This window comes from Hibiscus syriacus, unplaced genomic scaffold (genome assembly GCF_006381635.1).
Source record: "Hibiscus syriacus cultivar Baekdansim isolate YM2019G1 unplaced genomic scaffold, ASM638163v2 tig00117000_pilon, whole genome shotgun sequence".
NCBI classification, from domain to species: Eukaryota; Viridiplantae; Streptophyta; class Magnoliopsida; order Malvales; family Malvaceae; genus Hibiscus; species Hibiscus syriacus.
This window is the reverse complement of record NW_024063516.1, coordinates 1405701-1549879: the sequence shown is the minus strand read 5'-3', so window position 1 is coordinate 1549879 and position 144179 is coordinate 1405701. Positions and strand designations below refer to the sequence as shown.

Here is a 144179-nt window from a genome sequence, read left to right as displayed (position 1 = left end):
CGTTTCAAGGGAAACGATCTCAAAGATATCTGTTGTTTCATGAAAACGGTCTCAAGGGAAACAAAATTTTGTTTTAAGGGAAATAAATTTGAAGATTTTGTGTTTCAAGAGAAATTGTCTCAAGGGAGACAAAATTTGTTTTAGGGGAAATAAATTCAAAGATTTTGTTTCAAGGGAAACTGTCTCAAGAGAGACGAAATTTGTTTCAAGAGAAACTGTCTCAAGAGAGACAAAACTTAGTTCCAAAAGAAACTGTCTTAAGGGAGATGAAATTTGTTTCAAATAAAACATATTCAAATAATTTGTTTCAAGGGAAACCGTCTCAAGAGAGACAAAATTTGTTTCAAGGGAAACTGTCTCAAGAGAGACGAAATTTATTTCAAGGGAAATGTTTTCAATGTTTATGTTTAAAGAGAAACTGTCTCAAGGGAGACAAAATTTTGTTTCAAGGGAAACTATCTCAAGCGAGATAAAATCTTCTTTTTAAAAACAGTCTTGAGTGAAATGAAATGCCTTCTTTCGAGTGAAACAATCTCAAGTGAGACAAAGTTTGTTTTAAGAAAAGCAATCTCAAGTGAGATAATCATCTGCATTAAATGAGACTGTCTCAAGCGAGACAAAATTTATATTGGAAATGTTGAATCTGAAGATGAATGTCGACCTTTCAATCTGTCGAGTTGGTTGAAGTGTGGCTTCTTGCTGCTGAGTTAAGCAACCACCATCGATTTTTACAAACTCTTTTGAATCAAGTATCTTTCGCCTTGAAGTTGAAACTTGACTCTAAAGCTGCAAAACTTATGTATGTGAAAAAATGATAAATATGATGCTCTAAAATGTATGCATAATGAATGAGTTCTTATTTTATTCCTTGGACAAAATCTCATTTTTTGCCTGTTGGTTCCTACATGTGGAGGAAAAGCCTTCGGAAGATCTGATCATTCGTATCAGGATTTTGAATCCCTGGAGATGCCCCAATATTCAATGTTGAATCTCCAAAAATGCCCTAACATTAAAAGTGCCCCTATTGTTCCTCATTTCTTGCTTCAACATTAATTCTAAGCATGAGATTACTGTCTGAGAGCCACATGTCATTTACCAAGATCAACTCTAGAGAGATTGTCTTGTTTGAAAAAATGTTTCTCTTTTATTTTTAAAGTTCTGAAAATATCAATTAAAAGAGTTTTGAAAAACGTTTAATCAGAAGTTTTGAAAATGTTGCCCCTTTCACGGTTTTACAATTGAGACAAATCATAAAACTAGAGTTCATTGGATATCAAAGAATTAATTACAATGTTAATCCTTCAATAAATTATAGTTATTTGACACGTGCCAAGATCAAAGCTATTTTTGGGAAATGGTTAAGTAAGGAAAGGATAAAAAGTCTCAGGTTATTGTGTTTGGTCAAAGGTTTGACATTTTTTGTTTATTTGATGCTCAAAGGTTTGATGGGGTACCTTGTATGCTCCTATACTGGAAGTGTTCTCCGACTCCCAACTTTCATGGTCATGTTCGGATTGTGTGATGCCTTATCAAAGAATTTGTATGATTGCCTCAGTTGCCCAATTTTCGTATTCGAGCCGCCTTTTCAGGTTTTCAACTCGAATCTTTCTTTGGTTTCAAGACGTCATTCGCAATTTACGTCTTGAACCCCCCCTTTGTTATTTTTCTCTATCATACATTAATTACACTGTTTTTTGCAAATAACGATTAGTCCTTATGGGCGGGATGAAATCTGAAGATAGTCTCTTCTGTTTAGAAATCCATGTATGATTAGAAGGGACTTTTAAGGCACGTAACGCAGGTCATGGTTCATGGTTATGAAAGAAAGGGATAAAAGTCTCAAACAAGTGTTTAAGGGTGATTGAACTAAGGATCAATTCATTCTGATGTCTTCAATCAGATCTTGCTTAATTTGAATCTGCTCGTATGTGTGTCTCTCTTGATGCTCTATGATCTTCGAGTGGGGTGATTCAGTAATTCAGCAATGATTGTGCTTGATCAATCTCATTTGATGCTCTATGATCTTCGAGTGAAGTGGTTCAGTGATTTGATCAATCTCATAGTTTGAATCTCGATGCGTCGTTTGAATCGAGAGAATCTTTGCATATGCATATTGTCTTCTTTTTTCTTCAATTTTCCTTTGTTTTTTCTCTTTTTATTTTCTCTTTGCTTTTTTTCTCTTTTTTTCTCTTTTTGTTCTGATTGAATCTTCGCACTTGGCATTTGGTTCACCTTTCGGTATATCATCTGAATCAATGTCTTCACTCATGCGAGCAGATTTTCTCCACCTTGCCCCCCAGTGTGGAGGGTGATCATTGGTTAGGGTTGAATCAGAAATAAAATACTATAGGCTCAAAAGGGGACACAAGGGATATATATTTTCTCTGTTGTGAAGGGGTAAAGAAAGAAAATCGTTCATCATTTCATACATAGAAGCTTTCACAGAAGAGGTATCCCCAAGGGGATAGATTTTCAGGATTAATTTTATTCACATGAAAATAGTGTAATTAATGCATGATAGAATTATTTCGAGTGAATTCTTCTTTCTGCTTCTTGCCCCCAACATGTCTCAATGTTCAGGCTCCCTGCGAGATGCCCCAAGTTGTGTCTTAGAAGAATGCTCATGTTCAAATGAACAACTCAATGCCTTGGGTTTTGATGGCATAAAAATATCAATTTTGAGTCTAAAAAGACAATGTTGTGACTTTATCGACTCAAAGAAATGTATGGTATGAAAAAGTTTCAAAGGGGTGGTAACGTCAAAACTTGGTCTTTTTTGTAATGATCATGAGTTATTTTGGGTAAAGAATCAAGGTATTTTATTTTGGCGTTTGAGACATGATAAGAAAGGTCTAATCTTGCCATATGTCAAAAATCTATAATTCTTGAAGAATTAAAAGAATCCATAATTCATTTAATATTCGAAAAACTAAAGATTAAGATTTGTTCAATTGCTCCACCTCAGAAAGTAGCATAAATTCAATCGTTTAAAAGATTAAGCAAACATGAAAGATCAAAGACGTGTTCAAACAAAACAATCCTCTAAGTGCAAATGATATATGCAATGCCCCTTCTTCGGCTGTACGTGCCCCTGAACCCATCAGGTTTTGGATCTAGCGCTTCAGCGCCTTATAGTTCTCAAAGAAATATTTGGAGCATCCTATGTGGCAACTGCAAACAGCTTCAACATCATAGCCCTTAGGATATGTGGACTATTTTCTCATATCATCTTGGCAGGCTTAGTCGTACAACCAGCTGATCGAGCTCATTCGTTATGATTTAAGTTTTTTCTTTTGATGTTACAATCTTGCTTCCATGTGGTGTCATGTGGTTAAAACCACTTCATCGAATTCTTTATGAAGAAATTTCATGTTTATGAAAATGCTTAAAAATGAAATGTAGATGCAAAATGCAAAATGCATGAAATGTTCGAGGCATTGATAAAAAACATGTATGTTATTGTAAATACCCTTTATTGGGACAAAAGTGTTTTATCTTTTAAGAGACAATAAACATATTTAAAGGTACATCTAGACTAAATCCTCTAGACCCGGAACAGGTTGACTAGTCATTTGCCTTCGTCTTTCACCGGTTGAATAATATATTGAACCACTCAGGCCTCTCTGGATGAACCGTGAAAATGTTGAGTTGTTTTTTGTACTGGTTCTCAAAAAGTATCGAATGACTGCATCTCTGGCTTTCATCCTTTGCTGAATCGGAAATTCCATTGAAATCCTCCATTAAAGGGATTATCCGAAGTTCATTTGCTTATTTCTTGAATTTTTCGACAGTGACTTGCCATCTTGTTCTTGTTGTCTTTGATTCCTACCCGGACATGATCTCTATCCCGTATGCTAATTCCACACAAATCCTAACCGCATATTTGTCTAGTTCGCATGCTTTGAACAAAAAGTAAAGCATGAAACAAAGCAGCCTAGGGTTTGGAATGAGGTTTTGGGGTGGGCTCTAATTCTCCATAGCCTCCCGGTTTAGGTTCTAAAAAACGGGACCTGAGTTCTCCTTGCCGGTGCCCCCTTGGGCTTACCAGACCCTTAGTCCTAAGCCCATTACAAGCTTATGTGGACTAAGTTAAACTCGAGAGGAAACATTCCCTTATGCCCGCACGGTGAATAAATTCACACGAAGACATAAGGTATATGAATCCCGAAGGCTACTTGCTAGGCCCGCACGGTGAATAAATTCACACGAAGGCGTCGTTTTCACCCGCACTTAAAAGGGTTTGGAGCTCGGGTATAGAGCTAGAGATGTAAACTTTTTCAAAAATCTGAAATCATTGAAAAAACGTCAGTACAACTATTTACTTGGAAAAAAAAATAATCAAAGATAAATAATTGGAATCGAATAAATAAATTAAAATTTAAACTTGTAATTTTTGCTAAAAAAAGACAACCGAAAATTAATTTCGGCCTGACTCACTTACTTGTCCCCAGCGGAGTCGCCAAGCCGTCGTAACCGTCTTTCGGTTGGGCCCCGGAATTGGGCTTCGACTTGAAAAATGTGGATTGGAGTCGCCACCGACCATTTTAAAACGAATTTAAGTGGGTCGGACACCATCTTAGCTGATTTGGTTTTTTACCAGAAATGTGTCGGGTTCGGGAGTCTGTTACGGTCAAGGAAGGATTAACACCCTTGAACCGCCCTTTCGATACCAATTAATTTGCCGGTTGTCTTAGTTGCGAAAATTCAAAATTTAAATTAAAATTTAACAGACCCGATTCAAATTACTTACAATTGATTGATTTGAATACCCTTAAAAGATAAAAACGTTAGATTCATAGCGGAGTATAAAACCAAATTAGGATAGCAAGTGTGCAAACGTGAGAATAATAAATAAAACAAGAAAAAATAAAAAATAACAAAACACGTAAAAAATAATAATAAAATAAACAAAATAAATAAAATGTTTAAAAAAACACAGATAAAGGGAAAAAATTAATACAGTAAAAAAAGGTAAAAGAAATTAAAAATGAATAAAAATAATGTGTACTATAAAGTAGTATTTACTAAAACAAATAAAAATAATAAATATATAATACTAAGTAAAACAAGTAAAAAATAAAGATATACATGATATTAAGAAAAAAATAGAAAAAATAAAGTAAAAATATAATATATATATATAAATAAAACAAAAATAGAATATTAAGAAAAAATATATATAAAAACGTATAAAATATAATATTAAGAAAAATATATATACATAGTAAATTGAGAAAAATTAATACATCTATATATATATATATATATATATATATATAATGATATAAGATATATATAATAAAAATAATATAATATAAATAAAAAAAGAGGAATATAGTAAATAAATAAAAAAATATAATTAAATATATATATATAGGAGACGAAATTAATTTAAAAGTAAAATTAAAGGGTAAATTTTAAGGTAAATTAAAGATTAAGATTGACTTAGGGGGAATATTAAATACTTTTAAAAAAATGAACATGCCTCGGGAGTAGATCTAGGTTTGAAACTTCGAGATCCCACCTCTTTTTGGTAATCGGTGCAACCTACGCGTTAGGTTATTCAAACCAAATCTCAAGAAAAATAATATGCACATGCGAGAAATTAACGATTCAATGTAAAAAAAATGCTACATTTTCTTTTCTTTTCGAATCGTTTACAATAGCTTTGCCTTTGTATTTTTTCGTGCTTTCCTCTGTATCTTGTATGTAAATCCGTGTGTTACAAATGGGGAGGATTACATGTATTTATAGTGAAAAAAACTAACTATTTTTATAATCCTATTAACAATAGACTCCTAATGTAACTAGACTCCTTGCTCGATTGTTGCACGTTTATTGGTGTGGTTGTTGCTTTAAAAGATATGGTAGTAAAAGAGTTATCTTAAGAGATGAACTCTTGCTAGTTCTATCTTTTAAGAAAATAGGTGCCTACACTTATCATTAGAGTAATTTAAATTGATACAGAAGACGAAAATCATACATTCACATGCTGCAAATTAACTTAATTTATACCTACTCTCAACGCTCTCGCTGTTAGCGGTTAAGCTATTTTGCCCACTAATCTTTGTGAGATAGAAATCAACCACTATTTCATATTCCACGCTCATCCTACTCATGTATGCATAGGGATGGATATGGATTGATTTGAATCGAGTTTCTGATCAATTTAATTCGATTCAAAAATATATATCATCACTCGAAATTTGGCATGATATGGGTTTAGGGTTATTTTACTCGGTCCGAATTTAATTTAATTTGGGTTTTGAATGACTTCATCCGATTTGAACTCGATTCTATATTTTGAGATAAAATCCGAGCCCAATCCTATCCGAAATAAAAATATTTATGAAAAATACTAATTTTATTCGTTAAAAATAAGTGTCTAATTGAAAAAAAATAAACAGAGATATTATTGTAACTATAACTAAATATATAATATAAAATTATATTATTTTTCTGATCGAATATTTTTATCCTAAATTTGAACTTGACCCGAACCCATTTTCAAAGAAAAATTAAATCAACAGAGTCACATCGAATTGAAAACCGTCGAGTTCGAGTCTCGGCCCATCTCTACTCATGTATCATCCATTACTAGTAGATTCATCGACATGTAAAAAGATAATGTCCTGGCTGTTAAGTAACATTTCTACTTCCAAATAGTCATTGCTTCATTGATTTCTATGCATGGGCCATGAAATATGTATATTTTCATAATTCAACGTTATCATCTTTACAAAATTGTACAAAAATATTAGCAGTTGTTAATTAAATGAATGAAAGAATCAAAGAATAATCCTTGTACATATGTACATGTGATCATGAATCTCTAAACTAAAACAGCTTGCTTGCGAATTCATCAATGGGGCTTCCTTCTATACGAGAATACCTGGATTTTTTGGCTAAATCTCTCAGCTGCGACAAGCTTCTTCCCAATTGCAACGCCACCTTCATTTCAAACAACACCCCGTTTTCTCTCTTATCCCAATCATTCTCACTGAGAGTTGATTCAATTGATTCTTGCACATGTTTGAAGAAGCCGGCGTTGTTCCTATACATCTCAAACACCATTCCAACTTGGCCACCGTGCTCCAAAGTGTTAACTGCTGAAGCTAAAGCTCCTGCAGCAGCTGCCACTATTGCTGCCCAAGGACCATTGGACGAATCCATAAAGGCAGATCCTAGAGCTGCAATTCCAGTGAGTATTGGCCCTGAGACAGCTAAAACTTTGTTCATCTTCAATCTTTGTTGCCTAGTCTTTCGTAATCTTCACTGTCTTTTCTCTTAATCACCTCAACGACTTCTCTCATTTCCATTTCCAGCTCCTCGGTCCATCCATTGCTTTCTACCTTTCCCTTAAAGTATTTTTCTTTGTTGGTTTTCTGAGACTGCATCTTAGGCCACCAAACAGTAGGTTCTAAACTTTCAGGGAATTTTTCAAGCATCGCACCTAGCAAGGGAAGAGGATAAGCTTTATCGAGTGCCAATAATTTCTCCATAGCATCTTTCGCGTCTTCTTCGGTTGGAGAGCCAGTAGCAAGTAGGGTTTCTATTTGTCTCTGAAGCTGCTTAAACAATCTCATCGCATTACGTTGCTCTTCCAGGAGTTGTGAGGGTTGGATTTTGTTCATCAACGCCAGCATTCCCGTGGCTGCAGAGAACAAGAGAGTCGACGCCAACTTCAAACCCAAATCAGAACCCCCATGGCCGCCGGTTGCCGTAAAACCAGCCATGGTTGCGGCGGTGAGAGTGATCATGTTGATGGAATTCAGGAGAAGGGTGTTCCAGTTGTCCCGTTGTTGCCCGACGTTGGTGTGCATCTCCACTCTGTCGGCAATGGACTCTAAGATAGCATACAGTTGAAAGGTAGGCATTGAAACGGATGAGCTTCCTTGAACCAATGGTGAACTAACGAGATTCTTTTCAAATGGAATTGTGTCGATGAACCCATCCCTAGTATTCAATTCCATAGACAACCCTTCGGTCTTTACTTTTGGAACTGAAAACCTAATCGAAGGAAGCTTTGGCACAGATAGAGCGGCATGAATTTTCTTTGAAGATGAAGAAGAAGAAGAGAATAGAAAAGTAGAAGCATGTAAAGAAGCCATGTGACAGTTTTTATTCTTCAAGATCTCTTCAGGCTGCGAATTTGTATGGGAAATAAGTTTTTGAAGATTTGTAGTTTGAGCAAAGAAATGGAAGGTTTGTTTGCAGTTGTTACGGAGGAAAGGAGGGGGCGCTATATTTGTAGATAGATTTGAAGAGATCAAGTCATGTTAGGAAAATGCTGACCGAGGGATTGAATTGACTAGGGCCCTTTCGCTGACCTGTTCGCTTTAGAATATTTGGTATTTGCGTCGGGTCTTAACACGGGAACCGGTAAAACAACTACTCGTTGCTTGGCGTCTTACGGATTCAAAGGAAATGAGTTAGGAAAAGGCAAGGCATGTTAATTACCAGTCTCCCCCCCCCCCCAAAGCAGCTTAAAATAAACCGTTTATAGACATCTTCTGCCAAGGCTTTCATATTGTTGCTTTTGGTCTATAAACTCCATCTTTTGAGATCATTAATTATATATATGTGCGTGCAAATGGCTGAATTTATAACTTGAAAATCGAATTCAAGTTCCACAGACGACTTCCCATAATATGCCAGTTTTTACATTGAAGACACCTCACATTGTCATTTGTGTTCAAACTTTTTTTTTAGTTTTGAATACAGATTAACAGTTATAATTCTTTTTTAAGGTGAAAATTCTAATTTAATTATAAATATTTAAATTACTTTGTGAAAATGATTTTTTAGTTCAATTTAACTTTCGGTCACTTAAATTTTCTTTTAGAAATATATTGACAAAACATTGAATTTTTAATGGTTTTTTTAGAACGACTATGTCACCTTAATAGATATTTAAAATATGAAAAATAATATAATATATACTTTTTTTACATGAAATATATATGAATTTGTAGATAGCTTGTCATGTTTACCGTGTTACAAATTTAACATTTTCATTAGTATTTTCATTAGAAAAAATAATGATTCAACATTCTTTTTAAGGGGTTAATGATCAAATTCAATCATTTAAAAAAATATGGTAAAATTTAGTTTTAAAAAATGAGGATCAAAATAACAAAACTTTAAATATTATGAGCTAAAACCATCTCGATACCTAATCATATTATATCGTTAATTATACTAACATTTTTTGTTTACTGTTTAATTTAAAAAGAATCATTTGGAAGTGCATTTTCCTCAAAAACAAAAGGCTTAATACAATTTTAGGTACTTAAACTATACTTCAAATTTACTTTTGGTGCCTAAAGATTTTTTTGCTAAAAACATGTGTCTAACATTTCCAATGTTACACTTTTAGGTGCATGGATTTTAATGGCCATTAAATTCAAACATTTCCAAGTAGCAAAGTCAAAGGAGGAAAGCAAAGCGAACCACAATTCTTTAGGAATTTAAAAATTGTAATTGAATTCAAACATTTGAGATTTTATTAATTTATTAGGAATTTAGTTTGTATAGAATTTTTATATAGGATTTTTAATATTTATTAATTAGGATTTTTAGTTTGTTAGAATTAAGAGTTTGAATATTTATTTTTCTTTGTTTTAGTTCATTTCAATAAAATTATTTTTCTTCTCCATCTACTCTCTTTCTACACGCCAAGCATGATTTCTACCATGCTTGGCCAAACTTTTTGTTAGCTTATAGCTGAGCGACAACTCAATCAAGTCTCATGAGAATCAAAAAGGTACGTAACATCTTCAGATTTCTTTCTTGATTTTTCTGCAAATAAGGAGAGGCAATTGATTTTTCTTCAACTTCTTAATATCTTCAATCCAATGAGTGTATAGAGCACATTGGTTTGTTCGACATTGTGATCTACAGTTGGGGAGAAAAATCGGTTTGTAGCAAATTCAATTTGATAAGAATAATCTTTGCGGTGGTTTGCTAAGGGAAATCAAGATCGGGTTCTATTCTCATCGAGACACTATAATCTGAGAAAAAAGAATTATTTATTTAACAATTACGCCGCTTGTCAATTATAATTTTGAAAAAACTCTCAAAATTACATTACTACGTCGGTCTGTGGCCATCACCATTGATACCATCATAATGGTCTCACCATCGCAATAAAAACCAGTCCCCACCGTGAAACTACACCGATCGTCGTGAAAAGCGCTATGAATGGTTGTCGGTTTCTAAGTTTTCCTTCGTTGTTTTTCGATGATTCTGATGGTTACAGTTGGGCGTACGTTATAAGGCCGCCACCATTGAGTTCCCTGCCCTACTCCGAACAAAACTCAGTCGGTGGTGATCCTTCATCGTCGAAAAGGTGGGGGTGGGAGAAAAAGGGATAACATGGGGGAGTGTTTGATTTGTAATACCCTGAACCTCGGGTTGACCCAAAACTTCAATTCGAGCCCAAAAAGACCCATTAGATTAGTTGGATAAAATTAAGTAATAATTGGGCTTAGTTTGGTCTAAGTGTTTGCCTTTTAGGATAAGTTTAATAAGAAGTAAAAAAAGGAATATGACCTAAAGTGTGATTTCCCTTTTTCAAATCAAGAGCTAAACCCCTTATTTTTATCTAATATCAACGAGAACCACCCCATCTTAACTCACCAAACACTCTTCCTCATCCCTCCTGTTTCTCTCTTCATTTTCCTTCCCTCCAATTGAAGATTTAAGGAATTCAAATCCTAGTTAAGTTTACCTCAGGTAAGAAAGATTCTTCCCTAATTCAAGAGCTTCATTTCAAGCCCCATATGTCAAGTTTTGAGTTTTGAACCAAAAATGGGTTTTAGTGAGGTTTATGAAATAGAGGATTCTAGCTTGTGTTGGGGTAGGATGAACTTTAAGAAATGTTTCTAGACTTCTAATAGCCTCGTAAATAAGTTAGTAACATATTTTCCTTATGCATTAGTGAAAGAAGTTGGAGAAGGGTCCAAAGTAAGGGAAGGAAAAGTTGTCACTTGAGTGATTTTGGGGAGTTTTCATAAGCTAAATCACCAAGGTAATACCCTTATAACCTTCCTATACCATTTGTAAGCTTTACCATGCATTTATGTAGCTTGCATTAGCTTCTCAAGGATTAAGAGCATGTCCATGGTAAGTCTCACATTTATGTGTCTTTATGATATATGATGACTCTTTATGACCCTGATAAATTCAAATAAGACTATAATAATGTTTGGGGGCCACCTAGGGGTCTTTAGGATGGTTTTGAAAGGTTAAAGATGCCCAAACAAGGTATTTTCGGGTGCATTCAGTATCGATATTGTTCTTATATTGGACAAAAATATAAGTTTTTAAGTGGAAGTATCGATACTCATGTATGGAGTATCGATACTCTAGGTTCGACATCGATAATTGGATGAGGGGTTTCAATACCGATTTTCCATAATGAAATTTTGGTACTGATACTTATGGGAGTATCGATACCAAGGGCTGAGTATCGATACTTTCTATAAGGGTATCGATATAACCCTTTTTTTCTCAAAGTTATTTTAAGCTATTGATATCGATACTTTTATGGAGGTATCGATACTCATGAATCAATATCGATATTGATAAGTCAGTATCAATACTACCTCAGTTCCAAGAATAAGAAATTTAGGAAATTTTAGAAATATTGTTGAGGGGCCCAAACTACTCTTTAATCATTCAATAAGACATGAAGTAAGGACATTATTAACAAAGTTAATTTCACTTAGAAACCTATACTCTAGTGAATCATAAGACTTGCCTTGTATGATGTTCGGGAAACAATTCGGACACCCGAACCCCTATATAAAATCAAGGAACGTTGTATGTTAAGTTATGGCCAACCCTGTGATTATGCATTAGGCACTTCTTTGCTAACTGGGCGTAGATTCTCCAAGGCTCGACGGAGCAAGTTAGCTGGTGACGCAATACGATGTAGAATTTCGAATTTCCACCCTAGGTAGGATAGAGGGGTGTGAGCTCCGAGATGTAGCCCCTCAATTGCACCATGATGCCTACCTATGTATGTATGTTTTAGCTTAGCATATTTGTATGCTAGCAAATATGTTTTAAGTATATACATTAGAGAATGCATGTAGTGTAGTTTGGTTATTAGTGTGACACTGAACTTGTGAGCTCAGCATTCATAATTTGTTTCCATGTGCAGGTCAAGAGTAGGAGCTTTTGGAGAAGCCTTTACCTGAATCGTTTAGCATTGGTCGTCATCTTTTGAGTACGTCTCGGTTTATGTAATAGTGGGCATGTATTGTAAATGAACCTGTGTATGCCAGGTCAAAATAAAATGTTTGATTATTTTGTAAATTATAAATTCAAGCTATTTTTTGGGGCTCGATTTGTAAACAAGTATTATAATCCATGTGATTATGTATGTCAACCTATGGATTTATGCAAATGAAAATGTTATTTTTAAAAGAAAGATTTTGGTCAATCACTCCGTTGGTCTGAGTGACGTCATAGTCCATTGATCTTCGAGTCGTACTGGATTAGGACGTTACATGATTTTTTTAAATAATATTTTTATTATTAAAAATAAAAAAATATGGTATGTATCTAAAAGTGTAACGGAGAAAATGTTAGACACCTATTTTTAACGAAAAATTCTTTAGGCATCAAAAGTCAATTTGATCCATAGTTTCAAACACCTAAAAGTGTATCTTTTTTAAATGATTTTTTTGAAAATTTATATATATGACACGTGTCATATTTATCGGCTGTTATGGTCCAAACACCTAAAAGCGTAACGTTAAAAACGTTAGACACCTTTTTTAGAAAAAAAATCTTTAGACACCAAAAATCAATTTCAGGTATAATTTAGGCACCTAAACATGTATTAAACCAAAATAAAATTCTTAATATATTTATTCATTTGAATGAGATTAATTGATCCCCGGTTTAGTTCTTTGGATATGTTTGGATAATATTTTGACTTTTTTCTATATGTTTGAAAATATCTCTTATAATTTTTTTTTTCTTTCAATAGTCAAACGGCAACGGCAACGGCTTCCAAAATCTATGCGAATCCTGGGAATTTGGGTCAATTCAAAATAAACTTTGTAAAATTAAGTTTTTCTTTTCCCACTCACTTGCGGACCTGCGGTGGGGCTTTAAGGGCCCGTTTAGGATTATTTTTTACACCCTAAAATCACTTATTTAAGTAAAATCAATCTCAAATAAATACATTTTTTAGTAAAATTAAAGTTTGAAACGAGATTTTAAACTCAAACCCAAAAGCTGTGATTTTGAAGTTTTTGAGGTTGAAAAGTTCTTTTGGGTTGGAAATACCAAATCTAACCTTTATTTGAGCTTAATTTTATTATAGTTTAAGTTTATATATTTCAAATATCATAGTATTAAATATAATTTAAATATTATATTTTTAATCTACAACATAATGTCTAAAGTGGGCATTTTATCTTTTCAAAATCATTTTTAATTGTATTAATACACGTATTTTATAGTTCACGTGATTTAAGTTAAGTAAATAAGCATTAATGTAAATTTTATGTTGATTTATTAAAAATATAAATTTAAATAAAGATATATTCAAAACGTTTAGATTTGTAAATAAAATGTAATATTATTGAAAGATAGAGAAAATCAAATGTTGGTTTGACTTTCGAGGATGGTGGTTGGTTTCTTCTAAAATTTAGGTTCTAGGAATTTAACTTAAGAAAAACTCTAGATAACAAGTAGTAAATCGAAACAAATTATTAAAGTGACATGTTAATACACACGCTACTAATTAAAATATTTTTATTAAATAAATATAAAAATATAATAACCCATCTATAATTAATCCTTTTCTATTGTTTCTTTAAATTAAAAAAGAATATAATTAAATTATATTCTTTTATTAAAAGTTATAATTATTTTAGAAAACTTTATTTATTTAGGATTGAGACACTTAATTTATAAAAGCTTGCTAAAAGTTTGCAAAATCATCCCATCAAAACCACCTGTCGAGGATCCTATCAATGGCCCAAAAATTGTGTTCTACAAAGTAAACTACAGTCAGAGAATTATATCAAGAGATCGTACAAAATTTGTGTGTGACTTAAATTTATTGGCTTAATCAAAGGATTGGATAGCCCTTATCAGACATCCTGCTTCTGTCGGCTTCTATGGATTGATCAACAACTTCAAGAACAAGGGTTTGAATTAAAGAGATCTTGTAGCTCTCTCTGGTGGCCACACTTTTGGATTGTCACTGTGTTCCATCTTCAGGAATAGAGTATACAATGCAATCAACATCGCCCCTCCCTTTGCTAAGCAAGATAGAGCCACTTGCCCATGCACCGGAGGTAACACAAATCTAATTCCTTTTGATTCAACATATGCTATGTTCGACGCTGCATATTTCAAGAACCTAGTGAAGCAAATGAGTTTACTCACCTCGGATTAAGCACTTTTTGATGATGGATCAACTGATAGGTTTGTAAAGACTTGTAGCTCAAATCCTGATGCTTTCTGAGATGGTTTTGCAAAGCATATAATTAAGATGGGGAACATTAAACATTTAATCGCAAATCAAGGATAAACTCATGTAACTGCAGGGAGGCAAATCGATCGAAGCAACGATAATTAATTGTTCTTCTTGTTGTATTAATTACATTTAAGAAACAGTCTCGTTTATGTTTTATGGAAATTGAGGCACATATAAGAAATATTAAATTATGTGCCTTATGCATTATTTATTTCGTTCAATTCATTGTAATCATTTCAAGTATCTTAAGCGAATAGACTCAGGGTTCACTACTTTGATGAATCGAAAGTTATTTTACTATCCAATCCTCTTGATATAGCTTTCCGTTGGCAATGTATTTTGTAGAGGAAACGATTGAGACCACACTGGATAAATCCAAGAAAATGGAAACTGAAACAAAAAAAATAACCAAGCATCACCAACAACCAATGATTATTTGACATGTAGGGATAGACATGAGATTCGAACTGGCGGGTTTCCATCCAATCTGATCCGCTCAGGTCGGAATCTTTTTGAAAATATTTAAGTTCGAGTCGGGTCGGGTCACATTTTTTAGAAAATATGTTTAGGTCGGATCGGATTAGGATTTAGGGGAGGAAATATCTGACACGAAAAATTGTCTTATATATTTATGGATAATTACAATAATAACCTTCTATGTATTATTTTTTCAATTAGATCCCTAATTTTATTAAATAAAAATAATTATATATATATATATATTTCGGATCGTATCGAACTGGATTCGGGTGTTATCTCAAAATCTCGGGTCAAGTTTGAGTCAAGTTCAAGTCGGGTGGAGTCACCCCTAAACTTGAGTCTACTTGTGTTTCAGGTGGAGGATTTTTATTTTCAGATCTAGTTGATCAAAATCCTAACCTGACCCGGCCCACGTTTATCCCTGTTGACATGTAACATTAATTTTTATTAATATTAATATTCTAAAAATTAAAAAAAAGCCATAGTTGTCACAAAGATGTATATAAGTTAATAATATTTGTGTATACCTAATATTACACTATGTTGCACGGGAACGGCAGAGGAAGGACGTTTCAAGTACCCGAAACGTCCCTGGTACGGGGACGGTATGGGGATGGTCGGGGTACGTACCGGGGACGTGCCACGGTGGCAGGGTACGGCCGAACGATACGGGGGACGTTTTGGTGCTCGCTGGGGACGTTTCGGGGACGGCATGTGACTAGCACTCGCTTTTTTCTTGAAGTGTCGCCATCTTCGTCATCACCGATGCCTCCATTCTCTTCTCTTTCACTCCTTTTTCTGCTCACACTCGAGATCGTGCTGTTCGGAGATGAAACCCCGGCTTCTTCTTCATCGTCGACTGTTGACGGTAACCGGTTCACGTCGCTTCCTCTAAGAAACGTTCTAGCCTCGGTGGTCGGGAAATATCCAGAGTTAGGATCTGCATGCAAGCACACCATACTTTTTTCAGATAAAAAGTAGCAGATATAGAGGCTTTTGCATGGGAAAACTGTCAGGCTAAAGCATACCTGGAGGAGGAGAGACGGCATCGTTCCATGAGAGTTTTTGAAGGGGTACACCAGAAGGAGAAGAACAAGTATTAGCAGAAGAAGGGGTTAGATTTAGGTGATGACTATAAGGGAAACTCAAACTCAGACTCAAATCCAGATCTTCTTTCCCCATCATCCTTAATATTTTCTCTCGAGCCAAACACGACTTTTAATTTTTGTGGTGTGAACAAAGACGAGAGAGAGAGAGTGTGTTTGGGGTTGGGGAGTTTATGGGAGTGGTGGATTGAGGATTATATAATAATAAATGATAATAATAAAAGTAATGATAATTAATGAAAAAAATGGAAGTTCAATGGTGAGTTGTTCTGATGGGAGAGGCCAATTATCTCAATCATGGCCGTGACTTCTTCTTTATTTTTTTTCCGAATGAGGATGTAGTTGTAACAAGTTGAACATGAAATGTGGTTTGAATTTTGAGATTTGACATTTTAATATTGTGATTTGTTTATGGATTTTATTGTTCTAAATTTAATATTGTGGTTTAAGTCTTGATATTTGACTTTATTTATAATTTTTTACATCTATTTATAATTTTAAAATTATTTTATATGCCGTACCCTTGCCGTCTCTGTACCCTGTAATTTTATAAATTGCCGTTTTCCGTCCCTGTCCCCGTATCCGTCCCCGTATCCGTATCGGTGCAACATAGATATTACAGAGGAAGAAGAAGATGATAGATCAATAAGTCTTAGCTTCATTTGTCACATAAAAAACCAGTGTGTTTCCTTTTTGGTAGAAGATGAGCGCAACAGTTACCCGCACAGAAAATAGGAGTAATACTCAATCCAAGGCACGACCTGATCATTAAAATAGATTAAAGAAAGAGGCTGTTAGAGTTTGAATTATGAACAACATCGAATCTAATTCAAAGAGGCATTTGTGGAGTAAGATGAAGGCCATATGGTTGGGTAAACATGTTTCCTGAAAGCTACCCAATCCCCATTATGGTTCCTAATGAGAGCACCAGATGTCACCAACCGAAGAACCATCATAATCAAGTTTAAAAACACCTTCCCCTCTGGATTCCAGTTGATTTGAATACAAACTGGAAGCTCCTTACGCTCATACTTGAAAGAAACAGCATAAAAACTCATTCATTATGCTTATACTTGAAAGAAAATCATTTACAGTAGCGGGTCTGCTTTTAATGTAGGTAGGTAGGATTAAAAGTGTCATCACTTACCGTTGAGCTTCCGGTATTCCAAGTCTGCCCTGGCCGTCCCTAAAAAGCATCGAACAAATAGCCGAAGGACATAATGGGGATACCGAATATGCTAAGTAAAATACTGAGTCGTTTGATTAATTCCTCGTGCTAAGCACAGATTACATAGAGTCCGTTTGAATTCTCAGCTGAGAAACAGTTGGAGGGAAAGTAAGCAGCTGCAAAGAAAATATGGGTTCGGTCGCAAAGAAGGGATTGCAGAAATACTTGTTACAGCTTCAACATCACCCTCTGAGAACCAAGGTTTCTTCTTCTTCTTTTTAGGATTTGTGGGTCAAAAAGAAATTTTGAAATTGACAAAACTGAGTGAAAATTGGTGCAGGCAATTACGGCAGCGGTTTTGTCAGGGATTAGTGACACTGTTTCTCAGAAGCTTTCTGGAATACCCAAACTTCAGCTGAGACGGATTCTTCTCAAAATGGTAAATGATCCTCTCTTTGTTTCATTTCTCCTTCTTTTGTGTCCGAGATTTAACCAATGGAGCTGATGGGTACGAGCCAAGTTGATTTTACTCTTGCCATGCTAGGAACGTTTAGTTAAAGGGAAAGGTGGTTATGTTAAGACTTGAGAGATGTTTTAGGAAATCTGGGTGCAATTGGGAATTTTATTTATGTAGCACCAAAGAGTTGGTAATGAGAAGAAGGGTTGACTTTGTGATGTTATGAATTCATCTGAAGGGAAAAATATGTATTTGCCATCGACCAACTCCGTGATAGCCATCTGCAGCTCTTTGGATTTGCTTGTCTAGGGCCATTTGGACATTACATGTTCATGTTTCTGGATAAAATTTTCAAGGGGAAGAGGGACTCCAAAACTGTTACCAAGAAGGTATGTTACACACTCAAACTATTTATCGTGTTATCCAATAAAACCGACCTTCAAATTCTATTGATTAGAATTAGGGATCACATCGATTATCGAAGTCATCCTATCAAACTTGATTCTTCTCAATAGGATCTGTAGGAAAAGCGTTTAATGCTGAATAAAACTATATCAGGTGGTGCTGGAACAATTGACAAGTTCTTGCAACAACTTGCTCTTCATGATATACTATGTGGTGGTGGTTGAGGGTAAGCGGTGTTAGTTTATGTACTTATTCTCAGCAAGCAAAGAGACCGAATCCAAATATTTCTTGAAAATAACTTAAGTTGATAGTTCAAAATTCATGTTTCTTCTTCTTCTTTTTAGGATTTGTGGGTCAAAAAATAATTTATTTATAATAGTTTTAGTATTTTTAATTGATTATTCATTTTTTTAATAATTTAATTTTTATTTTTAGTATTTTTTATATTTATTTTTTAATATTGGAATAATTTTATATTCAAAATTAAAATAACTTTTATTTTTTTAAAATATAAGTCCTTGAAATTTTAAAAAATAAATTCTCGAATAAAATCAAAAAATCAATATAGCCTATCTATAATGACACATCATCAACCACTGTAGATCACCACATCAACACTATAGACCGTCACGTCAATACTGTAACAGTCAACGACAAAAAAATTGGTTAAAGGATCATATTATGTTTGTTTTCTGAATTGAAAGATCACATTGAGAGAAAAATAATATGAGTATAATATTATTATTATTTGGCTTAATACCAAAATAAGTGCTCAAACTATAATTCTTTTCCCATATAGGTACCTAAACTATTTTTTGACTCATCTCAGTGCCTAAACTATTTTTTTAACTCATCCCGGCACCTAATTTTATAAACGTTACCCATTTAGGTGCTCGGGTGTTCAACAGTGTTACTTCATCCCTTAAGTGGCATGTGTCACAACTGGGTAATTTTAAAAATTTTATTTAAAATTAAAAGTATATATATAAATTTTTAAAAAGAAAACACAAAAGTTTAAATAAATCCAAAACTTTGAAAACCTTCATTTCAACCCCTAAACCCACTCCAACCCTGCCTTTTACCGTTGGCGAAACTCCACCCGACCTCTCCTCCCCCGACGACCAAAATCCCCATGAAATCGTGACCGATCAACGACGAACCGTGAAACCTACGATGAAAATCACGATCTCATGCGATTCCGGTGGCCAATCGACAGAAACCACAATGAAGTATGAGTAGGAGGATGGCAGAGACTACGTCGGTGGCGGTGGTTGAAAGGGCGGTGATTACGGATTAAGGTTAGGATTTGGGATTTTTGGGAGTTTTGGGACTGTTTTATAATATAAAAAAGTTAGTTTTTTTTATAAATTTCATAATATTTTTAATATTTAAAAAAAATAAATTTCAAAATACTCAATTATGACACATGTCACTTAACAGGAAATTAACGGTGTTGACAGCCTAAACACTTAAATAGATAACGTTTGTAATGTTAAGCACCTAGATGAATAAAAAATAATTTAAACCTATTTAAGAAAAACAATATAATTTGTTCACTTGTTTTAGTATTAAGTCTTTATCTTTTTAAAGTACATGGGCTTCTGATTAATTTTCATTAGCTTTGTAGTCACCGTCCTTTACATTAAAAAGGCAAACTCTCATCTCCACTAAATTGTTAATTTCTTTACTGAATAAAACCCAACGAGGGTGGAAGTTGTAATCCATCTCTATATATAAAAAAAATCTAGAGAGAAAGTGAAGGGTTCGTGATTCTTCTGCTTCTTTGCTGTTGTAGAAAGCTTATTTTCTTTTCAAAGCAAGATTTTCTGCAATAGCGACTAAGTTTTCATATGAATGTCTGAAGTTAAAAAGGGTTTAAGAGAGAAATATAGAGGGGGTTTCGTGGTTCTTTTTCTTCCACAATAAATGTGGCTTGTTGCACCTGCAAATGGTTCTTTCTCACGCCAAAGTTTAGCATATGTACGCACTGGAACTCAATTTATGAAACAAGTATATGGCTTGGCTTTGAATTACTCTTCGTTAGTATGTTAAAACAGTTATGTGCAGTTGTGAATTGTGGAAGATGAAATAGAAGATGAAAATAATTCTTTTTGAAAGATTGTATGAGTGCTGCCATAAAAATTAAAAGACTTGTAAAAGAAAGAATCACCGGTAGAACACAGAAGGGGCAGACTGCAATTGAAAATCAGATTCATTAAAAAGACTGCAAATCAATAACAGGTGGATTAAAAGAATGTTTTTCATTAGAGTAATTTAAATTGATACAGGAGACGAAAATCATACATTCACATGCTGCAAATGAACTTAATTTATACCTACTCTCAACGCTCTCGCTGTTAGTGGTTAAGCTATTTTGCCCACTAATCTTTGGGAGATAGCAATCAACCACTATTTCATAATCCTCGCTCATCCTACTCATGTATCCTCTATTACTACTTGTAGATTCATCGACATGTAAAAGGTTATGGTCCTGTCTGGTAGGTAACATTTCTACTTCCAAATTGCCATTGCTTCTCACTGTCACCCAATTTTCATCGTATTCCCAGTTGGGAAATTTTAAAGGCAAAACAAGATTGTCTTCACCCAATTGTCGGATCCTTTCCATTAAAGACTCGTTGGAAGGAATCTGAAGTGTCTCCAAGTCTTCCATGGAGTCCCACAAGTGTGGGTGCAGTACGTTGTTGGGTGTCTCCAATTTAGAACCGCCAGTTTCCTTCTCGGGAAACATCGACTCCTTCACGAAATCGTGTGAAAGAAGTTGCGTTGCCGACCATCTCTCGGCCGGATCTCTCCTCAAACACTTGCTTAAGAAATCCCTTGCCTGCTCCGATGTATTGGATGGTATTTCTGGCACATCATTTGAGAACCCGATTCTGTACAGTGCAGAAACAGGATCGGGAACATCAGGCCACGGTGCTCGTCCCGTAGCCATCTCGATGACCGTGCATCCAAGTGCCCACACGTCAGCTGAGAATCCTTGTTGCTCGCCACGCGCCACCTCTGGCGCCATATAAACAGGGGTACCCGCAACCGACCAAGCGGTAGTCGATGCCCCATCAGCTCGCCTAGCGCAACCCAGGTCGGTGATTTTCACCCCATCATCGGTGACCAGTATATTCTGGCCCTTGATGTCACAATGCACTATTCCTCGAGAGTGCAGGAATTCAAGGCCGAGTAAAATCCCATGAGTGTACGATCGGACTATACCCTCCTCAAGGCAACGACCGTGCTTGTGAACTGCATCAGTGACGGTGCCGCTGGGGGCATATTCCAGGAAAAGATTGTATAGAAGCTTACCATTCTCCGCTGAAATGTCACACCCTTTGTATGCTACAACTTGAGGGCAGCTTAACGTAGACAAAATGCTCTGTTCCTTTCTAAGAGATTCCGACTGCCAGAGCTCAGAGGACTTAATAGCAAATATATCACCGGACTGGTCAGCGGTGGCAATAGAAACGGTGGCAGTGGAGCCGCGACCAATTGTTCTGCCACGGGTCCAATCCATTAGGAATATGAAAATTGAAAGTTCAGCCGGAGAATTTGGATGGTTTGGTGAGTTGTGGGTACTAAGCATTTATAAGCAAAATTTGGAGGCTTTAGTTTGGTAAAGGTTCGCTCCAACACAAAGAATGAATGCCTTGTGAAGAATCCGAACAACACATTTTGTTTTGTGGACAATGGGCGGCCGCCTTTCTCTCCATCTAGGAACCAGGGAGTTCCACGTGGCAAAAGGAGGTTGGATTAAAAGCTTGTGCGGCGGGTTGTTTGCTTGCTTAGCTTAGCCATGAATCATACTGTTGTCGTATGCTCACATGAGCCGCATGCTTAGAGTGCGGTGCTAGCTGCCTAGTTGGCACAATGAGGTCCTTTGGTAATGGTATATTCCTAGCTTTGATTACATTTCAACAGTAAAAACGAAAGACTAAGAAGCAAAATCCTATTATTATTGTTATTAATATAATATATCAATGGTTCATGAACTAGTTCAAGTTATCCGTTGAATATTAAATTTAGGGTTTGGATTCTTCAAAACAAAGTTAAATGTCTTGCGTTCATGAACTAAATCATGATGCAATTCGTCCTTCGCTTGCAGTTCTATTTTACTCATTACCATGTGAAAGTGTGCAAAGTACATTGTTTTTTTTAATGTTTGAATTAGCTCATGCAATGGCTAACTTGTCAGAAACATAACCAACAATCTGATGATGGGGTATCTGATTCTTGCAACCTAAATAATTAGATATGGTTGGTTACGTTGCTTGAAATATTGTAGGTGCAAGGCATGGGGGAAAAGCAAAAAGGGTTGGTGCAGTTGGAATTTAATTGAGAGAGATAGAGAGAGAGAGAGAGGCAGCAACCTAATATAACCCAACCGACCAGATTTCCCCAAACCAACTTTCATCGTCTCTTCACAATCACAAACGCGAGACCATGTCATAAGATAAGTTGGTTGGTTATGCTCTTTTATTGTAATTTGGTTTGGAGATTTGTGGCATCTTCTAAATGGCCTACTTTTCACGTAAAATCCAATCGGAGCGTTGCTTTTCTCCACGTGACACCCACCATTTATATTCCTTTGGGCTAATTGGTTGATTCAGATTTCGGTCTGGGATTTGTCACTTTTTCTTTTCCTTTGCCTACGTATGTTGCATGCTTAATTGATTGTGTTGTGGCAATCATTCTTACGAATTCCCTTGTTTTTTTCTTTGGCGCATACGTGTTCCTTAAGGGTTCAAAGAAAGCGAGTTTAAAGCAAGTAAATGCTAGTTTCTAACACCGGGGCTGGCGGAACAGAGCATGGACGAGAGTATTTAAAACATAACATGATTTTATGTTGTAAAAACACAATAGTGGACGATGGACATATCAAGAACTGAGGTCCCACATGGTAGATTCCAAAATAGAAATGGCAGCTCAGTGTGGAGTTGGAGTTGAACAAGAACGCATGCATACATTAATGTAATTGTTTGGTGTTTTAATTGGGTAGTTGAAACTGGAGGTTAAAAACCAAGCACAAAATAAATGATATTTAGAGTTCCATCAGATGAAAGCATCTGCACTTTTTGCATTTCAGTAGTTAGGGCTGATATTTAATCTGGTAAGCTAGAGTATTGACGTTGTGATCAAATTGCGATTGCTGAATTTGTCATGGTTATGGTCGTGGTATCGTGGTTGCGGATACTGTGGACATTACGTAACGCAACGCGGCTATCGCATGCATGATTTATTCCTCAAAAATCACAATATTTCTAAAATATTAAATTTATACATTTTAAAGCTATCTTTTAATATTCTAATATTAATATACTTTTTGTTGGAAAAAAAATGATAATTTTAGAGCTTTGAATGAGAAATTGATTCAAACGTTGTTGAGGAAAATATGGAACCATTGTTGGTTTGTAAATGTGCATATGTGCACAATGTGTGTAATGTGAATGTCCAAACCGGTCTAACTTTTTGTGAGCTTGCGAATATTTTAACCCAATGGTGAAATAATTTTTCCTCAAATAGAACATATCTTTTCAAAATCTGTTTTGGAATTAAAGGATAAATATTAGAAAGGTTCATTTAATCAAAACAGTAATTTTGGAAATAGTTTAATTGCTTATTTCTCATTAATGCTTCGTTAGGTCAAAAATTTTCAATTGTTCACAATGTGAACTCCCTATAAATACCGTGTTAAGCTACTAGGTTAAATACATTTAAAAAACAACTCAAAATCCAATTCAAAAGAATTTTTTTTTTCTCTAGTTTTTGGAAATAGGCAAAGACAAGGAATAGTTTGTGATCTCCGCAGTTGTGCTACTGTAGGTTGATCATCTCGGTGACAGACGACCAAAGATCTCAAGCACCAAGGAGTGGTCGAAAATCTGTCTTAAGGAAATTACGTAGTTGCAACTCTCAACTAAGTCTCAATCGTTGATTTTATACTCTTTTATATTATTAAATAGAATAATTTTTCTATGTTATTAATTGTTTTGTTTTATTCTTGTTTCATGTACATGAATTTTGCGACGAGATCATATCGATGTGTTGATCGTCCTTTGCTGCAATTTATGGAGTCACCATGAAAAGAATTTACGAATATGTTTCTTGGTTGTATTTAGTTTTGTCGCTACATACCAATTATTTGGTATTGCATGCGTTAAAGGTGTCATGACACCACGGTACAAATTAATGTACTTTATTCATTTTGTTTTAATTATTATTTCGTTGTATCGTCTCAGATTGATATACTATAATACTCTTTTAATATTTTATTTAAAATAAAAATTTATTAAAAACAAATATAAACCATACAAGTGTTATCATGTTAGGTAATGGGTCATAACAATTATAATGTTAATGAACAACATATAAATAATCTCACCAAAAAATATATCAAGGTTATAATATTTTAACATAAAAATGTTCATTTTATATAATTTAGAAAGAAAAAAATATATAAATATAATATAAAAATTCTATTTCTTATAGTTCACCAGCAAAATAAATGGTATGACGGATTTAAAGTTTTTTCATCTTTATTATTGTCTTGGTTTTTGTTCCTTACTATTCCATATAAAATAAACATCACATTATGTGCATCATTGATAGGAAACATGTTGTATGGTAAATGATGATAAAAAAAATACATAACTTGAATTTTATTCAAGGTAAGATGAATAATATGCATTTGGTTTGTAAGGATGAGAACCCAAAGAAGATTCACTCATCTTTAGTACTCTTCTTACACAGTTCTGCCCCTTTGTTTCTTTTAGTGAAATATCTATGTCTAAGAATAAATTATTTTCTTTACTTTATTTATAATATTATTTTTGTAATTTATTTATTCTTTATACTATATATTAGGTAAAGTTTATAGTTTTGTAGTGAAAAGATAAAATACATGTAGTGTTATAGTAGAATACATGTACAATTACGGTATTATTAATGATTTGATTTTAATTTTAAAATGATTTAATTTCAAAATAGTGTGAATAAATAATTTAATTTTAAAATATTTAATTTTAAAACAAAATGAATAAATATTTTAATTAATTCAAATTTAAATAACTAATTTTAAACATAAATATTACATCATTATTAATCTATGCCCTTTTTCACTTGGGCTTGGGCTATCCCCCACCACTGACCAAATTTCAACTTTACGGGTAATAGCCCAAACCATTTTCCTGAATCTTTCTCATGCGTTTAGCTGTATTGCATCTGTCATTAAAACACGTATAAAAAAACTGTAATGATTTTAAGCCCCATATCAATATAAAATAATTGGAAATGATTTTAAGAGATATGAGTTGCTAAAAATCCAAATTTAGAGTCAAATGAAGGTGATTTATCCTTCTCGACAATTTCTAGTCTTGGCTGTTTGTTGGTTTTCTGTATTTCTTGCTTATATTAGTGTCACTCCTTTAATGTCCCATTTAATATGTTTTCTTTCATGTACAAACACAATCACAAGAGGACAAACTTCTGTAGCAGTAGTTAAGTTAATTTGTTGTTTGTTTGACAAATTACCAATGACGGCAACTTCTAATTTGTTTTTACCCGATATAATAATAATAACAATAATACAGGGTTAAATCGGTTCAAAAATAATAATAAAGGGCCATTGCACGCGTGACTGTCGTCGATTTGTCGGCCATCAAAGGGGTTTGAAATCAAGAGATACACGTTTGAACCACGTTCAAGGAAACCTAGAAATCAAATTAAAAAATAATCATACTTGTGTGGATTGGTTTGCATGAAAACCCCCTGTTTCAAACAATTGGAGGTAAAAGACCCAAAACTGGAGGTAAAAATTAAAATGCGTCCATCGTTTTTTTTTTATCTTAATTAAACCATAAATTTGATAAGCAAATAAGTTTAATTTTAGGGTAAAGTATAGTAATAGTCACTGAACATTTCCGAAACTTGCATTTAGGTCCCTCAACTTTTAAAACTTGCAATACAGTCCCCAAACATTTAATCCGTTTGCAATATGGTCCCCGCACCTATGAATATTAGGGTAAATTATATAAATGGTCACTAAACTTTTCAGGCACTTAAATTTAGGTCCCCCAACTTTTAAAAATTACAAAACAATTCTCAATTTCATTCTAAACCACAAATTCCAAAGTAATTCAATTTCATTCTAAACCCTAAATTCCAAAGTAATTCAATTACATTCTAAAACCCAAATTCTAAAATACTTCAATTTCTATCTTTTTATAAACGACGCCAATATCACTAAATTATTAATTAATTTACTTTTTATATTTAAAAACATATGATAATTTTTTATTATTAATTTAAAGACATGAAAATTTTTTCAATAGTAAGAATATATGATAATAATTCATTTATTTAAAAATAATATATTTCTGATTATTTGTGTATGTTTTTATATCTAATCATACGTGTTAATATATTTTATATCTTTCACATAAATATTAAGACTACATAAATAACAGAGTCAAAATTTTATATACATATTAAGACTACATAAATAACAGAGTCAAAATTTTATATACGAGTTATGTTAATTATAGTAATGATGTATAAATATTTTTTATTTTTATACTATTTCTATTATAATTAAAATATAAATATTACCATGATAATTAAATATTTATTTACTTATTACATCGAATATTTTTTGTAGAAAAACTATTTAATAAAATCATAAAAAAACACAATAAAAAAATAAACAATGAAGTTGACTACTTCAAAAATAAAATAAAAAATCAATAATTTAATATAATATACCCTAAGTTGATGATAACAATCAACTCAAAAGAGATGGGGTTTGTGTCATGTTTTCGTAACATACGTAAACTTTCTATTTCATGGTCACGTATTCTTTTAGTTCTAGCATGATCTATTTTTTAATTTTCTAATATAGGTAAAAAATGTTATTTTCTTTAAAAGTTTTAAATTCAAACAATTGTGTTTGTAGGGTATATCTATATTGTTAATAATTAATTTTTTGAATAATACTATCTTATAATCACATCAAACTATTAAAAAAATTAAATTATAATTGAAATAAATAAAATTATAAGGATGTCAATTGGGGATTTTGATTCTTAATTTTTTCATTGAGAGATTGTATTTTTTTTATTCAATTTCTTCCATAATCATTTTTTATATTTAAATTATTGAAGATCACTAAATTTACATTTACGAGGAGGGAGTGTATTTTTTTCTTCACAAAAGTAAAAAAATAAAAACGCTATCACGTTCTTAAAGATAATCTATTATATTTCTCCTTAAATTGAAGTATTTTAGAATTTAGGGTTTAGAATGTAATTGAATTATTTTGGAATTTAGGGTTTAGAATGAAATTGAATTACTTTGAAATTTGGGATTTATAATGAAATTGAGGAATGTTTTGTAAGTTTTAAAAGTTGGGGGACCTAAATTCAAGTGCCTAAAAAGTTCAATGACCATTTATATGATTTACCCTAATTTTCATAGGTGCGGGGACCATATTGCAAACGGATTAAATGTTTGGGGATTGTATTGCAAGTTTTAAAAGTTGGGGGACCTAAATGCAAGCTTCAGAAATGTTTAGTGACCATTACTATACTTTACCCTTAATTTTAAATGATGCTAAATCCAAGAATATTTCTTTAACCGTTAGATTTAGCAAATCTTAGAAGAAATTATGAGTTTGAGGTTTACAAGAAGATAGCCTCCACATTATTCTAATTAATTTGTGATTAACAATAATAATAATAATATTAATAATAAGATAGTTTTATTAATATTATCTATAATTAATTTGTGATTGACAATAACAATAATTGGAATGTTACACCCCTAGATAACTTGTTTATAGTAATTTAAATAATAAAAAATAGATAAGATTAAACATCACCTTTGAAAAGAAAAATAAAAACTCACAACTAAAATTATTTTTAAATTCTAATTTCCTTTATATTTCTCATTGATGTAAGAAAAATATACCTTTGGATTAACTACAAATAAATAGTTTATAATCTTAGATGAAAAACTAAAATAATAAATCTTTACTTACACCTAAATTAAACGAAATATAACAATAAAATTAATTTTATCCTGAATAAATGAAAATAATGAAACTCAAAGTAAACTAAATATAACAATAAAAATGAAATTATTTGAAATAAATAAAAATAATATTGAATTAATTGAGTTAAAGAATCTCAAACCTATCGTCCAAGTAATTTTCTCAAGCATGCTTCATTAGTCGTGTATATGCAACTTATATAGTAGTAATGTGCAAAGTTTCTATGGTTTATTCCCTACTGCAGCAACAGCCAGAATTGTAATCATAGAATGGGGCTGGCAGCATGAATTATGGGATTATAGTGTTTTTTTAGCCACGTTATATGTATCTTCTTTTTTCTGAGAAAAATAAAATAAAGTACACAAATGGTCTCCGATTATATGGTGTTGTTTTGTTGAGTTCTCCGACTATTAAAAGTTACAAAATTGTCATATGACTATTCATATATTCCTAACTTTTCCTTTTTGTTAAAAAAATTGACGGTCGTCTGAACTTAACGTTAACATATTGACTAAGATATGATAGTCGTGTGAGATTCTATAATCATATTTTATCATATCTCAATCATATAATAACGTTCAGCTCAGATTGCCAACAATTTTTTTACCAAAAAATGACGAGTTTATAAGTTTGTTTGTTCATGAACAATGTCGTTTATAAGTTTGTTTGTAAGTTCATTTATGAGCTCGTTTATAAGTTTGTTTGTAAGTTCATTTATGAGCTCGTTTATTTATATTCATGAACAAGCTCGTTTATCCAGTTTTTCTTTTCCCTTTTTTACATTTTAAATATTGGTGAAGGTAGTGACTAAATTGAACACATGATAAAGAATTGAAATCTAAACTATGAATTTTAAAGAGTTTAAGCACTAATGTCATAATTTTACCATTTTTCTTTTGCTTGAAAATGTAAAATTAAAAATTGAACATATGAATCAACGCTAAATGAACACGTTCGTGAACATATAAACGAGCACGATCACGAACTTTAAACGAACATTGAAGATACTATTTTTTATCCATATTATTATTATTATTATTATTATTAATATTATTATTATCATTATTAATATTATTATTATTATTATTATTATTATTATTTTTACTATTATTATTAAATATATTAAATCCATATAAATTACAAACCAATTACAATTAAACCGGCCCAGTTACAAACCAACTAAAACCGGTCCAGTTACAAACCAACCAGAACCGGTCCAAAACTAACTAGAAACCCTAAATGTTTAGGTTTCCAGTTAGGGTTTCCTAACCCTAATTGATCAGCTGCCTCAGCTCACAGCCGTTGGATCTGATAAGATCCAACGGTCCAGATGATGCCAGAAGGAAACCCTAGGGTTTGATACCCTAGGGCCACGCGGCGCCGCTCCAGCTTCCACGCGGCTGCCGACAGCCCTCGCCGCCTCCGCCGCTGCCACATCCCAACCGAAGACTCCAGAAGATCATATACCAGCCGTCCATGCAAGGCTACGGGGTGAGTCACCACTGGTAGTCCGGTGACTCACCGAAGCCCCCTCTTCGGACCGGTCCGAGACGAACACCGGTGGTGGCTATAAAAGCCACCACCACCTGAAAAAAAAAAAAGGACAGAGAGACAGAAAGAAAAAAACAGAAACAGAAAACAAAAAAAATACAGAGAAAGAAAAAAAACAAACTAGTACCAAAGATCTCAGCAGCAAAGAACCAGAAGAAAAAAGAAAGAAAAAGGAAGAAGAGACTTACCGAGGAAGCCACACCACCACCGGAGTAACCACGCGCCTCCACGCTCCACAGCAAACCTTCGAAAACCGAAGGTATTTTTAAAGATTTGCTCCGATTAGGAGCCGTTAATGAAAAAAACATCGGAACCGTCATTAGGACGGTCCGATCTACGTTTAGATAAAAGAAAAATTTTTCCGGCCACCGAAGACGGTGGCCGGCGGCGGTGGTGACGGCGGATGAACGCCGGCTAACGGCTGCCGGCCGGCTGGGCTTCTCTCTGTGTTAGAGAGAAGCGAGAGAAATTTCTCTCTCTCAGAGAAGAGAGAGAGGGAAGAAAAGAAATGAAATGGCTGGCCCTTCGGGCCAGCCGGTATGGACCATTTATAGTCCTTCCGAACGACGTCGTTTCGGGAAGGACTATGCGCGTAATTATGGAAAAGTTAAATCCCTTCCGCAGTCCTTCGTATTTGTAAATTTTACATTTTGGTCACTAAACTGAATTTATAATAATTTTAATTCAGTCTTTGATTTTAATTTTATTCATTTTAGTCCTTTTTATTAAAATAATATATTTAGGATAAATGACAGATTTAATCCCTTAATTTTAATAAATAATTTTTTATCCCTAGTTCATATTTTTAATTTATTCTATTATAAAATTTAAATTTTAAATAATTTCATTTTGGTCACTAAATTATTAAATTAGAAAATAAAATATTTAAACCCTATAATTTCAATTAATTATTAATTAGGAATTAGATTTAGTTTTATTTTTATTATAATTTAGTTATTTATTTTATATGTTTTCATTTTAATGCTTAAAATATATTGTTTTAGTGATATTTTTATTATATTGTTAAATATTTTTTATTCATAAATATACATATAATGAATAGTTTTTTAAATATTTATTATCGAAGAAAAGGACAGTCTTAATACAACTGGATGTCTTATTCTGATATTTTAAAATTAAAAAGTAAACAATATTATTTAAATCAATATTTATCAATATCAAAGAAAAGAGCTGTCTTAAGGCACCTAGAAGTTCTTTTCAGATATTAAAATAAATAAATATTTTTATATAATTTTGAAATAATAGGATTATAAATTAAATATATTTTGAATTTTAAATTTTAATAAAGAGACAATTTATAATTAAAAAGTACCAATTTTGGGCGTTGTAGGGGTGCTAATCCTTCCCTAAACGTAACCGACCACGAATCCCTTTTTATTATTAAAAAGAACGAATTTTTGGTTATAAAACGCAGATCAGTTCATCTTTTAAATATGGTTTTCTTAAAAACTCTTTTAAAAGATAATTTTTAGGTATTCGACCTACCTGACCCAAAAGGCCGATGGCGACTCTCAAATTATTTTCAAAATTATTTATTCACATCAATTTCCCCGCCAAAATAAATATTTCGTGTCCGGACGAAAACCGGTTACGACAGCTTGGCGACTCTGCTGGGGAATTGTCAAACTTTAAAATCAATTATAAAATTGTCTTTATTATTAAAATTTTAAAAAGTCATATATTTAATATTTATTTTTTTATTTTTAAAACTTTTTATATATATTTATTATTTTCATAATATTTATATGTTTCATTTTATTTGCAAGTATTTTATTTCATTATTTATTTTTCTGTTAAAGGTTTGAACATTTCTCCTCACACACAATACTTGCATTGCATTACATAAAGCTCTATAATTGAGTTGTCCCTTTTAAGTGGGAGTGAAAGCGACGTCTTCGTGAGAATTTATTCTCCGTGTCAGACCTAGCAAGTAACTTTTGGGGTTCATATGCTCTATGTCTTCGTGAGAATTTATTCTTCGTGTCAGGGCATAGAGAAATGTATCCCCTCGAATTGAACTCGATCCACTTTAGTCTGTAATGGACTAGGATTGAGGGTTAGCAACCCAAGGGGGCACTAACAAAGACAATTCGGGTACTTTTATTCCTAGATCTGAAACCTTGCATATAAAAAACCTTAGAAACTCTTCCGATCAGAAGTCATGTCGAAATTTTGTCCAAAATAGGTGTACACACAGGAGAAATGAATTATGTCTTTCCTGTTAATTTATTTATTGTTTAAATTACATGTTTATTTAAATTATTTAAAATTAGAAAAGCATGTTTAAATTAAATAAATGTTATTATTGAATTTTTTATGTAAACTAATTTATTTTCTTTTTTGTGTGTTCTTTATTTTTCTGTTTGCATTGCATCATACAGGATAAAAGACATTGATCCTTGTGTTAATTGTCTCATTGGAAAGCCTTCATCTATGGATAAAAAGTGTTCAAGTCAAGTAATTCTAAACTCAGAAGTAAGACAGTGGGCTGAAGATTTACAAAGACAAGAAGGAGACAGTCTGCAGGATGATTATGTATCTGACTTGGTCAGTTATGCTTCAGTTTCACTAAAAAGAAATGATATGCAAGATTTGCGAAGCATTTGGGAAAGTTGGGATTCAAACAAAAAAATTGCAGTTTTATCAGACTTACGGAGACATCCCATATTTGCTCTATGTTGAAGTTGATGATGAATTACTCAGAGCCCTAGTTCAATTCTGGAATCCAGGGTACAATTGCTTCACTTTCAATAAGGAGGACTTGGTCCCTACTATTGAAGAATATACAACTTTGTTACATCTTGAAGGTGCTTTGGAGAATCGAATATATTCAAAGTCAATTAAAACTCAACCCTTTCGAGTTAAATTGGCAAAGATTGCCGGGGTACGAGAAGAATGGGTAGCATCCCGTACAAAACAAAAAGGCGAAAGCGAAGGCATAGCTTGGACCAACATCAGAGAACTTATTCAAAGCCATCCAGATATTAAAGTACGATTCGATCTATTTGCTCTGGGTATATATGGTATGGTCATCTTCCCAAAAGTATTGGGATATGTTGAAGCTGCAGTGGTAGACTTGTTTGAACAGCTACCGAAGAAGATTAATCCTGTTTCTGCCATCCTAGCAGAGACCTTCAGATCGTTAAATACTTGCAGAAGGTTAGGAGGTGGACGATTCTCAGGGTGTACCCAGTTGTTATATGTTTGGATCCGTAGTCATTTCTGGAGGACGGAAAAGGTTTCATACCGACGCTTCAATACGGATTATTCACCATTAAAGGAATTTCTGGAGCAGGAATGGCCGAAAGAAATTACGAAAGATATGTGGATTAATGCCTTTCGAAATCTGCAAAGCAATGACATTGTTTGGCGAGCCCCGTGGAAAATACAAAGAGAATTCTTTTACAGGTGTGGTGATTACAATTGGATAATGCTGCTCGGATTATGGGGAGGAATTGGATATGCACCACTTCTGGTTATAAGACAGTATGAAGGTCGTCAATTTGTACCTGTCACTGCTGGACTACAGTCATTTGAGTTCGCATTCCACAGCAAAAATTATAAAAAAAATATCATGGAAGCCGTTACAGCTTGGAAAACAACTTTTTGTATCCGAGCTAAAGCAGCAAAAGAAATGCTAACTCCTGATTACGAAGATTGGAGATCTGTCAGAAAAAACGAAAATATTCCTCTACCAGATCAAAATGAGGATATTTCTATGGAAGATCGCATTAAGGTGGTTCCATCAGAGATTGAAATCTTGAGAGCTGAGTTTGAAGCAGAAAGAGATGGATGGTCGAAAGAGTTAGAGCAAATGAGACAAGATAAAGCTATGTTGGGGGTTGACATTGACTTTCATTCATCACAATGTGCAATGTTGAGAAAAGATAAAGAAAAAGGTGAAGATGAGTACAGAGCCTTACAGAAAAATTACCAGGAGTTATATAAATCCCGAAAAGCATCAGGACCCAGCCAATCGACGGTACAGATGACCAGAGAATTGAACATTGAGAAAAGACGAGTTGAAGATCTAAAAGGGAAGAATAGCCGTCTACTCAAAAGCCTGGAAAAAGGAAAGCAAAAAATGGAAGATTTCGAGGTTGACAGAAGAGAGCGAATTATAAAACACAAGGCTGAACACCGTGAGATCATGAATGAAATGCAAAGAGAAAGAGATCGAGCCAAAGATTTAGAAGAGATGAAGAATGACATCTTTGTTAAATTTGAAAGCGAGAAAAGTATCATGTTCAAGGGATTTGAATCTGAAATGAACCAGTTGATTGTTGAGCTTGAAGTCAGAGGCCAAAAGATGGAAGAATCCAATGTTGAAAAAGAAAAATGGGAGCTAGAAAGAAAAAATTTCAACACCAGACTTGAGGTAGAGCAGGAGGTGGCTAGCAATTGGATGCAGAGATGCAGAAACAAAGATATTCAAATCCAGAAGCTTAATCAAAGAACGCAAGAAGCACGAACAAAACTGGAAGAGGATCTGGATCAGTCTAGAAACAAAACTCAGAGTTTAATACTTACATTTTACAACTTGAAGAATCATTGTTTCAAGAAAAGGTTCGTCTAGGACCTAATGATCTCAAGGAAAGTAATGAGGAAAATGCTTCACTGCGAAGACGCATTAGAGATCTTGAAAAAATTCTGCACAATTGCCAAGTCAGAATCACTGAGTTAGAGCAAACTCTTGAAGGAACGAATGAGCAATGGCAAAAGTCAACCGAGTTCTATGTCGAAAGAAGTGAAGAAAGAAGTAATATGGTGTTCGAGGCCATGGTTCAAATGAGCGAGGTTGCCAGATATGTTGGGGAACTAGCTGTTGAAGCCAAAATAATTGAGCATCAAGTTGATCCAGTTTCTAAGTGTGGAAAGAAGGTGTCATGGTTAATGAAGGAAATTATAGAGCTTAATAGGAAAGCTACGCCTTATCTGTAGTTATGAACTATTATAAAGAAACTTTTGTATACCGATGAAAGTTGTTCTATGACAGTTAACTTTTTGGGATCAATGTTTTTTTCATACATGCATTTTGCATACATTCATCATTCATTTCATAATTTTCGCTATGAATTATTATTTTATTTATTAAGTTAAAATTCATTAATTAAAATTTGAAAAAATAATATTAAAAGATTTTTCAATCGCAGTTACTCTGGCCAAAAGAGAAATACTACATCACTACGGTACTAGACAAGCCACTAAGAGAATTATGGAGGATAAAATACAGCGTATTGAGGAACAGCATCATAAAGAACAAGAAGAAATGAGAATGAAGCTGGAAAAAATTGAAGCCAGTATTGCAAATTCACAGGACAGTATGATGAAGAAGATAGAGGACATGTTTAAAAGGCAGGCTATCAGTGGAAAAATGCATGAAAATCCTGTATCTTTTGACCAAGAACCCATATATCCTCTAGGTTTTCCACCAGAATCAATTTATCACTCTGGTACTACCCCTATACAAATCAATGCTCGTACATCTGCATTACAAGAAGTCAAATCACATGAAGATCAACAAGTGGATCCTGCATCTTCAAGCAAAATCCACTTATATCAGATGTGAAAATAGGGGATCTTAATACTGATCAGTTGATCCCAGATTTAAATGAGCTGAATGAGAAACAAAAGTAAATGAAGAGCTGACCAGACAGATCAAGAGCTTAGAAGAACGAATGAAATCCGTGGAAATAACTGAATCATTCTATGGTTTGATGCTAGTGAATTGAGTTTGGTTCCAGACCTAATCCTCCCTATCAAGTTCAAAGCTCCCGAATTTGATAAATATAATGGTACTACATGCCCTTCATCCCACATCACTATGTTTTGTCGAAGAATGGCAGGATATGTAAAGGACGAGAAATTGTTAATTCACTGCTTTCAGGATAGTTTGACAGGACCGGCTTTAAAATGGTATACTCAATTGACCAAAGCCAACATTAGATCTTGGAAAGATTTGGCTAAAGCATTTCTAGAGCAGTACCGCCATGTGACAGACATGGTCCCTGATAGATGGACTCTTCAAAACTTGGAGAAAAAGAATAATGAAACATTCAGACAGTATGCCCAGAGATGGCGTGACACTGCAGCCCAAGTTCAACCACCTTTGTCAGAAAAAGAAGCCACAGTGATGTTTGTCCATACATTGAAGGCTCCTTATTTAAACCATCTAATGGGGAATGCAACCAGAAATTTTGCAGATTTGGTCATTTCTGGAGAATTAATTGAAAATGTCTTGAAAAGTGGCAAGATTGAATCAAATGATGGGTCTAGTTCCAAAAGACCTACATACCGGAAAAAAGAGAATGAGGTCAACAATGCCAATTCTTACAGCAAAGATTCATCGAAAAGTGTTACAATAACCCAGCCAAGGGTTAAGAAAGAGGAAACAAACACTAATCGAGCAGAGTCTAGAGGATCTCGAAAGGAAAATGAAAGGTTGTCTTTTACACCTTTACCAGTACCATATGCAGAGATCTATGATTCGCTGTTAAAAGCAGATGTTATAAGGCCCTATCCTTTGGTTCCCATGCAACCACCATTCCCTCCTTGGTATGATACAAAGGCACACTGTGTTTACCATGAAGGAATTACAGGACATTCTATTGAAAACTGTCTAGCATTCAAAAGGGTGGTTCAAAATTTGATCAACACTGGGAAGTTGGAATTTAATACACCATCCGCATCAAGTCATCCATTGCCAAATCATGGAGATAAAAACGTGAATGCAATTCAGGAAGAGAACAGAAAGAAAGCAAAGACTGACATTTCTGAAATTAAATCTCCATTTGTTTGGATATTCCAACAGCTTTCTTTAGCCGGTATAATTCCACAACAATTCAGGCCAAAGCAGAATAAAGGCAAGAATTATTGTGAATATCATCAGGAGAAAGGGCATAAAATCCAATTATGTCCTGAGTTTAGAAACTTGGTGCAAAAATTGATGAACAACAGAGAAATAGAATTCTTTGAAGAAGAACCCGGGAAAAAAGAAGATGATGTTTGCTCATCAGAGGATTCTAAACCAATTCAAAGAATAAATGATCCTGTGATCATTAATGTGAAATCATCCACGACGATTCCTGCACCAATAAGGTCAAAAGTAGTTATTACCACTCCTCTACCATTTCCATACAAAGATACCCGCAGGGTACCTTGGAATTATACTACCAATGTTTCAATGGTAGGAGGATCTGTTTCTCTAGAAAAAACAGGAGAATCTTCAAGGGATTTCAGTTCCTGTCAGTATAAAGATGAAAAAAGACCATTTTGGGCTAGGGTTTAAGCCCAATTTTCAGCAAAGGAACAAAGAGATGAAAAAAAGATGTGAAGACAGAAAGGCAAAATTGAAAGGAGGAGAAATCCTTTGGAAACACATGTCTTTCCCAAAGTTGAGGACAACATTCAGATCAGGGGGAACAATTAATGTGGAACAGCAGCTTGTTGAAGCCTTTAAAGAAGAAAAGTTGACGAAAGATCAAGACATAGTTGAAGAAGCTATGAATGGATTATTTATCAACATGATCACGAACAACAACAAGACTGGCAAGTACTTGGATATGATTCGACCATGCCTTCCTGGAGAAACACTCACCAATTGGACCACTGAAGATCTTCCTATAGTTTTTAATATTAACGCAGAGTAATATTCAAAACTAATCTTTATGTTTAGCTCAAAAAATATGAAAACTTTATGTTATCTTGTAAAGGAAATTATGTTAAATATAAGAAATTTTCTTAAAAATTTTTAGATGGCAATCATTCTTTACATTTTCTTACATTTTTACATTTATAAATTTACTATATTCTTTCGTAAATATGTCCGACTTAAATTTGCAGGTGTCACAGTGTTAATAGCATGTGTATTCCTAAATTTAATCCAGTGATAAATTTTAGAGCATCCTATATGTCTGGAAGAAATCAATGGTTGTGAAGATGAATTGGAATGTGATGTTCCTACTGAACTATTAAGATTGGTAGAAAAAGAGGACAAACAAATTCTACCACACAAGGAAGAGGTAGAGACTGTGAATTTGGGAACTGATGAAGAAATAAAAGAGGTGAAAATTGGTACCACTCTGACAGTCCAGATAAAACAAGAATTGATAAATCTCCTTCAAGAGTTCAAAGATATCTTTGCATGGTCTTATCAAGATATGCCTGGTTTGAGCACAGATATAGTGATACACAAACTTCCAATCAATCCAGAATATAAACCGATTCAACAAAAGCTCAGAAGAATGAGGCCAGAAATGTTGTTACAAATCAAAGAAGAAGTAATGAAACAGATCAATGCAGGTTTCCTACAGGCATCTAAATACCCAGAATGGGTAGCCAACATTGTTCCCGTACCAAAGAAAAATGGGAAAGCTCGAATGTGTGTGGATTACAGAGATCTCAACAAAGCTAGTCCGAAAGACAGTTTTCCCTTACCCCACATAGACACATTGGTGGACAATACTGCAGGACACGCATGGTTTTCATTTATGGATGGCTTTTCAGGATATAATCAGATAAAAATGAATCCTGAAGATATGGAGAAAACAACATTTATAACCATGTGGGGCACATTCTGTTATAAAGTGATGCCATTTGGATTGAAGAATGTAGGGGCAACATATCAAAGAGCCATGGTAACTTTGTTTCATGACATGATGCACAAAGAGATTGAAGTATATGTAGATGACATGATTGCTAAATCCAGAACGGAAGAAGAACATATTCAAAATTTGAGGAAGCTTTTCCAGAGATTGAGGAAATATCAATTAAAGCTCAACCCCGCTAAATGCACTTTTGGGGTAACTTCCGGAAAACTTTTGGGATTTGTGGTCAGCAAAAAAGGAATCGAGATTGATCCAGATAAAGTCAAAGCAATTCAAGATCTTCCACCACCCAACACAAAAAAAGAAGTTCGAGGCTTTTTGGGGAGATTAAATTATATATCTCGGTTCATTTCTCAATTGACTGACAAATGTGATCCAGTGTTCAAATTACTTCGAAAGAACAATCCTGAAGTCTGGAATGAAGAATGTCAAGAAACTTTGGATATTATTAAGAAATATTTATCCAAAGCCCCCATTTTAGTATCACCAATGCCTGATAGACCATTAATTCTCTACTTGACGGTCTTCGAAAATTCGATGGGATGTGTACTAGGACAGCATGATGAATCAGGAAGGAAAGAAAAAGCTATTTATTATTTGAGCAAGAAATTTATCGATTGTGAAGTTCGATATCCACCAATATAAAAATTATGTTGTGCTTTGGTGTGGACTACTCGAAGACTCAGACAATATATGTTATACCATACTACTTGGTTGATATCAAAACTTGATCCTTTAAAGTTCTTAATGGAATCACCAGCTTTGACAGGCAGAATGGCTAGATGGCAGATGTTATTATCTGAGTTTGATATTGTATATGTCAACCAAAAAGCGATAAAAGGAAGTGTCATAGCTGATTTTTTGGCCAGTCGTGTATCAAATGATTATCAGCCTTTGAACTTCAATTTTCCAGATGAAGATTTATTGTGCATATCCATGAATGAAGAAGTCAGAACAAATGATGAATTTGCAACTTGGAAACTTTATTTTGACGGAGCATCTAATGCTTTGGGACGAGGAATCGGGGCAGTGTTAATTTCTCCAGAAAATGTTTATTATCCCTTTACAAGTAGACTGGAGTTCTTTTGCACCAATAACATGGCGGAATATGAAGCTTGTGTCATGGGGTTGAAAGCAGCTATAGAAAGAAAAATCAAATTTCTCAAGATATATGGAGATTCATCGTTAGTGGTGTATCAATTGCGAGGAGAATGGGAAACAAAAGATCCCAAATTATTGGAATACCGGAATTTTACACTCGAGTTAGTGAAAGAATTTGAGAAAGTTACATTCAATTATCTCCCTCGGGAAGAAAATCAAATGGCAGATGCTTTGGCTACATTAGCTGCTATGTTTCAGGCAACTAAGAAAGTTGATATGATGCCAATCAAAATGCAAGTATATGAAATTCCTGCACATTGTTATAGTGTGGAAGAAGAGGTAGATGGTAAACCATGGTATCATGATATCCTGCAATATATCAAAAATCAAAGTTATCCACCAAATGCATCAGAACTTGATAAAAGAACCTTGAGAAGAATGGCTGCTGGATATTTTCTTGATGGAGAGATTATGTATAGAAGAAGCAGTGATCAAATGCTGTTGAGATGTTTAAATACCAGTGAAGCTCGAAACGTCATTGAAGAAGTACACAGTGGAATATGTGGAACACATGCAAATGGTCTTTCTATGGCCAGAAAAATAATGAGATATGGATACTATTGGGCTACCATGTACACAGATTGCATTGATTATGCAAGGAAATGTCATAAATGTCAGATATATGCAGACAAGATTCATGTACCCCCATCTCCTTTACATGTAATGACAGCGCCCTGGCCATTTTCTATGTGGGGAATAGATGTCATTGGAGCAATCACACCAAAAGCATCGAATGGACATTGTTTCATCCTTGTGGCAATTGATTATTTTACCAAATGGGTTGAAGCTGCTTCATATACCAATATTAAGAGGTCCACAGTCTGCAAGTTCATAAAGAAAGAAATAATTTGCCGGTATGGTTTACCAGAAAGGATCATTACAGATAATGCTCTGAACCTGAACAACAAAATGATGACCGAACTTTGTGCACAGTTCAAGATCAAACATGCAAATTCAGTGGCATATCGTCCAAAGATGAATGGGGCAGTTGAAGCAGCAAATAAGAACATCAAGAGAATCATTACAAAGACTACTGAAACTTACAAAGATTGGCACGAGAAGTTACCTTTCGCTCTATACGCATACCGAACTACTGTTCGAACATCTACTGGGGCAACACTGTTTTCTTTAGTCTACGGGATGGAAGCAGTCTTACTAATTGAAGTTGAGATTCCATCGCTTCGAATATTGAGAGAAACAAAATTGGATGAATCTGAATGGATCCAAGCTACAGTTGATCAATTGAACCTTATTGAGGAGAAAAGATTGAAAGCTATTTGCCATGGACAGATGTATCAGAAACGGATGATGAAGTCTCATGACAAAAAAGTACATCCAAGAGAATTCCAAGAGGGTGATCTAGTATTAAAAAAGATCTTGCCTATACATAAAGATTTCCGTGGGAAATGGATGCCTAATTGGGAAGGGCCATACGTTGTAAAAAAGGCCTTTTCCGGAGGAGCATTGATCTTGGCAAAAATGGATGGAAAAATTCTGAAAAATCCAATAAACTCAGATTCTGTCAAGAAATATTATGCTTAAAGAAAAAAAAAGAAAAAAAAAAAAAAAAAAGAAAAGAAAAGAAAAAAGAAAAGAAAAAAAAGAAAAAAAAAGAAAAGAAAAAAAATAGAAAATAAAAAAAAAAAAAGAAAAAAAAAAAAGGGGGTCAAGGTGAAAACCCGCAAAGGGCATCTTGTAACCAAAGGAAGGATTTGAGTTGAAAACCTGAAAATGCGGCTCAAATGCAGGTTGATATTAGGCATCTGGCAATTGAACTCTCTTAAGATTTTGACAGTTTGGGAGAAACTTCACGTCTACAAGCATTTTGACAACGTTTGAGATCTTCCAGACAAAAGCTTATATCATTACTCTAAATTGAGTCAACTTGATTAATTTAGAAATACTTATGCTTATAATTTGTTGAGACATTTGAATTTTTATTCTTATGCTTGCCAGAACTTTGAATACAATTCTATCTATTTCAAGTTCAATTTATTTGAGATTCAATTTATTTTTGGAAATTCAATTTATTCTTTTCTATTGAATTAACATAATTTTGAAATAATTTAAAGATTTCTGAATATCACTTTATGTTAATACTTTTAAATACATAGAATACAAAGTAAGCAAATCATCACTAGCTTAAAGCCATGAACATCAAGATTGTTACAAGTGGTGCTACCGACAACAAGGTCGAATCCGCCAAATCTACTCATCAATTGCTCCAACCGATCACCATTCAGTTCTTGCACATCTGTTTTCAAAGATATACTAAAACAGTAGAAGATGATCTTTGCAGCACTGATTCCAGCAAAAAGAAACAAGACATTGATATTACTGGGAAACATATCTCTATACAGATCCTTGTGTAAGGTTTTTAGGAAACCTAGAAGCATTTCCACCTCATCAGGTTCAAGTGGAGTAAATTTATTCCTTCCAACCCATACTAGATTCCATTTTCAGCACTCATCAAGAACATACTTCTGGACACTCGAAGGTGGCTCATTGTCATAAGCTTCAAAAGCCTTACAGATCCTTTCTGTCAATTCGGCACTTCCTGAACATGTTTATAAACAATTCAACCTTTTATATGTGCCCAATAGCATCTTCTGGAAGTGTTCTTTGAGTTATCTGATCTGGTTTGGCAGAACCAATCATTGAATTTAGAAGATGAATGTGCCCAATAGCATCTTCTGGAAGTGTTCTTTGAGTTATCTGATCTGGTTTGGCAGAACCAATCATTGAATTTAGAAGATGAATGTGCCCAATAGCATCTTCTGGAAGTGTTCTTTGAGTTATCTGATCTGGTTTGGCAGAACCAATCATTGAATTTAGAAGATGAATGTGCCCAATAGCATCTTCTGGAAGTGTTCTTTGAGTTATCTGATCTGGTTTTACAGAACCAATCATTGAATTTAGAAGATGAATGTGCCCAATAGCATCTTCTGGAAGTGTTCTTTGAGTTATCTAATCTGGTTTGGCAGAACCAATCATTGAATTTAGAAAATGAATGTGCCAATAGCATCTTTTGGAAGTGTTCTTTGAGTTATCTGATCTGATTTGGCAGAACTTACAGAACCAATCATTGGAATTAAAGGATAAACTGCATGATCATCTTCATAAAGAAGTTTCTTTTCAAGCTTCTTTTACTTATTCCTTTCCCAAAAATCATAACCCAGGGCTATTTGAAGTTTCAGCATCTGAGAATCACATTTTTGTCAAGTATAACAGTTTATTCTCTTCATCAGAATCAGAAGTCAAGATTTCTCGGTATTAGAAGAACTATCGATATATGTGAAATCATCTTGAAAGGTCACTTCATAATCAGATGAATTGTTATCAGAATCATGTTGACTGAATACAAGCTTTTCAAGAGCCTATATTATTGAGTTTTATTCTCAAGAGGTTTTGTGACATTATATCTATATTTGTATTTGTCAAAGATGATAGATTCTCTGATTTGAAGAAGAAAGATCTATTGTGTTTCTACAACTGAAGAAATACTCAGTTCACCAATCTGAAATCAAATAACTTAACATTCATGCATCATATTTTAGGTGTTTACAAAAATAGGTGCATTTTCATTCATTTTTATTCTTGTTGAATTTTTAACAGGAATTTCAAAGATTTTAGCAAAGATTCAAATCTATCATTTGAAAGATTAACATTGCAAGGTAGAGTTCATAATGAGAAGAACTCATCTGAAGAAGGAAGAAGAAGTTCATAATGAGAAGAACTTGTTCAACTTTTTGTTTAAATTCATCATTTGATGGATCAACATTACCAGAGAAGGTTCATAATGAGAAGAACTCATCTGAAGAAGGAAGAAGAGGTTCATAATGAGAAGAACTTGTTCAACTTTTTGTTTAAATTCATCATTTGATGGATCAACATTACCAGAGAAGGTTCATAATGAGAAGAACTCATCTGAAGAAGGAAGAAGAGGTTCATAATGAGAAGAACTTGTTCAACTTTTTGTTTAAATTCATCATTTGATGGATCAACATTACCAGAGAAGGTTCATAATGAGAAGAACTCATCTGAAGAAGGAAGAAGAGGTTCATAATGAGAAGAACTTGTTCAACTTTTTGTTTAAATTCATCATTTGATGGATCAACATTGCCAGAGAAAGTTCATGAATGAAAAGAACTCATCTGAAGAAGGAAGAAGAAATTCATAATGAGAAGAGCTTGTTCAACCTTTGTTTGATATTACCTGAAGAAAGAAGAGAAAGTTCATAATGAGAAGAACTCATCAAGAGCTTATTCAACCTTTTGAATGACTCTATCACAGAAAGGAGGTCATCATCATCCCCAGCAGAAGTTCATAATAAGAAGAACTTATTTGGAGAGAGAGAAGAATTTACTCAATATCTCCATTATGATCAAAGTAAAGTCAAATGGATAAAAATTTTATTATCTTTTCATCTTTGCCCTATTCTTGTTAACACAAGAATGGGCAAAGAGGGGCAGCTGAAGATACTATTTTTTATCCATTATTATTATTATTATTATTATTATCATTATTAATATTATTATTATTATTATTTTTATTATTATTATTATTATTATTTTTACTATTATTATTAAATATATTAAATCCATATAAATTACAAACCAATTACAATTAAACCGGCCCAGTTACAAACCAACTAAAACCGGTCCAGTTACAAACCAACCAGAACCGGTCCAAAACTAACTAGAAACCCTAAATGTTTAGGTTTCCAGTTAGGGTTTCCTAACCCTAATTGATCAGCTACCTCAGCTCACAGCCGTTGGATCTGATAAGATCCAACGGTCCAGATGATGCCAGAAGGAAACCCTAGGGTTTGATACCCTAGGGCCACGCGGCGCCGCTCCAGCTTCCACGCGGCTGTCGACAGCCCTCGCCGCCTCCGCCGCTGCCACATCCCAACAGAAGACTCCAGAAGATCATATACCAGCCGTCCATGCAAGGCTACGGGGTGAGTCACCACTGGTAGTCCGGTGACTCACCGAAGCCCCCTCTTCGGACCGGTCCGAGACGAACACCGGTGGTGGCTATAAAAGCCACCACCCACCTGAAAAAAAAAAAAAAAAGGACAGAGAGACAGAAAGAAAAAAACAGAAACAGAAAACAAAAAAAATACAGAGAAAGAAAAAAAACAAACTAGTACCAAAGATCTCAGCAGCAAAGAACCAGAAGAAAAAAGAAAGAAAAAGGAAGAAGAGACTTACCGAGGAAAGCCACACCACCACCGGAGTAACCACGCGCCTCCACGCTCCACAGCAAACCTTCGAAAACCGAAGGTATTTTTAAAGATTTGCTCCGATTAGGAGCCGTTTAATGAAAAAAAACATCGGAACCGTCATTAGGACGGTCCGATCTACGTTTAGATAAAAGAAAATTTTTTCCGGCCACCGAAGACGGTGGCCGGCGGCGGTGGTTGACGGCGGATGAACGCCGGCTAACGGCTGCCGGCCGGCTGGGCTTCTCTCTGTGTTAGAGAGAAGCGAGAGAAATTTCTCTCTCTCAGAGAAGAGAGAGAGGGAAGAAAAGAAATGAAATGGCTGGCCCTTCGGGCCAGCCGGTATGGACCATTTATAGTCCTTCCCGAACGACGTCGTTTCGGGAAGGACTATGCGCGTAATTATGGAAAAGTTAAATCCCTTCCGCAGTCCTTCGTATTTGTAAATTTTACATTTTGGTCACTAAACTGAATTTATAATAATTTTAATTCAGTCTTTGAATTTTAATTTTATTCATTTTAGTCTTTTTTATTAAAATAATATATTTAGGATAAATGACAGATTTAATCCCTTAATTTTAATAAATAATTTTTTTATCCCTAGTTCATATTTTTAATTTATTCTATTATAAAATTTAAATTTTAAATAATTTCATTTTGGTCACTAAATTATTAAATTAGAAAATAAAATATTTAAACCCTATAATTTCAATTAATTATTAATTAGGAATTAGATTTAGTTTTATTTTTATTATAATTTAGTTATTTATTTTATATGTTTTCATTTTAATGCTTAAAATATTGTTTTAGTGATATTTTTATTATATTGTTAAATATTTTTTATTCATAATATACATATAATGAATAGTTTTTTAAATATTTATTATCGAAGAAAAGGACAGTCTTAATACAACTGGATGTCTTATTCTGATATTTTAAAATTAAAAAGTAAACAATATTATTTAAATCAATATTTATCAATATCAAAGAAAAGAGCTGTCTTAAGGCACCTAGAAGTTCTTTTCAGATATTAAAAATAAATAAATATTTTTTATATAATTTTGAAATAATAGGATTATAAATTAAATATATTTTGAATTTTTAAATTTTAATAAAAGAGACAATTTATAATTAAAAAGTACCAATTTTGGGCGTTGTAGGGGTGCTAATCCTTCCCTAAACGTAACCGACCACGAATCCCTTTTTATTATTAAAAAGAACGAATTTTTGGTTATAAAACGCAGATCAGTTCATCTTTTAAATATGGTTTTCTTAAAAACTCTTTTAAAAGATAATTTTTAGGTATTCGACCTACCTGGCCCAAAAGGCCGATGGCGACTCTCAAATTATTTTCAAAATTATTTATTCACATCAATTTCCCCGCCAAAATAAATATTTCGTGTCCGGACGAAAACCGGTTACGACAAACATATTAGTGAACAATAAATAAACGAACACAAACACCTTCAAAAATAAATATAGGAATACGAACACGATACTAAAAATTTAAACGAACATGAACATAACATTATTCGTTCAAACTCGATTGATTTATACTCCTAAGATTAATACATCCATGCCATGTTTTAACTTCAAAACTCAACTTTAAATCAAATTATTGAGAAAATTCTATCCAAATTTCTCTCTCTTTTTAATCATATACCATTTTCTGGCTGGAAATTAAGAAACTAATCACATGCATCTAGAATTTATTACGAAACCTAAATTAGCCGTTACATTAAACAACTGAAAATTGACTTCAAATTTGGTTTGCCATGAACCAAGAAAAAGTTGGTGAGTTTCAGTATGTTTTCTTCTTGCACGACCGCAACTGCTGCCTTTCCTTTTGCGATATATAAAAAAAATAGCTGTCATTAGTTAATTAGTCAAATTAAAAGCACTGTTCAAACATCAACAACATTTATATTTAGGGTATGTTTGATAGTTGAAAATTATTTTTCGGCGGTTGATAATTGTAATTAGTTTTACGAAAATTATTTTTATGTGTTTGATCGTTGTAATTATTTTTTTCAATGTAATTCATTTTCCTAATTCCTCTGTATTTTTTGTAAAATGTTTTACCATATGATTTCCATTAAAACATTTTTCTAACTTTTTACTTCAGAGTATAAGAACTCGAAAAATGTTATTTTATTTATTTAATATTAATTAATTTTTTTAATAAAAAAATTAATTATTAAAATATTTAATATACATATAATATGATTTTAATAATATTATGTTAATACGTGCTCAGATATATTATAATAATATATGATATTATATTTTTTATTTAGTAATATATAACAAATTATTAATATTAAGTAATATTAATTTATATATTTAATATTAATATAATAATTTGGTATTATGTTAATAAAATACTAATAATTAAAATAATGGTGATCAAATGATTAATTCAACAACCTACCAAATTGAATTACCATTAACCGAATTAACCGAACTTTTTTCTTTAATCTTTAATGGATTTGATTTTTTTAAATATTAACCGAACCAAACTTTATTCATTTTATGTAAATCATTTTCTATAAAACTAATTATAGTGTATCAAACAATTAGTAAAAATGATTTACACAATATCATCAAAACACCGTAAAATAATTTTCGAAAACTATTTTTCAAAAAATATAATCCATTTTACGTAAAATGGTTTTTAAATAATCTATCTTATATAAATTATTTTCTATCAAACCAACTATAGTCTATCAAACAGACCCTTAATTTGATTTATATCTATAAGTGAAAATTTTAGTGTGAAATATACATATTTTTCCAGTCCTTTTGTAAAGAATAATGAAAATTTCCCTTAAAAATAATAATAAAATTCATAATTAATAAATTTAAATTATACAAATATCTTGTATATTAAAAAAAGAGACTACCTTACGCATTACGACGATGTCATTTCATCCGAATTTCTTGGCACTGTTTGGATGTGAATTCCAAGTCCAACTCCAACCCCTTGGCTTTTGGCTAAAGATGAAAATTTACAAGAACAGGTACATGTTGACGTCAGTTTCTAATATATATATATATATATACATACTAGTTTGAATACAATTCAATTAGTCTTTGCATTCCTCCAATTCTCAAAACGAATCTTAGATGACAAACTGAAGGAGAAAAAGCAAAACTATGTCGTCACGTGATGTTGAAATTACACGTTTTCCAAATTTGAAAGATGAAAAACTAAAAAGGGTAATTACACGGTTCCTCACTCTACTTTACTCTCTCTCCTATTTTACTCATCGAACTTTCAATTTTTCTAATTTGCTCACTAAACTTTACAGATTAAATACTTTTGTTCACTCTGCCGTTAACTTTTTAACGGTGTTATGACGTGACATAGGAATCAAAACGACACCGTTTTAAAAAACTCAAATATACTCTAAAACGACGTCGTTTTGGTGAGTAAAATATGAGATAGAGTAAAGTTTAATTACTCATGCTGTAATTTACCCTTTTTTCTAATGATCCGTGGTGCAATTTACCCTTTTTCCTTCTCTTCTCCATTTTCTCTCCGCCGGTCACAACGTCATTTTCATTTTGGCCACCGTCGACCACCATAGAAAGTGGTTGTTCGGTCTAAAAATGGGATAGGTTTGTTCGTCTCGACCCCCATAGTCTGAATCTGGTGTTTATTTCACCAAAAAAATGTCCTTAAACCTCTGAATTTAGACTAAAACATTTCGGCTTCCTTACTTTCAATCTCAAATTCGTGAACTTTGGAGCAACTTCCGATAAAATAGAGGTCGGATTCGAACTAAGATGTCAAGGTGAAGCGACCCATCCCATTTTGGTACCAAAAAGCCACCATCTACGGTGGTCAACACTTTTTTATTTTATTTTTTTTAATAATTTTATATTAAATAATAATAATAAAAATGTCATGTTAGAGAGAAAACGGGAGAGTGAGTAAAATGATTCAATTTATAAAGTTCAGTGAGCAAATTAGAAAAATTGAACGTTCGGTGAGCAAAATAGCAAAATGAATAAAGTAGAGTGAGCAACAACTAAAAATTATCCAATCCAATTCATTAGTAAAATAAAACCATGATTCTAAATATACTAAAAAGTCCGAGCAAACTCTTTTACTTTTATTACAAATTAAATAAGATAACAGACTTCCACAAGGTTAAGTTCTTTACTTATCCAAAAAAAAAAAAAGATAAAGACTTCCTCACCCATGTAGGGCGTTGGAATTTTTTTTCTCATATAGGGCTCTATTCAAATTATTTCTTAAATTGGGATGTTTGCTACAATAACTTCATTGGTTGCCAAGTGATTCATATGTCGTCAAGTGTTCTTTACGACAAAGCCTCTTCTGTTGCAGCAACTTTTTTCTCTTTTCTCGATGTTGTAACTCCATAGGTCGTCAAGTACTCCATAGGTCGTCGTGTGCTCCTGGAGACCTATGGAGGTCACTGTAGCAATCACTCTACTTAAGCAAATAATTGTTCGACTGCACTATGTGAAGAATTTTTTTTCCATTGCATTATTCAAACACTTTTGCCAATATAACATGATGATCAGGTAAACCCTCAAAATTTATTTGTTAATAAATAAAAATTTAACTTTTCTTTTATACCTAAATAAATATTTCAGTTGGAATCAAGGCTAATTTAAACACAAACGGTAGTTATGGACTTATTTGAGTACAAAGAAAGTATATGGATTTATTTAACAGAGCTAAACTAATACAAGTACTGTTTTAATAATTCAGTGTATTAATATATATTAATAAGAAATAAATCTAAACATGCACCTAATCCTCCAGCCATGTTTGATATTGCAGCTGCAGCTGCAGCCACAGCTCTGTTCTTTACTTGGTCGTCGTCTTTCTTTCTCTCTTTTTTTCCCATTTATTATAATATATTTTAAATTTATATAAATATTAATTAATTAATTTGAAAAGAATAATGTATTAAATTATAATCCAACCTATCTTGGCTTGCAATGCGAAAAGGAAGGCTTAAATTGGTGATTGAAAATTCCAAATCTTGACGATTTTATTGATATTTTCAAACAATATTTTATGAGAAGTTTACCAATGGCTTCACGAATATAATAGAAGAAAATGCATTCAATAATTTATGAACGTAACACGTTAGACTAATCTTTGCAGGCCATGTTCTACCATCCATATAAATAAAGTCACACACGTTATTTAAACGTTCTAATTGAAGACTTTTTCACTGTTGCTTGGTATTTTCTTCTTCTTCTTCTTTTTGAAAAATGAGCGTCCTGCAGTTGTTTGCACCAGGCGTTTATTGATCCGAGACATAGTGATGATATGAAAATTAAGAATTAGAAACTTAGAGAGAAGATAAAAAACCCGCCAGTAATATAAAAATGTTTTATTTTCTTTAAAAAACCAAGTCAAATTAGTAAATGACTCTTCCCCACCGGAAAACAGACCCACCCGGTCGCCAATCATACGAGACCGATCTATCTAATCGTTGACTTGGCTTTGAGCTCAAAGGTATCAATATTATATCCTTTCAAGCCCACAAAAAGTGGAAAAAAATATTATTTAACTTGTTTTCATGGATAGTTTGAGAAAATTATGATCAAATTGATATTATAGAGGTAACAGTGATCAAATATGTAATTATACTAAATATTTTAACTGTCATATCAGTTTTTTCGTTAAATATTAACGGCAAGTGGCTTAATTGAATTGTATTTAAATAATTAAGTGGTATGATTGATAAAATTTTACAAATATTGGTCAAAATGAAAAAAGACAATAGTTAGATGGTCACTGGTATAATTTACCCTTTATTTTAAATAATTTATCTTTAAATTTTTAATTAATTTAATTCCTTTGAAATTTAAAATTTGTAAATTAAATTAACAATGCTCGTAGTCAGTGGTGTTCATCGCTGTTCGTCGATCATAGAAGAATCATCAAAAAAAAAAACTTCTTATTATATGGCTTTCATTTTAAAAATTAATTAATTCAATGACAATTAGAAAATCGTTTCAATAAATGATAAAATACATATAATTTAAACAAAATGAAAATAAAACTTAAACCCGTGCCTTATTGTCTCATTTCCGTCGCAACACACCTTTTTTTCACACTTTAAAAACATTCAAATATCGTTAGTAAATAATAAAAACTAATATTATTAAATATAAATTAATTCAATTAATTAAGTGTTTACTAACATTGATAATCATTGTTTAATGATCAATTTTTAATATTTTAAAAAATTATTATTAATTAATCGTATTTGAAAATTACTCTTTTTTCAAAATAATCTTAAGATTATTATAAAATAACACCTATTAGAAAATTAATAATTGATAATGTACCTACAACTATAAATACAATTACTTAAATTTAAGATATGTAAAAATATATTATTTTTTATTCATTAAGACATCTCCGAAATTAATTCTTTTATCATTAAAAAAAAGAAAATTTATTATCCAAAACATTTGTTCATTGACCAGTCTAGTAATCACTGTTCTTTGTTTCCAAATGTTTTTTCAGAGGTTAATTGGCAAAAGAGAAAGCTGCTTCACTGTTTTCTATACTTACTTATTTAGTTTCTCAGAGGTGTCAATTTGCCAGACGGGCAATATGACGCATAATATGACGTAACAATTAAAGAAGAAAAAGAATAAAATCCAAAAATTGTAATACGCTGTAGCTAGCTATATCTGGTCTACGTTCCAAGGCCTTTTCATTTATTAGCGACCCCAGACTAGAAAGACTTTCACAATACATTTCAAACGCCTTCACACATCGACCTTCCTCTGTCAAACTCCAGCTTTAATTTGTTCTTCTTCCTTGTTTAGTCTTCTCACAGTTCCTTAATCTATTTATGGACAGAGGATGGGGGCTTACCCTGGGTAACTCTGACCCTGTATCTAGTTTCTTCCCCAACAAAACCAATTCCACCTCCGCCGGACCTTTCCCCAGGTTAAAGCAGCAGCCGGACATGTTTCAGTTCACTGTCAGCCTTGCTGGCTCCAGGGAGGACCACCGTGGACCCTCCTCACCTGCTTCTGCTGACAACCAGCTGGTGGTTGATGAGGTCGACCTTTTCTCCGATAAGAAACGCAGGGTCGTTGATGATAACAAAACTAGTACGGCTGTCACCGTCAAGATGGAAACTTCTCACGGTGGAGGCGGTCCTGGCTCTGATCATTTGGATGCAAACGTAAATGGTTTTTCTTTTCGTTTCCCCTTGAAAAAACATTTGCTTTGAATTATTTTACAGCTGGACTGAATTATTGATGATGTTTTGGTTCGTCTTTGTCCTGACTGTAGACTGGGTTGCATCTTCACACGGTTGATGGTGGGGAATCATCGGGCACGGATGATAAGCGAGCAAAGAACGAGGTATGGAGATTATTCTAAAAGTGAAAAAGTTATTGTTTTGGGCCTTTTTGAATCGGCAAGCTAGCACATGCGCACAAGGAAGCCTTACCCACTGAATAATGTTTTTCACTTCAATTCAGCTGGCGGAATTACAAGCGGAGTTCAAACGTATGCATGCTGAAAACCAGAAGTTAAGAAACATGATCAGTCATGTCAGCAACAACTACACTGCTCTCCAGATGCACCTTGTGACCTTAATGAAACAGCAGAGAAATCAGGGAGCCAAAATCACTCAAGAACATGAGGTAATTTTATTCTTATATATCATTGCAACTTTACAATACCTATAGATTTTATTCGATTGGGTGACATAAAAATATGTTCAATGGATTCAGATTCAACAAGTAAAATCCGAAGTTAAGAAAGATGAGGTGATGGTGCCTAGACAATTTCTGGATACTGTCCCATATTCAGGCGCCACCGAAGCTGATCATGAGACATCACAACCTTCATCAGAAGAAAGAACGCGTTCAGGGTCTCCTCCAAACAACGTGGAAGTTGCATCCAAGAATTACATCAAAGGGGATAATGGGGTTTCTGTGTTTAATCCGGAGGCTTCTGGTTTGCGGGATGACAAGAGAATTGATAAAGAGGAAAGTCCGGAATCTGATGGCCGGGGTCCTAACAAAGTCCAAAAGCTGAATCCCAAAAAGCCAATTGAACAATCTGCGGATGCTACCGTGAGGAAAGCTCGTGTTTCTGTTCGAGCTAGATCCGAAGCTGCCATGGTATGTTACTGCTTCAATAACAGATTGTGGAGATCACTGAATCAATATGAAGTTATTTTCAACTTGTTTACCGGAATTGATGCAGATCAGCGATGGATGCCAATGGAGAAAATACGGACAAAAGATGGCAAAAGGAAACCCCTGCCCTCGAGCTTATTATCGATGCACCATGTCAGTTGGTTGTGCTGTCCGAAAACAAGTATGCTTTAATTTAAGTTGCCTAGATTTCTTTGTTTCAGTTCTCAGGCCGTGGAACTGATTAGTAGTGTAAATGGTGATGATCAGGTTCAACGCTGCGCTGAAGACGGAACAATCTTGATAACAACTTACGAGGGCAACCACAATCACCCACTTCCGTCTGCTGCCATGGCAATGGCGTCAATAACGTCAGCAGCTGCTAGCATGTTGCTCTCGGGGTCAATGCCCAGTGCAGATGGGATCATGAACCCCAATTTGCTAGCCAGGACCATCCTTCCATCATGCAGCATGCCAACCATTTCAGCTTCGGCTCCATTCCCAACTGTAACATTGGACCTTACTCAATCCCCAAATCCTCTACAATTCCAAAGACCACCTCCTCAAAACTCAGCTTCAGTTCCGGCCCCTCAATTGCCTCAAGTTTTCGGTCAACCACTGTCGTGTAATCAGTCAAAATTCTCAGGACTACAGCTGTCTTCACAGTCGGGCTGCCAAGTTCCTCATCCGCAACATCAGCAGCCTCAGCATCCCACGCTGGCTGACAAAGTAAGCGCCGCCACGGCTGCCATCACTAATGATCCAAGCTTCACCGCCGCCCTCGCAGCTGCCATCACCTCCATCATTGTCGGTGCTCACCCAAATAATAGTAGCAGCGACACCGACAACAACAATAAAAAGTAATGCCATCACCATTCACCACAAGCAGCGGACTGTAGATCAGTAGTTTTTACTTGGAAACGACTTTTTTTTTGTTAAACCCAATTTCCCTCTTCGTTTTTAATGTTGTTTAAATGGGGGATGCGATGGAGATTACATACATGTTTATAAATTTCTTGTGGGAGAGGGTAACTTCATTCTTTTGTTGTTGTTTCACTTGAATGATTCAATTCTGAATTTCCACAGAAAAACTTGTGCATAATTATCTTTTTCCAATGCGCGATGCACATTTGTTTGATTCAATTTTTTAACTTACGTTTCTACAACAATATATTCACGACAACATTGAATGCAAGATTTACAAGAAGACGAAAGATAAAATCTTGAAGAATAAAAAAGAATTACAAGTAACGTGCAAGTAAAATTACCAAGAGTAACAATTTCTCAATTCGTGGAACATTCTCCTATTTTGTTCTAAACAGTCGAGGAAATACGGCAACCACCGTTTGACACGTAATTTATTTGTAATGGGAAGTGATGAGAACCGAGACAGAAGTTTAGAGCGAGACTCGATTCAACAACGTTTGCCTGGGACTATCATTAATGTTTTTATTTTGGGTTTGTTTAGAGGTCAAATGTGTTCAATCAAGAAGATGTTGAGTAGTTGTTTCGTGGGGAACAATTTATTTTTAGGGTAAATTACACTGTTTCTCACCGTACTATACGCTCTCTCCTATTTTCCTCACCCAACTTCTAATTTTTCTATTTTGCTCACTGGACTTTATAAATTTAATCATTTTGCTCACTCTCCTGTTTTTTCTCTAACGGCTGATGATGTGGTATTTTTTTATTAATTAATATAAAATAGTTAAAAAATAAAATAAAAACAGAAGGTGACCGGATGCCACTACCAGCCACTGTCAACCACCGTAAATGGTAGTCGTTTGATCAAAAAATGGGATGGGTCACTTCGCCTCGACGTCGTGAGTTCGAATCAGACCTCCATTTTGTCGAACGTTGATCCGAAGTCCACGAATTTGAGATTGAAAGTGAGGAAACTGAAACGTTTCATTCCAAATTCATGGGTTTTGGGATATTTTCCGGTGAAAAAACCACCAGATTCAGACTCAGGAGTCGAAACGAACCGACCCATTCCATTTGGGATTGAACAGTAGCCATCTAAGGCGATCAAAGGTGGCTGAAAATGAAAATAACGTGGTGGCTGATGGAGAGAAAATGGAGAAGAGAAGGAAAAATGGTAAATTACACCATGGGTCATTAAACTTTACTCTTTCTCATATTTTACTCACCAAACGACATCGTTTTAGAGTATATTTGAGTTTTTCAAAACAACTTCGTTTTAATTCCTGTGCCAGATCATAAAGTCGTTAAAAATTTAACGGCAGAGTGAGCAAAATGATTCAATCTGTAAAGTTTAGTGAGAAAAATGAAAAAATTGAAAGTTGGGTGAGGAAAATAGGAGAGAGAGCATAATATAGTTAAGAATGATGTAATTTACCCTTATTTTTATTGCAAGAGTGGGATACGAATGTTGAGCTTAGAATGTGGGGAACCCCGGTGTGTAAATACCATCCGATATGATTGGGTCGCACCGTACCTCATCCACCGTACAATTTCTCATTACTCTTTCCTTTTTCAACTTAGATCCTGCGATTTAGAATTCTTCGCATGGCATCGGGCAGGTTATTTACTTCTTCGAACTTGATTTAATATATTTGTTTTTAAATTCCATTATTATCTGATATACTCTTTTATAATTCTAGAGTAAGAATAAGATAGTATCTATTAAAAGATAACTCTCGATACTTTTGACATTAAACGCTCACACAGATCACTTGATTCGTACACCTTTTGTTTTTTAATATAATTGTTTCTATATTTAATCTTGATGCTTGAGGAATAAAAGATAAATGAAGACCTAAATATATATGATTTTTTATATTAAATTTATATTATCTTATTCAAGTTTTATTTTCAAAATAAAAAAAATAAATTCTATCAAATCAGATCCTATTTAAACTTATCAAATTTAATTATTTTAACATCCTTAAATTCATGACATCCTCACATGCTTCCATGTTAGTCAACTGAACAACCTTACATTTATGCTATGCGTACTTGTATGTTTGTATTTTCTTTTTAAGGATGTTTCCGCGCCATTTCCCCTTTTCTATCATAAAAAAAAATCTAGATGTACTTTGTGAAAAGGGAAAACTTGCTTTCATTTTGAAAATGACTTATATCGTACGAATTTACATTTGATCAAATGGTCACGTTTCATTATTTAATTTAAAAAATAAATTTATTGAATTAAATTAAATTAAATTAATAAAATATATTACTAATAAAGATTAAACGTGTGATTATATTGAATTTTCATTATTTTTTCTTAAATGTCGTTGGCAATTTTCTTTAATTTTATTGATAGACGTCGTCATCAATTTTAGTATTAGTTGTCCATTGTCGGTATTCCTTATTTTTATCTATTATTTTATACCGTATCTTTATTTTTTTATTTTTTAAATTTCGATTAACTCAGTATTATGATATGATTTTCTCTACCTTTATAACACAAATTTCTTTGACTTTTGACATGTTTTCAATCTTCTCTATTGATAGTTTTATTGTTCTTTTTTGTTTATTTTTTTTAAGGATTTGATTTGACACTACCTCAACTAATCAAGACGACTCTTATTTATTATTATGTTGAAATGTCTTGCTTTTGACCCTCTAACCAATTTGGATATGCGGTTTGTATTTTGAAATATTTTTCTCATGACCTAAACTTTGATTTGTGATTGTTGGTGATCTTTCAATTGTTTAATCATCTGTTGTGATTTGTTTGTCGATGCAGTAAGATCTATCCACATTTTTATTTTATTGGGATTTTTTGGATGGGTTCTTAATATTTTTCTTGTATGGTCTTTATATGATCTTGAGGGACTATTTTTGTGTTAATGATTGTAGGTAGTTTACACTTATTAATAAAACTAACGGTTTCTATTTGCATAAAAAAATGTGATTATACTATTTTTATTTTCACATCAATTATTCCATTAAATATTAATGGCATATAATTTAATTGATATCATTTAAATAATTAATTGGTTTGATTGAAAAAAAATTAAAAAATCAATAGTCAAAATTAAATCTCTCCATGAGTGATCGTGGATGTAATTTATCCTAATTTTTAGTATTAATTTAATATTATATGAACCATACCCATAAAATATTTTGCCGATTAGAAAGTTTATCTAATTAATATATAATTTTACCTTAGATTATAGACAGATAAAACCAATAATATATTTAAACACATGTGACTACATCAACGATGCTTCGGCCTTTACTTATTACTTTATTAGTGGTACACACAGTATTCGTTAGCTATAATAGAAGAAAACTCGATTCATGTCATAATCTGCAACACATAGCTCGTTATATGTAGATGAACTTAAAATGCAGATTATCCAATTTTTATGCATAACTGCACATCCCATAAACACATGGGTTTCCTTTACCACAGCTATTGTTGCATCCTCCACAGTGTTTCTGGTTGGACAATGGGCTCACGCACAGCAAATCTTGGAATAGTTACACTTCTTCCCACACTTCCCACTGTTGAATTTGTCATTCTTTATGTCTAGGCATTTTATTGTTGCAGCCAAACGGGCCCTGGCTGCCCCTCTTGCTGCACATTTCAGGGTGTCGGTCGCATGTGAAGGCATGACGAGATTTCTGGGTAACGAATCGACCTGCTCCTCTAAACGAGCTGAGGATTTGGTGATCCTCAGGAAGAAAAAGAGAATTTTTCACTTATGTTGACAGGAGAGAGTTGTGGCCGCCAAGGCCATAACCATGGTCAACAAAAGGGAAAGCTTGAGGAAGTTCATGTCTTTCCGAATACATAATTAAGCTTTTGAAAAATGTTGTTTAGATGGAGAAGAACGTAAGTATCCATGGGATATTTATATAGAAGAAAAGAAGCTGGAAATTTAGTGGTATAATTGAAATTTACTGCGGTGCATGGTATATGAATCCATGGGAAGTTGCTTTAGGTTGATTAGTCAGTAGTCTAATTCAAGGAGTACAAAAAGTACAAGGAAACGAAATTGGGCCTCTTGAATTAGTGAAGAAATCATAGTTGAAACTTTTAGACGTGGGTAATCACCTCTTCGCTATCTATTTCATGGTGATTTAAACTTTCCAGCACCTTGGATTTTATGTTTTTAAAGGATATATTTGTTGGATAAACATCCACTTAAAGATTGTTTAAGGTGATCTCAATAGGGTAACTAAGAAATTGAAATAATTATTTAGGTTATAACTTTAAATTTGATGATCATTGTCACCTTTTTTAAGTTTAGTTATAAAACTAAAAGGTAATAAAAAAACTATTTCATGGACCCTTCCTACCACGTCATTTATGGTTCTTATTAATTGAATTTATCCACGTCGTTTACAATATTATTAATATTTTATTTTTCAAATCTTCTTTCCTGACATATCATATATATATTTTTCTTTGGATAAGTCAGTTTTTATAATCCAAATAGCAAAATTTGCTACAAAATACAATCAGAGTCAGATCCAGTTCAATACATACAAAAAAGAATCAATAATCAACTATATTCCAATGATTGATATTCACACTATCAATTCTATTAAAAATCCTACCCCTTAAATGAAGACTAATATTGTTTTTGATAACCTTAAAATTAAAAATAATTATGGTTTATTTTTATTCCGATAAGTAATACCCCTCTACGGCTCTACCCAAAATACACAATTGCAATATCAATTTTTGAAGATTTCAAGCATACCAACGGGGAGAGAATTATGTTCAAAAGTGGGGGGATTGAGATCCATTTTTGCAGTTCTTAAGACAAGAATGAGCTTGAAAGCAAGGAAAATAGCTGCTGCAACGATATTTTATCCCTCTTCAGTGAAGATATACAGAAAATTGATTGGAGAAATAGATCAAATAGCTACTGCAATTCTTTGGGCATGCAAAAAATTAATTGAAGAATTGGATCAAATTGGTGCTGCAATTATGTGGATTTTAGGTAAAGAAGTGTACGGATGGGAATAAAAATAAATCTTAATTATTTTAATTTTGATATTTAAGGGTAGATATGATTTGGAAAATAAAATGTTATTATATAAATGATATTGAAAAAATGACGATTCAGATAAATTTTAATTAATAATGATCGTGGATGATGTAGTGGGAAAATCCCTGAAATAATTTCTCAGGATGATGCTTATTTTTTGAGTAAATCTACTCTTACTTTTATCATTTTTTATCATAAATCCTAATGCTTGTCCTTCTTAGTTAACTCTAAAAGGTTATTACTCTAAGAGCAAACTCATATGAAGGCTACTAATCAATAATATTTTATTCCTCATTAGATATGGTTAATTAATAAGTACTTTTTTAATATTATGAAATGATTATAAGATAATATTTGTTTAGAACTTTATTAACCGACTTGTATTGTGAGCAAAAGTTAATCTATAGATATTTTTAAGGCTCCTTAACCCTTTGTTTCTTTCGACGATGACCACTTCAAACTGATGAAGTCCAGTCGTGTTTTATTGATCATGATGATCAAAAATCTCATAGGAAACGGTTAATTAGAACTACAAAGTTCATTAACTTCGTGGACATAGACCTACATAACAGTGGCAATGGCAACCACTTAACCACCTCCCTTTTCAAAGAGTTCATTTTATTTGAGCCAGAGAATATATTATATTCATTATAAGCATAAAACAAATAAGTTTTATGTATCACAAACATCATATATATTCTCAAATAGTTACATGAAATCATTGAAGCAATAATTAAATTCTTAAAAAAAAAATCAACTACATCTAGAGAAGCGCACATCAAGTACTGGCGGGTCGCCTTTATTTATTATGACATAAATATATGCTAGCTGCTAATCATTTGAATACCGAATGAAATGTCTGAGAAAGAGCGAGAGAGGTCTCCCAGAGTTTCTTATGCATAGCTGCACATCCCGTACAAACATTTACTTCCTTTGTCGCAGCCATTGTTGCAACCACCACAGTGCCATTTGTTGGACATTGGATTCACACACTTCCCTTTGCAGCAAATCTCCGAGTACTTGCACTTCCTGCCACACTTGCCGCAGTTGAGCCTGTCCGTGGTCACGTTCACACATCTTTTCTTGCAGCAATCAGGCCCCGGGCTTCCGGCAACACGGCACACTCTCGGGTATTTGTTACACGTCATTGCTCCCCGAGGTTTCTGAGCAAGAAACCGGCTCGTAATCCCTACGGAAGGTGGTTCGACCTGGCCACGGTCTTCCTCATCTTGAGATGGTGTGGCGGAGAGATTGGTGATGGCCAAGGCCATGAAAAAGACAAAGACTATGAAGATGTTGAGAGCTTTCATGTTTGAGAGTTGGTCCAAAATGATACGATGCTTTGGATAAATTGGCTGTGAAGAGAGAATGAAGTGATGTAGAGGTATTTATAGACAAGAATGGAGCTTGTCAATTACATATATTAAAGGTAACGGGGTTGGTTTTAAAGTAGAAAACAAATTTCTGCATGGTTTCGTTCTTGCCGTTAGTGGGATAGTCCAATTCAACGTGTGTTTTTAAGATATTTAAGTAAACTGAGTTAGGCATCCCTAAGAAAATTTATACCAAAATATTAGGCGAATTTCATATACTTCAATTTCAATCCTATACAAAACCTTCATTTTCTCAGGCATTGCATAGTTTTATAGTTAGCCCACTTTTTATACATATTTATGTTTGACTTATTTGTTAAAAAAATTATGTTTGATTTATCAATATATATATATATATATATATATATATATAAGATTCACTTACACGTAGTGTAAACTTTTAGTTTTATACCCTTTTAAGACTGTTGGATGAAAGAAAATCAAAAGCTTAGATTAATTCTTTTTTTTTTCAATGAATATCTTCTCATTTTCTATTGTTAATCTCAACTTTTTGATTTTTCCTCATCCAATGGTCTTAAAGATGTGAAACTTTTTAAATTGGATCCTAGCCCTATATATATATATGGGGTAAGATCTTATTACACAATGTAAAACTATTTTATTTTTACACAGATTTAGGATCGTTGGATAGTGAAAACATATGACTGAGATTAAAAGTATGAAATGTGAAGATATTACTGGGAAAAAAACAAGGAGTCAATCTCAGCCATCTATTTTCACTCATCCAATAGCTGTAAATCTGTGTAAAACTAAAGAGTTTTACATTGTGTAAGTGGATCCTAACCCCTGTCTCTCTTTCTATTTTCACTCATCCAACGACCGCAAATCTGTGAAAAGTTAAAGAGTTTTACATTGTGTAAGTGGATCCTAACCCCCCCTCTCTCTATATTTTCACTCATCCAACGACCGTAAATTTGTATAAAACTAAAGAGTTTTACATTGTGTAAGTGGATCCTAACCACCCTCTCTCTCTTTATTTTCACTCATCCAACGACCGTAAATCTGTATAAAACTAAAGAGTTTTACATTGTGTAAGTGGATCCTACCCCTCTCTCTCTTTATTTTCACTCATCCAACAACCGTAAATGTGTAAACTAAAGAGTTTTACATTGTGTAAGTGGATCTTAACCCCTCTCTCTCTCAGGGTTAGATTTAACTCATAAATAAATAGCTTAGATTTAGTTAAAATTTATAACCCATAAATAGAATTGCCCGTCCAACTCAGTTGGTAGAGCACAAGGCTCTTAACCTTGTGGTCGTGGGATCGAGTCCCACGGTGGGCAATTCATAATTCTGACTGCTGGAGGTCTCCCACGGAAGCTGCTCTCAACCTGGTGTTGGGGGCAGTCTACTATCCTACCTCCCCCTTATCCCATTACATACGGGAATAGGGTCAGCTCTTTTTTTTATAACCCATAAATAAATATTTCTTTAACTCATAGTAAAACAATATTTTTTTTTTCTTTTTTAGGGTTCTAAATAAATATTTCTTTAGCTCACAGTAAATATTTTTTTTCTTTTTTAGGGTTAGAGTTTAAAATTTAAGCTTTAGGGTTTATAATTTAGGGTTTGGTTTAGGAATTATGGTTTGAGATTTGAGGATGGGTTTTAGGGTTTGGGGTTTGGGTTTGGGTTTGGGTAAAACGAGATATTATTTTACCGTGAGTTAAAAGATATTTATTTATGACTTATAAATTTTAATTAAATCCAAGTTATTTATTTATGAAAATCTAATGGGTTGATTAATATTATTGTAAGGAGAAGATAGGAGGGTGAAACAACATGGAGTGGATAACAGCTTCCTGACGGGAGACGTGTTGTTCAAAATATGTGAAGGGAATTTGAATATTTCAAGCTTAGCTTACAGGAAAAACCGTTATAGAAGCACTCCTATTCCATGCATAGAGTTTGTGCGCTTGATTGCATTGACTTTTGTATATCTAATTTTCTTTAGCATATTGCCTTGTTAGCAATCCAACATTTGTACCCAATTGACATAGACACTTTCGTTGAAATTTTATCAAATTAATTCATATACAATGATGAGAACATTCGGCAAACCAGGTTGCTCATGCGCTAGCGCAATGGTCTTCCACGTCGCAACAGTCTCTGTTTTTTTATTTTATTTTGAATGCCCTAGTTTCCATGCTAATCTTGTAATTCATGATGCTATAAATGCTTAACCTGAGTATGTTTTCTTTAAAAAAAAATGATGAGAACGTTTGTCAACCTTTTCGACCCATCAATAATGTACATGTCATTTATACTCAGATTGGATTATATTCTAAATTAAGTTGGTTAAAGAAGCACTTGGATTGATACGCCTACACCGTATCATATTGACATTGAATTTTTCAATTGGTTTTCTTCCCAAAGGTGCAGCCGCTGCTAACGTTTCCTTCCCTTTCGCCTATAATTGACATCAGAGATTCAGTTGGTAGCCTCTTTCTCTTCCAAGTTGGTTGATCACTAGGGCTTTCAACATTCATAATTGGTCCCTTGCCCGCTATGCTTTTAAACAAACCAAATGAAAAGAGAACATAAAGTACGTAAGAGAACAACCTACAAAACCAGATTCTGCGGAACAACATGATTCCCCATTTTGGTAAGAAACGGGAAACAGACAACCCATTAGACAATACTTTAAAAAAATTGTTGCACAAGCTTAGAATAAAGCAAGGCACATCGGATTCTCTCATAAACATTTGGGTAAATTATGCTCAGTACCTAAACTATCAGTTTTTGTCAATTTTAGTACTTAAACTTTCAAATTTTTAAAATCACACCTAAAGTTTAGTTTTTGTTTCATTCTATTACCCGCCATTAAAAACTTCGGTTGTTGTTTCATTTTAGCATCCCATTAAAAATTTAACGTTAAGTTTTGACAAAATTAAAATTTTAGTACTAAAACGAACCAAAACTGTTGTTTAGGTACTAAATGCATTAAATTTTTAATTACATGTACTAAAATGAAATGAAAACTAAATGTTCAGTATGGTTATGAAAAAATTGAAAGTTTAGGTACTAAAATAGACCAAAACTAATAGTTTAAATACTAAACAAGTAGTTTACCCTAAACATTTTAATATAAATAATAATGTGATAAAATGTTCTTAATGATCATTAATGGTCCATTTATTTCACGAAAAATAAATTCAAAAAAATGAATTTTGTAAATGATATTCCCTAGAAAACATTTTCTAAAAATCATTTTACGATATTTGGATGATGTTGTGTAATTCGTTTTTTACTGGTTGATAATTTTCTTAAAAATTCTTTATTGTAAACATCAAATACAATGAACAATATTATTTATTAACAAAATAAGATTATTTTTAAAATATTTGAATAATTTATTTAATATTATTTATGTCAATGTTATTATTAAAATAGTATATCCACAATTTTATAAATAAAAATATTATGGTTATTATGTTTTATTAAATTAAAATTATTAAAAATGAGAATAATATATTATTAATTATATTAATTATTTATTAAAATAATAATATTATTAAAATATTAAAAATTATAATATTAAAATAAAAATAATGTATTTATTTTAAAGAGTATATATTAAATATTCAACAATTCAATAATATTATTGTTATCAAATTAATAAATAATATTAATTTACTAATAATTTATTATTTATTATAAAAATAAAAGTATAATATTATATATTATAATAATATAATTATAACAATAAAATATTATATTATATTATTAAAATTATCAATAAATATAATTTAATAATTACTATTTTATTAAAATGATATTAAAATAATATATTAATATTACATATATAAAATAATATTATTTTGAGTGTTTATGCTTTGAAGTGAAAAGTTCGTAAAATAACTTACAGAAAATCAAATGGTAAGTCATTTTGCAGAAAATACAAAGGAAATTCAGTTGACCAGAAAAATGAATTATATTAACCATCTTTTTCCGCCAACCAAACACTAGAAAATGAGGAAAACATTTTTTAAAAAAATCAATTACAGAGAAACAAATAGAGCCTAAGTATCCAATAATTATAAGTTTTGGGTAAATAACATATTTAATACTTAAATTATCAATTTTGTTTCGTTTTAAGGTCCAAAATTTCATTTGTTTCAAACCATACCTAATATTTATTTTTTGTTTCATTTTAGTACCCACCATTAAAAATTTAATGCACTTTTTATGGGTAAATTGCACAATCAATCACTCAACTATTTTCTTACTCTTATTTTAGTCACTAACATTTAAAAAAAAATCAATTTAACTACTCAATTTTCAAATTGCTCCTATTTTAATCGCTCTAATTTATTTAATTAATAATTTTTGTGATATGACACTTATTGTTATTATTTTATTAATATATAATTAAAACAAATCTCCTCACTCTTATTTTAGTCACTAGAATTTAAAATTTTCAATTTAACTACTCAACTTTCAAATTGCTCCTATTTTAATCGCTCTAATTTATTTTATTAATAATATTTGTGATATGGAATTTATTATTATTATTTTATTAATATATAATTAAAATAAAAAAATAAATTTGAAAGTTAGATGATTAAAGTAGGAGTAATTTGAAAGTTAAGTAATTAAATTAAAAAAATTAAACTTTAGTAACCAAAATAGTAGTGAGAAGATAGTTGAGTAATGAATGACGTAATTTACCCATAAAAAAAGGTATCACATATAACTCACCCCTTAAGTTCTTAACGACGAAGTACTAAAATGAAACAAAAAAATGTTAGGTATGTTTTTGAAACAAATGAAAGTTTAAGTACTAAAACATTATAAAACTGATAATTTATGTATTGGATGTGTAGTTTACCCTAAATGTTTTTTTATTAATTTCAAAATTAGTGTGAATCAGATCTCGTTTTTGAATAAAGTCTCTTAATATTTTTCGTTTCATTCACAATATTTGAATTTAACATCTTGTTTATGAAATATTAAATTCTTTTTTTATTTGATAAATACAAAGGGTATGAACGTTCAATGTCAGATAGTTAAGTGTTATTTTTAAACATGTACTAACTTATACTTCCCCAAATTAATAAAAAAAATTAATGAATTTCAACCTCGTAAAAACAGATAAAAGGATTTTTATTTTTTGTATCCTTAACCAATTGTTACCAACTAGTTGATAAATGCTAATAAATTCAACCATTCAAAGAAAAATAGTAAATGCTCGAAAAGAGTCAATTAATGGGGTTCATTGATTGGACTATATATGCCAATGCAAATGCAACTATGTTGGGTCATAATCAATTCAGAATTCAGATTCGAGACATCAATTCATGAATGGTAGGCCCAATTCAGGGCCATGTCAGAATTTTAACTGGAAGAACAATACATCAAATTTTACCCTCTTCCACGAAATGGCAGGATAATCCCAGACAATATTTTCATATCCAATGCTTTATTTTTGTTAAATTCAAGTAAAGATAACACATCAATTAGAACTTTTTTTTTATCTTAGATCATTGTCATCATGATAATTGGACACTTTTTTATAAAATATATAAATAACTTATAAACCCCGTACTTGTAATTAAAAAAGTACGTGCTTAAATGATAGGAAACTAATTGGTTGATACCAAATGTTTGGGTGCAAGTTTGTTTACCTTCTTGCTCCAGGTTTTTAGAAGCTCTGACGACGACGACGTTGGAATAGGGCTTTTCAGCTATTGCTCTGCAGTTCAGTTTGGGGTCCAACTTCAATAATTGCTTGAGTCGTTGCTTTCTTGGAAGATGAGTAAGACACAACCCCTCTACCATCGTTCTCCATTTGCTATATTTATGATGTTCCTCCGCATTGCTTTAGGTTCTTGTAAGAGGCCGATACGGTAAGACTAATGGAGAGAATGAGAAACCATACTTGTTTTATGTTGATTTTAAGAGCAACGTTAGGGATGGGGATCTTAGTCGGAGCTTGTGAGGCTCAGCTCGCTTACGACTATTATAAGTTTTCATGCCCCAACGTGGAGAGCACTGTGAGAAATGCCGTGCTTGGCGTTGTGCTCACTGATCCTACTGCTCCGGCTGCTTTTCTTAGGCTATTGTTTCACGATTGCCAAGTGCAGGTATTCCTCTCTTAGACCCAGGGTTTTTTCCCCCATTTTTTGGGGCATGATTTGAGGGCACATATGTTTCCATGTTGTATTCTTTTTCTTCTTTTTATGATACAGGGATGTGATGCATCCATCCTGTTGGATTCTAAACCACTTAATGGCAACTTTGAAATAGCTTCTCGAATGAATTTTGGCATTAGAAAGATGGAAACTATTCACCGTATTAAATACAAACTAGAAGCCGAGTGTCCAGGGCGGGTCTCATGTGCAGATATAATTGCCTTAGCAGCCAAGGTATCAGTTGCACTGTCTGGAGGACCTAACATTCAGATCCCTCTTGGAAGAAAAGATTCCACCACATCTAGTCGCCATGCAGCTGATGTGAAGATTCCTCCACCGAACATAACAGTTGATACATTACTCGATGTCTTTGTATCGAAAGGCTTAAACCTCGAGGAATCGGTCGCAATCATGGGTATTCCAATTAATCAGCCATCCCCCAAGGATTTTTTTAAAAGTTTTTATTTTTGTTAATGGAGTTGTTACTCTTGCAGGAGCTCACACGTTAGGAGGTGGACACTGCATAAACATAGTGGACAGGTTATTTGATTGGCAGCCTGACGACCCAATGAATCCTACCTTTAAAGCCATGCTCAGATTACTTTGCCCTACCCAAAAGCCACTGACGAACCTCACCATTGTGCCAAACGATAAGACTTCCTTGGCTTTTGATAACTACTACTATAAAGATGTTTTAATGGGGAAAGGCCTCTTCACTATTGATTCAAGGATGTCAATAGATCGACGAACCGCTCCCATAGTCACAGAGTTTGCTGCTAACAAGTACCGGTTTTTCCAGGTATTTTCTTCTGCATTCGTGAAGCTATCTTCATCAAATGTTCTTACCAATGATAAAGGTGAAGTTAGAAGGAAATGCAACCAAGTAAACTAAGGAAGTCGGAGAATTATGACATATTTTCATTCAACATTTTTGTCATGGTATTTTGTTTTGAACTAGAAGCTTGACATTTTCATGAGGTGTAAAGGGATAACAATCCCCTGCACAATAACTTCCTCGCAAACAAAAAGAATACAACATATGTAAGAGTTTGTTCATTTAATTTACACAGCATGCCATCTTCTTTACACTGCATGGTTTTGCTCAGGGTCAAACCTAACAGTATAGTGACAAAACCGGTTCACAGTTGTTACCTAATTTAGGGCACCGAACGTTCAGGAACAGTCTCCGGTAAGGATGATGAGGACGCACCACTAATTTTGCTAGGGACCGGTGTGTTCCTTCGAGATTGGCGTTTTGTGGGTACTAGCACACTCTCATCTTCTAACTTATTGCTAAATTCCTCCTCTACTTCACCATCGTTGTCTTTGAAAATTGGATGGATGTAAGCATGTTTAAGATAGGGTTTCAAATTAAAGTTTGGCTCCTTTGCACGTTCCAAAGTGTCTTTCATCATTGCTTCCTGAAATAAACGACACAAAAAGTAACGGTTATGATCATTAAACTAAATTCATCAGATAATGATTATACTGAGAATAACAGATTATGACATTGCACTTAAAAACTAATACATCAGAGAGTGAAGTCAGAGAACGAAAGCTTTATGCATGAATGAATCACTGAAGACACAAAGGAAATCATCAGCTAAATATGCAAAAACGAACAAACCTGCAAAGGGTATCTGACAAAAGCAGGTTCATATCGAGCTTTGCAGAATGTGTAAAACCAGATTGTGAGGACAGCAAGAGCAACGAGAAGTGGTGCAGACTGAACCAAATGCTTTGTACTTAACAATCCAATGAGGGCGACATGTGATACAAGCAAAGCTATTATAATGCGTCCATGGACATCAGGCCAGAATGCTGCAGCACTTTCATACTCTTGATTGTAAACATTAATGATCTAGATTTTTCAAAGAAAATAAATAGAGAGAATTAGACAAAGCTAAACAAAGATCCATTTAGGATAACAATTGAATATTATGAATCAAAGGTCTTACCTGATGACGGAAGACAACATATGCTAGCCCAAAGAATACTACAATGAAAGGAAGTAGAGCAGGTGTGACAGTAGCATAAACCATGCCAAGTAGAAAATAGAGTTGTATACGAGGCTCTTCGGTGTTGAAGCCCAAACTACCTGGATCCATTGCCTCCTCCCTGTCCTTTTCTGTTTTCACCAAGAAAAAGTTCTTCAAGTGGTAAAATATAAGCGGTTTCAGCATCAAAATCTCTGCTGCTATTCCAGCCCATCCATCAACCATGATATAAGTAATAAAAAAAGTCGCTCTCATTGGTACACCTACACCAATTGTTTTAGGAATTCTGAAAAGAAAGGAAAATATGTTTAGATCGAAATAAAGTGAAATTTAGACACCAAAATCATAACAAAAAAATGCAACCCAGACTTATTAGTCTTGCGTATGCAGCAAAATATATAGAACTCCACAAATAAGATATCTAGGTAGAAACAATAGAAAATTTAGAAGTTAGTCCAATATAAGGTCGGTCCATACAAAAATTCCTAATGGTTTTATAGAGATCCAATTTTATTCGTAAGATTAATTGCCCCTTAAATTGTAACAGGGATACATCCTGTAACCGCAAGATGTCTTGCCATGCATCCAATTAAAAATATCCAATTTTGACATAGAAACCAAACTTAAGACCACTGGTTATAACTAAGAATCTACATCAAAAGCACAACCCATGAATAAACAGCAACTGAATCACTAAAAGCAGATATACAAAGAAGAAAATAATGAATACATACTCATTTGCCGACTGATTAATGAATGTGTCTAGCTGTTCCATAGCACTGCCAGCGACTACACTGACAAGGAATACATTCACCACATTGAAAAGGTAGTATCTAGTTGCTGATCTCCTTTGTAAGGATGATATTGATGTGAATCCTTCGAACTTGGACATAATCATCAAAATAGTTGGCAGAAAAATGAGAAAGATCTTCAATACAATTCCAGGTAGAAATCCTTGGATAACTGATCTTATAAATTTTCTGCAGAGAAAAAAAGGGCCAAAATTAATTATAATATAATGGAAATCTAAATAGCGACTCAAGATCATGAAATTAAAATAGAACTCACACTTCAGTTAGGGGCTTCAGGAATGGTAATTCTTTCTCAAGGCCCTCAATAGTGGCCAGAGCTTGTACAGATGCAATTGGTATAATGAAGAAGAAAGTAAGGAAGAAGAATGCTACCGCCATGATCAGCCTTCTAACAGCTATAGAGACGTATGGGATTGCCAGGTTTTGCCAGTATACATCCCGTGGCTCAGGTGCCCACTCTGTTAACATCGAAGTTGGATTCCTGACTTGTTGGGTTTGAGCACAGACAGCCGCACCCCATCGAGATTTAAAGGAAACAAAAGCTGCAGGCATTATGGCTTTTGGGTCTTTTAGGACCCTCTCCCTCTCTTCAGCTATCTAAATTTTGAAACAAGCAACCCACATCATCACACGTTGAAACATAACAAGTGGATGAAAACAAAATGCAATAATGATACCACCCCATCGACACAAGATCATTTCATTTAATACAACAAAAAAAATTGCTTCAGACACAAACAAAAGCATCTTAAGGCATTTTCTTGTGATAATAATACTTAATTAAGTCAATCTAGAAAATCATTGTGGCTTGGATGCAGAATATTAGAACAGGCTTGAATTTTTAAACTGAATGAACAACTAATAAATCGGTCCAAAGAGAATGTGCAAGTTGAAAAAGAAATACTTACTTCATTGGATAACTTATCAATTTCAGATATGTGACGATCAATTGCATCCACTTGTTTACCACATAGCCCAAGAAAACCAGTCTGGTAAAGTGATAATATGCTTGTCAAGAAATAAGAAATATAAATCAAAGCTGAAAATCAGCAAGAGACCGGGCTATTAAAGCCAAGACAGAAAGTAGTGAGTTACCTTCATAAGAGGCCTTTTTGCATTATTTCTGGAATACTTCAATTGATAATAGTCAAGCCAATTCTGCATACTTTTCCTCTTCTTCACCAACTTCGCAAGTTTGTTTGCATTGCATACTACCTGAATGTAAGGAGAATCATATCATAAACTGAATTCTATAATAATCTTTGAATTTTAACATTTTGGACAAGAAATATGTAGTAGGACAGTAACAAATTACAAGAAGATAATAACAATATCACTGGAACAAATGCAAGAGGAACTCACCTGATGTGTAAGATAAGTATCCGGGTGATTGACCAGGAAAAAGTGCTCAACAGACTCACTAACAGATTCATCTGTGTCTGGTGGTAAATTTCTAACAATCACCTAAAAAATCAAATTTCATTCAGATGCAGTTTAGTAAAAGATCTAACTCCAAAAATAGCTCAAGGGTGTCCTACTAGCATCTAGGAGACTTTCATGAGTGTCACGGTTCTTTAAGAGAACAATACAACAATAAAGTTTGATGTATTTAACTCCAGTAATTCAACTAAACGTGAAGGATCAATATATCACTGAAAACAACGAAGTTATATAATTAGCTATATAACCTGAGGTTTGATCTTGATGCGTTATTCAAAATCAGGACTACATTCAGTAGCAGTGCATGAAAAATACAACGAAACTGGATAAAAGACGCTTTCCAAAAATGTGTTATTTCTCGAATAAAACAAAATTCATAACTTTCTTCAAAACATACAGCAGAATGCAAAAAACTACTAATAGAGTATAGACATAAAATGTAATGGATTATATGATGTTCTCAATCCCCTCAAGAACTCACTTTTGTCAGCAAGTTTGAAACTGATGACAACAAGCTTAAAGATTAAATAAATTTCATAAACAGAATATCAACAAGAAATCATATTTCCTTGGATTATGATAAAGACCAACGATCGCATCAAAATGATATATAGAACTAAAATAGAAAATTTAAAATAATTTAGAAATCATCTTACGGTAAACTGATCTGGCCGGCGTTTCTCCGATGCAATAAATTGCAACCGCAGATTCGCAACTTTCTCATACTCCTTTAGCAACACAAAGCATGTCCAAAAGGTAAAAGCATAAGCCATTACAATATGAGTCCAAAACCTACAGCATAGGATTAAATATTATTTCACCATAGCCGGAATGAAAGACTCGGACAAAAATAAGTCGGAAGTGATAGAAGATCTCCTACCTGTCTGATCCATCTGGGACGTTCGAAATTGAGAGCTTATCAATGTCACTTGAAGTAAAATTCCTCAGTTGCAACTCCAATGCTTTATTAGTGTAATTAACCGGCACTAGGATTGCCCATGCAAGGAACGTGATAGGGACAAAAATCTTTAGGCTGCATACAAAACAATAAGAGAGCAGTCAGAACAAGACAACGGATGGAATGAAAAATGAACAGCAACTAAATGCCTTTCAGAGCTTATAAACAAACGTGATCAGCAGAGAAATAAAAATGCGATTCGTTTGCCTTAGATTAGCTAACGCATTTCATAAAAACTACATCTTAACCATGAAAAGAAAAAGGGTTTAAATTTAATCATACATAAATACAGAAACCCAAAAACATACTACCTGTCTGATCCATCTGGGACGTTTCGAAATTGAGAGCTTATCATGTCACTTGAAGTAAAATTCCTCAGTTGCAACTCCAATGCTTTATTATGTAATTAACCGGCACTAGGATTGCCCATGCAAGGAACGTGATGGGACAAAATCTTTAGGCTGCATACAAAACAATAAGAGAGCAGTCAGAACAAGACAACGGATGAATGAAAAATGAACAGCAACTAAATGCCTTTCAGAGCTTATAAACAAACGTGATCAGCAGAGAAATAAAAATGCGATTCGTTTGCCTTAGATTAGCTAACGCATTTCATAAAAACTACATCTTAACCATGAAAAGAAAAAGGGTTTAAATTTAATCATACATAAATACAGAAACCCAAAAACATATACAGCTAAAAGTAAGACATAGCTCATTAGCAACAAAGCAATAACAGAGAAAAAAATGAACAAATAAGAAATCGAGATGGACTGCAGCATACCCTATCAAGTAAGTGCGCAGGTAAACTGCTGAATCCAATCCGGCATGATCGATAAGCTCGAGTTCTGGCATTTTGAGAGCCTCCGGCATCCAATTCAAGAACCTCAAGTAGGAACGGAAGTCCAAATTGACAAATTTCTTCACAAATGCTCCAGACCTCGAAGGACTGCTTCTTAAACCCTTGAGATACCATTTCGGAAAATAAACCCTATCGTTGAAGGGTTGAAGCCTCAATATAGCAAACGCTATGAAGAATATAAAAGCACTTAGCAGATTAATGCCTGCCGCAACCCCTATATCGCTTAGTGTCGCCATCTATGGAAAAAAAATCTCCTCTGCATACACATATAATTACCGAATCAGAAAATCTATCGTTTTTAAACGATCAAACTCTCAAGGCTGCAATATATCCCTGCTATAAACAGAAACCTCGCATGAAAATTGACTTCTTTAAACATAAAACTCAAAGCAAAATCATTACTTTCCATAAAAACATAAAGAAGAGGGACAGAAGATGTTTTCAAGTTCTCTCAACATAAATTAACTTCAACCGCAATCAAAACATTAAAGAACTAGTCACAAAGACGATACTTTTTTATCTTTGGCTTTTGAATCAGGGAGAGGGGAGCATTCGGATTTGCTTCAGGTACTCGATAAAAGCAAGAACATCCCTCCACTGCTTTGACAGGAAGTAAACGCACGCAACTAAGAACCGAAATCCCAGAAAATCCTTCGTTCCTGTTGATAATTGAAGTTAAATCCAAAAAAGGTAAACAACGAGGAGGGAGAATATCTCTTTAATAATTTCGCGGGGATATGAATTTTCTCTTACAATAATTTTGTTGGTATTGTAAGGATGTGGGAATATAGTTTAGTTCAGGTTGGCAGATGGGGTTGATGTAGATGTTACGTTTTGGTAGGGTTGGTCATATTCTGTCGTTCATATCAACGGATATTAGCTTTTTTAATTACTTAATGGTTAATCAAAAATAATAATTAATTAATGGGTAAACTATGTTTTTAATCACACAACTTTAACTTTATTCACTGTGCTTTTAATCACTTAATTTTGATATGATTCTTTGTCTTAATCACTCACTTTTGATATTATTTTTATTTTAACCACTCACTTTTGATATTACTTTTGTTTTAAACACTCAATTTTTTTGATTAATTAATCACTCAATTTTTATCTTTTAAATATTATCATTCAACTTTGAATATTGCTTTTTTTTTATAACCTCAATGTTAAGTCACAAATGGTGTAATGGCATGACAATTTATATCAAAACAGTATCCTCTTTCTTTAATATTTTTTCTTTCATTTTCTTCCTCTGTTGAATCGTACTTTAGTCGTCGCTCATTGCAAGTGGCTATCGTTAGCTGCCATCGGTGGCAGTTAACGAGTCTCAATATTTATCGATCGTTTTTTAAATGTGAATATAATGTTTATTTAATCGAAAAACATCTTAAATTCCATGATTATAAACATTTAAGTTTCTTGTAATATTATCTCTGTCATTTTTCATTTCGATGGAATCTAACCAAAAGGTTTCTCTCCACCATTAGGATCTTTACATGGAGACTATTTGATCATCAAAGTTTCACTAAAATTGAACGTGTTTTTTATGGTTGTTTTTATTGTCTTCACATCGTTGTTTGTTGGTTCATTGAGTGAGATGATTGAAAATTTTAGAGATAATGCTTTGAGTTTGGTGTTTAGGGATAATTTTTAGATGGTGAAGGAATGAAAGTGGGTGCAGATTTGTTGGTTATGTTATAATCAGTAATATATCTATAAATATTTTTTAAAGTTGACATATATAAGTTAATAATATAAAAAATTTTAATGAGGTAAGTACAAATAAAATCTTATAATGACACAATCAATAAAAAAAATAATTAATAAAAAAAAATTAAATTTCAGAATAGATAAATATCCATGCGGCACGATGGTAACTCAAGTAAAGAGATAGGTAATAGCTCATTCGTGAGTGAGTATTCAATTAATGATTACTTTGAAATGATCTACTGCAAAAACAAGGCACAAAAGTGACCAATAAAAAACTTAATATACTAAAAATATAAAGAAAATAATATTAATAAAATATTGATCGATGACGATGTGATCAAATATTTACCATACAAGTCATATCATCACGTGATTATAAAGATAATAGTGGAATGGATAAAATTTTAATCTTCAAATTTGAAAGGTCAAATAAAAAATTATTTTAAGTTGATGATCGAAATTAGAATATGATTAGAGTCGTGTGTTCGAATACTTGCTTTCAAACGCCGGTAGACTGCCACGCGGATATTTCAGTCATTATCAATAAAACTGTAAACGCTGAATTGTCTTTCAAACAATATATTATTCTCGAGATTACCACTCTTGTCTTTCTACCACCTGGTTTAAGCTGACGAATGTGTTATTATTAAATTAATTTATCAAATTATGATATGCATTTTGGTCATTTTCAATTACACGACGAGACGAGAACAGGCATCAGTTTTATGAACTAATTAAAACACGTGCATCATAATTAGAGTTGTTTTGGCAAATTGAGAACGCCTGCAGCCTCGTATATAAATGGGTTGCACGACATTTGTTGGGAAATAAGATTCAACGCTGCCTTTGTTTGATGTCACCTATGCAGTCATACTCAAAGACGGTCGTATTATTTATATTATAAAACTCCAATATCCTTACAATCTCTGCGGCATTTGATGAATTCAAAGTTGGGTTGGGGGAATCGAAATATTATCTTATCAGACCCCTTGCTCGCATACATTCTACGTTATCAAAAATTGGTGACTTCGTATTCTACTAATAGACCACATACATTGCTGTTGACGGATACGTGATTAGCTTTAAATAAAGTCCTGCACCATTATAATTTTGAGTTTTCAGACAAATTTATAGGCTTACTTTTCTGCAGTTTGGTCATTCTCTGGGCTTCTTTATGTGGATTTATTTGGGCTATGGGATATTGAGACCAACCCAATAGAAACAGTAATCAACCAAATTTGAAGGCCCAGGTCATCACCCCTTTTGGAAGATGGATGTTTTCATTGCATTAAAACATTTCTTTTTTTGAAAAAGAAATTCAAGTTTATTGGTGTTTGAACACTGAATGAAAGGAATTTACTGTCAGATTACATTCATTGTTTTTCAGATTAAATCTATAGAAATGTCAACCGAAATGAATTCCATTTGGACTCGGTAAAAAAAATAAGTGCATTGCATTTTAAATTTTGTAGTCAGTTCAGCGATATCTATCAAAAGTAGGCATTTTATTAAGTAAATGGCTCCAGCTATTCCAATAGTGAAAGAACTTCCCGAGGAGCTAAAGTCTATTATAGATTGGAGGCAACTGGTAGTGTTGTGAGTTTCTTCCCCAAAACCAAGTTCTGAATGGCTTTTGCTTGCAGCTTTTGTCTTGGGATGTTTTATCTTCTTGTTCATTTGATTTTCCAGGTGACAGAAGGAAGGCTGGATATAAAACATTATTTGTTCAAAGATAACTCTCAAACATTTGTCATTGATTACTCATATCTTTGGCATTTCTGGTACTCGAACCCGGGACCTTAAGGAATAACAACAATTTATTTACCACCGAAATCAATTGATTCGTGCTTTTCTTGTGAATTTGAGAAGCGTCCAAAATATTGTTTTATATTGAGACGACTGTTTTACTTGTTTCAAGTTACCATCCCCTGCCATGCTCAGATCAGTCCATTAACACCAGAAGCAGCAGTACTTATGCTTTGCTTGCTGCTCTACGTTTCAACAGTAAGACTCAAGATTAGCTCTAGTTACCTAAGAGAATTTGCTTTCATCCGCATAACTTGTACCATTTATGAACTCATCATCTCAGGTAACGAAGTGGCATACACACACCTACCTCTTTTTTTATGAAAAGTGTAGGCTTTTCCCATATTGCTTCGACTCTTCATTTTTCTTGAAGCACTCGTGTCCAACACATGGATAGGCTTCAACTGTACATACTTGTGTTTGACACTCACACTTGAATCCGAGTACGGTAACATAGGGTTTGCCATTTTTGCATTTATGTACTGTTGGCTCTTTTGCTGCTGATCTTTCCCGAGGGCATTACTTTGGGATTCCCTCTTTTCATCATGCACAAGTTGCTGATGCTGGTTATATAAGTTCGATATTTGGAAATTATTCTACTAAAACAGCATTTTGAAACCAGACAAATGGTTTTATATGCTCTTCATGATGTTGGATACTATCATCCTTGGTACGAGTACAATTACATATAATAATTACCTTTCATCTGTAGCTGGCAGCACTGGACTTATTGCCTGCACTGCAGTTGATTCATTTGCCGTGACGGACTCAGGTAGCCAGTTGCCGCCTCTGGTGTCTGGTTTTTTGAATATACTATGGTGGAGGGAGGATGCCTACAATACGTCCAAATAAGCGGAGATCAGCTGATATCTTCTTAAAGAACAGTACTAGAGTGGAAAGTGTCTGAGCAGAGAACGAGGATGGCAGTTGGGCAAACTAAACACATCCAGAGTAGGCCCAAGGGTAGAAGTGTTTGCCGGTATCCACGGTGTAAAGAGTGTATGTATCGTGCATATTGCCATATTTCCCTTCTAAAGCTGGGCAAACATGCAATAAAACTTGTAGTCAGAAGAATAATTGCTGCTGCTGCTTCTGTTAGAAGTAAATATAATGCTGTTGGCGATAGAGGTTGTAACTTATAAGGCTGGGTGCATTCCTTGAAACAAATATAATTTCAGCACCACCTGGGTCATCCTACATTAGCTTTGCAAATAATTGGATTTGAGTGAGATGAAAATGCGTAAACAAGATCTTGTGTTATGGATAAAAAGGCAAGATATGTAAGATGTTGTAGCGTAAATATCAGTTCAACATCAGAGAAACTACAGATGAATCCTCCTGCACAGACTTAATCTCCTTAACCTACCACAGGCACAAATGTCTCCACGCCAACACATTCGTTACAAACAGCCACAAGTTTTGGATAAAACACAACTTCTACCCTATACAACTCACACAACAGCAGCCAACAAGCTAAATCTGCAAAAGGAATCTCTCCCCTCATACAACAAAAAATTTATCTCTTTTGTCGTTTGGCCTCCACCTGGAAAAGAACACAAAAATGAGAAATCAAAGCACAACCTCGAAAAACAAACAATTGTTTCGTAAGCAAAGAATTCAGATAAAGGGACTTTCCTCTATCCGAGGTGACATTTTTATATCTAAACACTCGCTCTAAAATTCATATCTAGCACAAGAAAATAACCTAAACCTCCCTATATGCTGTTCCACAATCCCAATTAGCAAAATAAAAAGAGCACCTGTTAATTTGTTAGGTAAAAATGTTTGGGTACATGTTGGTAACAGCAATCATGGACTTGACCACCAAAATCACAGTTAATCTTAAAAATGTAATGACAAGGAATTACATATGCAGACTGCTGGATAAAGAAATAAATCCAATCAACAATCACAGAGTTGGATGTATAAAATATGACAACTATATTTCATGAGATATGGTAGGCGCTCAAACCTGATTCGGCCTCATGGCAATTCTCAGAAATATAAGAACTTGCATCTAAGGGTAAAGCATGTTTCCCAACTAAATTAACTTTCTATCCATTTATCATCAATTGTAACACAGACAAAAAACATTAACTGAAGGGTTTCAAGTGACTTTAGCGTGTGTATATATGCTATACAAGTCATTATTATTATTAGCAGAGGATGAGAAAGTCTCTTCAATCCGCTTAAATTCATAAACAAATTTCCTAGAAGGATACCAAAAACAGATCTGGTAAATTGTATATGAGAGGACTTGGTTTAGTAAATATATAAAGGCTTAAAGAAGAAAGAGAACACTGACCAAGCATCATGTGGATTTCGCCTAAAGAGATATTACCGTTGTATCAGATACTGGTGGTGGATGAAACCCGTTCTGTGATCTTTTGACATCATCCTCAGCACATTCAGAGCAAATGAAGTGATCCAACATTTTTGCTTCTTCAATTGTCATGCTCACACAAGCAGGATGGTACCTATAGGAATGGTACTGAAAACATTAAATATATCTTAAAAATTATTGAGCCATTGGCAACAGGAAATTATAAAAGGAAATATAGAATACCATACCAGTCCTTGCATCCGTCACATTGGACCATGAGATCATCAGGGTTGTATGGCATCTCGCATTTGCAGTACCTTCGAAACAGAAAAAACCCAGGGGCACCAAAGATTCAATACCAAAATGCCAACAAGTAAACTAAAAGCCATGTTTCATAAGCCAACAGATCATGGTACTCACACAGCAACTCGATCAGGTGTAAAGGCTCCAGTAGCAGCTTTATACTCGAACCTACAATAGTAATCCTCAGCCCCAACATCCTCCAGCTTAGTGTAGTTCTTGAAAGAATGAACAATGCACTTTCCTTCAATGGTATGAGCACTCTGCGCATCATAGTGGTCTGACAAAAACAGCTCCTTTGCTCCATGGAACTGCCTCCTTCCTCCAAGCGACTCCTCAGGACGATAATACCACCGTACTCGAACCTTCACATTGTTCCTGATATCTGCTTCCATTTTCTCAACTCGTGCCACATACGGAGGCTTACCACTGTCGGAAGGACGCATCAGAACACAATCACCAACTGCAAGAAAATAAAAATCAAACTTTCAGACTCAGTCATCACAATCTACAATTTCTTAACATCTATATACGCCAGTAAAACACACCATTTGTATATACATTGGTGTTAAAATGATAATGCATATTCAACCCCTTCTGCAAACAAACTCGCATATTTCAACACGAATATTTATATACGAGTCCAATAAACACAGCAAAGAGTAAAACCCGACAGCAAAGCAACCAAGCATTCACTTCTTAATCATCAAAACTAATGCTAGATGACATGTTCGAAAATTTTAAAATTGAAAACACGAAATGCCGAGATCCGAAAATTCCCAAAAAAACGATTTTCTAAATAACCAAATCCGCAATTTTTAACGGCATACACGTATTCGTGGGCGTACATATCTACAAGAAGAACACGGTACCTCTGACAACTTTGTTTGTGCCTCTGATGGTGTAAGAGTCGATGTCCTTCGTCCCTTGTTTGGGCCTGGTACCAGAAACCCCAGGTCTTGTTTTTGCCATGGAAGCTACGGTCTAGGGGAGGAAAGTTTAAATCTTTTTCTTCGAAAGAGTGAAAATAGAAATCTTTGAAGAAATAAGGGGGGAATGGAAGAAAGATTGACAAAACCCTAAGCTTCCCTCGTGGAAGAGGAAGAGTGGAGACAACTCATACAAGAAGAAAGTAGTACGGTGGAGACAATACAGTTAAGTACTGGAGTAACAGTCATTTTAATTTAGGTTGAACTAGCAGATAGTCCTGTCGCTAACACTTTTTTCTTTTATTTTGTTATCATCACAAAAATGTTATAAAACCATCGATCGATTAAAAAAATAAATAAATCGTTTAATTATGAAAATAATTCTATTCTAATTAGCGAACAAGTTTTGTATCGTTTAAATTATTAATGTATTTTGATATCAACAAAATTATTAAATATTAAATATGCGTTAATCATAAGGATAAATCACAGTTTAAAATTTATACAGTAACATATCAATTCTTATTATTTATACATTTTATTAATTAGAATCTAATTTTAAATAATTTGATAAATTTAATTCATTCTATTGATACAATTTAAACGCATAATTCTCAATCTTATTCTGAGAATAAAGGTTTGAGGTTAAAAAACATCTCCTTTTATAAAAGAACCTTTCAAAGCTTAAACGTCTTTCATTTTCCTAGACAATCTGAAGTACAAAGATCAAAGCTGAACATGTTTGATGCAAAAGCGCATTCAGCCATGCATTTGAACATTTTTTTATAAAAGTTGGAGGTCTCGTTAAAAAAAACTCCTTCATGCTTTTAGAATACTGTCAAGTATCCGAAAAGTTGCAGAAGGAGGAACATAGTACCTCGAATTTTATTATCATCTTAAATCCATACAAGAAGTTGAAGTACAATATCGTCCTTTAAACTCTCCTAATAAGAACATGACCACATTCAAACAATGTTCAAAAAAGACCCCCTTCATGCATTTAAACTCTCCTAATAAGTACAAGTTCGTCTGCTTTCGCGTTAACACTCCTTCTAACACAACGAAGTACGACTACCCTTTCCTTAACAATTTTTGCAATGCCTCTAACCAATTCCATAAAGGGTAGCGGACATAGTATAGGATCTTTTATACACCCTACTGCTATCCTGCTGTAGCTCTCCACAATCAAACTGTTCCTCTTGCTAACTGCCATGCATTTGAACATATCAGTTCATAGATAAGACACAAATCGTTTGAGATTTCTCTTTTATCTCCCAAGCTGCTTTGGGCAAAATAAAGGGCTTCCTATTCGAAGAGAAAACTAAAGGACCAATTGATGGGATTCTTGTTTAACGGTTGATTGGAATGTGCATTTGCTCAACAATCCTGTTAACAGCATCGCGGGACATCACTAATGTGTCATGCTGCAAGATGCTGTACACATTCAAGCCCTGCAAAAACATACACAACAGTCTCAACATTAAAACAAAATGTAAAACCTAATCAAGAAAAATATCTTACAAGTCAACTTCGGAAATATATCATTAAAGCAGTCAATGATCATGATGACAGAAAATGAAAAGTTAATAATATTGTGTTACCATGTAACTAATGACGAAGGCAAGCCAATAGTTCGACTATATTTTGCTAATAATTGGAGACATTGTAATATTACAGCTAGCACTATACTTACAATTGATGGCAATACATTGACATAATGTAGATTTTGTGTAGCTAGCTTCAAATTTTCATTTATGGGGCCACCATCCAGCAGCAGAAATTTCTTGGCATTCTCCATTTGGTTCACATAGTTAACTATATTTTTGGTTTTGTGTGTAGGGACCTCCAAATCCTCAAAGACAAGAAGCTGCTCAATTGTGCAATAGTCATTGGTTAGGATTCAAAACTCAATTAGCATTGAAAATCCTTGTTCAGCATTTATAAATCAGTAAAATTGCACTGTGAAATGCAAAAGAGTACAAAGAATCTATACACATGCCAGATAATAATGACTTACCTTTCCTTCAGCAGCACGAGCAGACAGTGCAATCTTCAGTCCAAGACGTCTAACCTTCTTATTCAATTTAAAAGCATGACTTCCAGGTTTGGGGCCATGCATAGTAGCACCACCTCGAAACTATTATCAATCCATAAAATCAATTAAAAGGCCATTGAATTAGTTGTTTAGCTCTAAAACTTCTTAAATTCAAAGAAAAGAAAAGGAGTCACCTGGGGACCCTGCAGTGTTCCATGCCTGGCTCGCCCAGTACCCTTCTGTCGCCAGGGCTTCCTACCAGTCCCACTAACCTCACTAATAGTTTTTGTTGAATGTGTTCCCTGTCAACCATTCAATTATCACTGATATTCATGATTAGCATATTTTGATTGCACAAGAGAGAACTGTTTAATGCAATTTATGTGGAAAAAAGGAACTAGTATTAAGCTGAAAAACAATACGATCATAGTCTAGTAAAATTTCAGATTAACATCAAGAGAATCCTAAAACTGTGTGCTTCCAGTATCCATAAAGAAGGATGAAATGGCACCTGTTGTCGTTTTGCAAGTTGCCATCGTACAACACGGTGGATAATATCCTTTCTAATAGGTACATCAAAAACATCACCAGCCAAAACCATGAAGCCACGATCTTCATTATGAAAATTTGTCACGGGAACTACAAGGTCCTCATAAAATCCTGCACCATAAATGGTATATTTAATCCAAAAGAACACTCCTCATTTAAACTACAAAATACCATTGGCCCATTCCTGCGATTATTGAAATGCTTAAAAGCTGAACTCAGTATAACCAAAACAAGATACAAAATGGAATGCGATATAAAACCCACAGTGGGGTCACATGTTGGCAAATGTCAATGTCAAGATGATTTCTGGAGGCAAGTTTTAGCACAAAAACAACTAATAAAGTGGCTTGGAAACATTAACCTGCCTTCATCTTTGATATCTTTATATCTTTTAGAAAGCCAAAGAAAATCCCAGAGTTACCCATGAGTACATATTGCCTTCAAACACTAATATGCATCCATATTATGACTATTAAAATTTTTAAAGGCATATAGCTACACAAGAAACGTGGTTTAATATTCCCATACCATTAGTGCACTCTGGTATTAGTACGGTCTTTGAAGAGAGTAAATCAGACGGAAAAGCACCTCCGTTCGAATCAGGAGTCAAAATTCTAGTTGAAAACCTTCGAAAACCAAGGAAAGATGGACCACCCTACATCAAATAAAATGTAGCATGGACGAATAAAATACAAAGGAAGGCCATGGTAGAGGAGAAAACAAAAGGCAGGTGCATGAACAAGTAAAATAGCTATACCAAAACATAAAGAGATTAGAAGGGGTGCTAAGATTGAAACAAACAATACAGAATCTTATGATGTCTATAATTGGTATTGTGGAAGTGGCACCTCCACTGGTTGCAGAAACAAAAAACCTATTGTAAGTATCCTTATTGAATACTTCTAAACTATAAATGAAGGATAATGACAATAACTAACCCATTAACCTAGAGAGGCCCCCAATACACTTTCCAAGAATTGATTCAAACCCTAATGGATAGGTATACTTATTGAATACTTCTAAACTAAAGGATAATGACAATATCGAACCCATTAACCTAGATAACCCCCATCCCCTTTCCAAGAATTGATCAAAACCTAAGGGATCCATAAATTTGTGTATAGTGTATAGTGTATTTAAAAAGTAAACAAAGTGAAAACATACCTTGGAAAGGCTAAAATGTTGCGCAAGAGGCAAGTTATCCCCAGTAATACGACCACTCAATTCTACTCAGACAGAATAAAAAGAAGCAACGTACCAGGTTAGCATTACAGTCACATATAAGCAGCAAAGAAACAATGTTGACATGTTAGTATATTACTCTTACCAGAAGTTTTAAATGAACGAGCTGCGACAGTTGGAGATGCGCGTAAGCTCAAGGCAGACAGTGAACCAAAAGAACGTGCAATCCTTCTCGAGATTGACAAAGCCATACTCTGAATAACCAGGTACTAGTTCAATAGCATCAAGACAAATTCACCTGCTCAACAAGACAAAGTCGCCTGCTCATCTACACTCCAAACTTACGATTGAAGTCCACAGCTTTAGCTAAGAATCATAAATGTACCTATAAAGTCTGTTTAAATCAAAGGTTTGCATCGAACACTGTGACAGCAAAGTATTTGATAAAATTCCACAATAAAGAAACTGGGAATAAGAAAATAAATGCACCCAACAAAGGTGTTTCCCTGAAACCGTATTGAGCTAAAAACAAAACCTACACGGTGCACATATCAATATAGCTGCTAATCAGATCATAACTACTTCAAGATTAACAACAAACAATTCTTAATTTAATATATGAACGAAAAAAGCAAATGAGATCTGAAAAGGGAAGGTACAATGAGGATGGAAGCGGCGGGAACCCGGACGCTGAAACGAAACCGGAGAACGTTGACGTTGTACCGTCGCGGTTGAGGGAGCCGATTTTAAGAGAATGGAGGCAAAAGTGTGGGGATAAAGCCAGACGTAATGAAAATGAACAACCTCACCTCGCCACTTTCCGGTATTATTACTGTTTGGGCCAAAAGGGATTTGAGGTTAGGGCTTCAATTGGATGCCCGAACGACATGATCTCGGCTTCAAATGTTTGCGTTTATGTATATATATGATTATTATGCAGTACATTAGGGATAAAATCTTTTAGTTTTACCAATTACTATTGTTTTCGTTGATATAGAGAAAAAGAAAGACAAGTTATCCAAAAATAATCTCAAAATTTATTGTCAATCAGAATTTAAACTATATTCCTTACCATTTATGACAAATTTAAATAATAACTCTATTAATATAATTAAAATTATTATTTTTCTTGTATATTTATTTAAAATTTATAAAAATATGAGAAATTTTTTTTATTTCAATTAAGAAATCTTAAAACACTAAAAAATAATCGATGTGAATATGTCTGCCTATAATCTTCTCAATAAGTTGGATGATACTACACAATTTGGGTGATAGAGTTGACATAATAAATGTTTATTTGACCGTTGTCAATTCGATTAAGAAATCTGCAACGAAATTAAAGTTAAGGTGGAGTCGTCGGCATCTTTTACACAAACATATGCCTAATGCACCTTTTATTCTATTAGTGGGTTTTCTCCTCTCTTTTCACGCCAAGACTCTTATACCCCTAGATTGTACTCTTTCTCTCACCGGTATTGAATGTCGAGGGAAAGATAAAAATATACATGTTGGTCTCAGTTCCGACTGACCCTTTCCCTTCGTTATTAGAGCTTGCACGAAAATGGTGAGTTTAAGAAAGAACATGTCTATGTATTATATTCTACTCATCATCCTGTCACTGACTGAATAAAAAGTGCTATAATGATGGTTATTAGATTAAGAGATAATTAAGGAAAAGAAAGAAAGAACTAGGGGATTCAAACAATTCGATCCATAAACAACCATAAAAGAACTTGCTTTCGAGTGTTATTGTAGCGGCTCATGACCGTTTTAAGTAAATGGAACTACAATAAATACCTGTAGAGAGAGAAGTATGCCAGTCCGGCCTGAATTACGACGGAATTGGTAAGGCTTGCCTGCTCTATGGTATGGATTGGATCAGTAAGAAGTTTGGGAGGAAAACCATTATCCGAAATTGATAGTTTGTGCGCTTGCAGGTCTAGAAGCATTGATGAAGGAACGGATGTCATCAACAGTGCGGTGGGGATTGAAGCGGGTTAGCCAACCTAAGCTGAACTGAGGTTGATGGTAAACTTTCGTCCTGAAGAAGTGTTTGGAGCTGAGTTGAGATGACTGAAACTGAGAGTTGACTCAGCAGATTCTGAACTGCTGTTGCTACCGAGAGTTCTTTTCAACACCCTGAAATGCTACCAGACGTTTCTTCTCTGGTTCCTGCTAGGAGAAAAATATTGGAGTTATATCCTTCATGGACTTCAACCTTCTGGAAAAAAATATAATGTTCACAAGAGCAAGAGACTCACAGGGAATTTCTCGTCCCTCTTTATCAGATTGACATGAACACGGAACCTTCTATCAGCAGGCTCAAGCTCTGATGCAATCAAGTTGTTAATAAACAAGAAACAGCATTCTGAAACATAAAAAATATTTCTTTCATAAAAGAATCGAACACCTGTTTGCAAGGTGCACAAAATGGAAAAGAAAAGAATGTGCAAGGCTAACTGTAGTCATACAGCTGAGTACTCAATCCAACAGAGGGACAGAGATATTCCACCTTCAATAACATCTGTCACTATCTATCATTACATAAAAAGAGGTGTTCAATCCTACTAGTCATTACCTCAAAAAAACGGTGCATTCTCAGGATCATCCAACCTTCTCAGAGGGCCATCATCTACCATTGGTCCAGAAAACTATGTTGTGAATAACAGAATCAGGTTGCTGAGGTGCAGATGGTACGGTTTCCCCTGAGAGTAATCTACCAGTTCCAGCAAAACTTGTTGAACCTGATGATGGTCCTTCTACGGCTCCCAGTTGCTTAGCTTGATTGAAAATCCCATCTACATTTTCCTTTAGCATGTCATCAACTCATCATAATACATTCAACTGCAGGGTTGGTAATGAACACACTGAGAAAACTTTGAGATAAATAATGAAAATGGCTTCATCAATGATATTGAATGAACATCCTGCGTTTATAAATCAACCTGCTCCTGGACCGCACATCAGATGTGCAGGTCAAAAACAGCTCTAACTAAACAGAAACTAAATCCAAACATCCAACACTACACAGTAAATACATTCCAATTCTATCAAATATGAAAAGCAATTATAAAGCGTTTAATGTACAACAAACAACATAAACTTTTGAATGAAGACCGATCAATATCGTCTAAAGATCTCTTCATTCCAATTCTGCTTTATGATTTGACACTTGGTATTTTCTTTGCTGCAACTAAAACCAGATCTTTTCATGTGCACTTGAGTTATACGGTGTAGCAGCCTAACATAAGACTAAGGAAATGTATAACCTAAAATGTTATGTTTTTCTTACTTTTTTTCAGTTGCAAATATACTTCGTAACATTTTAGATTGTGCCTTTCATTAGCCTTATATTAAGTTGTTGCACCATACAATTACCTTATACTATATAATTGTCGCCGCCTGGATTCTATTTTCAATCGTCAAACCAAAGAACAAGTAACTGATTCGGTCCATATCACCTGGCCTCAATCCACGACTTTTCCATGAAAACCGGGCTTTTGCACTTAGTTTAACTAAATGAACAGCATCAGTTTCGGCCCAAACTTTGCTTTTTGCCCCCTCCCCCACGCGGGGTGGTTTGGGGTTGTTTATTATGATAGTAAATGAAACGAGACATATTGCGAGCTATTCGAGATCGATTCGATCAAAGCTCGATAAATATTCGGTTCGAATGTACTCGAGCTCGAGCTCGACTCGAGTTCTTAACGAGCCGAAAAAAGCTACTTGATATTCGACTTGAAAAGCTCGTGAGAAGCTCGAAAATATAATATATTAAGATTTTATTTTTTTTAAAAATTTATTAATAATATTAATATTTATGTATTAATTTTTTAAAATATTGTAAGATTTTTATGTATTTAAGGTTCAGGTTTTAGTTTGAGGCTTCAATCGAGTTAAGTTTAAGATTTTTTTTTCATTTCGAGCCGCTCACGAGCTTCAATTTAGGATTTCGAGTTCGATTCGAACTTGAAAATTTTAAGCTCGCGAGTTTTCGAGTCGAGTCGAGCTCAGCAATACTCGAGCTCGACTCGGCTCATTTACACCCCCTATTGCTTACTGTGCCACGTTTGTATTTCACCCTCAACCAAGTTTTTCAAAGCGATGATGATATGATGGTGCATTTCATTAAGAGTGGATGCCCTGTTTTCTTTTGAATCTGATACGTGATCCAACCTTGTGCTGGGGCCTGGGACGGTTTCCGTAAGAATTAATGCACAAAAACCGTCTGCTTTCTATGCCTTTCAAATCTCAATAAATTGCAACAAACAATTGGGAATATAACGAACCAAATTGCTAAGCCATTCGCTGATGCCTGTAACACGATTATGATATGGGGCCAGCACAGCTGAACACCGTGTATTTCTTTACTTAAAAATGAAAACAGCATTTACAATCCTATTACCTGCCAAGTATCATTTACGGTGACTCCAATCGCTTTGTAGATTTCAGATCCATTCATTCATTTCTTTTAAACAAGTAGCTGATCTATGTTTACACTAGATTGTAGGCAGAATAACAGAATGATAAACAAGAAAATTACTGTGTATAAAACATTCAACTTAATAGAAAAATAAGGGTTAATAATGATTAACACACTTAATAAACTTTTTTAGTGAAAAGACTTCGCAAATTAAAAAAATTATTACCGCTTCCAACGTTTCCATGGCTGCCGCCACTTCGGTTGGTACGGTTACCGGAAATTGCGGCACTATTATCGTCCATTCCACAATTCAAATGATGCTTATACCCGATGCACGTTGGCACGTTCAAATTCAAAACTTTGCCTTTGTTATTATTGTTGCCACCGTTCCCAGTTTTACCGCGACGAGTTTCGGTAACTTCCTTTTTACCGCTACTCTTGTCAACGGTCCGAGCCAAAGAATCGAAGTTCTTAACAGCGGAACCACTACGACGAACCTGCCAAACCGGGCTGCTTCGCCCCAAGTGAACGCCAGCCCTACTGGGACTACTCGGCCATTTTCTAGATTTGGATTCACCGGCTGAGTTGCTACGAGAACATGGAGCGCTACTTACTTTCCGGGCACCCGCCGCGGAGGTGGTCATTCTGGGCCGGGTCCTGCTCGTACCTGCGGATGTACTCCTTGAAAAAGGCCAGATATTTATATTCAACTCAGCCGGACTCCCTCCGCTTTGATTCTGAGTCTTCTTTTCTTTCTTCCTCTCTTTCTCTGAATCCTTGTCTTGTTGGATTTTGGCTCCGATCTTACCCTTTTCTTTCTTGAAAATATCTCTCCACCGCTTCGAAGCTGATAAGACAGGAACCGGCTCAGATGCTATAAGAGGGCTAGGTTCAGGCTCTGGGCCGAGTACAGATGTTTCTGGTGCGGGTGGGTTCTGATTGGTTTGTGGGTTTTCTTTAGGTTGATTGTTGGGTAAGGGATGGAGAGGACGGAGAACGCCATTAACGAAGAGTTCATCGGCAGATATGAGGTCAGGCGGAGGAAATGACGGATTCCGGACCATCCAAAACTCGAATTCGGGTGAACTTGAATGGCTGCTGCATGGTGATAGATTTTTCGATTCTTTGCTTACAGTTGTTTGGCTCTCCATTTTTCTTCGATAAAAGCGAATGGAAGTTTAAGAGGAAAAAAGAGAGAATTTATTATGTTATTTTAGAAGGAAGGCGAGATTTTGTATTGTAGTGACTGACCGCAAATAGGTGTTTTAATCCATAAATAACTCAAATATTGTAATATTATCAGTCAGATATTATCTCAAATATTACCAATTTAGCACGGCTAAATCTACGAGATAATTTGTTGAAATTATTTATTTCACGAGATAACGTTCTCCCAAGATTAATTGTTGAAGTAGGGCGAATTGCACAGTGTTGACCGTAGGTCGCCATGCCTTCCAGGCGACCTACGACGTGGCAGCTTCAGACGTCCCATGTACAACTCAACCCATAGGTCGCCATGCACTCCCAGCGACCTCCTAGGTCGCCATGCACTCCGGGCGACCAAGGAGGTCGCCATGCACGCCCGGCGACCTTGTCTCCTTGCATGGCCATGTGATATTTCTGCACTTCTCGCTCTATGGATGCAACGCATGCATGAGGGAGCAGAGGGTTAAAGCTTGGTCGTCGGGCGTGCATGGCGACCTTCTTGGTCGCCCGGAGTGCATGGCGACCTATGGGTTGGGTTGTGCATGTCTCATGCACACGATCAGTCCCTCGTCGGAAGCTGCCACGTCGTAGGTCGCCCGGAAGGCATGGCGACCTACGGCCAACGCTGTGTAATTCGCCTTACTTCAACAAATAATCTTGGGAGAGCATTATCTCTTGAAATAAATAATTCCAACACATTATCTCGTAGATTTAGCCATTTAGCACTGTGATAGAGTGATAATAAGGTGCATTACATGGTACATGTTTTTGCTTAGGTGTATTGAAGATGTGTCTCTTGAAGCATGTTTTTTAAGAAAAATATTGACATCGTTTTAAGAAACATACCTTCTAGGGATTTTCTTACCTTAGATTTCCTAAAAACATATTAAAAATATATATTTAAAAAAATAAAAAATAAAATTATAGAAATCAATTATATAATTTAATACATATTAGTTCTATGAGTTGAAGAGTCTAGTGGTATTAGTTTATATATGCATATTGGAATGTTTGGATTATGTTCCTTGATAATGTGAGATAAAAGATAAAATGAATATTCCTTAGCTTTTTATATTATCTCTATATCTAATGAATCCACTCATATACTTAGGATTAGTCTTAATTATTCATTTGAATGGTTATTTATCTACTATTCTTTGTATTCAATATTTACTTTGAACTAATGATTAAAAAAAACAAGTATTTAAATATATTAACATATCAAAAATATATAATCTTAATTAATATAAACTTTAATAATAAATATCAACTATGTATTTATTTATTTATACATGTATTGCATTTTATCTTTATCTTTATTATCTTTATCTTTATCTTTATCTTTATTTTTAATTTACTTAACTGCTGGAGGTCTTCCACGGAAGTTGTTCTCAACCTGACGTTGAGGGCAGCCTACTATACTACCTCTCCCTTATCCCATTACATATGTTAATAGGGTTTTGTTGTTGTTGTTGTTGTATAAGTGGATTAATTAGATATAGAGATAAAAAAAATTAAAGAATACACATTTTAGTTTTTACCCCACATTGTCAAGAAACATAACATAAACACTTCCATATGCCTATATAAACTAACACCATTAAACTCTTCAACTCATAAAATTAATATGTATTAAATTATGCTATTAGTCCCTATAATTTTATTTTTAAATTTTTTTAAAGTATATTTTTAATATGTTTTTAGGAAAGGCTCATTTTCAAACGTGTCTTTGATGTGGCATTGGAAGACACGCACCTTCTCACGTGTTGTCATGTCAAAATTTGAGAAAATGGTTCCTGACAGATAATTTTATAATTTTTGGATGATTTTTGAGTAAAAAGGATCAATTTTTGCTATTAGATACCGAGTGTTTATAGGAAAGTATTTTTTTTAAATATATTAGATTTTATATATTTTTATTTGAAAATGTATATTAAAGTAAATAATATTATATAAAATCATTTCATTTCCAATTTATAATAATTTTAATTAAAATTTTCTTGTGATGTGATAATAAAAAATGAATTTTAAAATATTAAAATTAAAAGTAGGGATGGTAACGATTCTAATTAGGGTCGAGTTCTTGGTCAATCTAATTCTACCAAAAAATATGTATCCTCCATAATCCAAATCGACTCGATCTAAATTTTTGGAGTATAAATTCGACCCGTCTCAACCTGGTATAAAATAAGGACTTAATTAAAAAATAATTATTTTTTGAAAAATATATTATTATCTTCGGGTCTAGTCGGGTTTGAGTTTTGTCACTTTCCACTCAATCCTAACCCGGCCCGACTCCACCTCTTAAAAAGTCCGACCCAATCTCAAATTTCTTTTTTAGAAAATCTGACCCTATTAGATCGAGTCAAATCGAAACTAATAGATTTTAAGCTAAATTATCATCCCTAATTAAAAACAGTTATCAGCCCCTCTAATACCTCATGAAAAATAATGATAAAAATAAATAAGTATGATTAAATTTATGATTCTACTCAAAAATCTTATTTGACTTTGATAGATGACAGTCGTTGGTAGTTGCTTTTTAATTTTTTTTAAGTCGTTGATAATTATTAATGATTTTAAAATTTCAATAAACATCATTTGATTATTAAACACACGATAATTTTATTTAAAATTGGTATAAGAAGATGATGATTTAAAACGTTATATTTTTATTTTTCCCACATTGTTTTAGAAAAACTTTAAAAAGCTAAAACGAAATATATAGTCTTAGCTTTGAAAATAATAAAACAATACTCCTTTCTTTACACTTTAGAATTAATGATCTTCCCACTATTTTTTTTTTTGTACATTAAAGTTTAGGTTATGAGTGGTAGGGTCAGTACATAGTTAAAATTTAATTGAGATTTATATAGAAATTTATAGATTGTCTATCAAGAGTGACAGTGGTAGAATTCGAACTTGACCTTACAAACTTAAATTTTCATTATTATTGTCATTAAGTTAATAGCAATAAAGTAATAATTAATAAAAGGAACTTGGCAAATAAATGTTTTCAGATTAATAAAAAATCAATAATAATACGAGTGAGCAAGAAAAATAACAATTATACTCTTAATCAACAAGTTATATATTTATCTTCGTGTTTTTATTTAAAACAAATACTACTAAAAGCTAAATCACAATTGCCTATGGTACACAGGTATACTTGTCATGAATCATGATCAATTGTGGTATCATATATTAAAAATTTGGATGTAAAGATTTTTTTCCTGGTTTAAAAGGGTTTGTTTTAGAATATCCTGGCCGTTTGATTCTTAAACCTAGGAAGTTGATGTGCTAGATTCTTGATGATTATATAATGCAAGTGGGTTGACCTACGTGCTATAATGCCATTCCTCCCAAAGGCGAGACTCATGATGCCATGAGATGTGGGGAACATAAATGTTGTGCTCACATTCATGTCTTGTTCATTACACGGTGAAAAGAGAGAGCATAAGATCCAACCCTTTATGATCACAATTATGCATTTGGATGACAAATAAAAACTTATAAAAAGAAATAATGTATAATCTCTTAATAAAATACCAATATTTCAGGGATTAAAATTCAATTAACTCTTTGATTTGTAAAAGTGTTGGGTGCGAATGAAAGAAAAAGAAAAGTCGCTTTCATTTTTGTTCCTTTTTACAGTAACGTCAATACTTGAAACTAAAGTTTCCAGCCTTTATGCCGGTGAAGTGTGTATAAATAAACGAAAAGTAGAGTGATCTTTAACAAAAGGGTTGGAGAATAGGCCGAATGACATAATATAAAATGGCACGGATGAAAGCAAAAAAAGAATTCACCAATATACTTTATTGGATAAAAGGAACATTGAAGTTTAGCAGAGCTCACAAGGGAGAAAAGCAAAAACAACAAACAATGATTCTGAACCATGTGATGAACATAAGTCAAATGGGCACTACAAGAAAGAGGAAGAAAGATCCAACGGTTGAGAATAAGCAAAGTCATAATTGAGACTGGACCCCAAGGTTGATGGGTAAGGGGCTGGGTCGTATAATGGTGAAAAGGTGTGGGGACGGATCTAAAACGACTCGAGTGTGGGAAAGAAATAAGAGAATGGTTGAGATTTTTCACCCTTGTTAACATCTCCTGTTTCTCACCAAAAATGACGAGCCATGTGCAATCCAAACAAAAGTTACCTAAAAAGAAACCACATTATTTCATTTGTTAAAATTGGATCCCTTGTAATCTTTTGTAACTTAAAACTTTTATGTCAAGATTTTCTTCATTTCGGCTTATTATTTATAGCAACAATAGATTGTTCCAAAGGGGTAGTGACAGGCCTGCAAATGTTTTAAAGATTAGGGCTAATAGGGACAACCATAAAAGATTCTGGATTTACAAGCAAGACAGCAGATCTACCTAAGCTATGATTTCATTAGATGCCTCATAAAAGTTTAGATTGTTGAAAGGATTGCAGCAGTTTGTGAATCTTCAGCGAGTCAGGGTACAACTGCCAGGAAGGCTCAGCATTGAGAGCCAGAGATCCTGGCTGGTAAAGGAGCCCAGAACTTGGCCGAATATAATGAAAAGTCCCACCTCCTGCGGCAAAATAAACTGGACGGGGAAACCAAATTTTACAGACAAGGGAAAAAATATCTAAACGTAAAAATGCAAATTCTCACAAAGGTTAATGGGGAATTTACCTAAACTTGGACTTTTTGCGATATGTGGAATACATTGAGGAATAATACGGACAAGGAATAAGATGGGGTCCATCTGCAAGCCCTGTTCCTTCTTCTTTCTATGGTTCCAAAATACTGAAATAGTACAAAGGAATTGACATTTTCCCCAAGATTCTCTCTTTTATCTACAGGCCTTTCTTCATTTAACCCAGACGGAGATAGTGTAACACCCAAGGATCGATGAAACAAAACCAGGAGTTGCTTTACAGGCTTTGGCTATCTTTGTCGATTCCACCAGGGAGTAAAATCCAAAGTTTCGAATAGCCGGTAATATTGAAAATGCCAAACCGCCATTAATAACGACCGTTCATCGTTTCAAAAAGGCATCCATGGAAATTCATACAAACAGGACAGTCGTACTTGCAAATCGAAAATCTTTTGGAGGAGGGAAGTATTACCGTCGGACCTCATGGGATTTTTATGCTTCTATTTTCTAAATCGTGTAATTAACCCTTATATTTCAATTTATTAAAATTTAGTCATCATGTCTTATAAAAACTGTAGATGTAATAATACAGTCACACCTTATCAGTTACCATTTTGACTTAAAAACCAACAATTTAATAGTTATATGTAATTAATAAACAAGAATTAATCTTTCAATATTTTTTCATGCAACAAATTAACAGCTTTATATTTTTGCATGCAAGAATTTAACAACTCTAAATTAAATATGTCTCTTCTAGTTTGGTGTCCACGTAGATAAAAGACGACTGTAAATCTAATTAGACGTGACTTTACAAATATTGTTATTAGACACATTTTCACCTATATGGCACACTAAATTATAAAATTTTGTAAATATTTTTTTAGATATTATTACGTTAAATCGTCAAAAATAATAGTATTATTTAAGTGGGAAAAAAACCTTGGGCTCGTAGCACTAGGCCAGACCTTGAGCTTCACTAGTTTTCTCGCAAGCAGTGAACTAGAAGTGCACGTATTCACAACAACAACAATGACAGACAGGCAACCAGTAGATCTGAAAGTTTCGATTACTTCCTTCCAAGCTGTTTCCTTGTTTTATCATTGTCTTTTGTCATGGCTTGTTATGATTTTTAATTGCTCACCAACTATTAATATATTTTTAATGCTTTCCACACCAGATTTAGATCAATTCATTAAACCATCATTGATTCCAACAGGAGTTAAATTCATGTTAATGCATTTATTCAGGAGATTAAAATCATACAAAAAAGTAAAGGTTGGGAATGTTTTTCTACACCTGAACTTTTGTCCCCGTCAAGTCTCGTCTCTAAGTAGAGAGTGGTAGTGAAATTTACAACAACATTGGTGTATTTCAAATTCACCCAAAAACCTAGGAAACTTTAGTTTGTAATAAATAATTAATCACCAATGTATTTTATTTTACCCCCACAATATGGATTGATCAGATCTTCGCTATATTGGAAACGCCTTTTAGTTTTAGTGGGATTAGGTTGGGGCATTGATAGTATATATAAAATAAAACCCCTTTTGTAGTGTACCCTGTTAGCATATATGTGACCGGATCGTTTACATATAGGGTGCATGCATATGGCCGAGTGATATTTTGCATTTGCATTTGCGTTGTTTGTCTTGTAGCGTGATCTTGGGTCGTCAGTTGGCAAAGCAGGCCAAAAGTAAGAAGGATTATGGAGGGCTTCGACACCGTGTTTCCACATTCCACGTGGTGGGTTCACGCTCGACCAATTATCATGCAACTCATACCTTATATTCTATGGTGGATGGAAGAAAAAGGAGGATTCCATTATGGAAATCGGAATACGGATTACTATTGAAAGGGGATACTAATGAGGTACTTCTAGTGGATGGGGTGATGCCCTACCAATCTGATGGGTTTTATTGCAAAAACAATGGCGGCTGGGTTTTCATCAGCAAAGTAAACGCAGAACTGAAGAAGAAAGCATAGTGTTGTAAAGAAAATCCACCACATCTATACGCTCTTTTTCAACCTACTGACCTTCAACCATTGTTTCCATGTGCATTACCATCCGTGTATTAATTGGATATCCACAAACTCTCTTTTGCAGACTACGACACTTCTTATTCGGTTTCAAATCCAATTATATATCCAAAGCCCCATGTTTGCACCTGCAAACTTCACAAAGCAATCAAATTATGACTCCATATCTTTTGAATCCAGACATAAAACTTAATTTGAAAAGAAAAATAACTTCAAATTTTACATTTTTGTGACTTTATGCAACATATTCAATACCTCTACTATATATATATATACATATTCACACATAATAAAAAAGGAATAGGGAAAAATATTCGATCTGATTATCTATATTTCTCGGATATTTGATTTGAATTATCTAAAAATTAAAAAATGAATCAAATCAACGGATTGTATCAAATATTTTCATATACCCCTAATTTCATTTGAGTCATTGTAGCCTATACGCCCTCTTTTTACCTGTTGTAGGCTGTAGCCTGTGTTATCTGTTTTGGGGTCACCTTCTCAATTGAATTGAGAAGAAGTTTTAACAAATCTAAGTACAAGATTGAACCCTTTGTAGTGAGTAAGAGGTTCACTTCCTCCCCATACCTCAGCTTTAACCAATTGATATCGATTAACAAAAACTGGGCCTCATTATTACTGGGTCCATGCTGCTTGCTAAATTGGGCTCTGCTACCAACTGCATTCTAGAAAATTTTCGAGACAAAAAAGAAGGGATTGAAAATCAATGTATTGTAGAATTAAAGGGTCAGCGTGGATGGCCGAAGATATGCATTCTATATTGTTAGGCAACCCTACTGTTCTTCTTGCCGTGATCCTCGGTAGCACCATCATTTTTATTCTATTGATCCAACCGCGCCACCTGCTATATTCTTCTCCAAAGGCGGATTCCATGGCTGCTCGGAGCTTTGTTCTTTGGCTTCACGGGCTTGGTGACTCTGGCCCAGCTAATGAACCCATCAAGACTCTCTTTAGGTCTCCCGAGTTCCGAAACACAAAGTGGTCTTTCCCTTCTGCTCCTGAAAACCCCGTCACCTGCAACTGTAAGCTTCATCATTTACATTATTCTCGAACTGATTCTGCTTATTGACTTTTGTTATTGTGTTTTGAATGAAATGGTGTACATAGATCTGGTTATTTCTAGTTTAATTGGAGTTTCAGTGTAATTTGTGGCAGTTAATACGCTGAAACACTTTGGGGATAAATGTATCGGAATAGGAGTGGGTGACGATGATAAACTTCAAGCACGGAATCCCGTTTCTTATTTGAAATTTATTACGTTAATTTGTTCGTTTTGTCCAATTATAAGATGGTATTCCAATTGTACTAGTAAGAGAGAACGGGGTGGAGCTAACGGGAACAAATTCTTAGCAAAGGGTTTGTTTAATTTTTGCACAGGGTTTCGATGTCTTAACTGTTCACGATCTTTCAGCATTGGTGTGGAAAATATTCTTAGTCGCCCTTTTGCGACTGTGTATGCTTTGATTGCTCATCTATAGAGGTTTGACTACCGTGACAGACGGATTATTTCTCTTAAAAGTTCTATCTATCAGACAATTTAACTGGTGTCACAAGTCTAAGAGAATGACGTTGTTTAGAATAGTTGATTATCATTCATAATGATACCACAATTGTTATTTCTGATATATATTTCACTGGCAGATGGAATGGGGATGCCTTCTTGGTTTGACATCCATGAGATTCCTGTGACAGCTGTAAGTGTTGCTTGTTCTCCTTCCATATCATTTATACCAATACTGCTGGGACATTTCTGTTTGAGATGCCTTTTAGGTATCAGTATAACAAATTTATGTACACTTCATTGTTGATTCGTATATAGAGTGGGTGGTATGAAATACTGCCTACTATTGCTTATTAGCAAAGAGTAGATTATCTAATGTAGGAATATGAGTTACATCTCTGTTGTCCTACCATTGGTCGTCTGTTTTAACATTAATGCATATGCATGCATGCTTAGAAGGACTAAATCATTGCAAGTTGTGGGCTTTCTGTCACAGCCAGATTCTGCGTATGCCATGGATCATAAAAATGCACAATCCATGGATTTTGTTATGGTTATTAATTGACTGAATTCTTTTTCATAGGAAAAATAGCATAGATGGCCCTTTGCACATGCTTTTCACTTTTAATTTTCAAATTTCTATTTTCTGATTATTTCAACACAACATGAATAGTGGCCTTGAAGACAATTCCCTAGTGGGGTCAACCTGTGTCCTGACAGTAAGTTCTAAGCTTCCAATGTTCATGAACTTCATTATAGTTTGGTACTTGTTGTGCCATGTATCAGGTGAACGATATTTGCGTTAGGCTATTTGTAAATGCCATGCAAATGTTTTTCTTTACTTTGTTGTTTCTCTTGAAAAAATCACACCATCTTACAATCAATTACCTTTTTCCATCATGATGATGTGAATGCTCAGCTCACGTGCTCCTGATTCAGTTAGATGGTTGGTTTTGCTTATATATATATATAGGATTCTCCAAAAGCTGAAAGTGATGTCCTTAAAGCTGTTCAGAATGTGCATGCCATGATAGACAAAGAAGTGGCTGCTGGGACGAATCCTAATAATGTATTTGTGTGTGGATTTAGTCAAGGAGGTAGGAAGTCTCTCTCCAAGGATCATAGCATAATTCACTGCATTACTTGTGGTATGTTGCAAGTTTAACGACTTCTTACAGGTGCCTTGACCTTGGCTAGTGTTCTGTTGTACCCTAAAAAGCTTGGTGGGGGTGCAGTCTTCAGTGGATGGGTTCCTTTCAATTCTTCAATAATAGAAAAGTTCCCAGAAGATGCAAAGAAGGTGATTTTCATCAAATGCTCCAAGTTTATCCAGTACTTTATCACATTCCTTTTTCCCATCTTATTTGGAGCCTGCAAACCTAGAAATATCAGCAGATATTAGATTCTTAATGTCTTGTTATCAGAAAGTATTCTGTCAATTGCATTTAATGCTTTGTAATTGATTTATATCTTTTGACTAGAATATCTGCTTGTCTGAGATATATTTCCAGCTTTGTGAGAGCATCAGTCCTAAACTACCATTGCAATCCTAATTCCTGAAGATGCGATTGCTAATTGTGTTTGTTATGATTTCATGGTTAATAATATGTCATCTGCTGCTGGTTTTCTTAGATTATGAAATCTTCCTGAACTAACTCGATTATCCTAATATTTTGAAACATCCTTATGAATGGTGCGACACCTGAAATTTTGCAGACACCTATTTTATGGTCCCATGGAATGGCTGACAAAACTGTACTTTTTGAGGCTGGACAAGCAGGGCCCCCTTTCCTTGAACAAGCAGGAGTAACCTTCGAATTCAAGGTGTATATGCCAAATATTCAACCCCCCCCCCCCCCAATTTTCTGCTACTTTTTGTATGGCATCTGCTGATCTGCCGAAATTCCTATGCTACTACAGGCTTATCCTGGTCTTGGCCATTCAATAAGCAACGAAGAGCTGCAGTTCCTCGAATCATGGATTAAGACTCGTCTACAAAGTTCTTCTTAAAGGTTTAAATATCTTGAGAATGGCATCTAATTATCGTCATTGATTTTTAGTGAAATTGTTAAATAATTAAATATTACAATACATGTGTGGGTAACGTATGAAGATATTTTTCATCTCCGGAATGTTATAAGTTGGGATTGTTGCTTTATGTGAAACATAAGTTTCTAAACTTGGAGTACAGAGAAGGTTGTATGATCCAACCTCTTCAGTTTCATAGCAAACCGTTACCTACCAACAGTCGCATTTATTTGATTTAGGCAGGAAGGAATACACACAAAGTACCTAAAATTCCTCGTACTGATTATAGCCCCGCTGTTAGCTGGGAATTCTCTATTCGGCATTTACGTGAAAGAGCCAGGTTTGTTATTTGTTGCATGCAATTGATCTTTTATAGTAAACCCAAAAAAAGATTATATATTTTACCACTAAATTATAGGCTCTAGCAGCATTGCTTAAACTGAAATGAATTCAGTGTGTAGGTTGGTGGAATAGATGGAAGAAAAGATGTCGCCCTGGCAATGTATCTTTTGCTTAGTTGCTAATTAATCGATACTGGTATCTTCTTATTTATATTTGATGGCGGCTATGCTAATGTGTGTTTTTGACTAGTTCTAGTTATTCAATTAAGAAATGATGCGCTTGCACGAGAGTGTCCATGATTGTGTAAATTTCGAGCTTAAAGCCGTATATTAACAGAGTCAGAAAAAGAGAAGATTCAAACCTGGACCTATGCATTGCCTCCAGCTTCGAATCCTAGTTCCTGGAAGGTCACGGTTAAGAGAGAATTGGGCCGGTTCATGGGTCAGCTAAACTTAGCCTCAAACCGATGCATGAGTGGCATCCTTTTGTAGTTGTTCAAGAGTGCCATTGGTATTGGTGCCCACCCACCAAACCTATTTGATTACATTAACGTATAAATCGGGACAGTGAAGTGAGGTCTCCTTGGACAAATGGAGAACAATCACCATCACTGCACCAACTGCAACTCAAAACGACATGGACTAATGCTCTAATGTATTATTTGTTTTCTTTAAAATTATACCATGAGCTTTTATTATTTTTATTTAATATTATATTTAAACAGCTTGGTAAAAATATTATATGTAAATAAAATAATATTAATAATAATAATTTAACTTAATTATAAAATTATTTAAAAACTAAAACCAGACAATAAAATTAAACATTAAAAAAATAAAAGTTGAACTTTTTTAAGATATAAGTCGTTTAACTTTGGAGACAAATGGTTAATTAATCCTATAAAGAGAGATTTCAATTCACTCCACTCTGATGAAACCATTTAAGACCCGCGATGCACTTGACCGCACAGTTCCCCATACTAATGTCCCCCAAATCCTAAACCACGTCATCGACCTATTTTACGTTATGTTATTCTCTCCCTCGTAAAATACTAATAAAAGCCTCTTCAACCTTTCAAAAGTCATAACTACTCTGTCTCTCTCTCTGGCTGATAACTAAACTTGACCATGAAGAAGATATACCGGAGAGGCACGGTTCATCCATCACCTCCGATCACAACCGATCTTCTGTCCTTCCTTCCTTCCACCATCTTAACCCTCGCGGCTGCTCTTTCCCCAGAAGACAGGGAAGTCTTGGCATATCTCATCTCTTGTTCTAACAACGATTTCGGCAACTTTTCAACCCACGGCAAAAACACCCAAAAATATCCGATAAAAAGAAGCAGCAGCCGAGGCGCCATCGATCCTAATCATCCACCTCTTTTTACATGTTATTGTTTCAGGTGCTACATGTGTTACTGGGTCAGATGGGACTCGTCGCCGAACCGGCAGCTGATACACGAGATAATTGATGCTTTTGAAGATGGGTTACCTCAAAGCAAGAAGACAAAGAGCAAGAAAGAAAGGAGAAAGAAAAACGGCGGTGATGGGTCTGGTGGCTTGAAACAAGTCGATTTGAGCTTAAGAAAGGATGAGTCGAGTGAGTTGAAATCGGTAGAAACGAGTAGCAGTAACAGTGGTTGTGGTGGTGAAGTTTGTGGGCACGATGGTGAAGAAGAAGGAACAGAGAAGGGTACAGTTAGGAGGCTCGTGAACTTCATCGGAGAGAGGTTTTGGAATGTTTGGGGGCAGTGAATTTAGGCGAGGATCCAAGAAAAGAGGAGGGTTTAACTCCCCCATCCGATTTTTCTGAGTAAGAGAAAGAACAATGGAATTTCAAAACTCCCCCCCCCCCTTTCTTTGTATATTAAACCCTTTTACAATGTAAAAATGGGTAGTATAATCTTTAAATCAATCACGTTTTTGTTGCTTTTGAAGCAGCCTTTTGATAAGAGATATTATTGTCCTCCACCTTTTTCTTCTTGTTTAAGCTATCAGTTCAATACATTTACCATAAATAGACTTGAACTTTGTTATAAAATCATGCTTGATGGAAACTAGAGATCAGAAAATGGATAATCTTTGATTTATTTTTCCACAGTGAAGCAAATTTGTTTCTTATATTCTCTGTGTTTCTGATTATTTGCATCAGCGGTGGAATTGAAATTGAGGAATGACAAACGATTTTGTCACTGAATCAAGTGCTGGGGGTGTAATGAAGATACACTGCAACTATCAACCCCAACATGCTTACAATATTGATACATAAGAGAAAAAGTATAAGATTGGCTAGTGATGTTGTTCTTATCTACTTTAATCAAACAATTACTTTATGTAGTTGGTATTTGTTGAAGACTTTCTTCTTGTTCCCTTCAACTTGTGCTTGCCATGCTTGTATATTTTGTATTAATTGCCACTTGCCTGAGTTGGAATCTTCATGAAACATAGATACCTCCAAATAAATTAACAGTGGGCATGCATGGTGACTGAAAAGGGTGTAGGCGGCAATATACGGGCGTTTCTATTGAAATATCACCCTTAGACCTAATAATTATCTGTACGGTATCATTTCTCTTAGTATTACCAATTTAGCACCATTTTTGACATGGAATCAATAAAACGCGAATCTTCAGTCGCGTTTTCACGGAGTTTTGTTCGAGCCGTTACCACGTAAGGAAAGACGCGAATGGTCATTCTTACCTTTGCTAAACCTCAGATATGTCTGGAAGGCGCAGATTCAATCGAACCGTTCATCTCCCAAATTAATTATCACTCATCCCCCTCATCTCTCCCTATAAATACTACACTCAACATAACACTAACTACATTCAAATCTCAAATTTTCTCATTCTTCTTATTATCAATCTTTCTATTAAGAATATAAAATATTTTTATTATATTATAATTATTTAATAATTTATTATTTTATTAAATTTTATTATATTAAATTTTATTACTTTTTGCAGTTATAAAATGGAAGGCGATTTGTTACGTTTATATGAGAATTATATTTCAAGACATTTTGTCGATACGATAATAATTTTAAATTGTGTTGTTATTTTAATTATTGTGAATATTTTATTTATTTAATTTTTTAGTACTAGTTTATATTTTAATTTGTATATTGTTTATTAAATTAGAAGAGATATCATATATTAGATCAATTCATTCGTAACGTTAAGTTAGAGATACCTACTCGTGTTTGGCCGTATTTAGCCAAAGTTGGATTCGTTCCGGAGAGAAATATGAAGGGAACTGTAACCTTGAACCCAACCTTATTTTTGTATTGGTTAAGAGGTGGAGACCATAGACATACACATTTCATATTTAGTGTGGAGAGTGCACTATTACGTTGTAAGATGTTTTTATACATTTGGGGCTACTCATAGATGGGGATGTGATTTCTAGGGTGGCGGATGGTGACTGGCATTCCTTGTGTGAGGAGTATCTTGGAGGTGTCCTGCCTAATTTCAATGATGGTCGAATACCTTTAAATTGGTTGGATACAACTTTTCAACATTTGAGTCGTGAGGCCTCCGGGGAACAAGTTAAAATGTATGTACAAGTTTGCATATTACAACTCATAGGAGGGATCCTGATGTCCGAAAAATCACGCAACCAAATTCATTGTATGTGGTTGCATCACATAGCAGATTTCACGTTGTCAGTGCACTCAGTTGGGGCTTCGCAGTTTTGACATTTCTGTATAGGAAATTGTGTCAAGCAACTATTTATTGAAAAAAATGTTATCGGTGGATATATCTTTCTTATCCAGTCTTTAGCGTGGTATCGCATGCCCTTTTTATGTACGGTCGTGAAAAACTCGTTAGTATTCTCGCTATTGTTAAGGTAATTTCAATAAAATTTCATTATATACTCAACAAAATTATTTATATATGAATTCAGTATTGAAATTACTTAGGTGGTCAAGGGCAAGAAAAGATCATCAGGATCTACCGGATAAATTGGAAGAAATTTGGCTACTCATTGATCAGAATGTTGATACAGAGATATGTATCTAAATGTAATTATTTACTTTTACTTATCGTTATATAATTAGAATAATATTTTGATAAGAATTATATATATATATATATATATATATATATATAGTTTCAATGAGCTCCTTATTCTACTGAAAAAATGAGGATTTGTATCCCAAATCACTCGAGAGGCCCATTAGATGTATGGATGTTGGTGGCCCTCTTATATGTTATACTATTATCGAGTAACATCCTATTGATCACGTGCTCCGCTAATTTGGTTTCGTACAATCTATTTCGGAAATGATATGCATCATATCATCGATAAACGAGGCAAAAAGAAGTCGACTGACTGCTGAAGCACATTGAGTAGGTAATGATATGAGAGGATCGACATGGACTCATTCTCTATACGAAACCAATTTATGTGGATGATTATTCTGTTATAGATGATTATTATTAGTGGTTTAACACGAATGGAAAATCGTTCCTACTTTCCGGGGAAGCACGAGGTGGCAACATTCATCGATGCCGATAAAGACGTCCACAATCACAGCATCATTGTCCCCCAACTCATGGACAAAAACAAATGCTTTTGGCTCGTCCTTAACTGCAGCACTAGAACCATCACAACAGTCACCGTCTATACCGGTGTACATTCTACAACCGTTTCAGATGGCACCACAATCGTATCAGATGACACTGCAACCATTTCAGATGCCACCGTTTTCAGGTTAGACGCCATCATTTCCATATCAGATGTCACCGCAACCAGCTTAGATGCCACCACAGTTGGTTTAGATGCCACCGCCGCAAGGTTTTATGACCCCTCCTGGCGAATATTATACTTTCATGCTTGTAGACCCAACGTGGGGTTCATATGCTGCTTATTTGGTGGATGAAGGTTTACCACATACACAGACACCTTCGACGTAGTTTTTACACTTACCGATGTCGTTGTTTTAGCAGTTTTCTATGTGCGATGGGATAGCCAGCTATACACTTCTAGTTTCCTTATTCTATGAAGGTGCTACATCATCATCCGTCTCCTATCAACAAAATCTAGTTGCTCTTGATGATGATGATGATGATGATGATGATGATGATGAGAGTGAGAAGGAAGAACAAGTTATACGAAAAAATCCTCGTCGACACAGACATCCACTGTCTTGCGGAATATATTCAAGATGCAAACATCGATAGAGTTATTTAGTTTGTAATATTTTTATTTAATTTTGTTTATTTACCAGTAATTGTAAAGTTTTTATTTAATTATGAGTTTTTTATTTATTTTGTTTGTTAATGTTTTTATTATTTAAATGTTTGAATTGTATCGTCTGCATTTAATGTTTCTATTTAGTTGTTTTTATTATTTGAATTGTATCGTTGTCTTGTATTTAGTTTGTAATGTTTTTATTTAATTTTCACTTGAGTATCTCATTACTCAGTGATGCTCAAATGACATTAATTGAAAGTAAATGAAAATTAAATAACACAAGCTTAGATTTCATAAACAACAATTACATTATCACATCATTAATGGTTACCTGATGACAAAAAAGATAAACATGTTTTTCTATTGTGTCCTAGGTTTCTACAATATCCACATCTTTTGTTCTTTTTGGACGTCTCTCGTATATCCATATCACAATAAATTCGAGAGGATTTGGGACGATCGGGCTCCCTTAATAAGGATAAATCTGGTGTAATCGGAAGTCAACTCTTAACCTCATCAGGGTTTTTCTCCTTACCTATGGGGAGAACTCAAATTTATATACCTTAAATACTTCTGAAATTCGGTATACAGGATCCACAAAACGATTATAGTCTTGACGGGTATAAGAGCAAGCTGCTATGAAAAGGAGCATGGATACTTCAGAGCTTGAAAAAACCCACAGTCATACCATATGTCTCGCAGATTAACTCTGAACGAGTTAGTTTGAATCCCTTGAAGAGGTAATGACATCTCTGTGACATGAAGTAATTCATGGGTTCTAGAGAAGATTGTTATAGATATTTCATTTGATGCAATAATTTTTTTTTTGTATATCTGTAACTAATCTTGAGTGATAAACATTACCGTTTTGCACCCAAGTTTGAGATTGTCTCCCTAACTTGGAAAAAATGCTTACAAACAAAAAATATGTCATTTTAACCAAAGTTGTTACTGATAAATGACATACCCTTTTTATGGTCGTATTGATAGACACAACTAAGTTAGTCGTCACGTGTCCATGTCGATATCCAATATCATATACATTTGTCCATATTTTTTGTTGATGTGGCTAATGTAATTGTATCATTGCTCATTCTTTTCTCGCAAATCTTAAAGCATGGACTCAAATGTTTCAAGTAATAGTTCGTAACCTGAGCGTCAAATGTAGAACTTACCGTTAAGTTTCCATAAAAAATGAAAATGATTGAAAAATAAAATTAGGCATTTTGACATACTCATACGCATAAGTAATTGACACTTATCATTCTTTTTGAACTTTCTATGATGGTTAACAGTAATGTGTCGGATACAATATCAAAGTTGGACATAGGGTGGTTGCCATATTGGACCTAAAGAATCCATTGTTGCTTTGATCCCAGCTCTACGATATGAAATGACAGAGATTTTTCCCTCGTGACAACATGTAAGCGTAAGTTTCTAAGAAAAAAGTCCAAGAATATGTATATGCTCTTTCAATAAGGGCAAAAGTAACTAGAAGAATGTTGTGGTTACCATCTTGAACAACTGTCAATAGTAAAACTTTCTTGTATTTTTCATACAAGAATATCCCATCAATTTGTACCACGGGCTTGCAGTATTTCACAACATTAATACACTATGGGTAAGTCTGAAAAAATCGATAGAATTGACATCGATTGCAAAAGCACTCTATCATTGTGGTATGCATGTCAAGTTTCGAAGTCGAAAATTATCCCAGGATTCAATCTACGCACTACCCTAAACCAACTTGGTATTTCGCTGTAAGATGTATCATACTCGCAGTGAAATTTTTTAATGGCATTATGTTTTGCCTTTCATGTTTTCCTGTATGAGACGATGTACTTATATTGCGGTTGTATAGCTGAAATCAGGACCGCAATAACTATATGTGAGCTTTCTTTGACCATGGGCATGATGGCTTGACAGATAATATCAGAGTTCAAGTTGGGATGATCCTGGTTGATCCCTCCAGCATAGCATGTGTGAGGATTGTTGTATATTGTTTGTTCCCACATATTGTTTTCCCCTTCCTATTCGATACACGAGCCATCCAGTTGTATCCGTTATCACATTGGACACAATGGCAGACATATTTTTCGGTGGTGGAATAGTCGACTCTGGACTGAACAAAATTACGAATGTTGTAATTTTTAATTGGCATCATTACTTCTTATTTGGATGGAAACTTCATTCCTTTATATAACTCACTATCATTGACTGATGAGTTAAATCTGTAGTGACCAACATTATGTATATATGTAAATTCTAGCCCATACATTGCACCATAGTCAGCTTCATACATGTGTGTTGGAGGTTCGATGTATACATTATTTATGGGAACTCCATCTACATCATCATCATCGTAGTCCATATTGAACTGCAGTGAGCCTGGCTGAACGAGTAGTCCGGTTTTAGCATCATCCGCACTCGGCTCATGACGATATTCTTCTGATAGAGATGAAGGTTCCTCTACGATACCGATATTTAGGTCGAACAACCTGGTAGTTGAATTTCTTTCCCTTAAACTTAAAGGCATCTCGACATTGAGTTCGAAGAATTTCGCAGTTGAATGACTTCCCCTAGAACTTGAATGCATCGTGTCAAATGGGTACTACACAGATTGCTGCGTCGAGGGCATCTTCATATTTAGGTCAAAGAAATCGGTAGATGAATACTTTCCCCTTGAACTGGAAGCGATATTTCCATATGGATTGTTTGTGGAGCCACCTCGGTACAGATCGTAACAAGTTGCTAATGAATGTCTCTGCATTGAACTTTATGAGATAACACCTTGATATGGATTTCCCATTAACAAGTTAAAATCATTACACATTACTTGAGTTAGACTGTCAACTTGATCAGCTTGTTAAGCCATGCCATAGTATGAGCATAATGACATACCACGAACCACAAGCACTTCAACAAATATCACATACATTTGTGTATCGACGTCTAAATATTGATTATGAGAATCAACCATCATAGCAACATTGTCATCGTTGTAGAGGTCAAACGATGTATAAGTTAACGGAAATACTGCGGTTGGAAATTTGTCTTAAAGTGAGGCCAATCTTCTAGTACTTCCAACATGAACCTTCCCTGAAATTTTAGTGATCATCTCCTCAAGGGTGATGTTTCTCTTGAATGATATTATGATAGAATAATTTGATGTGAAGACAACGCCGATTTCATCTTCTCGAATTTCTCCATCATAGTAAATAATAGCTGAAATACGCGTCATTTTGAGAGTTTAGAAAATTGAAAGTCTTGTATCTACAAAAAAATAGCTGAAATACATCTAATTAAATAAATAGTATATGATTTAAAATATAAAATAATCCAAAAAATTTAAAAGTTTTTACAATAATTTAAATAACATAATTTCATACTGTTACTGTATCGGCAAAATGTCTCGAGGTATGATCTCACCTTCCAATTTTACAACCACAAAAAATAATATAAAATAATTAGTACAATAAAATTTGTTCAAATAATTAAATATAAAATAAATATAATATGATAAAAATAGTTTTACCTTATAAAAACAATTACAAAATCTACTTAGTTTGATAGAAGAAATTGATAGAAGTGAGAATAAACAAGTAATTTTGGTGTGGTGATGTTTGCATTCAGATGGATTATTTATAGGGCAGTGGATCGTTAAAAAACTGAGTTTTTAGGCTCGGGTAATAATGGAATACCCAATAATTCAACGTGCATAATGGAAGGCGTGAATCATATGTCAGACGTTCAACGAAGGCGCAGATGACTATATGTGCCTTTCCTTACGTGGCGCCAGCTCGGATAGAACCCCACGAAGGTGCGACTGACGATCCATGATTTATTGCCACCGTATCAAAAAGGGTGCTAGATCAGTAGTATTACGGGAGCATGTGCTTGACAGGTAATTATTAGATCTAATAGTGATATAAACGAGCTAGGTAAATGTAAAGCTTGGTTTAAAGCCAAGGCCACTCTCGATATTAATCTGTTCTTTTTTTCAGATCTGGAAACCACTGTAGGTTTCGTTTCAAATATGTTTCTAGACGGTTAAGCCAAGGCCGCTCTTTATATGATTTTTTTTGACTTTTAAGTAATTCTCTCTTCATTATTATTTTTTTACTATTTCAGATCTGATCGCAGATCTTGAATCTTCATTTTTTGTACTTCACTGGTAGTTTTGTTTTCTTTTGTTATTTTCTCTTATAGATCTGAAAGTTCTCTCATTTTTTTTCCTCTGTTGAATTTTGAACGAGGAGGATTATACTTCATATTCTCCTTAATCACACGGTTGAGTCTTTAAAATTGAGTTTGCTGCTTTTTATGTTTACTACTTTACATCATATTACTTATTATTTACGTTTTATTATTTTGTAATAGTAATCTGTAGATGTATTTTATGCTTGCGTTGTTTGAAAATTAAATCTAAATCTGATCTGCCAAATTTTCCCCAGATTTACACTCGATTTGCATCTCCCTATAAAGCTGTAAATTTTTCCTCTGATTTTCCTTAATATTACTAATCATTAAATAAACTTATTAATAAACCAGAAATAGATCTCTCCGCCTTCCGTTATCCATTTCGATTTCCCCTTTTTCCTCATCTTTTTATATCGTTAGTCATTAAATTATGTGAGCTCCATTGATTCGTTTTTTGAAAATTCGAAGATTTCACCTCTTCTTGGAGGTAATGAAGTGGAACCTTGAAAAAAAATAAACTTCTATAGAATTTGTTATTTACTTGAAAAGCAGTTTTGCTTTGAGTAGGATCTACTGGATCTATATTTTTGTACTTTTCTTTTGAGTAGGATTTACTGGATCTATTTTTTTTCATTATCCTAGACTCCTAGTATCTTATATTTCTAGCGTTTTATTTGGTGCATTTTCTGTCTTCTTTGGATTCCTTTTTCATAGTTCCTCATAGCTTCGGCTATAGATGATTACTTGAGGTCATGTCATTCTTTTATATCCCATAGGGCGTATAGGGAGAGGGCTCGATAGATTGGTGTCAAGGAAACTAGACTTAGAGTTTGTTCGTTGAATGTAGGAACATTAAATGCTAGGCTGCTACTTAGTAATAGGAAAATAGATTTTGCATGTATTCAGGTGTAGATAACGCTAGAAATGGGGTAGGTATCTTGGTATCCTCTAAGCTCAAGGAAAATGTAGTTGAAGTTTGTAGATACAGAGATATGATCATGATGATTAAGGTTATTATAGAAGCGGAAGTCGTAAATGTCCTTTCAGTGTATGCCCCATACGTTGGCCTAGGTGAGGGGGAAACGTTGCTTATGGGATCAATTAGATGTTGTAATTATGAGCATTCTGGAGGAACAAAGAGTTTTCATAGGGGGGACTTCAATGGTCATATAGGTAGTGCAACCGACGGGTATGACGGTGTTCATGGGGGTTTTTGTTTTGGTAGTAGGAACGAGGAGGGACGTACATTGCTTGATTTTGCTACTGCACACGATATGGTGGTCATTAACTCCTTCTTTAACAAGATAGATGTGAACTTGATTACGTTCCATAGCGGGGGATATTGTACCCAAATCGACTACATCCTGGTTCAAAATCTGGATCGATGGGCTTGCATTGACTGTAAGGTGTTCCTTGAAGAGGCATGTGCATCACAACACAGATTGTTGGTTTTGGTGTTCCGTGTATGCCACGGGCGGAGCACTCATAGGAGGGCTAAATTTGGTAAACCTAGGATCCTTTGGAAGAACTTACATGGAGTGACAGCTGATGACTTTAGGAGTAAGGTTTTGTCTAGTACAGGTTTTGGATCTCCAAACTCAAATAATGCAGATATGTTATGGAAAAACATGGCAAATTCCATCAGAGAGGTAGGCAAAAACACCCTTGGGTTGTCGACAGGGAAGGTCAAGGAGCATAAAGAATCGTGGTGGTGGAACGAAGAAGTCCAAACTAAGGTAAAGACAAAGCAAACTTGCTTCAAGGAGTATCTACAATGCAATGATGACGAAGAAATATTGAGAGCTCATCAAAGATACAAGGAGGCAAAACGGGAAGCAAAGAAAATGGTAGCTAAAGCAAATGATAAGGTATACGAGGAAATGTACTAGAGATTAGACACCAAGGAAGGACAAAACGACATCTTCAGGCTAGCAAAATCCAGGGAGAATAACAAAAATGATATAGGTATCATTAGATTTATTAAGGAAAATAATGGAGTTCTTTTAGTGAAAGATCATGATATTAAGAGTGTTTGGGGTAGTTATTTCTTTGGCTTATTTAATGACGGTGCCTCTCCCTGTAGAAATAGTATCGTTAATAGGTCAGCCGACCATCATACTACAACCAATGACTGCCCTACAAGTAGGATTGGGTTTGAGGAAGTCAAAATGGATCTTAGAAAGATGGGGAGGGACAAAGCTGTTGGTCCAGATCAAATTCCAATCATTGTTTGGTTGGCCCTAGGAGAAGAGGGAGTTAAGTGGTTGACCAACATTTTTAATATTATTTTAAAGACTGCCAAGATGCCAGAGGAGTGGAGAGAGTTTACGGTTATACCAATCTATAAGAATAAAGGAGATCCCCAACGTTGTGGCAACTACAGAGGTATTAAACTACTTAGCCATTCTATGAAGCTTTGGGAAATGGTGATAGAGGCTAGGTTGAGACAAGTTACTAGGGTTTCAGAAAACCAATTTGGCTTTATGCCAGGCAGGTCTACTACGGAGGCGATTCATCTACTTCGACGACTTATGGAGAAATATAGGGGAAAAAATAGAGATCTTCACATGGCGTTCATTGACCTTGAAAAGGAATATGATAGCATTTTCCTCGATACTATATGGAAGACCTTGAAAATGAGACGGATCCTAACTGCTTATATCCGGGCAATTCGTGATATGTACTGTAGATCTACTACATACGTCAGGACTACAGTTGGCGACACCGAGGCATTCCCGGTGGAAATCGAACTCCACCAGGGGTCGGCTCTTAGCCCTTACATCTTCGCATTGCTTATGGATAACATCTATTATGCGACACCTGACGGTGTTCTGGTGTATGCTTTTCGTTGACGACATTGTCCTAGTTGCTGAAACAAAAACTGAGCTGAATAGTAGACTGGCTACCTGGAAGACTGCTCTGGAAGAAAAAGATCTAATGATCAATATTGAAAAGACATAGTATTTATCTTCAAACTTCAGTGGGAACCAAAATGATGAAGATGTAGAAGTACGCATAGAAGGACACGTTCTCCCCTCAAAGGATTATTTCAAGTACCTAGGGTCTATGATACATAAAGATGGGGGTGTGGATGATGACGTTACACACCGTATAAAGGCGGGATGGCTAAAGTGGAGGGCTACAACTGGAGTTTTATGTGACAAGAAGATGCCTCTAAAACTTAAGGGAAACTTTTATAGAATGTCAATAAGACCAGTGCTGCTGTATAGATCAGAATGTTGGGCAATCAAAAAGGATCACGTAAGGAATATGGAGGCCGCAGAAATGAGAATGCTTCGATGGGTATGTGGTAGGACTCTGTGGGACATGACACCAAACTCTGCTATTAGGAAGTATTTGGGGTGGTGTCTGTATCCGAAAAATTGAGGGAGGGAAGACTATGGTGGTTTGGGCATGTCCTTAGGCGACAACCGTCGGATACGGTCAGGAGGGTAGAGTCAATTACAGTCGACGGTGCCAAAAGGAGAGGACGACCAAGGCGAAAGTGGGAAGAATGCTTTAAATTTGATTTGAAGGATTTAGCCCTTACCGAGGACATGACCTCTGATAGGAAAGTATGGAGACTTAAGACCAGGGTAGCCGAGTAGTACGGGCCACATCCATAGGGTGTATCATCTCTGGCTTCATTTAATGTCTTTGTAGTAATTTACATTATCTCTACTTTTTATACGTTTTTTGTCATTGGAATTTATGAAGGCTTAGAACTAGGGTAGCGGAGTAGTGTTGCCTTAATTTAGGTTTTAACCCTTTTGACTTAATTCTTTTCTCGTAGCTTGCTATCGTTGACTTCTGTATATCCTGCTCTTCATGTTTCCTCTTTTTAAATTTAGTCGGGTCTTACGTTTCTGACTATATGCAGATATTTTTACGCAGAGATTTATTTTCAGGGATTACTTCTCATTACAGACTCGCATACGAAGAATGCATATGAAGAGTGTCCAACTATGTATTCATTTATTTATTTATACATGCATTGCATTTTATCTTTATTTTTAATTTTCTGACTGCCGGAGGTCTTCCACGGAAGCTGCTCCCAACCTGGCGTTGGGGGCAGCCTACTACCCTACCTCCCTCTTACCCCATTACATATGGGAATAGGGTTTTGTTGTTGTTATTGTTGTTGTATACATGTCATATCCCCCTCTTCTTCATTATCTCTACCAAATTTTGCACATCCTTTTTTAAACATTATATATTCAAAGAAAGACTAAAAAATTAAGAATTTACAATAACAATATTTCAATGTGAGCTAACAACATTCATAAGAAATGGTGGACTATGCCATATGATGAAAACATACGCTATGGTCACATCACAACTAATTTTATGTAGGTTGATTTAGTGTTGAAAAGACTCGCAATATCAAATGTCGTGAGACAGATAATTTGTTGGTTAATTTTTTTTACCGGTCTTCGGAACTATTTAGATCTCTTTTTAGTGTTCTGAATCTTCTTCAACCAATTACATTTTACTTTTTTACTTATCACACGATAATAATTATTTCAGTTAATGGACAATCATGCACGACGGGGAAGTCATCGACAACTGTGGACATGTTTACCTGTCTCGGGGTCACTCTTTTGATTAATCTCATGCAATCTCCGTTGAGTATTTTTTATTATTACATCAAAAATCTTTGATAATTATTAATAAGTTAAACAATATAATTGAAAGTTTTAAATTCAAATAAAAAAACTTCCAATGTAAACACTATAAACATATTTTTGATCAAAGTTGTATTCAAATCGATTTTAGTGACCACTATAAAACTTACTATAATTTCTTAAATATTTTGCTCAAACGTTATTTTATTCACAACAGTTCTCTAACTAAGCCTAGTAATGACTCTCTCAAAAGCACCTATATCAATTGGTATAGAAGAAAATTAAAGTAAGAAGATGGGGTATCCTAGGAAAGCGCATTCGCCAGCTTTGTATAAGGGGCATTAAAGAGAGAAGAAAGGGGACAAGTGTCTAAATTCTCGGGGCGGCCACCCCCATAACACATTATATATAAGCTAAACCTAAACCATAATCCCCTCCAGTTGTCGTCTATGTTTTATTTGCTATCTCTTCAAATACGTAATGCCGTCAACAGCTACCCATTCTTTTCATTATAACTATGCTCCTTTGGACAAACAGAAAGGCGTTTTTAATGCTGGATTGGATTCTGAGTACCCTAGCAAATCATTAATTTTCTAATTCACCACTTGTAAAGTTCACCTTACATATTTTTTTAAGATAATAGATAACTTAACCGGAAAGTTTTTTTTTGTTCCGGTAACTTGGAGATGTCAAATGATCACTTGGGCTAAGTGAGCATTGAAATAGTAAAAAAAATCTAAAAGAAATCTCGACTTTTAGTGGGGAATGAGTCAACAAACGTAACATTTGAGCTGGGGGAAGACCTGGCCAACACACCACAGCTTAGTCTACAAAAACAAAGTGGGGGTTTGGAAAAATAGAAAAAAGCAGGGCAGGAGGAGTGGCAAATGTTGTTGGCTGCGGCGTTTTAATGGGCGACGCAGGCAGGGGCAGCTACCGTTCCTTGAGGTAAGTTTCTGTGGGTTTGGTTGTTTAAAAATGGAAGAAATTTGTTGGCAACAAAGTAGTGTGTTTGTAACCTGAGAATTTGATGTTGCCTTTTATTTAAATTTTATTAAAATATAGGAATTCAGCAGTCCAAACGTTTGAGTTGAGTGAGTCATTCTTCCAAAATAAGAATCAAAATTTGCGTTTAGTCTAATAATTTGACCAATAATTCTACATGTAATCTCCATTTTAATTCATTATTAGGAAAAGACTTGGTCTAAGAAATGCAATCTTCGAGTCTTTTTCATGACTCTGAACCTTTGAATTTTTAGTTAATCTATGCTGGACATGGCATACACAAGTAAAATAACATTTGTGGCTTTGTGGACAACAGCAACCCAAATGAAGGCCCACTTAATACCATAAACCATAAACGAAATCGAAGCTTGATTGTCCCAAGATTATTGTCCAAAAGTGGTATCCATCGACATTTAATCTAATTTGTTGGCGAAGTTAGATGTGTTTCGACAATAGGAACTTTATAATCAAGTTTCGGCATACATAAGTGATGCTTTTTTGCAAATTATCGTATAAACGAATACAACGATGGTAGCTATAGCTAGACCAAACGTGACAACCTGAGCTATAGCTAGCGGTAGTAGCCATCCGATTTCGTTCAAGAAATGGACAGTAAATTCGGAAGAAAAAATTGGAAAACAAATGGGCGGGGACCCCTAAGGCATGGTATCAAATTCATTTCCTAAAGCAACGTACACAACACCGCCGTTCTAAACACAAAACAATTATGGTTCTCCTCCAACACTATCTCATTTCACTCCGCGTCTCTTACTGCACCATTCCCATCAAGTCTCTCTCCATATAATGATTATGAGTACCCAAGGATTTTAGGTTATTGTTGTTAGATTAAGATGCAAAAAGTGCTTTAATCTATATTTCCATCATTTAGTTAACTTAGAAATTCCTATTTCTTAACCTTGAATAGTGAAAGAAGTTGGAGAAAGTTCAAAAGCCAAGGAAAGAGGGAAAACAGCTCTTAGTGAGTTGAGGGGTTTTCCATTAGCCAAGAACTTTAAGGTAACACACTTACAACTCTTTCATACTCTTTAGTGGATCATTTGTAAGTCATGATAGCATAAAAGTTTAGATTAAATCTTGGAGAGCATAGCAATGGTAGATTTCATGTTTTGAAAGTATAAGCATGTCTAAAGCTTTATTTATGATCCTACATGTTTACATAAGACACTAAGAACATTTGAGAACCTCTATGCAACAATGTGAGTGAGTTTAAGTGCCCAAATAAATTATTTTTGAGGGAGGGTATCGGTATTGGAGGGATCAATATCAATCTGTTCATGTTCAGACTTAAAATTATGAATTTTGTGAGTGCAATATCGACACTCCTTTAAGGAATATCGATATCGAGGGATCGGTATTAAGACCATAATACTTGGTATCGAGACCTAAATTCCATAATACTATTTTGGTAACGGTACTCAAGTGAGTATCGATACCCAAGGTCCAAGTATCGATACTCCCTATATGAGTATTGATACTTATACTTCTAAAATAAGAAAGTGTGGTTTGGAGGTATCGATACCTTGGGTAGGATATCAATACCCGATAGGCATTATCGATACTGTATGGTAAGTTTGGGTTAGAAAATTTGAAGAATTGTAAAGGCTAACAAGGTTCCCAATAAGCTCTAATTACCCTTTAATAAAACTACAAGTGGAACAATATAAATGCTTAATTTCACATAGAAACAAGATTAATTAGGGTAACATAAAACTAGTCTTGCTTGAATGCTCGGGAAATGATCCGGACACTAGAGTTCCCTTAGAAAAGTTATCGTGTCGAAGGTATAGAAGCAGACTGGATATCCTTAAGTATAATACAAGACACTTTAAACTGACTAGCTAGGGCGCAAGGTCTGACACTCGCAAGTGGTGGGTTAGTCAAGGTTGTGGTGTCTGAAGTAGAGATTTTGGGGGTCACATCCTCGATAGACTAGAGGGGTGCGTAAAATCCGATATGAAAAAATCCCTTAATCGCACCATGATATCTGCCATAGTGTAGAGAGCGAGTATGTGAATATACTCACTATATTATTTCATTAGTTAATGAAGATGTTATTATTGAACCCTTGTTAGTATGACTTAGTTGTTAGTGTTATTGGGTTAGTTAGCTCAGTGTCACGGACTTAATCTCTCAATAAGCCTCGTGCGACCTTAGCTCCTTTTCGCCCCTCACGATAGCTAAGTCAGCCTCACTCAAACTCGTGCTAGTGCGGGAAATGATTGGCAAGGAAACAAAGAAGAAAGGAAAGAACTTTGAAAGAAAGATTGTTGATATGCTTGAAAGCTTACAACTCTTGGATGATTTACAAATGAGGATTCTACACCTATTTATAGCATCTCACCTCCTCAATGTACGGTGGAGATTGACTTGATCCTACAGTATGGAGAGATTCTCTAGAATTCTCCATAATTTCCTACCTAACATGAAAGACTCTAGAATACTTCTAGAATACTCTACATATGTATAAGTCTTGAATGTTCTAGAATAATCTACACTATTTTATCATCCTCCAAGACCAAATGTGGCCCAACATAGCCAAAATAGCCCAAAATGTGGGGAAAAGCCCAAGTTCGTGACATCCTCCCCCACCTATTTCGGCGTCGTCCTCGTCGCCTCGTACGCTTTGAGATGTTCTTCGAACTGCCAGAAGTCTTCAGCTAGTTCCCATGTTGCCTTGGACTATGGTAGTCCTTTTCACTTGATTAAATACTCGGTACGCGACGAAACTCCTCTCTTACGGACCGTCCTGCTTGTGAGCACCGTTTCAACCTCTTTATCGTAAGACTTGGTTACTACTGTAACATCCTCAATACCGGGTTAGTGATCAGATTGTAAAGTTTCAGAATTTGGTGACTAAAGTAGAAGAATGAAATAGTTCAATGATTTATTTGGGAATATTTCCATAAAGTTGTTAGTAATTATTAAAGGAATTAAGATCAAAGTGGTCATTTGTCATAAAAGATATTTTTTTATCTCTTTAAGAAGAGATAAACACGTGGGGGGGAAGAGTATCTAGAAAACTCTTATTCTTCTTGCTTTCTTCTTCTCCAACGTGCTGAGCAAAGTGAGTTTCTATTTAGTTGATTATTTGTAGATTTTATGGTTGGGTTTTGATCATTAGGTGATAACTAAGCTTAAGGAAAACTTAAGTTATCTTAAAGTCAAAAGATGAAGAAGTTACAAAAGATTAAAGAGAAAGAGTTTTTGAATGAAATCTTGAAATAGAGTTGATAAGTTGAATTTGAAGATAAATTTGACTTGTAATCAATCTAATTAACCTGTATGAAGTGTTAGAATTGGATTTGTAACACGTTAAAATTTGGGTGTAATTCTTGAATTACATACGGAGAATAGGATTTTGATGTTAAAGAGGTGATTAATGAATAGAAATGAGTTTGAATATGAGTATGTAAGTTAAGAATAAGAAAGGGTATGATATATGAAGTAATTAAGCTGAAAAGAGTGGATTTTCGGGAATAAATTGAAATTCTGGGCTATGTGCATCGATGCACATTTAATGTGCACCGATGCATCAAGGATAAATTTCCAGAAATTGTTCAGTGTATATCGATGCACAAGAAGTGCATCGATGCACCCCTTAAAAATGAAAACACCGAAGGTAATTTGTGTATCGATTCATAGGTAGTGCATCGATGCACATGTTAAAGAATGCATCGATGCACTGTAGAATGCATCGATGCACTATAGAATGCATCGATGAACTTCAAGGGGAAATTGAAATAGACATTTCTTTTGGTCTAAGAAATAATAGATTAGTGTATATTAATTGGATACTAGTATGTATCAATGTATAATTATATAGATATCGAGCACGGACAAGTCCCGGAACGCTTATCAAGTTATGATTCGTTCGCAATAGAGGAAATTATAAAAATGAATTGGAACTTAGTGAGGCCAAGGTGAGTGCATATTAATTCGTTTATGGTGCTAAATGGAAACAAGACTTGTGACAAGTCTATTTCCTATGTTAGAATGCATGAATATATGATTATACGTATATGCATGACATGAATTGTATGTATGCATGATTATATATGTTGATATACTATATGTATATGTATATATGATGAATATGTGAACATGAGAAAACAAAGTATAAGTTATAAGCTATGTAATCCTATGAGAATATGAAAAGAAGCTATGTGACTACATGTATATGTGAAAGAAGCTATGAGATTATATGACATGTGATATGAAAGTGTACATGTGAATATGTGACATGATAGATTGCTAATGCCCATGTTATGTGTAAATAGAGCTAGATGTATAGTTGGCATGCCAAGACTCGAGGGTTCTACCTGGTCCTTTGGGACATATATGTATTCTTTGGAACATTTACAGGGTCTTATGAGACACATATGTGTTCTATTGAAATATGTATATGGTTCTTAAGGAGTGGTCCTTCAAGACAAATATAGTACATAGGTCATTCGGGACAAATCTCATAGCCCCTAGTGGGACCCCATACGAGCTGTGGCGACAACATTTGCACAACCTCAATAGACTCAGATATGTACAGTTCTCATAGATGTACATGGGATAACAAAGAGATAATAATAAACATATATATTACATGTAAAGTATATGCTTTTGTGATATTAATTGTATTATATGATTGATATGATGATGTGTATATGTGTATATTTGATTACATGAAATGTTATATTGTTTTGTGTGATAGCATGATATGATATGTTCATGCATGATTAAGTAGTTAGAGTTACTTTAATGTGTTTAATGCCTCACTATGTCATAGACTTAGCGTGTGAGTGTTTCACACGTAGGTTCTGGAAAGCAAGAAGAGAAGTTTAGAGGAGCAAGACAAGTCAGCATTTTCCTTATAAAGTTTCAGATCAGAAAATAGATGATTTAAATGTGTTTGGTTAATCTGAACATAGTTGGCATGTATTAATTGATTGAGTTGAATATGCTCTGATCGATTTTGGTTAATTTGGTCAATTTATGTAAATAAACAGTTTTTATTTCAATGAAAGTTTTAAATTTTCTTTGAATATTATCTAGAGTCAAAGTTTGAAAAGTCAATGTGACACCTCAGACTCGTATTCGAGTTGGGTACGGGTTGGGGGTGTTACATTTAATGGTATCAGAGCTAAGGTTTAGCTGATTTTAGGCTTAAACCAAAGTCAAATGAGGTTTAAAAATATGTACATGCCAACTAAAAGTGAAAATTTCTGATCTGATAGTGTAAGGAGTATGCTATCTTGCTGATAGAATAAAATTTGTATGATATAGGAATTGATTATAGAAATTGTCAAAGTAAAGTAAATCGATAGCTGACGAATCTGGTGGTGATAGCAATTCACCTGCCCTCGCCAGGCAGGATGAAGAGCGGAAACCTCAGAAAGTGTCTTATAAGATTAAAGGTTGATTCCAGAAAGTTGAAATTATATTAGAATAGTGATAGAAGATCTTTATTGTTTTGAATTGGAAAAGCGATATAGATTAGTTTGTTAGTATGTGAATAAGATAGAATATGGTGAACAAGTGTCACCATTAGAACGTTAAAAAGATCAAATGACTTGGTGAGTACTTATAGAAGAGCTCAAGAATAAGTGCATCAGTGACAAGCATATAAGATGTGTAAAGTCAGAGCTTATGAGTTTGAAACGAAGTGATAGTATTGAGCATAAACAAGAGTGTGTTTATGATAAGAGTTTGCAGTTAAGATGGAAGGAGTTAGCGTTGGCTAACCAGAGTATGTGATAAAAATGTACTGGAATTATAAGATTATAAGATATTGTCAGGATATGATAACCAAATATGAAATAGATCTGGATACATTTGTATATTTGGATCATAGTAATGTGGTATAGTAAAGGAAAATGAAGTAAGGATTTGTATATTTGAGTAAAGCTGAGGATTGATAAAAAGAGTTTAAGAATGAGTATATCGATGATTAGATTATAAGACAAAGAAAATCAGAATGTTGAGTTTGAGCAACGAAAATTTCAGGATGTATATGATTGGTTGACTAGGGCTTGTGCCCTAGATTGAACAAATGTTATTGACTAGTTGACAGAGTAAATGTGATAGAGTTATAAGATTGAAGGAAAAGATAAAGTTGAGTTCATTGATTAGGATGTGAATCTGAATATAGTTGTGTATTCTGATCAGATAGTTATGATATAGAAAAGGAGATAAGTGTTTGCATGGAACCTTAAGGAAGAAAAATACAAGTATAGGAAATGATAAAGAATGAAGTTCTATATAAGTAAATGAGTTATCAAACTTATGAGGATGCAATGAAGATTGATACATAGAGATGAGTGTAGGTGATAAGACAAGAGTATGTGAACATGAAAGGAAATATATGATTTGGGTATAAGGAATAAATAAAGGAATAATGAAATAAAGAAATGAAAGGGATGAGTTAAAGGACCAGATACGATAAAGGTTAGATGGAAGTGTATATGATAAGTGACAGTAAATGAATGTATAAAGGAAAAGGTAGTTGAAGAAATAAAGGAAGGAAATATTAAGAAAGGAGGTAACATGAGAACAATAGAAGATATGTTCTTATTGATTTGTTCAGTGAAAATTTTAGGATGAATTTTCTTTAAAGGAGGGGAGATTTGTAACATCTTCAATATCGGGTTAGTGATCAGATTGTAAAGTTTCAGAATTTGGTGACTAAAGTAGAAGAATAAAATAGTTTAATGATTTATTTGGGAATATTTCCAGAAAGTTGTTAGTAATTATTAAAGGAATTAAGGGTAAAGTGGTAATTTTCCATAAAAGATATTTTTTATCTCTTTAAGAAGAGATAAAAACGTGGGGGGCAAGAGTATCTGGAAAACTCTTCTTCTTCTTGCTTTTTTCTTCTCCAACGTGCTGAGCAAAGGTGAGTTTCTATTTAGTTGCTTATTTGTAGATTTTATGGTTGGGTTTTGATCATTAGGTGATAACTAAGCTTAAGGAAAACTTAAGTTATCTTAAAGTCAAAAGATGAAGAAGTTACAAAAGATTAAAGAGAAAGAGTTTTTGAATGAAATCTTGAAATAGAGTTGATAAGTTGAATTTGAAGATAAATTTGACTTGTCATCAATCTAATTAACATGTATGAAGTGTTAGAATTGGATTTGTAACATGTTAAAATTTGGGTGTAATTCTTGAATTACATACAGAGAATAAGATTTTGATGTTAAAGAGGTGATTAATGAATAGAAATGAGTTTGAATATGAGTATGTAAGTTAAGAATAAGAAAGGGGATGATATATGAAGTAATTAAGCTAAAAAGAGTGGATTTTCGGGCATAAATTGGAATTCTGGGCTATGTGCATCGATGCACATTCAATGTGCACCGATGCATCAAGGGTAAATTTCCAGAAATTGTTCAGTGTGTATCGATGCACAGGAAGTGCATCGATGCACATGTTAAAGAATGCATCGATGCATTGTAGAATGCATCGATGCATTGTAGAATGCATCGATGCACTTCAAGGGGAAATTAAAATAGACATTTCTTTTGGTCTAAGAAATGATAGATTAGTGTATATCAATTGGATACTAATATGTATCAATGTATGATTATATAGATATCGAGCACGAACAAGTCCCGGAACGCTTATCAAGTTATGATTCATTCGCAAGAGAGGAAATTATAAAAATGGATTGGAACTTAGTGAGGCCAAGGTGAGTGCATATTAATTTGTTTATGGTGATAAATGGAAACAAGACTTGTGACAAGTCTATTTCCTATGTTAGAATGCATGAATATATGATTATACGTATATGCATGACATGAATTGTATGTATGCATGATTATATGTGTTGACATGCTTTTGAATGTAACGATATGAGAAGTATGTGCTATGTGATGTATATATATGAGCCATATGACAGGATATATGTGAACATGAGAAAACAAAGTATAAGATATAAGCTATGTAATCCTATGAGAATATGAAAAGAAGCTATGTGACTACGTGTAATGTGAAAGAAACTATGAGATTATATGACATGTGATATGAAAGTGTACATGTGAATATGTGACATGATAGATTGATAATGCCCATGTTATGTGTAAAGAGAGCTAGAGGTATAGTTGGCATGCCAAGAGTCGAGGGTTCTACGTGGTCATTCGGGACATATATGTATTCTTTGGAATATTTACAGGGTCTTATGAGATACATATGTGATCCATTGAAATATGTATATGGTTCTTAAGGAGTGGTCATTCGGGACAAATACAGTACATAGGTCCTTCGGGACAAATCTCATAGCCCCTAGTGGGATCCCATACGAGTTGTGGTGACAGCATAGTGTACAACCTCAATAGACTCACAACATTTCTCACAGATGTACATGGGCTAACAAAGAGATAATAATAAACATATATATTACATGTAAAGTATATGCTTTTGTGATATTAATTGTATTATATGATTGATATGATGATGTGTATATGTGTACATTTGATTACATGAAATGCTATATTGTTTTGTGTGATAGCATGATATGATATGTTCATGCATGATTAAGTAGTTAGAGTTACTTTAATGTGTTTAATGCCTCACTAAGTCATAGACTTAGCGTGTGAGTGTTTCATATGTAGGTTCTGGAAAGCAAGAAGATAAGTTTAGAGGAGCAAGACAGGTCAGCATTTTCCTTACAAAGTTTCAGATCAGAAAATAGATGATTTAAATGTGTTTGGATAATGTGAACATAGTTGGCATGTCCTAATTGATTGAGTTGAATATGCTCTGACCGATTTTGGTTAATTTGGCCAATTTATGTAAATAAACAGTTTTTATTTTAATGAAAGTTTTAAATTTTCTTTGAATTTTGTCAAGAGTCAAAGTTTGAAAAGTCAATGTGACACCTCATACTCGTATTCGAGTCGGGTACGGGTTGGGGGTATTACAACTACGGGAGGTGCTCGATGTGAATACCCTCGGCTTGGGTCTTTCTTATCGGTGTGATATGGCTTGAGCATACTTACATGGAAGACCGGATGAATCTTAAGTGTACTTGGCAAGTCCAAGCGATAAGACACTTTACCCACCTTGGCAAGTACGTAGAACTGTCCCTCGTATCTCCGTATTAGTCCTTTGTGAACGTTTCGGAGAGCTTTGAATTATTGTGGAAAAAGCTTCACAAGGACTAAGTCACCAATGGTGAACTCTCGATGTCGCCTCTTTTCGTCTGCCCACTTCATCTTTTTCCTAGCTTTCTCCAAACATGTGCGGGCGATGTCAGCGTTCTTCTCCCATGACTTAGCCATCTTTGTGGCTCCGGGATTTTTGCCCTCGTCAAGTGGCATTGTCAATGTGTGCGCCGTGAGCGGTTGTTGTCCGGTTGCAAGCTCGAACGGACTCCGCCCTGTGGCTTCACTCCGCTGCAGGTTATAAGAGAATTGGGTGACGTCTAGCAACTTTGGCCAATCTCGCTGGTTGGCACTCATAAAGTGCCGTAAGTAACACTCCAACAAAGCGTTCACCCGTTCGGTCTGCCCATCAATTTGAGGGTGAAAGCTGGTGGAGAAATTTAACTCGGCGCCAAGGAGCTTAAACAATTTCGTCCATAGGCGTCCAATGAATCGAGGGTCTCGATCGCTGATGATGCTCCTTGGTAAGCCCCAATGCTTCACGACGTTCTTGAAGAACGCTCGCGCAGCCTCCTTCGTAGTGCAATCCTTGGGGCATGGTATGAAAGTCTCATACTTGGAAAATCGGTCCACGACGACAATGATCGAAACGTATCCCTCGGACTTGGGTAATGCATTAATGAAATCCAAGGTGATCGAATCCCAAGGTCTTTGGGGAACTGGTAAAGGTTCGAGTAATCCTGTCGGCTTTCGGTTCTCTATTTTGTCTTGTTGGCACACAAGACTGGTCTTCACGTAAAGCTCCACGCTATTCTTTATATAGGGCCAAAAGTATGCAATCTCTAGCAATGCCATAGTGCGCTTTTGACCCGGATGACCAGCCCACTTGGTGTCGTGGCACTCTTTGATAAGATCTCGCCATAAGTTCTCCCACTTTGGGACATAGATTCGTCGTCCCTTGGTGTAGAGTAGACCGTCCTCTACCCAGAACCGTTGGGTTTTGCCATCGCTAGCCAGCTTTACTAATTCTCTTGTCATTGGATCTTGCTCAAGGCCCTCCTTGATGCGCTCCAACACGGTTCCCTTGGCTAGAGAGATCGCGACGAGCTCCGCCTTTCGACTTAAGGCATCGACTACAACGTTGGCTTTGCCCGGCTTGTATTCCAACGTGTAGTCGAACTCGGCTAGGAAGTCCTACCACCTAGCTTGTTTTGGTGACATCTTCTTCTGAGTCTGAAAATAACTCGTCGCCACATTGTCAGTCTTGATGGTGAAGTGTGTGCCGAGTAAGTAATGTCTCCACACCCGCAAGCAATGGATGATGGCCATCATCTCCTTCTCTTTCCCGTGTACCTTCTCTCGGTGTCGTTCAGCTTGCGGCTCTCAAATGCTATCGGATGTCCCTCTTGCATTAGTACTCCCCCGATAGCAAAGTCGGATACATCGGTATACACCTCGAACGGCATGGTAAAGTCGGGTAAGGCCAAGACAGGTTCTTGGCTAACTGCTGCCTTCAGGTCCTCAAAGGCCTTGTGATATTGTTCGGACCACTCATATGCCTTCCCCTTCTTGAGTAGGTCCGTCAATGGTGATGCTCGCGCTGAATAACCCTGTATAAACTGACGATAATAGTTTACTAGACCAAGGAATAACCTCATCTCACTTACCTTGGTCAGCGACTCCCACTCGGTTATGGCCTTGATTTTGTTCCCGTCCATTAATAGCTTGGCCGATTACATGTCCAAGGAAGTGTACTTCCCCAGTGGCAAACGTGCACTTTTCCTTCTTGACGTACAGCTCGTTCTCTCGAAGTATCTTGAACACAATCCTCAAGTGGTCTATATGATCCTCCATGGAGTTACTATATACCACGATATCGTCCAAGTACACCACCATGAACTGGTCCAAGTACGGTTGGAAGAACTTGTTAATAAGCGTGCAAAACGTCATCGGTGCATTGGTTAGACCAAAGGGCATGACCAACAACTCATACGATCCGTATCGGGTGATGCATGCGGTCTTTGGCTCGTCGCCTTCTGCAATTCGAACTTGGTAGTAGCCTTCTGTATATGGTCCCTTTCTTGATGCCTCTACCAAGTTGTATGGCCGAGAGTTGTTTGGCATCTCGACCTTGCTCTTTCGGTGCCTCGACCGTGGGGATCATGCAAAGAGACCCTTTCTCCAAGATGCAAACTGAACTAAATGAAGGCATAGGGATAGCGGTTACCTGTCGGAGAAAGTCTAACCCCAAAACGACCTTGAAGTCATCCATAGGAACGACTGAAAATTTCACTTGGCCCTTCCACGTGCCTAAGCGTAGCTCGACCCCTCGTGCCACGCCATGGAGTGGTACCGCTTGTATATTTACCGTCTTGAGCCATCTTGTGCTCCCAGTGTACTTTAGGCCCAAACGGTTGGCTTCGTCTTTAGACACGAAATTGTGAGTAGCTCCCGTATCCACCATAGCTCTTGTCAGCTTCTCGTTGATCACCGCTTCCACATACATGGGCCCATTACTCGGTGTCGGTGTCAACGACTTGGCCTTCAAGGCGTTTAGAACTTGGAGCGACCCCATCTCGGCTTGAGACTCTGTGTCTTGACGATCGATGATGGCGGACAATGAACCAAGTTTGGGACAACTACTCATCGGATTCGACCCTTTACACAAGAAGCATCCTCCTTTAGGAACGAAGGCCTTTTTCTTCTCTTCGTAGTCCCTTCGGCCCGGACGTCGATCTCGATCTCCCTCTTTAGCTTGTGGCCTTCGGTGATCTCGATCTCGATTGCCTTGGTTGTTCTCCCGCCGTTCTCCCCCACCTTTGGCTGGATACTTATCCTTATTTTTCGTTGCATTGGTGTGGGAGTAGGGTTGGAAGTTAACGAGTGACTCAACGATGGCAATGGCCTCATCAACCGTTCTAACGTCCCGACGGTGCATCTCTTGCTTCGCCCATCCTTGTAGTTCGTCAATGAAATAGAACAAGAGATAGTCTTCGGACATATTGGGGATTTGAAGCATAAGAGTTGTGAATTCTTTTACATAGTCTCGCATAATACCACGTTGCTTCAACTCCCGCAATTTCTTACGAGCCTCGTATACCATATTCTCGGGATAGAAGTGCTTCTTGAGTTCTTTCTTGAACTCATCCCACGTATCTAACCGACAAGCCCCTCGCTCTATGTCGGCATGTTTCCTTCGCCACCATAACATAGCAGTATCTGAAAGATATAAGGCAGCGGTCTTTACCTTGGTGGCCTCGTCGTTAAGGCTGATTCCCTCGAAGTATTATTCCATCCGCCATAGGTAGTTTTTGACTTCCTTGGCGTCCCTTGCCCCGTTGAACCCTTGCGGCTTGGGGCACTCGACCCTCGGGGTGGAGACGGTGATGTTAGCACCCCTGCTAACGGCAGCCCTCTTGCAGAGCGTCACGTCCTCCCGCATCCCCTCGATGTTTTCACGTAAGGCATGGATCATATCCTCTAGCCGTACGAACCGAGCTTCCACCTCGTTTCTGGTCTCTTCGACACTCCCCTTAAGTGCATCAACTTGCTCCAATACATGGTCTTCCAACGTCTTGAAGTCGTACTGGACCCTCTCCAGCCTTTCGCCGAACTCCGCCACCATTAGTTCTAAGGAATTTCCTTCACAGGCCTTACTTTGGTCCCTCTTCTTTTTCAGGTTGGTGGGTGCAGCTTCTCTCCCACGTTCCTCAGTAACAGTTGACTCATTCGGGTTCCCGACCATTCATACAAGATACGTGCACGATATTGATGCCTTAATCGGCTCTGATACCAACTGTCACAGACTTAATCTCTCAATAAGCCTCGTGCGGCCTTAGCTCCTTTTCGCCCATCGCAATAACTAAGTCAGCCTCACTCAAACTCGTGCTAGTGTGGGAAAGGATTGGTAAGGAAACAAAAAAAGAAAGAAAAGAACTTTGAAAGAAAGATTGTTGATATGCTTGAAAGCTTACAACTCTTGGATGATTTACAAATGAGGATTCTACACCTATTTATAGCATCCCACCTCCTCAATGGACGGTGGAGATTGACTTGATCCTATGGTAGAGAGAGATTCTCTAGAATTATCCATAATTTCCTACCTAACATGGAAGACTCTAGAATGCTTCTAGAATACTCTACATATGTACAAGTCTTGAGTGTTCTAGAATAATCTACACTATTCTATCAACCTCCAAGATCAAATGTGGCCCAACATAGCTAAAATAGCCCAAAGTGTGGGGAAAAAGCCCAAGTTCATGACATCAGTGTTTGGAATTTGTTTCCTCACACAGATCCAGACTCAGATATTCAAAGTAGAGTATGTCTCTATTTCTTCTTAGAAGACATGTATATTTGTAACCCTTATTTTGTATGTTGAGTTGTAATTTATTTTAAATTATAGTTTGTACATCAGACAATTATATGTCGTATTGGTGGTGTAGGTGTTACAGCTCGTCCACTGCTATTTCTTCAAATCCCAACTCCAAGCAGCAGCCGCAGCTTCTGCAACCTTTACGTGTTTCCTCATCTTCTAAGCCCAACGACGGATCCATGCCATCCGGGTCCAACTGGGGTACGATCAGGAAATCCTCTGGGACCATTCCGCTTCAGCCTACTGGGCTCATCACTTAGGGTCCCCTCAACTCCCGTTCCAGGAGGTCAGGTCAGCTCGGTCAGGCTGAGCAAGCTGATGCTATGTCGGCGAAAGCTGGGTACGGTCCAGGAGTGACTAGTCTTGCATAAGAGGTGGGAATTGGGTATAGAGTGTCGAAGACGGTGGGTTGGATGCTGGTGGTGGTGGGTTGGTGCGTTTCTAATGGTGGTTGTGAAGAAGGTGGTGGTTCTTGGGGCTGTGGGTGCGTTGGTGGTACCCATGGGATTGGTATTAGTTTGGAATTGTATTTGGGGAAAGGAAGGCTTGTTAGGGTTCGTGAAGTTGGTGGTACCCATGGGATTGGTATTAGTTCGGAATTGTATTTGGGGAAAGAAAGGAAAGGTAGCCAGATGATGAGCTTAGAGGTGTTGTTGACGGCCAATATGTTAAAGTTACAGGGGTAATCTTTTTATTTCCAACTTACTGTTTTAATATATATTTCTGTCTGTTTGTGGAGAGTGAAGAATGTTGTAAAGATATTCTAGACATTATTTTTTTTTCAATTTTCATTTTGATAAATGTCTCTTATGGTAACTCTTTTGTCATTAGTATCTGGTTTTTCGGTTTTTCGGTTTTTCGGTTTTTCGTTTGTTAGGTGAGTTAAGGGTTAGACTCTGGATTCATCTAGTTGGGTATTTAGAATTCTAAATATATGTGTCCATGTCTATTTCTGCAAACGGAGGTTCTTGTTCCATATTGGTCTAAAGCAAACTCGGAATGTATTAGCTGTTTACTAGACTCTTTTTGTTGGAAACAATTTGAATTTTTTATGGTAAAAAAGCTTGATCTATCAGTTGCTTTTCTTCTACCTGTGATCATCATTCCGAGTGACTACTCCTTCAAAGTAGATATTGCTGAACCAAGTACTGGCAATTGATGTAGGCATATTTATCGTGCACATATATATAGATGCTGTGATTTGTTTACTTGATTGAAGATTTAATTAGGAGTTACATGTTGTGCACATGATCATAATATGGTACAGCTTTGCATTAAGCTGGGAAATGATCGCGTTAACTTCTACCATTTTATTATTCTTTTTTATGTGATGTTAAGGATGAAACCAGAAAGTTACTGGTTTATTAAGTTTCCTAATCGACCTTTAAGTTTTAAGTTCTCATATAATGACCACACTATATGATAAATAAAACCCAAACTCTTATCGTAGGTTGTCACCTGTGGCAGCATTCCATTGGAGTCATCATACCAGAAGGTGCCCAGATGCATATATGTTTCAACAGAGTTGTATGAGTATAAAGGGTGGGGAGTAAAGTCTGCAAATTCTAAACATCGTTGCTTCTCCTGGGGATGTACTCATTCTGAGGTTTGTTTTAGCTCGGAAAAATCTTCAGTATATATAACAGTCCTGTTTAGCCAACTAAGAAATGTTGCTTCCGAGTAAGTTTTTTCTTAGGCAACAGTTTTCATTGTGAACAGAAGTTTGTTGCTGATTTCTACATATCAGACTTCCAATCTGGTTTAAGAGACTGGTTAAAGCAGGATATGGTTCTAAGGTTGCTCCATTCATCGAACCAGCTACTGTTGTTGATGTAACAAAGGAAAATAAAAACTTATCTCCGAGCTTTTCATGTTGGCTAGCTGAGCGCAATCTCTCCAGAGATGATTGTACAATGCCCCTAAAGGAACGGTATGCCGTTCTTTTGTTATTCTTCTAGTCTCATGTCGGATTATCATGAACTTCAGCTTACATATAGTTTGAAACTAAAAATGAGAGTAAATTTCAGTTCCATGCTGACAAGATGTCATTTGTTGTGACAGTTACATACAGGAAGGGAGCACCGTCGTCGTGATGGGGATCGTACGGCGCCATGATAATGTGCTCATGATTGTTTCACTATCAGAGCCTATCTCAACAGGGTGTCAGTGGAGCAGATGCTTCCTCCCAACATATGTGGAAGGTCTTATTTTAACATGTGATGACAACCAGAATGTTGATGTCGTCCCTCTGTAAATATGTATCGCTTCATATAACTCGATGTCACAATGTAAATACTGTAAGGTAGAAATTATCAGAGTGTACCATTTTCCTTTTCTTTCTAATCACGTGCATGCTAAGACGCATTAACTCTTAGGAGGAAGACTAACGATCATCAAGGTTGTTCCAATTGTCTTAAATATACAGAATTTAGAAAGCTAATTCTAGTCAATTGAAAGAGAAAGGCTATTAAATTTATTGATCTGCATCAATTTTGTTCGAGTAAAAAACTGTACTATTTCCGGTTACAACTATAAAAAACCAAAGGATATGAGAGATCATTAGAAACTGTAAAGGAAGGGCTTATTAGAGAGTAAAAAAAGTACCCTTACAGTCTAGAGGGGATACCCCCTGCCACTATAATAGTTTCCCCTGTAATATAACAAGCATCATCAGATGCCAAGAAAGCAGCTGCAGCAGCCATGTCTTCTGGGGTACCAAGCCTATGAAGTAAGGTCTTTTCCTCAGCAACCTTCCTCTGCAATATCCCAACTCAATTTCAGTTCTTTACGAGGCAATAGGGCATCTAGGTCTGTAAATGAACATGAACACGAACGAAAGTATACTCATGTTCGTTCATTTAACTTTAACGAACAAACGAATAAATACGAACAACTAAACAAACGAAATTCCTTGTTCGTGTTCGTTCATTAAGAAATTTAGCTTATTCATGTTCATTCGTTAAAATGATAAAACGAACATAAAAGAACATAACGAACGTAAACAAACATAAACGAATAAACATAAAATTAGTTGAGTTTATATTTGAGAAGAGTTTTTTTCTTTCCAAACAATTTTAAGATTTATATTTTCTTTAATTGATTTGAGTATTTTTTATTTGGATTTAAAATTAATTGGGTTTTAAAATATTAATGGGTTTAAGGTTAAAATTTATCAAGTCTTAATATTTCAAAACGGGTATGGAGATTCAGCTGAATATAAACAAACAAACATAAATGAATGAACATAAAAGAACAGGTTATCGAACGTTCATGAACGCAAATGAACGAATGAGCCATTTATTTGTGTTCCTTCATTTAATTGAAAAACATAAAATCTTGTTCATGTTCGTTTAATAAATAAACGAACTTTCCGCCGAACGGTTCACTCATCACTTCAGCAAAGTGTAACCAAAACTAAAAGAGACATCATTTACTTACCACAGCCTCATCTTTGGTAATGAATGCTGCAAAGTTTGTTGGAACAAAACCTGGAGCAACAGCATTTACGCGAGTATCCGGGGCCATCTCAGTTGAAAGTGCCTAAATCATGTTTATGTGATATTTAGAAGATGAAAAATACCTCATGGTTGTAGAATTCTTGAACAAAATAGAAGCAATCGTTAGCTATAACGGAATACAACTCCAATACCAACCTTGGTCAACCCAAGAAGGGCTGTCTTAGTTACCCCATACATAAGCATGGTAGGCTGCGGATTATAGCCAGCAATTGAGGAAATAATAACAATTGATGAACCCTTTTGCAGGTGAGGAGCTGCCTCCTGCAATAGATAAATAAAAAAGGGTAAGTCCTATTCCTTCATACAATTTTCAAAGTTTAACAAACACAGATTCTGGAAATGTAGCAAAGTAATCTGCTATGGCAAGATATGGAAAGCTCACTGCCAAATTTAAGACCGGAGGTATAGCCAGATGATGCAACTTCAATAATATAATCATTATGACTCATGCATCATATAAACTACCCTTAGACATTGTATCTTCTTTGGACATTATCCTTCGCCCAACCGATTTACCTGCAGAAGTAGTACAGTTGCTTTGACGTTTATTTCCCATAGCTTGTCAAGGACAGATTCTTGGGTTCGTAATATGGGATCCACTGATGGATTTGCAGCAGCATTTGATACAACCACATCTATTTTCCCATATTTCTGAAAGAAAACTAGCAATTTTAAAATCACATAATATGATAACATCAAACAATTACAAGCACACACTGCTCCAAAGATGTTCTTGCTAGATGAAACACTGACAGTTGAACCTGACTTGCTTTGCATTTCCAAAAGGTAAGGACTTGAGACATTTTTAAATTTGAGTTTGAATTTTCCAATTTCAGAAGTAAATCATATAGAAGGACATGATAACTTTATAATAAACAAGAACAGCAAATATGAGATAAGTATGCACTAACATCAACAGTCTTTTGAATAAGATCTTTCCTGTGTTGTGCATTTGAGACATGACAAACCACTCCAAACGCTTCAAGTCCTTTGTTTTTAAGCTTTTCAACTGCTTCATCTACATTTTTCTGCAAGCACAACCAAAGCATGAACATCCAGGATCCATCCTTACATTTAGAAGGAATGATAAAATAATTATATTCAAAATTTTAACATATAAGCAGAATTCAATATTCGATATGAAAATCTGAAACTTGCAATAGAAACCTACAACTTTAAAGTTCCATATATGGGCTAAAATGATCTTGGTAAATAGTTAACCTTGATAAATCAAAAGATGATTAATGAAAAAAAACATGAGTCGAAGTCGAGTATTCTTAGGAGGGGGAGAAGTCCATAATTTAAAACGTTCCAGCTTGGGAGAACAAGAAAGGGAAAAACCTGTTTGCGAGAAGAGATGACAACGGAGGCTCCTTCCAGACCAAGACGCTCGGCGATGGCGAAGCCGATGCCCTGAGTGGATGCAGTGACGATTGCAACTTTGCCTTCAAATCTCCGCCCAATCTTCTTCGCCATTTTCAAAGAGAGTAAGTTGTCTGCTTTCCGTTGATACTTATCCTAACGCTTTATTTATACTATTATTAATTAGAGTAAATTACAAATTTGACAACTGAACTTTTATATGATTCTTATCTTACTCATAATACTTTCAAAATTTTCAATTTACTCACTCAATTTTATAGATTAAATATTTTTAGTCATTTTTCCATTAAACTTCTCACGCCGTTATGATGTAGATTAGAAAAATAGTTTTTTAATCGCTAAAAGATATGGATGCTATGACAGATAGGAAAAATAAATAAAATTATTGATTAAACTCATTATAACCTTCCCGCCAATAAGAACCTTGTGGTAATTAACAGAGGAAAGTTGGCTCTGAGAGAACGATATCGGCTTCTTCATTTTTCAACGAGAGTGAGAGGTGATAATCAAAGGTGAAAAGCAAAGAAGAAAATGTCGGGATGGTACGAAGGAACGATTTACTACAAGAATCAGGCTCAATTCATGGAAGCCTCCGAGGAAGCGAAAGCAATATCGACATCCTCCACGACGAGTCGCCACTCTGTTATCCTCAAATTCAAGGAGTTCATTAGGAACTTTGAAAAGGAAAACATTTTTCCATACAAAGAAAGCCTCGTTAATAATCTTAAATTTCTACTAGTCCATCCCGAGGACCTTATCTCCTTCGATTCCGACCTCCCTTCCCTCCTTCGCTCCACTCCCTCTGATTACCTGCCTTTAGTAAAATATTCTGACGACATTTTCTTATACCAACTCCAGCGCATGGCTGGAGTGGTTACAATCTCCACTTTGAAGATGAATTTCAACTACAGCCCATCGTCACTTTAATGCTAGATTGTGGCGACAGCTACAGTTGTACGTTACAACTGGCGTTGCACTGTAGTTACGCTACATATTATATTTTTTTTTATTTTTCTGATTTTTGGTTTTTGTTTTTTTTAATTTCTTTTGTTATTTTCTTTTTCTTTGTTACATTATTTTCTTTTATTCTATCTTTTATGTTTTTTATTGTAATTTCTACATAATAAAATAAAAATTAAACATAATATAATAAATTCAAGTAGATTAAATTTCAAGATAGACAAAAATATATTGAAATTAGATAAATAAACATACTAATTTTTTATAAAAAACATTTTAACCAACAACCTAAACACAACAATTTAACTAATAACTAGACAAACCCCCTCCACTCCCTCCAAGATCATCAATGTTATTTATGAATGTTTTATTTATACTTTTTATCTTGATATTTATTAGAAATGTATATGTTTTATTTTATATTTGCAAAATCAATATTATAATAGTTAAATATTGTGAATAAAGTAGAGTTGGTAGTAATGTAGAGATAGTGTTGGAGATGAATTATTGTTTAAACTTTAGAGTAGATATAAAGATGTTGTAGAGTATAGATGAGGGCTGGAGATGGCCTTAGCAAATTTATAGAAATATATTCTCTTAGTTTAAGTTTGCTTGTTCTTAATGATTGGTGCAGTTTGAGAAGGTAGCTGAGGAGGTTTTAGTAAGTTTGAAGATGAAAGTAGCGTGAGGTTCAGGGAAAATGGTGGAGCCAGAGACCGGTGAGGTTCAAATTTTGCTTACATCAAAGGAGGATCCCGTTTCTATGCGCTCACTTGGGGTAATTGGCTGATATTTGTTTGATCAACATACTTGTTACTAAAGTTTAAATAGAACCAGACAATAAATAAATATTTCTATTTTTAATTTAATTTTTATTATGTGGAAATCTGATGTTGCATGTTGAATATTAAAATATTCCACATGAATGAGTTGTTAGTGATATAACGGTAGAGTGATAAAAAAATTTAATATATAAAGTTGTGTGAACAAATTGAGAATTTTAAAAATATGACGAGTAAAATAAGAATTGTATGAAAGTTAAGTTATCAGATTTATAATTTACCCTATTAATTAGATGCAAATTCCGTGCACGTAATCAAAGATATCTCTTCAAAGTTCAAACCGTATATCATCTAAAATTTATTTATTAGTTCACACTATGTTTAAGCTATTATTAAATTAAAATAAAATAGAAAAGTTATCCCATAGCTAAGCTAGTTATGAATTTTTTTTCCTGAAATAAAAATAGGATAAATTATGCCAGACATAACTGAAGTTCGAGTCGCATACTTATCCTATCATTAAATTTTCAATTATAGAATTGAATTTTAGAATTATGAATTTAAAACTAACGTGATGATATGGACACCATATATTTTCAATGTATTAACGCAGGTATTATAATAATATTATTTTAATTAAATAAAAATTAATTGATATAAAAATAACATCTTATCAATTTTACAACATCAAATCTCAACCAGTAAAGATCCACCATTTTCATTCATGCACTGCATCATACAACTATCATTGTTCACTGATATTATAATTTAACTAACGACGAGATCTTAAATGTAATATCATTGACTGAACGCCACATCTTTTAATCATCAAACTTAAAACGTATATTAAATCCCAATCAAATTAAAACTCAACAATTAAGTTATAAATAAAAACATAAAAAATAAAGAAATGAGGAGAACGAGACTACTAATTTGATGTAATTAGGGTTTATAAGATTTGAAACTGTTGATTTGTAATCTCAAATATGAAATAAATCATCTTGACGAGGTGAACAAAATATTTTGATTTTGAGTTGATTTAACTATCTCAAGTAAGAAATTGTAAGTGAAGAGGATTGTAAATTGAGATTTATTTTTATGTTTTGGGAAGGTTTAAGGGAAAACTAAATCATAAAAAAAAGTAAAAAACATTAGTCAAGTAATACTTTGAGAAAAATATTTTCTTAAATAGGGTGTTTGAAAATTTATTTTCATATTTAGTGTTACTGTGCCCCATAGAAGATATCGAGAAGGCAAGGATAGACATAGAATTTTATGTTGGAGGCGATCTTATAAAATTGCAAGGGAGCGAAAATAGATTTTCATTAGAAAACACAAAAGAGTCTAAATTATATAAGAATTTGAAATTTTTTTAAGAGGAATGACCAACTCTGCCTCTGTAGGGATGGCCATGGATTGGGTTTCCAATCAACCTGACCCTACTCAAAAAATTATACACCATCCATTTGACCTACCCCTTTGAGATAAAATTTGAATCGGTCTGACCCTTTCGAAAATAATATAATTGTAAACAAATAGGGATTTAATTAAAATATATATATATATATGTCTTATTGCAATTATCCCTAAATATACAAAATAAAATTATACTTTTTCTTGGATCGGATATTTTTTCACCCTAAATCCGAATCTCACTCAAAACCGAATTATTTTAAAAAAAAATATCCGACTTAATAAAGTTAAATTGGGTTTTATCGAAACCTATCAGATTTGGATCTCGTGCCCATTCCTACGTCTAGATCCATTCAAAAGAGTGAAAGACTCGATTATTTCTGGATTATGTCCAAAAAATTTGCCGACTTCTCAAAGCTCCATGCATGCTGATACATTGTGTCTTCACAACATTTATCTTAGATTAGAAAATTATTTTTATAACACTTTATACCTTTTTCAGAAAATATTATTTGATCAATTTTATTCATAGAAAAGAGATAGGAAGAAGTGGAAAAATATGTTGGTGACCCTGGTTTTAAGTGATGATGTGGGATAACGATATACAACTTGATGAAAATAGGGAATGGATTTATGGTCGTGTATTTTTATGATTTCCTTCTTTTATAATGAATTTGCAGATTAATTAAATATTTTCATTCGAAAAAAAAATCCCCTGGAACAAACCAAACAAATGCTTGAAAAGTCGCTCTGAATGACCCATTGTCTTCAGTAATGGATCCAAAAGCCTTGCAAGAAAGCTAATTTCAACTATAAAAGTCGAATAGAGCGCAAACGGGAATATGCGCCCACCTAAAACCGCCTTCCACTGCCGAACTTGGAATATCCAAAGCCGAAGTAGGACAAAATTATGGGAATGTTTCAGGAAAGGCGGGTTAATATACGGCTAATATATAGTATTACCGGATACATTAAAATGTATTTAATAAATTCGGTTTAGCGGTACCTATTATGTTGACAACTAATAATGTTTTAGGTAGAAAATATGAAAAACTATTAAAAAATTTGGTAACCGGTAAACTTTGGTTATCGGTAAGTATCTATCATTTTTATAAAAGTGTCCATACTTTTAACATATCAAGTAAATTTTACCGGTTTTGTCATAATGAATCTGGTTTTGTCATATTTTTACCTGTTATATTGTAAATTATCTATCCTTTTTATAAAAGTGTCCATACTTATTTCACTGTGAAAATATATTTATTATTATCTTTAGTTAATATTGTTAAATTTAAAATCTAAATAATATTTTATAAAATATCAAAACAATCAAATAATTTTTTGTGTAAATGAAATTATTAAATTAATATTGTAGGTGGAAAACATGAAACACTATTAAAAAAAATTGAAACATAAATTACATAACTTTCAAAAAGTATATATCATTTTTATAAAGTGTCCATACTTATTTCACTGTTGAAAACATATTTATTATTATATTTGGTTAATATTGTTAAATTTAAATTCTAAATAATATTTTATAAAATATCAAAACAATCAAATAAAATTTTGTGTAAATTAAATTATTAAATTAATATTGTAGGTGGAAAACATGAAACACTATTAAATAAATTGAAACATAAATTACATAACTTTAAAAGCAGTTATAAATCCTAAAAGTGTCGATACTTTTAAAAAATATATCGATCCAAAACGATATACCAGGTAAAAATATGATAAAACCGGTAACAAAATGATAAAACCGGTAAATTTAAAAGTGTCGATACGTTATATAAGGATCGACACTTTGTGAATTTAAAAGAGAAGCAGTTATAGCGCCTATAATGTGTCGATACTTTAAAAAAATATATCGATCCACAACGATATAACAGGTAAAAATATGATAAAACCGGTATCAAAATGATAAAACCGGTAAATGATACCGGATATATTGAAAGTGTCGATACTTTCGTAAGTACGTGTAATAAATTATCGACACTTTCAAAGAAATAGGTAATTATCCTTTCGAAAGTATCGACACCTGACATAAAAGTATCGACACTTTTGTATTTGTATCGATTAAATATAAATAACATATCCGATGAAAATATAAAGGCCATAGCTAAATATCCTCTGAAAAAAGATAGAACGGACGAGTTTTGAAATCGAAGAGTAATTGTTGCTGCATTTCAGAAGGCGTTTCTAAAGCGAAGTTGTTTGTTTGTTGCTGCAGTCGAATCGAAAAGTATGTTGTCGAAACCCTAATTTTTTATTATTACAATAATCGCGATAGGGTTTTTTATGTGTTATTTGGGGTTTTGGAGTAAGGAAGCATTTGGGACCGATTGCAGGTAGAAATAGATATTCAAGGAAAAATATAAATGTCGATACTTTTATTAAATATATAGGTAGAAAATGATATTATAGGTTGTATAAATGTGCCGACACATTTTGGTGTGGCCATTCAAATTCTTTTGAAGAAAACCGTTTTACCACAAGAGTAGTTATCTATATTTGTATATTGAAAAGTGTATGTAACAAAATAATTTGATTTGCGTAAACTGATATATGAAGGAAAAATGGAGTCAATGGGTTGGAAAATTGTTGGTGGAGCAGATGACTTTGAAATTGAGGCCGAGACTCGAAAGCAACCAAAGGGTGGATATATGTACTTCTAGTAAGTATCAATGTCTTTTTGTTATTATTGTTGAAATGGTAATTGGATTAAAGTATCGATAAACTTTAAATTGATTACAAATTTTAAATGTTAACAGTATGGCCGAATGCAAAAGGATGAAGGGAGATGGCACACAGAGCGGTTCGGTATGTAAAATGAAATTGACATTGAGTAGTATTAGTATTTAGTGTTAATGTATTGATTAAGAAACGTTTATGTTTAATATTAGGTGAAAAAAGATGTGAGGTCCAAATGGAATTCAATGAGTGATGCTGAAAAGGAACCTTACATCACACAGTCAAGGAATGATAGTAAAGAATACAAAGAACGGAGGAAAGCACATGAAAATAAGGTATTCATTAAACTTGTAAATACGTTGATACAAAATATATAACTATAACATTATATATTGTTAAAAATGTAGGAAGTGTCGACAAGATGCAGCATTAAAGGGTGAATTTATTAATTAAACACCTTAAGGAGAAGGGTCAGTTGAATGTGCTGGGAGAAATAGGTTTTGGATCGTTGATCGGAGTAAGGGATCGACCTATTCGGAGGGAATTGTGTCGATCCTTGATGGCACAATTTGACGTCAGTCAATGTATGGCTAAGTATGGTGATTATTCATTCCCCTCTGGGGGTATCGACTGCTGTAGCCGTATTGGGGGTACAAAACAAAGGCAAAAGTGTTATAGAAGTCTGTAGGAGTAAGAACTGGAAAGCACTTGCCTCCAAATATGGTTTGAATCATAAGGTGACATATGCTGAAGTTGAAGAGGATATCAAAAGTGGATCTTACTGGGGGGATGAGCTGAAGGCCCGAGTTCTATTGTACCTTGTCGGGATATTTCTTTGTCCAACGGGTGATACGTCAACGAACAAGGAAAATATGAAGCTCATTTGTGATGAAGGCTTGAAGGGTGAATTCAATTGGGCTGAATATATCCATTCGAGATTGATTGAATCAATCATCACCTTTAAAAAAGGGCAGCCAGAGATACCTCAAAGGGTGCATAGCAATCTTAGAGGTAAATGAGTTGAATCACTTTTTTGTGTTTTTATATAAAAATATAAATTTTATTATAAATGCAGGTTGCACTGTTCGATTTTTGGTCGGGCTGTGAGGCAGTGCCGGCTTATGAAAGAACTGGAGTGGCACGCATCCGTGCATGGGGGAAGGAAGAGGTGGTTAGAGTGATGGTGAAGTTGAAGTTGGATAGAGGGAAGAAGCAAGAAATGGTAATAAATGTAATTAAATAATATTAAGAATATAATCAATGTCTTACTATTGTAATTTAATTTTGAAGGTTATTGGCAAGGATGTAGAGGAGGCAGTGGAGGCAGAGGAGAAGAAAGGAGGGATGGTTGTATTGGGGGATGACGGTGAGTGGGACGACGGTGAAGCAAAACAGAGTAACTTCGACATTTTGATGTCTGAATTGGCTGATATCAAAAAAATCCAATTTGAAATCATGCAAAGACAATCAAGAGTCGAAGAGAAACTTGATCAAGTCGTAGAGAAACTCGAGAGAGTCGAAGATACACTCGAGAGGCATAAGGGGGTAGTGGAAGGAAAAATAGATGGAGTGGTGAAAGAAGTAGAGGTGTTGAGGGGTGAAGTGGTGAAAGAAGTTGGGGTGTTAAGGGGTGATATTAAGATGGTGACGGGAGAAAAATTTGAGGGAGTGGTGAAGGAGGTTGTGGATTTGAGGAGTGAACTTACGGGGGTGAAGGGGGTGGTTGATAAATACTCGGATGAAGGAGCTCAATTGAAGGGTGAAATAAAAGAGATGAAGAGCTATGTAGAAAAAAAGTACGATGAACTGAAAAATATGAAGAAGAAAAGAGGGAGGAGGAAGAAGAAGAGATGGAAGAAATGAGGAGGAAGGAAGTCGATGTCATTTATACACCGGAGAGTGTTATAGCAGCAGTTTTGGATTCGGAATGTCCTGCACCCCAGAAGAAGAAGCAGAAGGTAAGTTTAATAAAAGAATACTTAATTTGATTTTTATTATGTTGTTGTGACAAAAATTTGTATGCAAAATTGTAGGTTGAAAAAGCGGATATTCCAAGCGGAATTGATGACATCGAAGCTGCAATTTGTGATTTTATGGAATAGCGAGTTAGAATCGGGGTAAGTGAAATATATTGTTTTGTGAGTGATATTTAAATATTTCATGACAACATATTAATCCTAATGATTCATACAGATATTCTGTAATATCAATGGGAAATCAATTCGCTACTGTATACGACGTTGCAACGTTGAAGCCTACGGAATGGGTTGGCGGTGTGGTAAGTAGAAAGTAGAAAATGTTAAAACTTATTGAATATGTTCTGATTGTGTAATTAATTTGTTAGGTTATCGATTTGCTCGCCTGGACCATATGCTACGATTCTCAAAAGTCACTCCGGAGGATTGGCTACCTTCCATACCTCTTAGTGGTGAGTTAAATTAATAAATATTGAAAAGTAGTGTTATAGACGGTAAATTAATAATGTTTGTTGCGTAATTACAGCAACAGACGTTGGAAGCCAACAACAAAGAAAGTGTTGAGAGTATTTCTACCTTCTGGGGTGTCATATTGGATAACTATGTGAAATTCACCGACTGTGAGAAGGTAAGACACCATACCAATTGCAAATGATGTTTTCGGATATAGAATGTTGAATTTTGTCAAATTGGGTGTGAAATTTGTTGCAGATCATGATCACAATAAACTACCATAATTCACATTGGTATCTGTTGGTGTTGGATATGGTAGATCATATTGTAACAATATATGATAGTATGTTTACAACTGAAGCAGCTAAACAGAGAGTGAAGGATGCTAAGAGATTGGTATGTATGTATGTATGAAAGGACATTATGTAAATTATAATGCATAATTTTTTGGTGCATAACTTCTTCTATTTTAATGCAGATTAAAATATTAGATTCTTATAATAAGAAACGCATTTGGGTTGAGTCCTGTGGATCTCTAGGAAAGTATCCCTTGAAAAATTTCAAATTTGTGGAGCATAAGAAGAATAAGCAATTGAATGGGTATGAGATGTTATCACAAATAGAAAGCTTAATTTATGCAGTATTCATCATAATTGACATGTGTGATTTTCAAATTTTGTAACAGATATGATTGCGGCATGTATGTGATGATGTGGATGGAATCGATCGGTTCTACAGGGGCAACTGGTGATTTTGTAAGTGGATAGAAAAAATCGTTTGTGGTAAAATTGTTAAAAGTCGTATATTGAATGCTGTAGTTGACAATACTTAACGTTCTGACAATTTGAATATAGGTTGTTGGAGACTGGGATCGATCGCGAGTATTAAACGATCTCGTAAGCCACAATCAAAATGAACGAAGACAGGAGATAACAAAAGCTGCAATATTACATAAGAATAACAAAAGAATGCAATGATGTAAATGTAGGGTTAATTTTGTATAAGATTTATAATTTTGTATACGATTTATATTTTCGTATGTGAATATAATTATGAATGAGATGAGAAAAGTTAGCAGTATGTTGTTGTACATGTTTCTTATACACATTAAGGGTCATGTTGATACTTGGAAGTAAAAGGCAAATTTACAATATGGCCAAAAGGATGTAATTTTTCAATCTAACCGGTACAATTATACCGGTTTTATGTGAGAATATGTCTAAATAATGTGTCGACACTAATATAGTTTGTGTTGATATTTTTTTTCCAGAATGAATGGAAAACAGGGTGCACCATAAAGTGTCGATCCATATATAAAAAGTGTCGATCCCAAAATCATCGAACCCAAAAGTATAATGTAATATGTAATTTTTCAATCTAACCGGTACAATTATACCGGTTTTATGTGAGAATATGTCTAAATAATGTGTCGACACTAATATAGTTTGTGTCGATATTTTTTTTCCAGAATGAATTGAAAACAGGGTGCACCATAAAGTGTCGATCCATATATAAAAAGTGTCGATCCCAAAATCATCGAACCCAAAAGTATAATGTAATATGTAATTTTTCAATCTAACCGGTACAATTATACCGGTTTTATGTGAGAATATGTCTAAATAATGTGTCGACACTAATATAGTTTGTGTCGATATTTTTTTTCCAGAATGAATGGAAAACAAGGTGCACCATAAAGTGTCGATCCATATATAAAAAGTGTCGATCCCAAAATCATCGAACCCAAAAGTATAATGTAATATGTAATTTTTCAATCTAACCGGTACAATTATACCGGTTTTATGTGAGAATATGTCTAAATAATGTGTCGACACTAATATAGTTTGTGTCGATATTTATTTCCAGAATGAATGGAAAACAGGGTGCACCATAAAGTGTCGATCCATATAAAAAAAGTGTCGATCCCAACATCATCGAACCCAAAAGTATAATGTAATATGTAATTTTTCAATCTAACCGGTACAATTATACCGGTTTTATGTGAGAATATGTCTAAATAATGTGTCGACACTAATATAGTTTGTGTCGATATTTTTTTTCCAGAATGAATGGAAAACAGGGTGCACCATAAAGTGTCGATCCATATAAAAAGTGTCGATCCCAAAATCATCGAACCCAAAAGTATAATGTAATATGTAATTTTCAATCTAACCGGTACAATTATACCGGTTTTATGTGAGAATATGTCTAAATAATGTGTCGACACTAATATAGTTTGTGTCGATATTTATTTCCAGAATGAATGGAAAACAGGGTGCACCATAAAGTGTCGATCCATATATAAAAAGTGTCGATCCCAACATCATCGAACCCAAAAGTATAATGTAATATGTAATATGTAATTTTTCAATCTAACCGGTACAATTATACCGGTTTTATGTGAGAATATGTCTAAATAATGTGTCGACACTAATATAGTTTGTGTCGATACTAATTTAAATATGAATGGAAAACAGGGTGCACCATAAAGTGTCGATTCATATATAAAAAGTGTCGATCCCAAAATCATCGAACCCAAAAGTATAATGTAATATGTAATTTTTCAATCTAACCGGTACAATTATACCGATTTTATGTGAGAATATGTCTAAATAATGTGTCGACACTAATATAGTTTGTGTCGATACTAATTTAAATATCAAGTGTTTTCCACCGTTTACGATATATAGTACTCTTAATCGAGAAACCCTAAACATAAAGGCAAGCAGGCAGATCTTCCTCTTTCTTCTACCGTTATCATAAGTGACGACCAGATATTCAGGTAAATTTATCGATATTTTATGGGTTTGATTAATTTCTATATTGGAGTTTTTATCCTGAATGTGTTTGTGTTCCATTGTAATAGGGGTAGCATCCAACCAAAATGGCTCCAAAACGTCAGCGTCAGAAGCGAGGTCTTTCTCAAAGCTCTTCTTAACCCAGTTCTTCTCAACCACCTCCTTCTGTAACAAAC

At 34.6% G+C, this 144179-nt stretch overlaps 12 protein-coding genes and 3 pseudogenes across 16 annotated transcripts; 6 read left to right on the top strand and 9 right to left on the bottom strand.

The window, feature by feature from the left end:
- Positions 1-6681: 6681 nt before the first annotated feature.
- Positions 6682-8211, bottom strand: LOC120194628 (annotated as a pseudogene).
- A 9178-nt stretch (positions 8212-17389) lies between these two features.
- Positions 17390-18362, top strand: LOC120194747 (peroxisomal membrane protein PMP22-like). Its single transcript, XM_039196963.1, has 4 exons — positions 17390-17521; positions 17601-17699; positions 18005-18106; positions 18276-18362. The coding sequence occupies exons 1-4, from the start codon at positions 17450-17452 to the stop codon at positions 18360-18362; spliced, it is 360 nt and encodes a 119-aa protein (XP_039052894.1). The 5' UTR covers positions 17390-17449.
- A 1975-nt stretch (positions 18363-20337) lies between these two features.
- On the bottom strand, positions 20338-21648 carry LOC120194746 (mitogen-activated protein kinase kinase kinase 18-like). Its single transcript, XM_039196962.1, has one exon. It carries the CDS (start codon positions 21646-21648, stop codon positions 20338-20340), a length of 1311 nt encoding a protein of 436 aa, XP_039052893.1.
- A 29851-nt stretch (positions 21649-51499) lies between these two features.
- LOC120194690 (probable WRKY transcription factor 31) lies at positions 51500-53796 on the top strand. The gene is made up of 6 exons (XM_039196927.1): positions 51500-51938; positions 52049-52120; positions 52240-52404; positions 52495-52887; positions 52973-53086; positions 53173-53796. The coding sequence occupies exons 1-6, from the start codon at positions 51600-51602 to the stop codon at positions 53764-53766; spliced, it is 1677 nt and encodes a 558-aa protein (XP_039052858.1). The 5' UTR covers positions 51500-51599; the 3' UTR covers positions 53767-53796.
- A 5949-nt stretch (positions 53797-59745) lies between these two features.
- Positions 59746-60256, bottom strand: LOC120194608 (stigma-specific STIG1-like protein 1). The gene has a single exon (XM_039196867.1). It carries the CDS (start codon positions 60185-60187, stop codon positions 59771-59773), a length of 417 nt encoding a protein of 138 aa, XP_039052798.1. The 5' UTR covers positions 60188-60256; the 3' UTR covers positions 59746-59770.
- Positions 60257-66055: 5799 nt separating this feature from the next.
- On the top strand, positions 66056-67374 carry LOC120194587 (peroxidase 29-like). Its single transcript, XM_039196851.1, has 3 exons — positions 66056-66357; positions 66463-66820; positions 66900-67374. Exons 1-3 carry the CDS (start codon positions 66130-66132, stop codon positions 67295-67297), a joined length of 984 nt encoding a protein of 327 aa, XP_039052782.1. The 5' UTR covers positions 66056-66129; the 3' UTR covers positions 67298-67374.
- Positions 67375-67407: 33 nt separating this feature from the next.
- LOC120194585 (calcium permeable stress-gated cation channel 1-like) lies at positions 67408-97406 on the bottom strand. 4 transcript variants are annotated; one of them, XM_039196846.1, is made up of 13 exons: positions 97392-97406; positions 92064-92071; positions 72397-72730; positions 71535-71687; positions 71311-71446; positions 70577-70678; positions 70310-70429; positions 70123-70203; positions 69471-69811; positions 69137-69382; positions 68364-68688; positions 68033-68266; positions 67408-67826 (listed from the first exon to the last, which is right to left on the bottom strand). In XM_039196846.1, exons 3-13 carry the CDS (start codon positions 72708-72710, stop codon positions 67563-67565), a joined length of 2316 nt encoding a protein of 771 aa, XP_039052777.1. In that variant the 5' UTR covers positions 72711-72730; positions 92064-92071; positions 97392-97406; the 3' UTR covers positions 67408-67562. The 4 variants fall into 4 exon arrangements, with proteins under 4 accessions (XP_039052777.1, XP_039052778.1, XP_039052781.1 ...); XM_039196849.1 differs by having other exon boundaries at positions 67791-67909; positions 67967-68266; XM_039196847.1 differs by lacking the exons at positions 92064-92071; positions 97392-97406 and adding an exon at positions 72987-73115.
- Positions 77254-79762, bottom strand: LOC120194591 (chromatin remodeling protein EBS-like). The gene is made up of 5 exons (XM_039196856.1): positions 79489-79762; positions 78737-79079; positions 78565-78633; positions 78335-78470; positions 77254-77536 (listed from the first exon to the last, which is right to left on the bottom strand). Exons 1-5 carry the CDS (start codon positions 79586-79588, stop codon positions 77510-77512), a joined length of 675 nt encoding a protein of 224 aa, XP_039052787.1. The 5' UTR covers positions 79589-79762; the 3' UTR covers positions 77254-77509.
- LOC120194589 (50S ribosomal protein L4-like) lies at positions 80460-84178 on the bottom strand. The gene is made up of 9 exons (XM_039196854.1): positions 83971-84178; positions 83457-83696; positions 83294-83355; positions 82658-82784; positions 82092-82240; positions 81775-81882; positions 81563-81682; positions 81239-81412; positions 80460-80996 (listed from the first exon to the last, which is right to left on the bottom strand). Exons 2-9 carry the CDS (start codon positions 83560-83562, stop codon positions 80895-80897), a joined length of 948 nt encoding a protein of 315 aa, XP_039052785.1. The 5' UTR covers positions 83563-83696; positions 83971-84178; the 3' UTR covers positions 80460-80894.
- Positions 85099-86131, bottom strand: LOC120194745 (annotated as a pseudogene).
- LOC120194588 (serine/arginine repetitive matrix protein 1-like) lies at positions 87823-88912 on the bottom strand. Its single transcript, XM_039196852.1, has one exon. The coding sequence runs from the start codon at positions 88886-88888 to the stop codon at positions 87914-87916; it is 975 nt and encodes a 324-aa protein (XP_039052783.1). The 5' UTR covers positions 88889-88912; the 3' UTR covers positions 87823-87913.
- LOC120194590 (probable carboxylesterase SOBER1-like) lies at positions 96345-99300 on the top strand. The gene is made up of 6 exons (XM_039196855.1): positions 96345-96667; positions 97287-97339; positions 98120-98243; positions 98325-98446; positions 98863-98970; positions 99067-99300. Exons 1-6 carry the CDS (start codon positions 96352-96354, stop codon positions 99154-99156), a joined length of 813 nt encoding a protein of 270 aa, XP_039052786.1. The 5' UTR covers positions 96345-96351; the 3' UTR covers positions 99157-99300.
- Positions 99301-100559: 1259 nt separating this feature from the next.
- LOC120194604 lies at positions 100560-101336 on the top strand. Its single transcript, XM_039196863.1, has one exon. The coding sequence runs from the start codon at positions 100644-100646 to the stop codon at positions 101268-101270; it is 627 nt and encodes a 208-aa protein (XP_039052794.1). The 5' UTR covers positions 100560-100643; the 3' UTR covers positions 101271-101336.
- A 26743-nt stretch (positions 101337-128079) lies between these two features.
- LOC120194744 lies at positions 128080-130364 on the top strand (annotated as a pseudogene).
- A 115-nt stretch (positions 130365-130479) lies between these two features.
- On the bottom strand, positions 130480-133063 carry LOC120194574 (short-chain dehydrogenase/reductase SDRA-like). 2 transcript variants are annotated; one of them, XM_039196842.1, is made up of 6 exons: positions 132889-133063; positions 132459-132575; positions 132064-132198; positions 131683-131808; positions 131468-131569; positions 130480-130795 (listed from the first exon to the last, which is right to left on the bottom strand). In XM_039196842.1, the coding sequence occupies exons 1-6, from the start codon at positions 133021-133023 to the stop codon at positions 130772-130774; spliced, it is 639 nt and encodes a 212-aa protein (XP_039052773.1). In that variant the 5' UTR covers positions 133024-133063; the 3' UTR covers positions 130480-130771. The 2 variants fall into 2 exon arrangements, with proteins under 2 accessions (XP_039052773.1, XP_039052772.1); XM_039196841.1 differs by having other exon boundaries at positions 130589-130785.
- Positions 133064-144179: the final 11116 nt, after the last annotated feature.

Excerpts from the sequence above, each read along its gene's own strand:
- LOC120194590 (XM_039196855.1), top strand. The coding sequence starts at position 96,352 with ATGTATTGTAGAATTAAAGGGTCAGCGTGGATGGCCGAAGATATGCAT. Across the intron at positions 96,668-97,286 it reads AAACCCCGTCACCTGCAACT|ATGGAATGGGGATGCCTTCT; the intron begins GTAAGCTTCATC and ends TTTCACTGGCAG. Across the intron at positions 97,340-98,119 it reads ATGAGATTCCTGTGACAGCT|GATTCTCCAAAAGCTGAAAG; the intron begins GTAAGTGTTGCT and ends ATATATATATAG.
- LOC120194608 (XM_039196867.1), bottom strand. The coding sequence starts at position 60,187 with ATGAAAGCTCTCAACATCTTCATAGTCTTTGTCTTTTTCATGGCCTTG.
- LOC120194604 (XM_039196863.1), top strand. The coding sequence starts at position 100,644 with ATGAAGAAGATATACCGGAGAGGCACGGTTCATCCATCACCTCCGATC.
- LOC120194574 (XM_039196841.1), bottom strand. The coding sequence starts at position 133,023 with ATGGCGAAGAAGATTGGGCGGAGATTTGAAGGCAAAGTTGCAATCGTC. Across the intron at positions 132,199-132,458 it reads TTATTCAAAAGACTGTTGAT|AAATATGGGAAAATAGATGT; the intron begins GTTAGTGCATAC and ends GTTTTCTTTCAG. Across the intron at positions 131,809-132,063 it reads CAACTGTACTACTTCTGCAG|GAGGCAGCTCCTCACCTGCA; the intron begins GTAAATCGGTTG and ends TATCTATTGCAG.
- LOC120194588 (XM_039196852.1), bottom strand. The coding sequence starts at position 88,888 with ATGGAGAGCCAAACAACTGTAAGCAAAGAATCGAAAAATCTATCACCA.
- LOC120194589 (XM_039196854.1), bottom strand. The coding sequence starts at position 83,562 with ATGGCTTTGTCAATCTCGAGAAGGATTGCACGTTCTTTTGGTTCACTG. Across the intron at positions 82,241-82,657 it reads AATACCAGAGTGCACTAATG|GATTTTATGAGGACCTTGTA; the intron begins GTATGGGAATAT and ends TTTATGGTGCAG. Across the intron at positions 80,997-81,238 it reads TCAATGTATTGCCATCAATT|GGCTTGAATGTGTACAGCAT; the intron begins GTAAGTATAGTG and ends ATGTTTTTGCAG.
- LOC120194746 (XM_039196962.1), bottom strand. The coding sequence starts at position 21,648 with ATGGATTGGACCCGTGGCAGAACAATTGGTCGCGGCTCCACTGCCACC.
- LOC120194587 (XM_039196851.1), top strand. The coding sequence starts at position 66,130 with ATGGAGAGAATGAGAAACCATACTTGTTTTATGTTGATTTTAAGAGCA. Across the intron at positions 66,358-66,462 it reads TTCACGATTGCCAAGTGCAG|GGATGTGATGCATCCATCCT; the intron begins GTATTCCTCTCT and ends TTTATGATACAG. Across the intron at positions 66,821-66,899 it reads GGAATCGGTCGCAATCATGG|GAGCTCACACGTTAGGAGGT; the intron begins GTATTCCAATTA and ends TTACTCTTGCAG.
- LOC120194591 (XM_039196856.1), bottom strand. The coding sequence starts at position 79,588 with ATGGCAAAAACAAGACCTGGGGTTTCTGGTACCAGGCCCAAACAAGGG. Across the intron at positions 79,080-79,488 it reads CACAAACAAAGTTGTCAGAG|TTGGTGATTGTGTTCTGATG; the intron begins GTACCGTGTTCT and ends ATTTTCTTGCAG. Across the intron at positions 78,471-78,564 it reads TGTGACGGATGCAAGGACTG|GTACCATCCTGCTTGTGTGA; the intron begins GTATGGTATTCT and ends CCATTCCTATAG.
- LOC120194585 (XM_039196846.1), bottom strand. The coding sequence starts at position 72,710 with ATGGCGACACTAAGCGATATAGGGGTTGCGGCAGGCATTAATCTGCTA. Across the intron at positions 70,430-70,576 it reads ATACTTATCTTACACATCAG|GTAGTATGCAATGCAAACAA; the intron begins GTGAGTTCCTCT and ends CCTTACATTCAG. Across the intron at positions 70,204-70,309 it reads CAAAAAGGCCTCTTATGAAG|ACTGGTTTTCTTGGGCTATG; the intron begins GTAACTCACTAC and ends TCACTTTACCAG.
- LOC120194747 (XM_039196963.1), top strand. The coding sequence starts at position 17,450 with ATGGGTTCGGTCGCAAAGAAGGGATTGCAGAAATACTTGTTACAGCTT. Across the intron at positions 17,522-17,600 it reads ATCACCCTCTGAGAACCAAG|GCAATTACGGCAGCGGTTTT; the intron begins GTTTCTTCTTCT and ends AAATTGGTGCAG. Across the intron at positions 18,107-18,275 it reads CCAAAACTGTTACCAAGAAG|GTGGTGCTGGAACAATTGAC; the intron begins GTATGTTACACA and ends AAACTATATCAG.
- LOC120194690 (XM_039196927.1), top strand. The coding sequence starts at position 51,600 with ATGGACAGAGGATGGGGGCTTACCCTGGGTAACTCTGACCCTGTATCT. Across the intron at positions 52,405-52,494 it reads AAATCACTCAAGAACATGAG|ATTCAACAAGTAAAATCCGA; the intron begins GTAATTTTATTC and ends CAATGGATTCAG. Across the intron at positions 53,087-53,172 it reads GTTGTGCTGTCCGAAAACAA|GTTCAACGCTGCGCTGAAGA; the intron begins GTATGCTTTAAT and ends GGTGATGATCAG.